The 142858-nt window shown below is 38.8% G+C and overlaps 11 protein-coding genes and 1 long non-coding RNA gene across 24 annotated transcripts in view; 10 read left to right on the forward strand and 2 right to left on the reverse strand.

The window, feature by feature from the left end:
* The window catches only part of sdr42e1 (short chain dehydrogenase/reductase family 42E, member 1), a 2354-nt gene extending 1917 nt beyond the window's left edge, over positions 1-437 (reverse strand). For 2 of the 3 annotated variants that reach the window (XM_055154969.1, XM_055154968.1), the window contains exons 1-2: positions 197-437; positions 1-123 (exon numbers count right to left, since the gene is read on the reverse strand). The exon at positions 1-123 is cut by the window's left edge. The gene's annotated coding sequence lies outside the window, so the exon portion shown is untranslated. The remainder of the gene's footprint in view (positions 124-196) is intronic. The other variant, XM_020941579.2, reaches the window with a different exon arrangement.
* Positions 438-494: 57 nt separating this feature from the next.
* Positions 495-2463, forward strand: LOC110175484 (arylamine N-acetyltransferase, pineal gland isozyme NAT-10-like). The gene is made up of 2 exons (XM_055154970.1): positions 495-781; positions 867-2463. Exons 1-2 carry the CDS (start codon positions 777-779, stop codon positions 1747-1749), a joined length of 888 nt encoding a protein of 295 aa, XP_055010945.1. The 5' UTR covers positions 495-776; the 3' UTR covers positions 1750-2463.
* Positions 2464-2518: 55 nt separating this feature from the next.
* On the forward strand, positions 2519-6932 carry LOC110175435 (arylamine N-acetyltransferase, pineal gland isozyme NAT-10-like). Of its 2 annotated transcripts, XM_055154971.1 has the most exons (3): positions 2519-2547; positions 3157-3205; positions 5325-6932. In XM_055154971.1, the coding sequence occupies exon 3, from the start codon at positions 5327-5329 to the stop codon at positions 6200-6202; it is 876 nt and encodes a 291-aa protein (XP_055010946.1). In that variant the 5' UTR covers positions 2519-2547; positions 3157-3205; positions 5325-5326; the 3' UTR covers positions 6203-6932. The 2 variants fall into 2 exon arrangements, with proteins under 2 accessions (XP_055010946.1, XP_020797268.2); XM_020941609.2 differs by lacking the exon at positions 2519-2547 and having other exon boundaries at positions 2604-3205.
* Positions 6933-10466: 3534 nt separating this feature from the next.
* cnep1r1 (CTD nuclear envelope phosphatase 1 regulatory subunit 1) lies at positions 10467-12558 on the forward strand. Its single transcript, XM_020941630.2, has 6 exons — positions 10467-10603; positions 10978-11049; positions 11153-11226; positions 11912-12021; positions 12168-12222; positions 12307-12558. Exons 1-6 carry the CDS (start codon positions 10579-10581, stop codon positions 12346-12348), a joined length of 378 nt encoding a protein of 125 aa, XP_020797289.1. The 5' UTR covers positions 10467-10578; the 3' UTR covers positions 12349-12558.
* An 85-nt stretch (positions 12559-12643) lies between these two features.
* heatr3 (HEAT repeat containing 3) lies at positions 12644-19899 on the forward strand. Of its 2 annotated transcripts, XM_020941443.2 has the most exons (15): positions 12644-12928; positions 13222-13394; positions 13793-13880; positions 14068-14168; positions 14606-14715; positions 14902-15042; positions 15123-15409; positions 16222-16312; positions 16462-16616; positions 16699-16781; positions 16854-16990; positions 17067-17155; positions 17230-17373; positions 17434-17610; positions 17786-19899. In XM_020941443.2, exons 1-15 carry the CDS (start codon positions 12791-12793, stop codon positions 17897-17899), a joined length of 2028 nt encoding a protein of 675 aa, XP_020797102.1. In that variant the 5' UTR covers positions 12644-12790; the 3' UTR covers positions 17900-19899. The 2 variants fall into 2 exon arrangements, with proteins under 2 accessions (XP_020797102.1, XP_055010941.1); XM_055154966.1 differs by lacking the exon at positions 13222-13394 and having other exon boundaries at positions 12798-12928.
* A 138-nt stretch (positions 19900-20037) lies between these two features.
* tent4b (terminal nucleotidyltransferase 4B) lies at positions 20038-33437 on the forward strand. Of its 2 annotated transcripts, XM_020941616.2 has the most exons (12): positions 20038-20867; positions 27462-27585; positions 28458-28504; positions 28937-29057; positions 29607-29714; positions 29835-29963; positions 30157-30367; positions 30447-30573; positions 30755-30858; positions 30944-31134; positions 31209-31352; positions 31427-33437. In XM_020941616.2, exons 1-12 carry the CDS (start codon positions 20377-20379, stop codon positions 31583-31585), a joined length of 1956 nt encoding a protein of 651 aa, XP_020797275.2. In that variant the 5' UTR covers positions 20038-20376; the 3' UTR covers positions 31586-33437. The 2 variants fall into 2 exon arrangements, with proteins under 2 accessions (XP_020797275.2, XP_055010830.1); XM_055154855.1 differs by having other exon boundaries at positions 31209-33437.
* Positions 33438-33523: 86 nt separating this feature from the next.
* On the forward strand, positions 33524-61009 carry adcy7 (adenylate cyclase 7). Of its 4 annotated transcripts, none has more exons than XM_020941420.2 (27): positions 33524-33675; positions 46677-47284; positions 49658-49855; positions 50559-50723; positions 50807-50956; positions 52462-52622; positions 53687-53798; positions 53910-54037; positions 54105-54263; positions 54411-54543; positions 54622-54807; positions 54962-55005; positions 55660-55719; positions 56250-56327; positions 56415-56484; positions 56647-56744; positions 56833-56917; positions 57478-57615; positions 57757-57858; positions 57960-58156; positions 58275-58386; positions 58459-58617; positions 58941-59087; positions 59173-59280; positions 59365-59479; positions 59820-59944; positions 60040-60178. In XM_020941420.2, the coding sequence occupies exons 2-27, from the start codon at positions 47111-47113 to the stop codon at positions 60058-60060; spliced, it is 3225 nt and encodes a 1074-aa protein (XP_020797079.1). In that variant the 5' UTR covers positions 33524-33675; positions 46677-47110; the 3' UTR covers positions 60061-60178. The 4 variants fall into 4 exon arrangements, with proteins under 4 accessions (XP_020797079.1, XP_020797077.1, XP_020797078.1 ...); XM_020941418.2 differs by having other exon boundaries at positions 33525-33675; positions 60063-61009; XM_020941419.2 differs by lacking the exon at positions 55660-55719 and having other exon boundaries at positions 33525-33675; positions 60063-61009.
* Positions 61010-67492, reverse strand: brd7 (bromodomain containing 7). Its single transcript, XM_055154856.1, is given in 18 exon segments — positions 61010-61176; positions 61256-61396; positions 61729-61872; positions 62101-62158; positions 62694-62744; positions 62846-62963; positions 63332-63467; positions 63553-63660; positions 63740-63815; positions 64324-64438; positions 65123-65286; positions 65891-66001; positions 66079-66223; positions 66305-66365; positions 66643-66736; positions 66815-66871; positions 66874-67007; positions 67338-67492. Coding segments are annotated over 18 exon segments (1896 nt in total). The 5' UTR covers positions 67447-67492; the 3' UTR covers positions 61010-61102.
* Positions 67429-71143, forward strand: LOC129409256 (uncharacterized). The gene is made up of 4 exons (XR_008632321.1): positions 67429-67556; positions 70356-70405; positions 70608-70798; positions 71006-71143. It is a non-coding gene; the product is annotated as an uncharacterized LOC129409256 (long non-coding RNA).
* Positions 71144-98408: 27265 nt separating this feature from the next.
* On the forward strand, positions 98409-122378 carry nkd1 (NKD inhibitor of WNT signaling pathway 1). The gene is made up of 10 exons (XM_020941666.2): positions 98409-98548; positions 98640-98672; positions 98865-98983; positions 114414-114468; positions 117069-117172; positions 117292-117387; positions 117887-118025; positions 118851-118932; positions 119188-119315; positions 119925-122378. The coding sequence occupies exons 1-10, from the start codon at positions 98524-98526 to the stop codon at positions 120443-120445; spliced, it is 1302 nt and encodes a 433-aa protein (XP_020797325.1). The 5' UTR covers positions 98409-98523; the 3' UTR covers positions 120446-122378.
* Positions 122379-129948: 7570 nt separating this feature from the next.
* nod2 (nucleotide-binding oligomerization domain containing 2) lies at positions 129949-136105 on the forward strand. Of its 4 annotated transcripts, none has more exons than XM_020941377.2 (12): positions 129950-130122; positions 130192-130751; positions 130841-130967; positions 131213-132998; positions 133088-133171; positions 133233-133316; positions 133396-133479; positions 133588-133671; positions 133748-133831; positions 133907-133990; positions 134072-134151; positions 135983-136105. In XM_020941377.2, exons 2-11 carry the CDS (start codon positions 130245-130247, stop codon positions 134142-134144), a joined length of 2997 nt encoding a protein of 998 aa, XP_020797036.1. In that variant the 5' UTR covers positions 129950-130122; positions 130192-130244; the 3' UTR covers positions 134145-134151; positions 135983-136105. The 4 variants fall into 4 exon arrangements, with proteins under 4 accessions (XP_055010397.1, XP_020797036.1, XP_055010396.1 ...); XM_055154421.1 differs by having other exon boundaries at positions 130220-130751; XM_055154419.1 differs by having other exon boundaries at positions 129950-130751.
* Positions 136039-142858, forward strand: part of cylda (cylindromatosis (turban tumor syndrome), a) — a 10714-nt gene continuing 3894 nt past the window's right edge. The window contains exons 1-12 of one of the 2 annotated variants that reach the window (XM_020941438.2): positions 136039-136530; positions 137128-137448; positions 138484-138589; positions 139076-139171; positions 139438-139554; positions 140802-141190; positions 141538-141703; positions 141787-141928; positions 142039-142161; positions 142249-142340; positions 142436-142502; positions 142731-142858. The exon at positions 142731-142858 is cut by the window's right edge and continues 5 nt beyond it. In XM_020941438.2, the coding sequence (XP_020797097.1) occupies positions 136039-136530; positions 137128-137448; positions 138484-138589; positions 139076-139171; positions 139438-139554; positions 140802-141190; positions 141538-141703; positions 141787-141928; positions 142039-142161; positions 142249-142340; positions 142436-142502; positions 142731-142858 (2239 nt within the window). The remainder of the gene's footprint in view (positions 136531-137127; positions 137449-138483; positions 138590-139075; positions 139172-139437; positions 139555-140801; positions 141191-141537; positions 141704-141786; positions 141929-142038; positions 142162-142248; positions 142341-142435; positions 142503-142730) is intronic. The other variant, XM_020941439.2, reaches the window with a different exon arrangement.

Genomic DNA, 142858 nt, shown 5'->3' on the forward strand with positions numbered 1-142858 from the left:
TTGTTGTCCGTGTCGAGTCAAGCGAGTGAGGCCGAGACCGGAAGTATTAACGTTATATTTTTTAGGTTTACCTTTGACCACAAATTACCAGTTAGATGTCCTGCTGCGTTTTTTAAAAGTCCACTGTAAACAAACAAACAAACAAAAACACGCACTATTACCTTTAGAAGCATTAATTGCAGTTTATGTCTTTTACCTTGAAAGATTTATCTGAGAAAACTTCTTGGGTCCTTCTTCCTGCGTGCGTTTTTTTTTTTTTTTTTTTATTATTATTTTTTTTTTACGATTTACATGCGTTTTACTTTCTACCTAATAAATACCATTACAACCCATATGTGTTGTAAATGTATCATGTTGGACGCCTACGCAGAGTAGTGCTGGTGAGAAAATAATGTTTGTGGTTACTGTTACGAAAGTAGTTCCTGCTGGTGGCGAAGACCAACTCTGTAAGGGAGGGACTTTTAGGATAACTTATTCCTCCTTCTATATGACGCCTTTGGACCTTGTGCAGCTACAGATCAAATAGGGAACATAATTTGGTAGTGGCACATTTTCAACTTAAACTACAGATACGCATTTTAGGCCTACCCTACTTCATTACAAATACTGTAGAACTACCAAAATGTCCTAATCCAGAATTTTTTTTTTTTGTCCGCACTCGAATAGCGATTCTTCTAGAGTTACGTACGCAGTAGGTATATGCCTATTAGCTATGCCGTGTTTTTATTATTGCTTTGAAGAATACAAATTCCATATTCTATATATTAAATAGAAGCATGGGGTAAGTTTTAGTTTTTTACTTATGTAACTTATGTAGTTTCGTATATTGTTGAAATGATCAAGAGTTATTCATGCATCTTTTACAGGCAGGCTATGATGGACCTTAAACAGTATTTCAAAAGGATTGGTTTTTCTGGATCTTTTGAGAAACCAGACCTTGCAACTCTGAAGTTAATACATAAACTGCATGTAATGTCCATTCCCTTTGAAAACCTCAGCATTCACTGTGGAGAAAAGATCGTCATGGATCTTGACGTAATCTTTAACAAGATAATAAATGGCAATAGAGGGGGCTGGTGCCTTGAAAACAACTTCCTTTTTGGTTGGGTATTGCAAGAAATGGGCTATAACAGCATAACTCTTGGCTCTAAAGTTTTTAACAATTCTCTAAATGACTTTGATCCTCTTGACAATCATCTCATAAACAAGGTTGTAATAGACGGGAAAGCTTATATTGCAGATGTAAGTTTTGGGTTTTCTAGACAACTGTGGGAGCCCTTGGAACTTGTCTCAGGGAAATCTCAAAGTCAGGCTGCAGGTGTTTTCTGTCTTGTCGACAAAGGGGACATGTGGGTCTTGGAAAAAACTGGTAGAAAACCTGAAGTACTCGATCCAGCATTTGCCAAATCACGCCTGGTGAACACAAAGCTAACAAAACCAATGTACAGTTTCTCCTTGGAGCCACGAGGCCAGGATCATTTCACTGAGACATGCAACATACTTCAGACAGATCCTACAACAATATTTACGAACAAATCCATCTGTTCACTGCAAACACCAACTGGATTCAAAGCTCTTGTTGGCTGGATATTCAGCCGCGTCACATACAGCCCTGATAAAGGTGTTGATGTTTATGACATGAAGAACGTCAGTGATGAGGAAGTAGAGAAAATTTTGTGTGAAGAATTCAATATAAGGCTGGTCAATAAACTGCAGCCAGTTGACAAGCCACTAATGTACACTCTCTGAAAAAAGTGGGCCTCAGATGACCTTTGTTTTCATGGTTTAGATTCAGACTAATCAACATTTTGTTTGACTTAATCAAATGATGAATATTTCCTCACACTATAGTTACACTAACTGTAATTAATATTATACACAGTTGTTATAGTATGTATTATTATGATTTCATTAATGTTATATAATATGGATGTGGCTACATCATTATTTTTATTAGTAGTAGTAGTTGTAAATATTAAGTATTGTTGTAAGTATTGTAATGTTAAGTTGACTGCCATGACAGTAATGTGTGAAAACGGACCTAAGGATGGGAGGAGGAAAATTAAGGCTGAAATTAGCTTGGACACTCCACGAGTGCGAGAACAGCCAGACGGCCTCAGATGACGCAGAGTTCCGATGACAAGACAGATCTCGTGTTCATTTTATGTGTTGCGCTGAATAAAACAACATAAAACTTTGGATATGCATCCTCTGTTTCTCCATATACCATGGATTGACACCACGTCACCTGAGTAAAGAGCACAACGCTCACAATAAAGTTCACACGCTTTGGCCTGACCTGTGGTGAAAATGACTTTTAGCTCATCACGAGTAGACATCAATCATGTGTCTGTGTAGTCCAACAACCGGGCCCTTTTTAATTTGATTATAAGATTATGTGGTGATATAAAGTAAATCGATGTGAGATGAAAGAGGAGGGAGGGACGCTCCTGGTCAGCATCAAAAACATAGTGTCCAATCAGCTGTCAGTGCCCGTGTTTGACCATTTACCAAGATACATTTGGGCTTTGTGGGTCATGAAGGCAGGTAGGCAGCTGCGATTGCCTTTTTTGCCTTTACCCGTCTTGTAAGGCGCCTGTAGCCACCTCAATCTCACGATATTGCGGTGTTGTAAACATAGATATATACGGTCTGTGGTTGTAGAGTGTGTAGCAGGCTGCCGCCTTCCGCCCATGGATGTATTAACGTCACTTCAGCCGTGGCGCTACGCGAATAAAGTAACATTTCGACAATGAAGTCGTAATTTTACGACTTTAAAGACGTAATCATAGTAAAGACGTAGTTTTATCGGCCAGGACACAAAACAAAACATTAGAATCATTAATAGCATTTTATGTCTTTTACACTGAAAGAGTTATCCATGGATCTAGGACTTCTCGGGTTCTTCCTCCGTGCGTTTCTTTTAACGATTTACATGCATGGATCTATTATAAAATTATTATAGTTCTGTGTTTACATGCCTTTTGCTATCTACCTAGTCCATATGTGTTGTAAATACTAGTATCAGGTTGCACGCCAACGTAGTAGTGCTGATGAGAAAAAAATGTGTACTGTTACGAAGTTCCTGCAGGTGGCGAAGACCAACTTAGTAAGGGAGTGACTTTTCTCATAACTTTTTTCTCCTGCGTCACATAGATATTGTCCAGCTCGGTACAGCTACAGATCAACTTTGGAGCATAATTTGGTAAGGGCAAATTACTCAAACTACAGATAAGTATTTTATAGCCTTGACTTCACTACAAATGCCGTACTCTTCACTGAAAGACCATTCTACTATTCTGGTTGAACTACTGAAATGCGTTGTCTTCACTCGGCTACAGCCATACTGCTAGGCAGTGTTGTGCAAGTTCACACTTTTCATGAACTAGTTCAAAGTTCAGTTCACATTTGTTCAAAGTGAACAGTTCACGTTCATAGGTCACAATTTTTATTTTGAACTAGTTCAAAGTTCAGTTCATTTTATATTTAGATGAGATCTGTAAATGAAAGGCTGCATTTATTTTTCAAACTGACTTCTAGTTTACAACAACTTTACAAGATACACTGTTGGACAAGTGACTTTAAAACTGTAATGTGTTATTTATGACTTGTTATTGTCATTTCAGAGTCATTTGTTACATTACAATATTACTGTATTTAAAATGTAAAACATTACATGACTATTGCAGCACTTTTAATTTACTCTCACCAAAAGAACTGTTAAGATGCTGAACTTTTGCGCCGTATATGGACTGAACCAGGACTGAAACAGGACTAAACCAGGACTAAACCAGGTCTAAACCAGGTCTAAACCAGGACTGAACCAGAACTGAACCAGGTCTAAACCAGGACTGAACCAGGTCCAAACCAGGACTAAACCAGGTCTAAACCAGGACTAAACCAGAACTGAACCAGGTCTAAAACAGGACTGAACCAGGTCCAAACCAGGACTGAACCAGGTCTAAACCAGGACTAAACCAGGTCTAAACCAGAACAGAACCAGGACTAAACCAGAACTGAACCAGGTCTAAACCAGGACTAAACCAGGTCTAAATCAGGACTGAACCAGGTCTAAACCAGAACTGAACCAGGAATAAACCAGAACTGTGAACCAAGACTAACCAGGACTAAACCAGAACTGAACCAGGACTGAACAAGGTCTAAATCAGGAATAAACCAAGACTAAACCAGGACTGAACCAGAATTGAACTAGGTCTAAACCAGGACTGAACCAGGACTGAACCAGGACTGAACCAGGACTAAACCAAGACTAAACCTGGACTAGAACTTGCAATCTAGGACCGTCCCTGAGAGAACCCCGAGTGCGATCGGGCGTCAGCTGCGTTTATCTCGGTGGAGCGCGGACTTCTGCGTCGGTTCTTTTCGCTCAGGATCACGGTCTACGCGGGCGCACCTCCGGCGTTTCACCGCTGCTGATATCGCGGGCGGTGATTTTAGGAAATTTGTATGAAGAAAAACGAAAAACCCACCATTTCAATCAAGGTTAAAAAAGCATTGTGACGCGCGTTACTGACATATGTACCAAGTAAAATAATAAGCGCGCGGAGCAGCACGTCCTGTGCGTGTAGATTTCAGAAAATAGGATCCATCCTATTTTTTGACGCTCTACACGTAGGCGCGTATCCCCGTCAAAATACACAGAGAGTACGTATCTATTGTTGTATTTGTGCATTTACCATCAGCACATTGTGCTCCCTGGGCAGTTGTGTATCATGTGAAAGAGCCCAGATCCACATAGACTGTTAATTAGTGCTTTGAAATTTACTTTTGAAATCCTTGTGTTTGCCGTGGTCAGCCTGTACAGAAGGTAAATCCAAGCAGCTAAACGCGCCCAGTCAAGTTTGACTGACTTCCCATTGAGAGACACAAGAGCCCGTACGTTCCGCTAAAGCTGCCGGTGGAGTCGCCTTCGCGTTGACACGCGGCTGTGGTTTCGCGAGGTGAAGTGCGAGCAGATCGTCACTCGTCAGGTGAAAACTAATTCCGACGTTTAACTGAACCCCAACAGTGACGTACGTCGTTCATCACACATAATCTGAACAAATTCACGTTCAAGTTCTTGATTTACAAAAGTGTTGCGTTCAGTTCAAAGTTCACTGAAAAATTAACGTGTTCAATGAACGCGTTCTTTTGAACTCGTTCATGCACAACACTGCTGCTAGGGTTACATAAATTCATGAATACAAGCCTAGTTCCATGTGCGAATAATTAATAATTAATAACTGAATAAAAGCATGTTGAAAAGATTAAAAAACAAAACAAACAAAAAAAAAAAAAAAAAAAAACGTATGCATCTTTTACAGGTATGATGGACCTGAAACAGTATTTCAAAAGGATTGGTTTTTCTGGATCCTTCGAGAAAGCAGACCTTGCAACTCTGAAGTTAATCCATAAACTGCATGTAATGTCCATTCCTTTTGAAAACCTCAGCATTCACTGTGGAGAAAAGATCGTCATGGACATTGAGGTCATCTTTAACAAGATAATAAATGGCAATCGAGGGGGCTGGTGCCTTGAAAACAACTTCCTTTTTGGTTGGGTATTGCAAGAAATGGGCTATAACCGCATAACTCTTGGCTCTAAAGTTTTTAACAATTCTCTAAATGACTTTGGTCCTCTTGACTCTCATCTCATAAACAAGGTTGTGATAGACGGGAAAGCTTATATTGCAGATGTAAGCTTTGGGGTTTCTAGCCAAATGTGGGAGCCCTTGGAACTTGTCTCAGGGAAAGCTCAAAGTCAGGCTGCAGGTGTTTTCTGTCTCTTCGACAAAGGGGACATGTGGGTCTTGGAAAAAACTGGTAGAAAACCTGAAGTACTCGATCCAGAATTTGCCAAATCACGCCTGGTGAACACAAAGCTAACAAAACCAATCTACTGCTTTTCCTTGAAGCCACGAGGCCAGGATCATTTCACTGAGACGTGCTACAAACTTCAAACAGATCCTACAACACTGTTTACGAACAAATCCATCTGTTCACTGCAAACACCAACTGGATTCAAAGCTCTTATTGGCTGGATATTCAGCCGCGTCACATACAGCCCTGATAATGGTGTTGATTTTTACGACATGAAGAATGTCAGTGATGAGGAAGTGGAGAAAATTTTGTGTGAAGAATTCAATGTAAGGCTGGTCAATAAACTGCAGCCAGTTGACAAGACACTAATGTACACTCTCTGAAAAAATATCAAGCCAAATAAACAAAAAACTGACTTAAACTGCAATGAAAGATTTCATTTGGTTGTCTGAATGTTAACCATGAAAACAATGTATAAAATGTTAAATTTGGTGTTGCTAATCTGTATGCCTAAATTAAATGATGGATGTTTCCTCACACTAGTTATACTTACTGTGTAATTAATGTTGCACAATTTTACACACAGTTATTTCATTTTCTGAATTTTTGATGGACATCTTCCTTTATGTATATGATAGTGTCATATAAACGCATATGGGCTTGGCACGTGAGTGTATGACACTTTAATAAGTTAATTCATTTATTCATTCATATTGTATGTATTATTAAGGTTTTATTAATGTTATTTATAATAATAGAACCAATATATGGAGACATTATTATTAGTAGTACTAAGTATTTGTATGAGTACTGTTAAATAATTACAACACTTGTTGTTATCTGTGTTTGTGAAAGCAACCACTTAATGTGTAATGGGGGTGGGAGTAAAAAAAAATAATAAAAAAAAAATCCCACTTACTTTTGAGCTTTCTTTCTTCTTTTTTTTTGACCTTAGTTAAGTACACAAATGGTGCAGAAAGGTTTTGTTGTAAGCATTGTAATGTTAAGTTGACTGCCATGACAGTAATGTTCACACATTACAAATGGAACCAAGTTCGAAATACTTGACTGAAAACCAATAAAATGAAAACCATTTTTCATAAAACCTTAAAACCATTTTCTGTATCATGTAAGCCTCTAGATTTATTACTTATAAACAAAATCTAATAAATTGGGCAATTCATTTTAAGAATAACATAATCTTGATTAATAATTATTATTTAATATGTATATAATTTGTTTATTACGAAAGAGCATTGTAGTCAGTGAAAAAAAAAAAAAAAAATCTGGAGGGGGGAGGGGAGGGGGGATTATCTCGTAATTACGAGATAAGGGCCGGGGGAGGGGGGGGGATTATCGGGTTACTGATGTGCATGTATACGCAATGCGTATACATGCACGTCAGTAACCCCGGTTATGATCGGGTTTTTTTGAGTATCCCGGTTTCTTGATGGTGCATGTATACGCAGTAACCCGGTTTATGGCAGTATCCCGGTATCCCGGTTTAGAAACCGGGTTACTGTAGCTGGTTTATTCCGATAGAGTGCGTATACATGCACATCAATAACCCGGTTATTAGCCATATCCCGGTTATGTCAATATTCGGGTTACTGCGTATACATGCGCACTGAGAAACCGGGATACTCATATCCGCGTATACATGATCAAATGGAGTATCCCGGTTTCTTGACATAATCTTACAAATGCGCAGGCGCAAAAATTAACTTAAATCAATTTCATAAACCAGGAAAAATACAAACCGTGAGCTCCTTTAGCATAAGAAGCTAAGGAGCTACGAGATATCCCACAATCCACTGCGCAGATTCTTCATTAAAATCTTCTGCATAAATAAACTGAACTTTACAACATATAAACCATAAACACTATAGAGCTACATCAGCCCGTTTGATCAGATAATTCAGCTGTGATCACATTTGTTTACATTTTACAGAAACGAAACTTAAGACCGTTTGGCTAATTAGCATAAACTGTTAGCGGCGATAAAAACAACTCGCTCCTTGCGCCGCTGATGCGATCAGTTTCTTTTGGACTAAATGACACGATTCTGTGGATTATGTGTGTTATTTCTGTGACAGAAGAGGCGCTAATGATGGTAAGTGTGTTCCGTGCATATAGAGTATAGGAGATAGTTCATGTTTTAGCTTTTCAGCGATCACACGAGTGCAGGTCGTACGAGTGCAGATTGTACGTGTGCAGGTTTAGCGCAGCTCTTTATTTTACAGTCATTTCACTCGTTTGGTCACTTTATTTATGTTGGTCAATTTATTTATGTGACTACTGTTGTGGTGAAAGGCTGGAAAGTGTCTTTTGGACGCATGCGCACTCAACTTTATGTTGCAGTAACCGGGGTACTGCGTATACATGCCACAAGTAACCCGGTTACTATCGGAATAACCCAGCTACAGTAACCCGGTTTCTAATAACCGGGATACTGCCATAACCGGGTTACTGCGTATACATGCACCATCAAGAAACCGGGATACTCAAAAAACCCGATCATAACCGGGTTATTGATGTGCATGTATACGCACTCATAGTAACCGGGTTACTTGTGGCATGTATACGCAGTACCCCGGTTACTGCAACATAAAGTTGAGTGCGCATGCGTCCAAAAGACACTTTCCAGCCTTTCACCACAACAGTAGTCACATAAATAAATTGACCAACATAAATAAAGTGACCAAACGAGTGAAATGACTGTAAAATAAAGAGCTGCGCTAAACCTGCACACGTACAATCTGCACTCGTGTGATCGCTGAAAAGCTAAAACATGAACTATCTCCTATACACTATACGCACGAAACACACTTACCATCATTAGCGCCTCTTCTGTCACAGAAATAACACACATAATCCACAGAGTCGTGTCATTTAGTCCAAAAGAAACTGATCACATCAGCGGCGCAAGGAGCGAGTTGTTTTTATCGCCGCTAATAGTTTATGCTAATTAGCCTACGGTCTTAAATTTCGTTTCTGTAAAACGTAAACAAATGTGATCACAGCTGAATTATATGATCAAACGGGCTGATGTAGCTCTATAGTCTTTATGGTTTATATGTTGTAAAGTTCAGTTTATTTATGCAGAAGATTTTAATGAAGAATCTGCACAGTGGATTGTGGGATATCTCGTAACTCCTTAGCTTCTTATGCTAAAGGAGCTCACGGTTTGTATTTTTCCTGGTTTATGAAATTGATTTAAGTTAATTTTTGGGCCTGCGCATTTGTAAGATTATGTCAAGAAACCGGGATTCTCCATTTGATCATGTATACGCGGATATGAGTATCCCGGTTTCTCAGTGCGCATGTATACGCAGTAACCCGAATACTGACATAACCGGGGTATGGCTAATAACCGGGTTACTGATGTGCATGTATACGCACTCAGTATTCGGGTTACTGCATATACATGCGCACTGAGAAACCGGGATACTCATATTCGCGTATACATGATCAAATGGAGTATCCCGGTTTCTTGACATAATCGCTCCTTAGCTTCTTATGCTAAAGGAGCTCACGGTTTGTATTTTTCCTGGTTTATGAAATTGATTTAAGTTAATTTTTGCGCCTGCGCATTTGTAAGATTATGTCAAGAAACCGGGATACTCCATTTGATCATGTATACGATATGAGTATCCCGGTTTCTCGGTGCGCATGTATACGCAGTAACCCGAATACTCACATAACCGGGATATGGCTAATAACCGAGTTATTGATGTGCATGTATACGCACTCAATGCGCGGATCCGCGGCTAAACCGGCTTTCCACCTGAGTGGAAAGAAGCAGCATCCACCTGTTGTCTGCGGATTTAACTGTAAGTAATAGTTTAAAAGTTAATTGTATTAGTCATCATTAATATACATAACGTTAACGTTATATTGTGGTGTGTGTACATCTGTGACTGTGTGTGTTTTATCAGTTTGGACGAGTGCAGTAGGAAAGTTAGCGACAGTAGCAGCTAACGTGATGAAGACGATGTGAGGTCAGGAGTCAGGATAACTCCATCTCTTGAGGTAGATCCCAGTCTAAATACTATTTTTATATAACGCTACTTATATTCTTGTATATTTTTACGATCACAGAGATAATCCCCCCTCCAGATTTTTTTTTTTCACTGACTACAATGCTCTTTCGTAGTTTATGCTTTATATAAAAATGTTAATGGAAGTGATAAACATGAAGTGATGAAAAATTGACACTGTCAACCAGTTGCCTTTTTACCATAGTAATAGCTATGAGGACATATTATGCAACATCAGCTTTAATTCATTTTTGACCTTGTTATATATTATATATAAATGTACCGTCATAATTAGCTTCACGTTTGTTTTTTGATTGACTCATGCATGTTTGAGTAATATTGTCTTGTATCTGAGACTTTAATACTCAGAAGTAATAATAAGTAATAATAATAATAATAAGTAATTGTATTATTATTATTATTATTATTATTATTATTATTATTATTATTATTATTATTATTATCACAATTAAAAACATAATTAATTAATTAATTAATTACAGAAACACAACAACATGACAAAACAGCAAAGGTAGATACAGTGCAGTTATGGCAGACAGTACATGTTTTATCTACACACAGTTCACGCCACTACTACGTCAAAAAAAAAAAAAAACTGACCCGGATTGGTTGGAAGACGTGTCCATCAGCGAACGCAGGCGGAAGTAGAGCGCGACTTCAGCCAAGGAGGAGGCTGCCAGGCTGCCAGGCTTCCAGACATGAATTCTTTGGAACAAGCCGAAGGTACTCCAACAAACTATTTAACTGTATTTAGTCGTCCATTTCATAGGCTTTTGACAAAAACAAAAAAACCCAAACAAACAAAGAAAGAAACATACAAACACAATAGCAAAAGCAATTACGTAACAACAACACGTCACCTTTTTGTGTTCAGGTTTTGGGTTGCTAATGCGAATCCCACCTAACAGCTAACGTTAGCATGTGTGCTAACTTGCATTACTAACTAAGCTAATGGTTTTACCGGTGTGCCTTTCCATAACCCATAACTCGTGTAATAGATGCCCTACTCTGGCTTTTAACATCAACCGTGCAACACTGACAGTATAGTGTTTGTATATAAATGTTAAGGGTTAAATAATATGTAAACATCTTCACAGACTTGAAGGCTTTTGAAAGAAGACTTACAGAATATGTCTCATGTCTGCAACCTGCTACAGGGAGATGGAGAAGTAAGTTACAGCAAATTAAACGTTTTTATTTCTTCAATGCATGTAAATGCAATGTATTCTTTGATATATTTGCTGTAATTTGTTAAATGCAATGTCTTTGCAGTGATTTTGATAGTGGTGTCTGTTTGCACGGCTACTGGGGCATGGAACTGGTTGATAGACCCTGATACACAAAAGGTTTGGTTACATATTATTTTGAAATGGTACAGATGTACTGAGATGACTGTATTTTTAAACAGCAACAAATAAATAAAATGTGAATGATAGTGATAGTGATTTAGCAAAATGCTAAGGTTAGAATTATTTTACTTAGTTTGTGAGGAAACATCTTGTAATTACAATGATGTAACAAGTTATGACATTTGTATAGGTTATAATATCTTAACCAGAGAAGTACCAGACTCTGACTTGTAACTTGTTTTCCAAGTCTCTTCTATGGCTGGTGACTCCACTCCATAAAATTATGTTGTGTTGGAACTGTGTTAGGGTTTCTGAGAGTGCCGAGTAGACGACTGGAGGAGGATTCAGGTCCACGAAAATAGGCAATGGCACCTTCTCCTCACTGCTCCTTGGGCCTTATTGTTAACCTCATGATGTGGCTCTTAAAGGTTAGGGACTAGAAAAAGGAGGTATTTTTGAGCCTTGGACTTTATTTTGATTCATATTAATTAATTAATTTTAATATAATATATAACACAAAATAAAACAAAAACAATGAGGACCCAAAAGAGTCTGAGGACTTTCATTTGGAGACCTAGATGGACGTGAGCATGACACAAAGTTGAAAAACTGGGATTAGACTAAAACACTGGCTTACATTTGCACTTAATGTTCTCCTTATGTCTTTGTTTTTACATTCTAGGTGTCATTTTTTTCATCACTTTGGAATCACCCCTTTTTTACCCTTAGCTGCATCACTCTTATTGCGCTATTCTTTGCTGGCATACACAAACGGGTTGTGGCACCATCAATGTATCCTTTACTTTACAATTTGTATTAATCATTGTTAATATATTAAAACTTTATTAAATATTGAAATGCCTCTAATGTGAAATTATGATGTATTACACATCTTACACAGAACACGTTATTTTTTCCTTTGACTTTTCATACTTTAGTATTGCTGCTCGTTGTCGAACAGTTTTAGCGGAATACAACATGTCTTGTGATGATGTAAGTTACAAATGTTAGGTTGCAGTTTTATGCCCAATATCACCTGTGTTATCTAATACCATATATTTTATGTTTCTATTACAGACTGGAAAACTCATTCTAAAGCCAAGGCCCAATATCCAGTGACCATCACCTAGCAACATGGTTATCAATTAATCTTGTGTTTAGCTTGTCTCTGAAGTGGTTTTAAGTAAATTTGCACCCCGTTGGAAGGAAAACTTTTATTCGAGTCACTGCATTTATGCCAATTCATGAACTAAACTTGCTTTTTATGCTGAGTGGACACTTTTAGATGTTTCTTTTTTAATATTATTAGGAAATAAATGGTTAAATGTGTTTTCTTTATCTCTGAATATTTTGTTGTTTAATCTTTATATGGCTAAAATACTGCTCGCCATTTTTCCCCCTTACTATACGAGGCTTTACGACACTTTACGACACTACCTGTCATCGGTTTACGGCACCGTTCAGCAGCGATCTTCCACATGGCCTCCGACTCCAAACCGTACTAATTTGATAAGTTGTCAGAAAAATTCCTCTTCTCAAAAATACATTGATTCCTGTTGAAATGGGAAAGAGCAAAACCACCAAATTCAAACGCCCACAATTTAATGCGGTGGGGTTACCAGTCAACGCAGTTAAAGAGGAGGATGGAGACGAAAACTACGGCGACGAGAGCTGTCCTGCTGCTGAGCTGTTGGAGAAAGTATGAGCAAATGCATAATAAGTACATTTGTTTGCCAAGCTCTAATACTTAGTTGATTGTGATGTCTTCGTTTTGAGGACCGCATGCTACTTTACACGTTTGGGACCAAGATGATCTAATCTTGACAACTTAATCGGTGAAACATTATGCAATGTTTTCAGTGCCAATTCCGTCCATACAGCCCCTATTGTTATTAACGGTTTAATTCCATACATTGTTTAAATACATTAATTAAATTAAATTGGGAAAGCGTTTTTGAATGCCGATATGATGATATGAGTATATTCATATAGTTACAGAGCCCCAGCGCAGATGTGCGAGAGTTCGCATGTGCCAGCATTTCTCGCATAGTGCAGCAGAGCCACACTATACCAGGGTTCCTGCAAAGGGATGCAGTGAGGCGCCTGGGCCCCATGCTGTTGGACAGCAGTGTTGCTGTCAGAGAAACCGCAACAGGAGCGCTGAGGTGGGAATGATGATGAGCTAGCAACTCAGGTCATGGATATGTACTTGTAAATAACACAACTCTTTGTTTTATCTGATATTGTGATAGTGTTATAGTAACCACATAGGTGTATGCATGAAAAAAACAAACAAAAATTAGAGTGATCACTTTCTTCTTGCTAACATTGGCTTGTTATGCATGGACACACACAAAAAACTTTTGCACAGCCCTAGGATAATTAGAAGTGTTGGAGCAATTCAGTAAATGAATTGCTCGAAGTGAATTTGCTGGGTTTGAGTTTTTGAAAGAGCATTTTATATGCGCAATTCAGGACAATTATGTGTGGAACAATGTGGTTCATATAATATGAACATCATTAAAAATGTGTGATGAAGTGTGGATCTCTTCCACCTGGACAGGAATCTAAGTGCCTGTGGAGGACAGGAGGTATGTGAAGATATGGTGAAGCATGACGTCATGACTCCACTCACAGTTCTGCTGAGAGAGGTTAGATTTTGGTGCTTTTTGGGAATGTAAATGACTTGACTTTATTTTCATCTGAATGTTTTTTCAAGGTTGACTTTACATATGTAAATATATATACATATGTATATATAATATATTTTAATATGAGTTACTTATTGGTACCTTCTTTCAAAATTTACTTTTGTGTTATGGGTATTTGTTTACCTAGTGCTGTTCTGGATTTGAGATTTCTCTTGTGCCAATGGATGATAAAAAGAGTCCAGTGGAGTGTGTCGCTAATGAAGCTGTGAACCTGCTGTGGAATCTGTGGTAACTGTTGACTTTATGATTTTATTCCATGTAAATTGGATAATTAACACTCCAAGACAAATATAATGTAAAAATATTTGCCTGTGATCCAAAATGCACACTTACTATACTTAATGAAGACGTGAATCTGGTCACCATTGAATCTCTCAGAATTCAGATGGATGTGATTAGCCTATGTGGAACACACTTGGCTTGTCCATATGAAAACAAATATGAAATTAAATGAGGAAAAAAAAAAAGATTTCTAAGCAAAGCACTAAACTGTGGTGAGAGAATTTTGATATTTTTTTTAAGTGATAGATGACCAGTGCGCTCCTTTGTTTCACATGCACCCCAGAAATAAACAGGATTGCAGAATAAAATGTAGAGTGCAAAGTATTTGCAAGCAACTTTTCTGCCATATACCATAATAACATATTGTAATTTCTTTTGTTCAGTGAGAGTAATACTCAAGCTCTGTCCATTTTTAACAAAGCTGGTCTCCTGGATGTGGTTGTCCAATGTTTGGAGAAATATCCACACAATGTAGAACTGGCTATATCTGCTGGTAGGTCTTTAAGTGAAACCCAACAAGCATCTTCTTGTAGAAAAATAAATGGATCTAGGAAGAAACTGAATTGTCATAATAGTATCACTGTTATATTTATTCATAAATCTATTCATAACCCTTAACTTGTATGCATTTTTATAAACCACACCCATTATTTACCCTAAAACCTTTTGTGTTGACCAGCTCACTGTTTACACACTGTGACTGAGGATAATCCAGAGCTGCTGTGTAGTGTAAACACTTCTGTATTTGGAGTCATGGAAAATGTGCTGCTGTCATCTCAGGAGAGCATGGCTCACTCTCTCCTCAGAGCACTAGCTGCAGGTAACTGTGATATTTATGTACATTTTTTAATTCTAGTGTAGGCGCTGTACAGACTCAGAAATTTGCTTTTGTATTTTTAGGGACCTTATGGAACATAAAAGGTAGTCTTCCTGCTGCTCATCAGGCCCAAATACTCAACACTGTTGTAGCAACTTTGTCGCAGTGTTTGGATATAGATGCTGGAGTCATGATCCCTAAGCTCAGACAGGCAGAGGAGGACCGCCACCTGAAGACAGGGGCTGGTGTGGAAAGTGAAACCTCTAGAGACTTTCCTGTGGAAGAGATGGGTGAAGAGGAAGAAGCACCAAATCCAAAGCTAAACGGCAAAGCTGCCAATATCGATTATGATGTCTCAGACTTATTGCCTGTAAGTGGGGATTTATTTTGGGGAGTTCAGATGACTTACTACAACAGAAATGTGCTACATTACAACAACAGTGGCGGTAAAGCAATCTTGGCTGTTGCAATGTATCACTCAATGCCTCCTTTTTCTGCTGTTGTGCACATACATCATTTTCATCCTAATAAAATAATTTAGATGAATAATAAAAAAAATCTTTTGAGTAAGACACTACTAACAGATTTATCAACTAAAGGACTACAGCTCTAATCTATTGTCTCATTGGGAGCTCTTTGATGTTGTAAACTTAAACGTCAATTGAAGCACAAACTAATAGTACACTTTTTTTTTTTATTTCTGACATTTCAGCAAACCAGTACTACAATAACAAATACATAGTTTAGCAGATTGATTAACTTAGATTAATTTGTGCTTACATGTTTGTGTATGCCAGGGGCTTCCGAATTTTTCAGACTGTGATTCCCAAAGTCAGACTACACCCCCACACCCCTGTGTGGCTCTGTGCTGAACTGTGCAAACGCACGAGCAGGAAAATGTGGGCTCACATCCAGCCAGTTTATTTCCAGTTCATTACAATAATCATCCTATGTTTACTCACATTATTATTACAGTTACATTTTTAACATATCAACTAAAGTAAAAAAAAAAAAAAAAAAAAGCTTAAAATCATATATTAAAAAATATATATTTTTGAAAATGATCTCTCGACCCTAATTTGGGAACCACTGGTATATGTGCTGTTACTATGTTACAGTTTATTATGGGAGTGTAGATTGCAGTTTTACTAAAATGGTAATTTGTATGTAATTCTTGTGCAGAAGGATAGAGCGGAGTTGAGGGAGGCAACAGCTTTGTTGACAGCCCAACAAACATCTTTGGAGATCATTGTCAACATGTGTTGTTCTGATGGTAAGCCACCAATTTCAAATCAGGGAAACTATGTAAAATAACGACATGACATTCCCAATGTTTCCTATATATTCCCATATATTTATGGACCTAGTACCTAAAATCTACTTTTATTGGTTTGAAAATCTCCAATTTTATTTTTTGTTCAGATCCTTCAGATGATGAATGGGAGGAGTCATCAAGCAGTGATGAAAGTGAATTAGGGCCAGATGGCCTTTGTGATGGAGTGTCCAGTCTTATGTCTCCCTTGTGTTTATCTGCTGAAGTTCATGGGGCTTTGATTAAGCATCACATTCCCAAAAAGGCAAATATCTTCACTGCTATATTTTGTGGTCTTCAAAACTACATTGTCTGACTTTTTTGTGCAATGTTTTTTTTCTCCCTAGGTGATGAAAAAGACAGAGTTCCCTAATCCTGAGGCTATTAATATATGCTACCAGGATCCTGCATGGAAGTGCCTAATTAAGAGGTAGAGATGTAAAACTTAAAATGAATGTTTATTGACACACTAATATCCAAAGCATCTTCATGGTTCTTTAAGACTGGAGAGAGTACAGACACGAGCTTTGACATGCCTTCATAGTATCCTTTCTACAATGGATGTGGAGTCTCTCGGAGGAGTAGCATCTCTACAAGAAGCAGCACTACACCTCTCATCACTAGTTTTTGGAGGATCAGGTGTCCAATAATCAGGCAGTGAATTTATTCATAGACCTAGTGTGGATACTGAAGTTGGATGTGTTATCTTTTTCAGAAATGCCTAATGATGCTGAATTTCTTGAAGCTGTAACTAGTGCTCTGAGGTCACTATTGCAGACTATTGCTTCCAAAAATATTCCACAGGTAAGTTAGATATATTTTTTACTAGTAATTTATATGTTTGTACCAGACTGAAAGACATTAATTGTGTCCTTCAGTGCATGATACCCCAGCAACTCATGAGTCTGAGTGAAGCAGCCAGCCACTGTGATGTTGTCAGTGTGAGAGTCAATGCTGTTGCCATTCTGGGTATAACTGGCAGTATTTTGGCAAGGGAGGAAGGCACAGCAGAAACAATCCAGGTACAAACATTATTAACTTTTACTTTCAAAGTGGCGGTGTTGACAAAATGTCTCTTGCAGCTTATTGGAAATGCCTTACTACAAATTGCCTCCAAAGATACTGACCTTGTTGTAAATGGAGAAGCACTTGATGCCTTATTTGACGTTTTTGCGGATGGTGAAGAGGCAGAGATAGCTGCCAAAAACATCCAGTTACTACCTGCCCTCAAAGCACTTCAGCCTGTATTTAAGGCCAAGGTAAAATCTAATATTATTTATTTTTTACATATTCGTAAATAATCAGAGGATTGTGTTGTGAAGTTACTTCCGTATGATTATTATAGATTGCCATAGTATATATCTTTTCCACCGTATGTCATTTATGTCTGTGTCCTAATTGGAAATGTATGTAATGTATGCATTATTTCCCTAGATTCGAAAAGAGGGAAGAGGAATGTATGCCCCGCAGCAGCTTTGTGTGCTAGACAATGTCAAAACCAACTTGAGAAGATTTATCGGTTATTTAGAAAAGGTGGTTAAAAAATGATTTTTTGGTAGGCCCTATTAGGTCATATGTGTTAAATATGTACAAATTAGCCAAATATCCGATCAGGTATCAAAGGTAGCGATCTGGACTATGTTTGGTTAACATCCAAAAGTGAATGCCATTTTTTAAAAATAAAGGTCTTTAAAGGTTTGAGGAGCTACAATTTATTCTCTCAAGCTAGATTAATTCTAGTTTTTCAGACCAGTACATTAAGGACCCACATTGTTTTCTAGATGGTAGCTAAAATGTCCTGATTTCAAAAATGCTGTCCAGATGACTACATTCAAACCTTTGATACCATGGACGGCTCCTGGACAAATGAAGGATAACATCAAGATATGTTATCAGGATAACGCATGGATTGTGTTATGGTTGTGAAATCATCTTATTTATTACCATGGCAGTAAAGCAAATATTGTTTTGTTGCTTTGCATATCTCCTATTTACTATCTTGCTGATGTACTCAGTTTTGCAGAATACTTTGTTTTTAGTTTCTTTCCCCCATTTCTGTTTCAGATATCTTCTACAGAATATACATATTTGTTTGTGTGACACAAAATTAAAGTGCATGTGACAGGTTAGAGTGACTTGACGCAGAAACTCCGCCCACAGCCATAGTCCAAACAAGCTGTTAAACTGAGCAGCGTCTGGTGAGGAACAACTTGAGTTGCACTTCAAACTCTGCCCCTGCAGGTGTGATGTCATAGCCCTCGTCTGTTGCATTCATTTGATTTCAGAAACTTGGACACTTAATCTTATGAATGATTTATCTGAAAGACTAACTTGTAAAAAAATATTTAAAATATTAACAGACTGCAATGGGACACATTTTTCTTTGGAGGGAAGAATATTGTTAGGAGTTTGTGTGTGGAGGTAGTTTTTACTTTTTTTTAATTTAATATTTTATAATTTAGTGATATTGATCATTTAGTTCTTGCTGTCATTTTGTTTTTCTAATTTATTTTTAATTAGTAAAGTAGGTCAGTGTAAATCCTAGAATGGAAGTTTACATCCCAATGTGATGTAAACATTGGAACTCTGAATTCAAATCTTCTGCATGGGTTACAGAATTTAAAATTCGACTTGAGTTGGAGGTCCAGTCTTCCTAGTTTCCGAGATCACATGAATGCAGCATAAAAATGCAGTGGCAGAGTTTAACCATAGTTGACAGTATACTCTTTGTTTTTGACAGTTTTTGATCACAAAGCTGGAAATTAACTTGGACTAGAACAACAAAAAATGGAACAAGTGAACTGTAGAATGTGCTACAAAAGTGCTTTTGTCGCCAATTAAAAAAAAAAAAAAATCTAGTCCTTGGTGATACCTGTAGTTAACAGTTTTACACCAAACAATCAAGTGGTAGACTGGGATCGAAACTGGTAGAGGGGAAGAAGAGCATTCTAAAACATTGTTTCCTATACTTATGAAAAATTAGTAGCCTACTAACCTGTCAAATACACTTTAACTAAAAAATTATGCTAATTTTTAATTAAACTTCATTGTTAAAATGAAATGATGAAAGATTCATTTTGAGTACTGGAAATGTATTGCATTTGTGATTTTTATTTTCATTATTTTTACTTTACTAATACATTTAAAATCAGTCTCCAGCTAGAAAGTGCTGAACTTTAGTGATAAGATGTGGGTTTAAGTGTAAATGTTATTTTACTTTCTGACTGGACATTCACAACACTTGAATCAGCAAATATGTCAGTAGTAGACATATAACCTGATAATCAAATTACACAAGGGCCAGAGCATGACAACAAGTTGTAACAAACTTGTTGACAAAATGTATTATCCCACCAAACTAAAATATGAGAATCTGTCATATGCACTTTTAATTGATGCGAAGGAGTTGCCATAGTAATTTCTAATTCAAAACCAAATATTGTCTCACATTTGTTAGAGAATTTAGCACATTTTATACTGTATACAAAATGTTTGCGTTGAACTTTAAAGGGCCCTGTTATTAAACTTAACGTTGATCTCAACAAAAATGCATTGTGTTTATTATTTAATCCTAGAGTAATACATTTTGTTATGTAACCAAAAACAGTTGTGAGTTGCGTAAGAACAACTCTCCACCTCTTTCTCCCGTGCACGCGCATGCGCCGTCTCCCCATGCTTCACTCACACTGAACCGCCATTGAGAGGAAAGGGTCAGAAAATCAGTCCGATACTGCATTCGCACGTTTCTTCTGTCCCGACGCTATATTTCGACTTGCGCTGCTTTGTACTAGGAGCTGAAGCTTTTGTTTATTTTTGTGAATAATTGTAGTTGACATCGGGCGCCTTGTTTCTGGCACAGACGTGTTTGAGGAGATTGTACAAGTAGCGGGCAGCGGACAGCCTGCTAACATCGCTGTAACGAGGCTTCAGCTAACGTGTGCTAACCTGGCTAGCGGCACAGAGCAGACGGGCTGAGCGCTGCTCGGTGCTGGGCAGGGGGGGCAGTGTGCCTTTAGTGGCGTTTGATGGATCCGAGAATCGCCTGGTTTCAACCAGAACAGCGTGGACCAGCTAACAACCTGTGGATGCAAATTTGGGAGACGACACAAGGGCTTGGGTACCTACATGTAAATACTAGCTTCACCTCTGGGTCTCCAAACGGGGCGTCCGGAAACAGTTGCAGAAACTGGGCTCCCAATTCCAACAGCGGTATCCCAATGGAGGACGCAGAACTAACAGAGCAACAAGACTTCATACCACTAGAAAGCAACAGCAACCACAACCACCGAGCCTCGGGCAGGGGCGGTGTTGGAGGAGTAGGGCAGCTGGGGAGCGGGGTGCTGTGGAGAGGGCTCACAGACGGACTCTCCAACAAAAGGAAAAGGGACAACAAAGCTAGCACTTTTGGATACAATTCCAGCCTCCTGCACACTGGCAATGACTGTAACACAGGAAGACTCGCTGAATACACGGGCACCCCATGGAAAGTTCGAAACTACTCTGAAGGAATTGTAGGGTAAGTTCAGTGGTGAGATTTGATCAAACCATGTCTTTTAGCCATAGCCACTGAAAACCATGCAGCACCAAGTTTGGTCAGACCCACGAGTGTCTGTACATGGGATGCAGAAAGTGTACCGCTGTGCACGTCCACCTCCTGTCAAGTAACTACAAACTAAAACCGTAGATTAAAACCCCGAGGACCAAAATAGCTTGTTTTTAACATGTAAATTAGAACTCTGTTGAAACATGGAATGATTTCACAGTTTACGTTGACAATAGTTAGTTGGCGGATCTGACACTCCCATTCTGAGTCATGTGCAGACAAGTCACAAAGTGTGAACTCGCTTTTGGTTGATCAACATTCATAGTAATGTGTAAGTTTTCTATTTATTTAAGAAATTTAATCTGTGGCTAGCTCGACAGATTACTTGACTTGTAGCATACATGTTACTTGCTTGAGTTACTAGTTGAATTTTTGTCTCAACTCTGAAAGCAACTTCGACTTGGCTGACAACTCTCAAAGTGCTACATCTGCTCAATATGGGCAACATATTTATATTACTGTACAAGGAGGATAATACAGTCATTATTATTATTATTATTATTATTAAACCAGCAGTAACTGCATGAGCCATAGACCGGTTCACTTCTCATAATAAGCCAACAGCCCAAATATTTGTGTTGATACTCTTTTTGTCCATAGTCCTTCCATATTCAGTGATCTGTTAATAATATGGTAAGGATTATTCTAGGTACTACAAAAAGTAGTAGTGTGGTGTCTATGGCTCAAAATGCATTCTTCCACCACCTACAGTCAGCCACTTCTAAACTCCTTTTAGTGCAATCTATACTGTTTTCACACACTTCACCCATATTGCTCCCTACAGTCACAGGATTTGGCTTGGTGATACAGAAAGGCCAAGACTGGCCAAATGCACATTTATCGCTGTGGCGGAATCTGCCTTACTTTGGTCCATGTCTTTTCAGGGTTTATTTAAAAATACTGCAGCCTCACATTTAAAAAAAATTGAACAATTATATGTTTTATTGATAATTGGCCAGTGCAAGTTAAGTTGTGTAAAATTCGACCTTGCAAAAACAAAAATTTCAGTGAATAATTGAGTGTTGTGTCATTTTGAAACGTAGTCAGTGCATTTAAGGTGCTATGGTTAGTCTAAAAGTTACCTTCAAGTCTGTGCAAATAAGTGAAGAAATGCAATCTTGTTGTTTGGACTGTGTTGATGCCCCCCTTCATTTCAACAGCATGTCTGTCACTTACTCAATAACTCTATTTTGTCATATGCAGCAGTATTACATTTGTTTATTTCACCAGTATTTTGTACGTGAGTGTTATAGTAAAATGCCCATGTATTTTAACTATGACTATTAGTGATGGTGATATGATAATACAACAGATGATAATATAGCATATGTTAACCAGCAGGGGTAACTATCAGGAACACTAAATGTGACCCTGATCTTTTCAAATTTTTTCATCAGTAGTTTAAAGTTTTGTATTATTGCTTAAGTCTTGCACAATACAAGTACTCAATTGGAAAATAAACAGAATTGTACAAACACATTTTAGAAAAACAATAACAATTATACTGACAAATTAGCTTTGATCATTCAAAGTAAAATCTTCGAATATTATTATATATGTGGACAGTACACATTTCAGATTTAATTTGATAAGCACTTCATAATATAATCTGTCCTCAGACCTATGGTAAATGTAAACACACAAATAAAAAATAGCTTTTACTGTTGACAAGTAATTTCTCATTCATAATTACAAAAACATGATATATGATGAAGTTGTTTCAGTTATAATTGGCATTTTGGTTTTCAAGAATAATAATCAAAATGAGCCTCATATGATTCTCTCATTAATGTTGCCAGTTTCAATACTGATATTCAATTGGTTTAATCCTCTCTCTGATCTGATTGGTCACTCCCTAAATCCCAACACCTCCAGCCGATCATGAATCTGTGCTAGTGCAGCCTCTGCAGCTCAGAGTTATCGCTGTAGGTTCTAGGCTTTCACAAAACATGTGTTTGCCCTCTGTCTGCAGGTTAAAGCACTGGCAGCCCAGGCTTAGTTGTGATTGTAGAACATTTTTTAACAATAGAAACGGAGGCTACATAGTGTACTTTTTAAAATTTGTCTTGCCCCATACAGATATCATTTTTAAAAAATATATTCTTATTCATAATTCCTTTTTACTAGAATATTTTAAGTCTCTTCTTTTTAATAACGTTGGTGGATATATTTTGTGATGACATGATCGTACATGATTATATACACAGTTATGCACAACTCATAACGAGCGGTGCCTGGCATAGTGTTTTGCTGTCCAAATCTGGTGCAGCTTTGACCTACTGCTCTCTGAGAACCAGTTTCTCAAGATTATATAACATTACTCTGAGATAAGGGGGATTATCCCTTTAGTAGAGCCAATTGGTCGTGTGCTTTTTTGGCTTTAGGGTGAGTTGTAATTTGATCTTGAGAGGTGGAGTAGGATGTCTGATTTTCTTTGCTGCTCCCATGTAATGAGAGAGGAGTAACACATGGCCCATTTACTGAGAAATGAAACTCAGAGCAACTTGACTGCAGGTCTGTTTGTTTTTGTTTTTTTAGTTCTATTATTTGCACAATTTACTCTTTGGGATTATTATTGCAATAATGTGTTTCTGTTACATTTTACTTTACTTTTTATTTTTGTTGTATCAATTAGGGCAGTCAAAGTTAATGGTTTAACATTAATTATCATGGATTAACACAAACTACTCCATGGTTTGTTTGGACCAAATATGCTCTGGTAAACCACAGAGAAGCTTGCTTGAGAAGAGTGAAGTCCAAAGCAGTGCTGATATGACATGGTTAAATTAGCGAATAAAATCAATCAGTGCTCCATGGGTGAGTGCAGATCATGCAGTGGCTAATAGATGTTTACACAAGCTACAAAACAAGCTGAAGATGCCATGGAGATCTCGAGTTGAACACTGCAAGTGTGCTCCGTGAGGTTGCGTGTAAGCACTGTGACCAGTAAAATGGGCCAATATCTCCAATTACTGCAGAACTGCTACAAACCACTGTAAGATGTCAGGCCAAACCTAGAAGCTTGGATCTGTTACCATAAGAACCTGTTACACCTGCAGGTAATAGGCCTTGACCCCACTAAACTTTTTGTTTGGTCTTGTAGGCTACATTTACCTGAAACATGTGACCGCACAGACTCATCATGAAAAATAATGTCCAGCCTTAAGTTCTAGCCAGTTGTCCTTTTTGAATAATTTATTTTGATTTTTAAAAATAATCAAATTAACCTCAATCCACTTTTTATTATTATTATTATTTTTATTATTATTATTATTATTATTATTATTATTATTATTATTATTATTATTATTATTATTATTATTATTATTATTATTATTATTATTATTATACTATTTATATAGCACATTTCATAAACAGTTTCCAAAGTGCTGCACAAATACATACTAATTAGGGATGGGTATCATTGATACATAGGCCACAATATGATACAGTGCCCTTTCAGTTTGATACGATATATTTCAAAATGATTCGATACCGTTCAATAAAAAATAAAGGCTAAATCATGGCTGTGATACTCTGTCTTTGTTAAACCTCTTGTGCAAAGTTAATATGAAGCACACCGTTGTAATCATCAAAACACTGAAAATGTCAAAAGTGTTGCGTAAACGAATTTCCTTCCTTAAAACATGCAACAAAAATGTAGCACTGTAACAATATAATTTTGTTAAATGTACCAAGAAATAATCTTGGCAATATATCGATACAGCAGTCCCCGATATTGATACTGTATCATCACATTAAACAATACAATATACTGATATTTTGATATTTTTGCACACCCCTAATGCTAATAACGGTAATAATGTAATGATAAAAACAATACTCAGATTTAATCATACTAGTCTTAAAACAATAAAACCAGTAAAATAAAATAAGAGGAAAAACACAGAATAGCAATAAATAAATAAAACCAATAAAATAAATTGAAAATAAATAAACACAGAGGACCACACAACTCATGCAGTGTTAAAAGCCAGAAAATAAAAGTTGGTCTCAAGATGAGAAAACACGGACGTGGGGGGTAGAGCATTATTCCAGAGCTTGGGGCCTGCCACAGAGAAGGTCCGGTCCTTGGTCCACTGATTTGTTTGTCATATTTAAAATCACTGTCTAAGATGATGCCAAGATTAGTGACTGTAGGGTGCACATCATTTTTGAGGGGTCCCACAACAGTGAAGGTACTGCTGGATAGGGTTGGGCAGTAATACGGTATTGCAGTATTGCGCATAAGGACCTAAAATAATATTATAATTTATTGATACCTAAATTAGTTTGCTCAGCACAAATTAATGTGTGGTTGTATTTTCAATTTAATGCTATCACGATTTAAAACTAATAGTTGTCTATAATGTTTCTTTTAACTGCGTGGGGAGATGACTTTCGATTAGTTTTGTTCCGTTGTCACGTGACGCTCATAAGGGAGACCAAGACAAGATGGCAAGTCAGGTTGCGAGCTAGTTGGTCTCCTCCCAAAAAATACTAGTACTTGTGCGCATGAAGCCAAAATGCTGCAAATTGCAAATTTGTTTATGTTTTACAGAAACAAAACTTAAAACCACATGACTAATTTGCATAAGCTCTTTGTGTCGCTGATGCGGTTCAGCTCTTGTCGGGCTAAACGGCACGACTCAATGGAATATATGAGTCCTTTCTGTAGCAGAGGATGTGCGGCTGATGGTGAGTCTGTTCTGTGCGTGTATCACATTGGAGATGATTCATGTGAAAAGTTTCAGCGATTATAAGTCTGCAGGTTGTAGCATAAACTGTATAGTGGTGCGGCTTCGTAGTTTACCAAAGTCGTACAAAAATATTTTGGTAATACGGTAATAATATCATATACCCCAGTAAAATCCTGAGAAGATTTAATGGTATACAAATTTGGATACCGCCCAACCCTACTGCTGGATCCAGACAGTGTCACCGCAGTCTTTGCTTCATTCAATTTTAAAAATTTTAGAATTGGTCAGTAGTTTGATAAAATTGTGGGATCCAGACCTGTTTTTTTAGTCAGTGGTTCCAATTGTGGAAATTGCCGATTGTATCCCAAACCTTTTAAAAAAAAAAGTGGGGTGGGACTGGGTTTGTGGGACAGGACGATGGCTTAAGCTGGTTGACAATGATATAGGCTCAAACTGACTAAAAGTATTTGAACTTGGCAAAATTAGAAAAATACAATGTAGATATATTGGCTCTAATAACAGCAACCTTCTCATTAAAGGAGAGGAATTTTTCATATGTTTCCTGTGTCATGTCCAGTGTAGTGGATGGATTGGGGTTAAGAACGGAACTGATAGTTTTAAAAAGAACACGAGGTTGATTAGCATTACTTGAAATCAAGTCTGAGAAAAATGTGTTTTTCCAGCTTTAACAGCACTCTGGTAGTTTTTCCAGCTACTTCGAAGAATTTGTCACTTTTCCACCTGTGCTCCACTCTATGGCACTCATGCCGTGCAGTGCATGTATTGTCGTTTAAGTCCTGGCTCTGCTTTGGGTTTTGGGCGCATGGGTTTCAAAGGAGCTACAATCTCTAAAATGCCACTGCAGAGGGACATAAATACTTTCATTAAATGCTCTTTACCCGTAGATACAGGGGGTAGGATGAGTGCAGAAGCCGTAAAACAGGAGTAAAAGCAGCGGCTGTGTCGGACTTAATAACACGACATTTGCAAACAGGAGCAGGCAGCATCACGTCACTGTCCAAGTTAAAATCAAACATGACAGGATTGTGGTCAGAATAAACTGAATTTCCAACAGTGGCACTGTCAATAGGAAAGAACTGTAATAATACCAGTTTTAAAGTGGGTCTGTGCATCTGAGTAGGGCCAGTGACATATTGTGTCATATTAAATGAGTCAACCAAATCTAAAAACTCTTTAGCCATGGCAACAAATATTCACGTTAAAATCGTAGACAATTAAAATCCTGTCATAATGAGTCAACATAAAAGCCATAAAATCAGAAAAATCCTTGTTGTGCTTAGGTGGTCTGAATAAGCTATATAATTGTCTTAAGAAAATGTGTTAAAATGCTTCAAATTTGAATGTTGCATCTCTGACCAAGTTGTGCTGTGTATCAATCATAACAGAAGTCGATAGCCGATAAAATCTGGCTGATGTGTATGGCCGATTTTGGTTATTTTGCCCCAATTGTATGATTTTCAATTTAGTACAAACTCACCCACAAATCTGATTTACTAGAACTGTGTACTTGCATTTTGTACAGTGTCCTCTTCATAGTAAAGTATATATTCAAGAAGTTGGATGCATATTCTTTAGGCAGCTGGTTGGTCAAAGCAAAGTGTCGCCCCGTGCTGAAGATTTAAGGCCAATAGCCTGCTAAAAAGTGCCAACAGACAGTTATAACGGTCTATCTCAACTGTGGATTATGTTGGCCACTGCATTATGTTGTTGATACTAGAGGATAATAAAAATGGTGCTCCTTTTCTTCACACATTGGGTTTAAACTTGACTGCTGTCTTTTGCACAGGCTACATGAAGAGATAACGGATTTCTACACATACATTTCCCCACGGCCAGAAGAGGAGAAGATGAGACTGGAGGTGGTTGACAGAATTAAAGCCGTCATCCATGATCTGTGGCCCAGTGCTGAGGTACACACTAATCTTATATTCCAAAGATGAAAGACTCACTTTCCACTTGTACCTTCTTTGTGCTTACAGCATTCTTACATCAGCACAGTTTCACTAAATACAACTTCACTAAAAACAAGGTGGGACAATTCCCAAATGCCAGCAAACAATCATGTGTTTGCCTCTTAATTATGTGTCAGTTTATTACCAGTGCAAACTTGTGCAGACTTTGTTTAACAATGGAGCAAAGCCAAGATGATAATGCTAACTCTCAGTGGTAGTTGGTGGATGACAGAAGTTACAGCTAACAAATTGTTCTTTGAACAAGGCAAGCAGTGCTCCTTGGTGCTGACCCCTTGTGTAAAAGTGATAGGCATGGCAACTTGTGTCTAGTAGGCTTGAGAAGGTATTAACTAGAGAAATCATGCTGCTGGTGTTTTTACTTTGTTCTAGGGCATGCATTAACACATTTTTGTATCATGAGAAATGCCCCAAGGTCCCTGCAGATAATTTACTAGAAAGCTGAGTAGCTTGGTTGCACCAACTTGGTTTAAAAGGTGAGAAGTGCAGCAGCTTCACTGTTGTGATTGCATTATTTCAATTCAAAATAAGCTGTCCCTATACTGTTTCCGTGGAGTGATTTATCCTCTGTACTGCTCGTAATAATCCTGTGTGTTACAACATAAGAAAAACTCTGAGCAGGGGAACTACCAGCTGCCAACATAAATGTTTGGATCCACTGTAATAATCAGAAGATTATCAACAAATCTGTCTCATTCACAATGTGCAGTACTCATGCATGCTATATTATACTGTAAAAGTAGTAGTAATTTCAGTATTTATTTATTTATTTTTTCATTTTTATTATTTATATTGTGTTTTACTCTTGTTAGGTGCAAGTCTTTGGGAGTTTCAGCACTGGTCTTTACCTGCCAACAAGGTGAGCATCTTATTTTGTTAAGCACTTAAAGGACAGACATTATGCATTCTGATGGCTTTGTGTTATTTTTAATTCCATTTTAAACATACTTTTGGTCACTTTGTCATTAGTATTTCATGTTTAATATTTCATGTTTCTCACTTAAAATAATGTCTTTGTACTCCAAGTCTGTAGAAATCTGGGGAAAGAAGGCATAATTTTTTGTTGTAAATAAATAATTTTAATGAATTATCAGTATTTATTAATGCTATACAGTATTTTAATCAAATGACTAACAGTCAGATAACTTTATTACTTTATTTATGACCTTTTATTTTATTTTTTTCAGCAACAGTCATTTTGCCACCTTTTTAAAAAAAAAAGAAAAACAATATAGTTCCATCTTTTTTCTGTATTCTTGAAGAGACAATTTGTCATTCTTCTTTCCACCAGTGACATAGACCTTGTTGTTTTTGGAAAATGGGAAACTCTCCCACTTTGGACACTGGAAGAGGCACTTCGAAGAATGAATGTTGCTGATGAGAACTCTATTAAAGTTTTGGACAAAGCCACTGTAAGTAAACAAATTTTTTTTCTAAACATTTTATATTTTTTTATGTATTTTTTGAGACATGGGGGTATGCCATGAAGAAAGTCTTTAAAAATAACATGCATTTAGGATATTAAAAACATGAATGATGAAAATTACTTAATTTGGTCATCCATAACTAGATCAGATTATTGTAAATTATTTCAAAATTTTGCACCGACTTTCGCCCGTCTTTTGCACTTGTCGGTGCGTGTTCTGGCTCCTGCCTTTTAGTCATGACTAACACATTTTAAGCTTATTTCCCACAATAGGCAGCTGACAAATGTCAGGCTTGAACTAGAGTCTGTTATATATCTTTCATTATTGGAGGCTAAAGATGGAGGTGAAGCTAGTAGTTTTTGCCTTGGGGTTCTGGATAAGCCTGAACTGTTTTTCATGGAATACCTCCATGTTTAAAATTTTATTTTTGTAAGAAAAATAAATATTTCATTGTTGCATCATGGGGAAATTGTTCTGTTGGTTGTTTTTGTTCTTACTATCATCTCCTTGTAATATTCACGTTTTTGTTTTTAGGTACCTATTATCAAACTCACTGACTCATTTACTGAGGTCAAGGTGGACATTAGCTTCAATGTTAAAAATGGAGTTAAAGCTGCTTGTCTTATAAAGGAATATAAAGAGGTTTGTACAATAACATTTATGGGTTATTCAGTTTCTGCCTTGATAGTGCAATTTGATTGTAATGTGTGAGAGTTATGTGTAACAACTAACGTATAGACCCTGTCATTTTTTTTTCTCTAGAAATACCCTGTGCTGCCTTACTTGGTCCTGGTGCTAAAGCAGTTTCTGCTGCAGAGAGACCTCAATGAGGTTTTCACAGGAGGAATCGGCTCATACAGTCTGTTTCTCATGGCTGTAAGCTTCCTACAGGTCAGTAAACATGTTGACTATACAATCAATAATAATAAATAATATTAGGGTTGTCCAAAGGTATGCTCAGTTACATGTAAATGACATTTTAAGACCGTATAAATACTGTATTGCCAACCAGATCTTAAGGTTTTTGTGGAGGCTAAGCTAACAATCAGTGCTTGTTGTTAACATTAAATACTATGTGTTGCAGCTTCACTACAGAGATGTATGTAGTCCCAATATCAACATTGGAGTTTTGCTTATTGAGTTCTTTGAGCTCTATGGTCGCAATTTTAACTACCTGAAAACGGGCATTAGGATAACAGATGGAGGCTGCTATGTTGCCAAAGATGAAGTACAGAAGAACATGATGGATGGATACAGGCCTTCCATGCTCTACATTGAAGACCCTCTGCAGCCAGGTAACAAGACAGTCTTATGCAATTGATAAAATAGTATCTAATGTCAACATTTCTCATAAGCACATTTTCATAATTTTAGACAACGATGTTGGGCGAAGCTCATATGGTGCTATGCAGGTCAAGCAGGCATTTGACTATGCATATGTGGTTCTCAGCCATGCTGTGTCACCCATTGCCAAGTACTATCCAAATAATGAGACTGAGAGGTGAGTGCTTCAAGACATTTATCTTCTATGTTTATACATACACATTTAAGTGAAATTATGAAATATATTTAAATTGTGTCATAAATGTCAAATGATTATGAATGTCACGTAATAGGTGTCACATTTTCACTGTGTACTTTAATTTTGGCATTTAAAACATGTTTCAATGCATTTTCCACAGTATTCTTGGCAGAATAATCCGTGTTACTCAGGAAGTTGATGAGTACCGGGAATGGATAAGAAGCAATTGGGGCAACCAGTGTAAAAACGAATTACCACTTAACAGTAAGTCTGTTTTGAGTATATCCCTTTATATGTCTGTCAGTGTGATTTTAAAGTCACAATTTAACTGTACCCTTTTTTTTCCTAGAAAATGATGCACTATCCCAACAACTTGATGAATGCAACAACAATGTTCCAAATGAGGAGGAGGAGGAGGAGGAGGATGTTGCTCCTCACAGTAAACAGTCTTCCAACTCTTCTTCACCATCTCCATCACTGCACTCCTCTCCCTCATCCTCTCCTCTCTCACCCACATCCACATCCAGCTCCAGTGATGCTGTAAGTTCTTCTAACTACATACTGAATCAAATGGTCAAGGTATAAAAGCCAGTAATAATTTTTTCTTTATTCAGGACTCTGATGGCACACCATGTAAGACTGCTAAACAGCAGCCCTGTCGGAGCTTGGTGCCCCACAGAGAAAAGTCTGTCTCTGTAGCTAATCATCGAACGAGTCATGGCACTACCACTTCATCTACAAGCAACAAAAGTGGCAAGGCAAGTTACTTTTTACACAAGGTATACTGGGCAGTATGTCAAAAACTTGTCTGTACTCTTTGTTTTACTCACAGGCAAGAGCGTCCCGTTTCCATCTTAAGAGTGGCCACCATAGTCAGAAAGGCTCCTCTGCCAGCACCAAAGCTCATGAGAGCAGCCGGCCACAGCACCAAGGCAATAGCAAGAAGAGAAAAAATGTGAGAGACTCGACACATGAAGACCTGTGCAGATAGGGGCCTGCTTTTGACTAACATGCCTCTGTTACCTACCAGTCGTCTTCTTCGGGAGGTTGTTGAGTTTATTACAACCTGCCTTATTGTTGTCTGTCATGTTTTTGAGGAAGAAAAGCAACAATTTAAAACAAAGTAAAAAAATAACATTTTATTAAGAGCATTTCTTGAAACTCATTTGGTCAGCACCATGCCTCTTGCGCCTCCTGCTGTTCAGGAAATGATGAACAAGTTGTAACAACTGCAACCTGGAACTGTGAGCTTATTTATATTAAAAAACAAAACAAAAAAACAGGATCAGAACTGACAAAAAGGCAAATGGCCTTCAAAAAACTACTTTTTGAACAGAAACATTGACTATGATATTTTGACATAAAATGTAATCAGCACACATGGAAAACTTGTGCATGGTATTTCTTTCGGTTATTTTTTTTCTGCAACAGTTTGTCAAAAAAAGTTAAAATATTTGTACAAAATTCCCCCAAAGCAAAATGTTTCATAAACCTTTTTACAAATGATAATATTGAGGGATGTGGAAACATGCTCATATTTTTTTCCACAAAGGAGAATCTCATTTCATTGCCAACATAAATCATCAGCATCTTTTGCCAACTTCTGGTTGATTAGAATAGTTAGCAGTGAGAGTTTTGACTGTTAACACCTTTTCTTTATATAGCACGATACAGTTTTTAAGCACAGACATAATGCTTTATAACTGAGCTCTGGTTTTGTAGCTGCACAGTGACTATTGCAAGTGACAAGGCAGCTGGGATTTTTAAAACCTGAAAATCCTCCTTATGTTGAACTGTTATTATTGGTGATCTCAGTGCATTTGTCATTTAGTCAAGACAGCAGCATTTTAAGATACTACCGATGTGTGTGGCTTTTGAATGGTACATTACTGCCATAGTGAAAATATACACATGTGTTTTGTATATTTGCCACTTAAAAAGATGCCCCTGCTGTAGTATAACATTTTCATGATCATATTTGCACCTGGGAATACCTACCTCTGATTCTAAATGTATTTCCCACATTTTTCATTCTGAATTATAAGCAATACTTTTAAAAGGGACTATGATATACTGAGAGTAAAACATCACACAATCAAGATTTTTTGCTCTGTCTTAGAAAATGTGTTTGATGCTCATGCTGTTGTTTGGCTATAATCTTTCAATTTGCCCATTCTAACAGTGCCCAATGTAATGAAGCCCAGATACACATGAAACATTTTTGGCAAGATTTTACAAATTATCTGTAATTTACCTAACAAATTATTTGTATTGTTGAATATATTTATTTTTTTAAAAACTATACGAACATGTGATATGTGTAATAACAGTAAACCAGTAAATCTTAAGTCCTGTTTGCTGGATGATAAGGTTTGGTGTGGCACATGTGCCGATATTGTTTTTTTTGTTTTGTTTTTGATTGTTGAGTGACCAAGTTACTTTTAAGTTTTAAGAGACCATTTTACAAGTCAGTATCAAAGTATTTTGATGTGGCTGGTCTACTTTAAAGAAAGATTTTTAAATGATACAAAATGACTATGATAGCAGTCTTTCATTTATCCAGCACCATTTATCTACAGTACAAAATCTAACCTGTAGATGGAGCCATTGGATCAGTGGACCTTTTAAACTGCTTAGATAAATGTTATTACTTTATCATTTATATGCAGTTTAAAAAAACGATTTGTATTAGTGACTTGGTCGATGGGGCTGCCAGTCACTTGAATATCTGCCCTTTTAAAGGCGGAAGCCTTTAGTTCAAACAGTTCAATTATACTCAGCATATCTTAGATTTTGTTTGTCTTCAGTCATTACAATTCATGCAATAAAAATGTGCAATGAAATTGCCTTTGTTTATTTAAACTATTCAAATGATATTTTGTAATCATTATACATCTACATAAACGTGTGTGTGGATTATTGTGTGACTGGTGGGCATCCTGCTCTGTGGAGGAGGGGCGTTAGTGCGCGCGTTCAGCGCACGGTGTTTACAGGCGGACAGCACACACCATGTTCCGACGCTGGCTGCACCTACAGCCCGTTTACCGACTATTCTTCTCTGCTCACCTTAATCTTCAACAGGTAAGAGTGAGGTTCAAGAAAATATGATTTCTTTAACGCGAACCTTTTAGATTAACATGGGCGATATTACAATTTAACTGCAGCCTAAGAAAAGGAAACGGTTCTTTGATCAAACTTTTTAACATTTTTTTTTACTAGTATTGAAATGAACGGTCTTACTTGTTTTGTGTGTTCTTGATTTTTTTTATTGTATTATTTTTTATTCATTTTTTCCTTTGGATTGGACAAAACCTAAAATGATATGGTGCGCTTGCCTGGGATCCGGACTGGTTCCCCTGGTATTAGACACACATCTTTTTGAAGTGTTGGCGAAGTATGTATTCTTTACTCAAATTGTGTGCCTGTTCAGTCTGTCACCGTGATTATTTGGCTTTACTTTTGCTCGAGTCATGCCTGTTGTTAAAAGAGACCAGAGATAGTATCTAGAGGATTTATGTAATGGCGAAATTTGTCTAAATTTTTCTATCTGGGAAAGATTCTGTTGATTGCGCATGTTACCACTTTTTAGGCCCATTAGCTGGCCATTTACATGTCGTCTTGTAGCTTTCTCTCTCTCTCTTTTTAAATTTTAAGTAGGCCGATACGGAAAGTCTATAACAGTTCAATGGATCATTACATCACTTAGGACAGAACCTCTTAACTTAAGCTGTGTTTTATACCACTACATTGTTGTAGAGCCAAAACAATACTGCAATGACATTTAATAAATAAACCAAGCTATCCAATAGAACAGTAGATGGTGCAGGCAACTTGCATCCATTGCTTGAAAATTGTAAACTCTATTTAAATAATGTAAGGTTCAGCATGTTGTATGTCCCCAGAAGAGTGTAAGGCTAACAGCATATTGTGCTTGTCCTTGTGACTCTGAACATATGGAGCTTATGTAGTGCTCTGTCCATAATGGCAGATGACACTGAGTGCATAGGGGGTGTCATTTGTACAATTGACCCACTAATCTTCTTGTACTTCTGCAAATGGTTTCCCCATAGTGGTGTTACAGCTATAGGTCTATTTGAAGACTTCCTTTATTAAGACAGATTGAAGCAGCCCTGAGTCTTATTATGTATTTATTATTTATTAGTAATTTTATTTCTTCTTAAATATTTATTGTTGCAATTGTGTATACATTTGGTAATATTAGTAACTAAACAAATATAAGAAACACATACCCACAGAGGAACTTACTAAATCATTGCTACATTGTTAGGGCTCTGCGCTATATTATGGTTGCCAGACCAGCCAGTCCTTTCTACATTCTGTTATAAACTTATCTTTTCCTCACTTCACTATCAACCATCCCTACAGTTCAAATGAAGGTAAATTATCATCACCAATAGTTCTTTCAATATGTCCTTTTCTAGACAGACTGAGTCTGTGTTTCCCTCCATTCTGTTCATTTGCAATATTTCAGACATGAAATATTGGATTGTGTTAGATTGTGAGAATAACTACCGAATGTGTGTATTCATCACACATTGTTCAGACTGACAGAGCGACAGTGACCTTGACAGGAAATCTGAGAAACCGCCACAGGAAATGCACATGTGCGTCTTGTCATGTACAGAGAGTGTCTGTGGATTTCACTAATTAATTAATCCTCTTTACTGTTTGTTACTTTTTCTCTTTTATGTTATTTATATGATCTTTTTTTTTTTCTTAAACCCTGAAAGGGTGCTCTTTGTAGGGTAATTTTTCCGGTGCTTGTTGTCTCCATGGAGATACAGCTTTCCCTGAAAAGTTACACGGTATTATGTAACAGCATTAGATATTTTAAGATGACATATGTTTTAGTGTTGTCACGACAACTTGATTTTGATATGAAGGAATTGACTCTATTGACTATTTGATTCCGAATCCACAATGACTGAAAAATGAAAAAAATATTCTTTAGTTAGACAATAAAATGTTTTTTTCCAATATTAAAACATAGCACTTTCTTTTTTTTATTACTATGTAGTCCTATATCTGTGTAATCATTTAGTCACTATGGAACATAGTGGCCCATGGGCTTATACTAGTCCATGTGGTCTTATACTAGTTCTGATATAGCTCAAGATCATTCTAGGCTATTCATGAAAGGTTTATTTCTATGTGACTTTTTGGTATTGATACCTGGTTAAATGATTTTCTAGTTTCAATACTAGGTGTAGTATTGATTTGTATCCGATTTTACCTTTGACAGCCCTAATAATTTTTTATGTTTTTTTTGTGTTTTTTTTTGTTTTGTTTTCTGCAGGTGACTACCTTTTTAATTTGAACTAGTTTTAGCCCCTTTCTTCCCAAAATATTGTAGAGGTTATCATCGCCATGCTCAAACACAGAAAATGCATTTCCCTATCCACATCTCCCCATTCACATCTCCTATTGATCAGCCTCAGCTTGTTCTGAGTGAATGACAGGTGGATTTAACCAGTCACAGTCATATGCGAACTTTCAGAAACAGCACATAGTTTGCATTTCATATTCATGGGTTTTAGACAAACAGTTCCTTTGTGGGGACTCAGTGAGAACCTTTCCCCATTCAAAAGATATATTTTGATTTGAATTGTTTAATTGCCATGATATTTGAATCTCAGCCACAGCATTTACAGACATATTTTTGCACATTTATGATGGATTGCTACTATATTATCTAAAAACCATCATAGGGAAGAAAGAAATATATATCAAGATTATTAATTTTCTAATTATTTTTGTCAACATTACACTTTTACATTCTGTGTTCCACCCTGTGGGCCATGACTATTTGGTGTGCGATTCTCCAAACATGGAAGTCAGAGACATGAGAGGCTCTGTTCAACAGCTTTTGTAGCTGAGCTGGTTGTTGTTTCTGCCATAGTTAGTGACACTGATGACCATAAATTGCATTGATTGTCTAAGCTTCTTCTTAAAACCATCCAGTCATTGTGCTGTATATGCATCTGTGCTAAAGTTAAAGAGCACACAAGCCAATATTTGTGTTATCATTTTACTGATTATTTAGTCAGCAGTTATTTATTTATTTATTTATTTATTCATTATTTTTTATATGAACTAGTCAAATAATTATTTATATTGGGCATGTAATTGCATTTTAAAATGCTGAATGTTCTAGATGAATATACTTTCTGTTGGCATCCTGAAATCAGCCAAATCATCCATAGCAGGTTAGTCATCTAACATGTGCACACAGTGAAGAATCACTTCCTCTGGGCTCCGTCTATGTGGTTGTTGTTAGAGAAATGCCTCCTTACCCTGTTGTTATTTTATTTTTCCATTTCCTCTTCACCTCCCCTGCCCACGGTCTCATTTGAAAGCACTAATTACAATCTGCTCTCAGCTGCAAAATTATAAGCATGTGGTAATATGAATATCTTATGTAAAACAAAAGATTCAGTTCCCTACACCACACAATGATGGTGAGAAGTTAATGCGTTACTCCATACTAAATATAAAATGATATTTTAGAATTTGCTGTTTGGAGCCACCCAGATACAGCTGGTGTGAATGACCCTGTGTGTTGGGAGGTGTTGGGGATGGGTGTTTTGCTGGATGTGAAATGCCCTGTAGCTTCTGTGCACCTCCTGTGAATCCTCCGAATGTGGTTAGGACTCTTGTGTGGGTGTCCTGCTCTGTCTTGCCCCTTTTCATTTCCAGAGTTGGATGTGTTTTCTGTGGTTCATGCACATTATGCAATATATATATGAGAGGATCTTCTGTGGAAAAGTACCTTTGAGACAAGTTTGTGAACAGCTGCTTACTGCAAGTGTGATATGTAATCAAAACTGAAAAAGTTAGTTGCTGTCCTCTATCCATCTTGATGTCATATTTGATTGAGGTGGGAGATATTTAATTAAAACAACATCAAAACATCAAAGAGAGACCAAAATGCCCAGTGCACAATCTTGATGCATTTCTAAAAAAAAAATGTCAGAATATAGTTTTTGAGATATTTAATAAAATATCAATATTGCCAACCCCTGCTATAGAATTATGTCCCTGTTCACCTTGACTCCTTGACCTTGTTTTTCTGGGTAGTCCTCTGTCCCGCCTCTATCACAAATATGAAATAGCTGGTTGAACAAAGGAAATTTTAGTGTCTTGTGCAGTGGCTGCATTTTTTTCACCAATCTGCAGTGGTTGCAGTGTTGTTAGGGGAAATAAGTCGTGGTTGCTAAGGAAGTAAGGAGACACAAATGACTGACACGGGGAGTAGTTGGCCTTCGGTTGAGAGTGTAAGCATTGTAAATGTGGAAATGCATTTTCAGAAATGATGATGAACGTACAGAGGTGGAGAGCCTCCAAAGCGTAGGTGGAATAAAATTTAACTAGAGTGGAGACATTTTTGTCTGAGATTCAATAAGTTTTGTCTTTTAATACAGCCTGTTCACCTGGTGCTGATTCAAAATGTGCAGCTCCTAATGCAGTGTTTGTGTCAAAGAGTGAAGTAAGTCTATTTGTAGTGTTCGAGACAATAAAATTTAGATCAAAGTTTGTGGTGTCAACTGTGAAGAGTAAGTTACATGCAGTTACGTGTTCCTCTTTTTAATTGTAGCCAGTAGGGTGTGTGTCTGTGCGCTTTCCCTCTAGGTCTGCTGGATGGATTGCTGCTTGAAGAGATCCATCAACATTGACTGTATAAGTCCAGTCTTTTACAGCACCCCCTATTGAGTATTGATGTTTATCGTAGCTGGAATCTACATTTACTTTTTTACCAGGTGCAGCTGCTGCGATTCCAATTTAGGGCTGCATAATATATCAAAATAAAATATAAATCACAATTTAAATTGATGGCATTCTCAAATCACAAAGGCTGCAATTATTTAGAATAGATAATAGTTGTTCACAACTCTGAACAGAACAAAACTGAACTCCTACTTTTAAAACATACTTTACAAATCTAATTGTGAAAAAAGGCTATTATTTTAGATTCTAAATTGTGCGTCCCTCTTCCAAATCTACCCATGGATGGGTGTAACTCACAGGATGACAAGCAAGTTCAGACACATGTCCCTGTTTTAGAAGAATTACTGTGAAAGAGTCTGACTAATATTTAATTGGAAAATACCACACAGGGGTTCGAGCCTTCTCAAGCCGGTTTATGCATTATGGTGCTGAGCCTAAAACATGTGCAGATGGATGCCACTCCACCGCATAAACCCCAGAATTGGTGCTACGACCTCCTCACATTCCTGACCGTGGAACTGTGGAACACCGGTGCTTTCATACACATTCCTGGGCTCGCAGCCGTCTCTGTAAAATGTGTAATACTGCTGTGGACAAGGCCTCTATTGATGGTCAAAGGAAGTCCCCGCTGTAGTAAAGGGTGGAAGATGCAGCACAAAAGGGGAAAAAAACAGAGCATAACAGGCAGCCCTGGAAGAATAAATGACATAGCAACAGCTAGGCTTGTCACAATAACATCTTAAAGTGTGATATATTGTTGAAGAAAATATAGATGATAAGTGATTACTAATAACTAATTTCTGCCACTGATGAAAAAAATAGCAAAAGCAAATACTGTAAATGAAAATATTATAAAAGAAACAAAAAAACAAAAAAGAAACATAAGCTATTAATAAATAAATGGCAGGATGAAACACTTGTAGAGCTCATTTATATCCTTAATGAGTCAAATAAATTATTTAATCAACCCTCTATAGCTCAGTTTTATAATACAGAAAATCATTTGTACAAAAAAAGCCCACGATAAATGTACCTGTCAAAATGATTATTCCCTCTTTCATGAAGTCTACATAGTATTATCATAACAGGCCCAGTAGAATCATAAATTTCATTAATGATTCGAAACAAAATACAACATTCAAACAAGACATAGCTCTTCTAGTCTGTTCCTCCATATACACAGTCATCTATAACTGTCAAGGTAATGAGATCCCTGCTCAGCTGCGTCTGCATCATGACCTCTGATCCTCTGCATAACTGCCATTTAAAAGCTTATACAATGCATTATGTCATACTGTCCTTACAGTCTGCATACTCATGATTTTACTTACTGCACGTTTTGCTTGTGACCATACATTGATTAGGAGTGTGCTAACATTTTGAATTATCGATATATGGTAATACTGAATTTGGTGATACAGTATTGCTATATCGCCAACAGTATTTCTGGGTATATTTTACAAAATGATTTTGTGACAATGCTACAATGTTGATGTTTATTCAGAGAAAGGAAAGCTGTTCATGGAAAATATTAATTGTTGTACTAGTTGCAAATGGTTTATTCCATATTGACTTGCACAGGTAGTGGTTTAACAAAATAAATGCTGTTGTTAAAATGAATTTGGTTCTTCAAAATACTAATATATTACAGAATATCATGTGCAATATATATCAGTTATCCCACGTATTGCCATATTGTGATATTATCGTGTTGTGAGCCATGTACTGAGTATCATAACAAATAGTGAGGGACCCTACGATTCCCAGTCCTAACACTGATAATATAATGGTCACATTTCACATTTTCAGGGTAAGTCCATTTTGACAAGCAAAAGGTATTTCTTACTAAATTAAATGTAAATGCTATAATCTTGTGCATGCAGTATTGGCCATCTCTTACTAAACCATGTCTGTCAATAAATGAGAGATCGAGCAATAATTTGAGGGTCAATATTTATCATGGGTACTAAGACTTCAAGATTAATTGCAGTCAAGTAGAAACTGGAGTTTGAATAGGCGCCCTTAGCAAATTGCAAAGGCCTCCGCAAACAACAAAATACCCTATTTTATTCTGCATAAAAACTGCTAACCTTGCAGTTTAGATTTTTACATGTTCTGAAATGTAATTCCTTTATTACTTTGCAAGACTTTTTGTCAATTGTCTTTAAATACATTTAAACTGACTTTTGAACAGAATCCCATTATTACAACAAAAATAAATACATTGCAGTTTTAATTGCAACCACCATCCCTGTCATAAAAAGTAAAATATTTTCCCAAAATCATTTAGTGGGTACCTTTTCCTTTGTGCTAGGTAACGTTTGTTATTTTTCTGCACTACAGTCTGTATGAATTGTATAGTTTGAGCTATAGAGGACTGAATACGTAATCAATAACTTTTATCACTCATTATACATATAAACTAGCTACTAAAGTGTTTCATTCTGCCATTTATTTATTGCATTATGTTTTAACAATATTTTGGGAGGTTAATCCAATTTTAGGGTTGTGTCAATAGCATATATTTGTTTGAATATGATTGCTTATTGACTATATTTTCTTTTTCTGTGATATATAGCACTTTTAAATGTTTGTGGTTGGCCTGTACTAGACCAGTGTGCAGCTATTCAGAGCAGCTGAGAGAACTGTGGTAAGCACTGGATTCCAGAAGCTCAGTTCAATACAGCAGCACTCTATAATTAGTTGTTAGTAGAAAAAGAGAAGTTTGTGTGAGTGTGCATATGGACTGTGCGGTATAGACCCAAAATGATGCTGTTTATGTTATGGGCTTATAGTGCAACTGCCTTCTACACAAACACTGTTACAATGCTATTCATGATTATTCTATATACATAGGGAAACCACTATAATTATACGTTTTGAATATGGAACTTTGAAAATCTCCATTATATATAGGTTCTCTTGTAGTTATTGACTGACAGAAGCAGGGTATATCTACATAATGCCCTGGGAACAATTATCCACACAAACAGTACTTGACTTAAAGTAACCAAAATTATAGCAATTAAGATTCTGTTTTATTGAGCTATAGATCATTAGGGACATTCAGAAGAATGTATAGCCCATATATATTATAAATAAATACATAAAAAATGATGTACCCTCAGTCAGAAAAGTTTCATCATGCATCTTTAAACATATACGAGTAATTTTTTGGTCACCAATGTCACTTGACCTATGTGATCCTGGCTTTACTTTATATAAAACATTGCACTCTAAGGAATACTCTAAGGCATACCTAAGGACCAATGGTTTAATATCAAGAACCTTGATCTACAATTACAATGAGACTTAACATCCCTTTCTGCGCATGGACTAATTTCGGGAATTTTAATCTTCTCAGTGTAGAATAATGTCCTATTTGGCACTGCTGTCTTCATCAGGGGATGTTCTCATTTGCAGTCATATACTTTTCTTTATGGAAGTTGTTTTCTACACTTAACACTACCACTGCGAAGGACCTCCTGTTATTTTACTCTATTAAACTACTGTCTGACATTGTCAGGAAAATCAGCTTTAAGCTTAATTATCTAATGTTGACCAGACCCTCCCTGCGTTCCACAAAGGGCTCCCACCTAATACTGACTAGTATACTTCATGTTGGGAGTTATTTTTGTCAGTGACTGGACCTGGGTTTATTTCATCACAAGAATAATTTTAGTGGGTTATCTCAGTTTTGTGTCAAAGCCACAGGATGCTATTTGGGCAGATGGGTGTGGTGAAGATGGTATCATGCACTACAAACATGGCACTTCCTTCTTTCACAATTTAACCATTCATGATGTGGTGTAAGAGTGACTGTACCACCTATCTGTTGCCTGTGCAGTGAAAGCAGGATTTTCAATATCAATTTATGTGGAAAAGAAAATGATTGCATAGGCAGCATGGTGGTGCACTACTCAGGCCTCAGGTTCATTTCCTGGACAACAAAAAGACAATATTTCATTATGCAATACAGGGCCGTGCAATTGATGGCAACCAAATTATTATTGGAATAGTCACAAATCAAATTTAGACTGCATGCAGTTATTTAGGTAATAAAAAAAGAGGATATGACATCAATTGTTATTGTTATAATCACAATTAAACAGAGGTAAATAAATTGGAGGTCAGTTTAACAGTGCAAGCACTGATTATGGATGTGTAAACTGAGGCTACGCAATTAATTGATATTTAATCAAGATTCAATTAATAGATCCACCACTAATCCTCTTTCAGTAATAGTATGTGGTTTGGATCAACAGACTATTCTTTGTGTTAAATGCCACTGATTAAAGTATTGTTTATGCCCAGGAAATTCATATTTAAAGCCATTTTAATTGTTTGTAAAAAAAAATCCAGTCAAATCATGATCAATCGTGATTATATTTAGTCGTACCTCTCATTCCCACTGTAAATCCTGCATACAGTTAAAGCATGTTGCGGCTGTTCATAGCAGTGGTGCACCAGATGGCCCAGTCGGCAGCCTTGGTTTTATGGTAGCCTGGAAAATTACCATCATCAAACCAATGTGAGGCCGCCATCCGTTTGTGATCGCAGCTCTACACTGTCTCCTCTGAGCAAACAGAGCAGGGATGGGCTCCGAGGTGTTCAGATCTCTGTGGCATGGTGAGCCGGATGCTGGAGTTTCACTTTGTACCAGGGAGCGCAGTTCGAATTCTGGTTAGAAGTGCCAAAAAATCCATTCCCACTTCTTAATCAATACTGAAGACTTACATAATACATTAAATACATTTGAATCAGTATTTGCAGAACAGAATTGACAAAATTCAACTGTGGTTTATTAGTATTAGTACTTTTTACTTTGGCCACCACAGTTTATTTCTAAATTAACCCTTGTAGTCAGTTTGTTCATCTTGGTCACATTGCAAATGTGATATATGTTTGGCACATGAGAGCATGCAGTGTATGTGTAGCTTGGTGAGTCGTATCCTCACCTGCACTTCCTTTATTTATTAAGCCGTCGCATCTGAAGCTCAGGCCTGAGACACTAGCATCCTGTTAATGTTGTTAGCTTTCAGCAGCTTCTTCTGGTGAATGCAGCTAATTCAATCCCAATAGATGTTACAGTAGGATGGGAAAGGACAGCCATCCTAATCTAATCAGGCCAGTGCATTGCTCTACATACATCATCTGTTTATGGACGAGGTTCTGTAACCCTAACCTACTCAGACTAACAGGCTAAGTGCTCTGCTTTCTTGTAGTTTTCAGAGATGCTGACAAATTCAATTATGAAGTTTAATTTGATGATTAGACATAGATCATTATGGTCTAGACAATGTTTAAAGCTATGTGAAATTAATACTGTATTACTGTGCTGTTTGTGTATCATGTCTTCCATTTAGCTACTGAAATAGTTATGCCATTACTCCAAACAGATAGAACTCACTGCCACTGTAACTAGTTTAAATATTTACAATAGCTTTCTTGGCAACACCAGCGATACTGAATACTGGAATATTTTGTTCAAGCATTCTAAATAATACAGATGCGTCATTTTAAACTTAAAATGTTAAATTCAAAAGTTATGCTTCAATTTAATTCAGAGGAAAATGAGGGATCTGTTGTTTGACTGGTCTGCCACACTAATCTTTGTAGCTTGTAGGCTGAAAACTAACCCTCTCCTTTGTGGTTTCTCCTTTTGTATTTCTAGTGTTTGGTCCCATTGAACAGATATACAATAAGAACAATAAAATCTAAAGTGATGTTTTAGAAAGTTTAGATTTGGTCAATCTTTGCCAAAGATTGCCATCCCAACAATAAACCAGCGCTGAAAACAAAAGAAACCTTTTGTGCTCAAATCATGAATGTAGTGTAATCACAGTTGTTATCAACGAAGTTATCAACATTTGGTTTATTTTAGGGATGGTCCAATATGGATGTTTTTTCCCAGTTGACCTCCAAGCTGATGTCGATGTCATTTTTAAAATCTATGAAATGCCCTTAAATTTAAGTTTTTAAATGAATGCATATTGGTATAAGGATATAAGCTGTTGTTCTTTAATGATGATTGTGTAAACATACAGCCACCAGTTTGCTCATTTATTTCCATTTCATATAAACAAATTGTTCCGCTAATATTCCAGAGATTTTTTCTGATACTGACAAATTGAAATGAATCCCCTGTATCACCAGTACCAGTATTAGCACCCTTATATTGTCCATCCATTTTCTATTTGCCTATAATGACACATAGTGTGTTATGTGGGAAATGGATGGTATCAGGTATTATCTCTCTGGAAATAGTATCCATCAAGCAGAATATTAAGTTTTTAAGGAAGACACACAGCTCTGTTTGTAGTGTTCATTTACCACTTGCTAACTGCTCTGTCTTGTTGTCTCACTAAAGAGCCAATATTGCCTTGATTTGATTAGACCCAAAAATCAGTGTGTGTTGTGGGCAAACTTACTAAACATCTTAATCTGTTTCAGAATTTGTCCTTATCTTTGGTAACATAATGTAAAATAACCTGCAGTTTACTGTATCTTGTGTTTGTCTAAAGCTCAGTGCTCTGGCTGTATTTCTTAGCTCGTATTTCTCTTCCAACATAGTCTCCTGTTTTGTTTGACACCAGGACCTGTGCCTTTCTGTCTCTGCTGCGCACACACTGACGTCAGTCAGGTTTTGTACTTCTCCTCCGGTGACGCCAGTTTACAAGGCTGCAGTGTGATTCCTTCAATCACAGAGTTTTCATAAAGAAAGGGCTGGCAGCCACTGTAGAGTTGTAGCTTTTCAGGTCTGCTCACTGAGAGACTCCTCTCCATTGAGGCGTACATCCCTGTGGTTAAAAGAAATACCACCAAGTGTCACAAGCAGGCTCTTTACCATGGTGACTTTAGTTGTAGAAATAATGACCATCAGGTCATCTGCCAAATGAGTTGTTCAGAGTCACACATACTCTTAAAGAACTCTCTTCTCTGTATGGTTCTGGATCATCAGCATCCTGCTTCTGTGCAATGACCTGACTTGGTGACTTCCACAATTTAAGTTTACATCTGCCTTCTTATTTTCTCTGATGTTTGCTTGTTATAAGTGGGCCTTGTCCATTTATCCTTCATTAATCCAATCTTAAAAGCTGCTTGGCAAAACAGTGATACATTTTCTTATGCCCTGAACCATGTGAACCCTGTTAGTGCACTACATATTATTCTCTTAACAGCTGTTCGATGTTCACCCTATAGTGTGTGAAAAGGTGAAATACATTTAGAAAACAACCTTATAGTGTGTATTTTTGTCCCATTCAGACATCCTAGGAGTATGAAAAACATACATGCCAGTTGTATGTAGGCTAAGCTATAGGTTCATGTTCACTTTTTATGGACCAGAGCATCAGCTGCAGTTGCCATGTAAGATACAAACAAAGCTCAGCACACTGAGGCAGCAGCATTAGGTCGTGCAGGAAATGAGCTTTCTATTGACAGCAGTGCAAAGTTCACCTTTCTATTGAACTTGGAGCCATGGTCTCTCCATCCTTTTCACTATGCTGATAGCATTGAGAATGATTTGTTTTGAGCTTAGTTTAAGTCATGCATACACTTTCTTAGTTCAATTAAAGTCAAAGTAAATGTTTTGAGTCATGTTAGAATACATTTATTTACTGTTAGTATTTCATAGAAAATCTTGTATAGTAAAATATATGGACATATAGTCATTTAGATTTTGCTTTTAAAAAGGGAAAGTTGAAACTGCCAAACAAAATGTGTCCCTTGCTTGTTAACTGTCCCTCCATTTTGGATGGAATTTATGTATTTGTATAATAGATATAACTTCTCTTTACTTCCTGTCAGGCATGTGCAGAGAGGATGGCAGTGGGTCTTAAGCCCCTGCCCTTTTTACCTCTTGCCCCTAAAGTGCCCTTTTCTTTCTTGTCTTTTTGTTTTTACATAGGCAAAAAGCAGTAACTGCCTTGTTTTAAATGCTTATACTACAAAGAGATACCTCAAATGCCTTTCATGTTTTCTCTACATGACCTTTTGTATGTTTGAGCCCCTGCTCCCCTGCACAGCTCAGTTTCCTGTAACTTTTTTTTTTTTTTCAACTTTTCTTCACAGAGAGCCACATGAGTAAATGTAAAAAAAAAAAAAAAAAAGTGATAAGTATTCACCACAGGTACTATCATCTTACAAACAAAATAATAATTAGAAAAAGACAAAAGCCTGTCATATGCATTTTAAAATGGGTCACATTCATTCAAATGTAAACACTGTAAATACTTGTATTTGATTGAGAAAAGTGTTTGGCCACCTGAGTTTACAAGATTGTCATGTTCTACTAACCTCAAAGTTTTTCTTCCCCACCTTGTGCCTTTGTCCAGGTGTCCATGTAACTTGTTGAGGAGAGAGCGTCCCTTGTGCTGCTGCTGAGTTCTCCTCTTGCCCACTCCCAGTGGGATTTCTGCTGGGCTTTGTTGATGCCCTGACGCCCTTTCTCGTCACTCTCCCTTCTTGATACTTCCCTCCCCTTTCTTCAAGAGCCCTCCCCTCCACCCCTGTGTCTCCAGCCCAGGGCTCATTTCTCTAACCCACTGGACACCATAAATGAAGCACAGTGGCCTCCGAGCACCAGCCACACTATAGCCCTGCTCAGAGAAGAGGAGAAAGTGGACAAGTTACCATAGATAACTCTTTCACAATGTCGGATCTAGAAGGAAATTAAACTTCACACCATGAGTTAGTGAGCAGCTCTTTTTGGAACGGCTTTGCACTGTGCTGTGAGATCTCTTTTACATCTACTATGCCTCTATAACGCATGATAGTGATGCCAGCCAAGGGAAAGTACCTATTGAATGACCAGGACCTCAAAAATGATGCACTGTATCGAAAATTCTCCTGCATCAGCCAGTATCAGCCACTGGTGCTGCTGCTGGGCCTCTCCATGCTCTCCTGTGCAAGCCTCCTCATTCTCTTCTTTGCCCTAGGACTGGTAAGTCTAAATCTGTAAACATTGCTCTGGATTATAGTTAGAGGTGGGCATGCAAATATTCATGATTCACATTTTTTTGGTTTCTTTTATACAGTCTTTAATAGGGCACAAAATTATCTGCTGTTCATGAAAATCTGCCCATTCATTGTAATTGGTTATATGAATCTGATGGAACAAACAATAGATGTTGATGGTGAAAGAGTGCCATTAAAGAAAAAAGTAATCTTGATATGGCGATTTCACCAAAATAGCATATTGTCACAGAAATTAGAGTATGATTACATTTTTATCACCATATTGCCCAGCCCTAATTATAGTATAGTATATATACTTACAAATATCTTGGTCCAATTTATTAACCAAATAAGAAGTTGTAGATGACACAATGACCATGCCCCATGTCTACCGGACAAACAAGGATGCAGTTAATTACATTAGGGTGATCAAGAGAAGTTGTTCAGTGGAGAGCTGCTGAAATACAAAATCAATCTCTACTTATTAGTTATTGAATAAAATGAATAGGTTTCATCCAGATGTGATGTCACTTGAAATCAGTAAGAAGCATAACAAATCTGTTCAGTCCCGTAGTTAATAATTTGTCTTTGTGTATTTGTATTATTATTATTAAACATATGGATATTTCTTCCACTTCTTTCTTTACAAAAAAAGTTTGTTGTGGGACAGACAAAAATTTGCTCCACTGCTACTAATTCTAAAATGTGACAGACAAAGGAAACATGAAACTGTTGCCAAATTCTAAATAAACTCCTTAAAACAGCCGGATGAGGCAGGTACTGTTTAGATTAATTTGTACTGGCAGAGTGCTGTTGATTTTGGCATGGTTGAAGCCGGGTTACCACCCAGTCTTGTGATCTAATGGCCATTTGTGAACTGACAGCTTCTGTCTTAGCAGATGATGACTTTTCCCACAACCTTCCTGCTATTGTAATTTGTACCTCATGGATACTACTAGGGCAGATTTAAATATATGATATTTAAACCTTTTTGAGCTCTGTTAATCGTGATTTTAAATTCTTTTCATATAGCAGTGCTGGAAGAATTACACTTTTATTGCAGTTGCAGAACAAGAAGCAGCCGTTTATGGCCCAGTAGCAGTGTCAGAAAGCCACTTTGGGCTTATATAACTCCACTCCTCAGTAGACCATCTAATGAAGAGCAGCTCTGAATGGGAAACTGGCTTTTTGATAAGTGCCACTCTCACCCCCACCTGCCCCTGCAGTTGATTGGGCACTACTAAGCTAATAAACCATTGGTGCTTACCTGCTTCTGTTTGGTTTGTTATTTTAAAGTCAAATGAGAGCATTCATTTATTTTGTCCTCAATTATTCACTTGGTTATTTTAAATATCTCAATGCATGTGCAGTCATGTAAAATTTATTTTGTTTCCTTTTTCTTGGTGTTTTTACTCTGTTAGTGTTAACAGCAGGTGGGGGTAACCGGCATAAAGTCCTGTTTATATCAAATAATTGTTCTTTTTCAGCCCAGGTTTTGTTAAGACAACACAGAGAGCATAAAGTGTTTCAGTTTAGAAGTGCCCTTTAGCAGCGCTACCATGGTAACCAGAAAGCTCAACATACAATGCAGAGATGGCCTTCTCTGAGCGGGGATCTATAAACTCTGACTTTGTGGGACTGTCTCACTCTTTTGCTTTTAACCCTTTGTTATTTCCCATTAGCCCTGTTTTACCTTTACCTTAAACTTAAAAAATAGGCAAAAACTGTTTTATACAGTTGGTTGATGTCTTTTCCCAATATGGCATGTAAACCTATTCAGGACCAGACAGGAGAATGAAAATTTATATATCTATAAGACTCACAACTATGCTGTGATAATTACTATATTGACTTGCTGTTCTCTATATGGCTGATGAAACAATATTTTGGGGGTTAGTATTTATCACATGTTCACTTTATTTGCACTAGTAGGGAAATTGTTGTTATTTGAGCTGTTGAGGGTGTGCCCATGACTCATATAGAAACTAAGCGCCTAGTTAAGTTACATTATCCTCCTCCGGTTTTTCAATGATAGTGTACATTTTGGGGTTATCCTTCTTTGGGGTTATTGTGTCAGTGGCATCAGTTTGTATCTATGTCTATATCTATATCGATAGATATAGATATATAGATATAGATATACATCACTTCAAATGTGTTATTGTGACAAGCCTACTAAAAGTTTATTTTTAGTATATGTCTGCTGTCAAGCTCATATACAGACCCTTGCAAGCCCCTGTGCAAAAGGCAGTTTATTGGAATCCACCTGTGATTTACAGTGTCAAATATACCCAGGACCAACAGTCAATGTGGCAGTAATAAAATGTGTTTATTTTTGTCTCTCCTGGTGCTGGTGTAGAGTGCAGAGGAACACTGTGCCTTTGTCAGCGTGGTGAGCTCCAGCTTGTGTGTGTTTCTGGCTGTCTTTGCGTGCGTCTGTACAGACGTGCTGTCGCAGAGATGGAGGCGGCTCCTGGGACTCATCATCTGGGCCACACACCTGTCCATGGGCTTCACTTTCATCTTCAGTGTACCCATCTTTCTGCCTTGGGATCAGGTAACACCATTTTGATTTCTGATGGAATACCTGTATAAAGGCAATGTCCAAAGTCATTGTGTAATCATTTTGTCCACAAAATGTATTTTAAAATTATCTGTTCTTCATATACAGTTTAAAACAATTAAACTAAGGTATACTTTGTAACTTTTTGGGTAGAAGGTCTGCCTCCACCTCATCTCCATGGAGATGCTTTGCATGGAATGTTCCACAGTATGGAATTAAACTTATTTATCTTGCATTTATTCAATTGCAGGTGTTTTTGTTGCTTTCTTACTGTGAGCAGGGTCATCTTTCCACAAATCTGACCAGTAAATTACTTATGTGGCGGTCATCTGTTTGGTGAACCCTCTACCAGGAGAGTTACATAGTGCACCTTTAACTATTCAATACGAGACATATATTCTCTTGTCCCATAATAGAACGATATAGGTCCTCCCTGTGACTACTAGGGCCAACTGGTTACACTAGTTTCTACCCATCATCCAAAGTTATGCATGGCTTCTCAGAATTGGTGACTCTAAATTGCCCCTTCTAAATGAACGGTCATTTGTCATTGTTGTCACTACGCCAGCCCCACAGCTAACTGGCCATTGTACCCCACTTTAACCACATAAATACTAAGAAGGTCTCCAAACATCTGTGTCCCCCAACAGGAATAAATGAATACTTCCCTCATTAATTAAATGAACTGTACTTTCAGGTGCCTTTCTTTCTCTTCATCATCTTCACTGTGTACACAATGCTGCCATTCCAGCTATGGCATGCAGTACTACTCAGCATTGCCTCCTCTGTATCCCACATCTTAGTTGTTACGCTTCGACTCACAGTTTACAGCAAGCAAACCCTGCCTTATCTCCCCAACCAGGTGAAGCAAGTTATCACGTTACTGTATTAAGTCCTATGTAGGAGTATGTTCATTTGGTCACATTTTGTTTCCCTGTTTTAAAGCTGGTGTCGAATGCAGTGGTTTTTCTGTGTGGCAGTGTAGTAGGAGCCTTTCATAAGGTCTTGATGGAGAAAACACTAAGGCAAACGTTCCAGGACACCCTGAGGAGTCTAAGCATGCGCATGAAGCTGGAAATAGAGAAGAGGCAACAGGTGAGTACACTCTGGTCCAAGTACTCAGCCTGTTGCATGTGTCTGAGATTTCACAATTATTCAGTATTTTTACATAACTGAAAAGGAGCACAAGGAAGACAAATCTTATAATATATATGACACTTTCTCCAAAATAACAAATACTGTAATATATAAAATATGTAAGATGGTCTGACATGCAAGATCATCCATCACTTCACATATATGCACAGATGGAGACAAGTTTTACATTATTATATAGATTCATAAGGTGCAAGTTGGGGTTTTGATTTTTAATTATGCATGAAATACTGATGAAAGGACTATCATTTATGTCTGCAATGTGATACGTGTCACATTAACTCTGAATTCAGTGTTGACATTTTACAGTTGTACAGCCAGACAGTCACTTTGTAAATTACTATTATGGTAAAAAAGCCAGTTAGTTAGAGCAGTTTGCCCAATGCATAATTCAATTCCTACCTGAGTAATTTGTCACAGTTAATTATCAATTCTATGCAATACATAGTAATTTTTGTGATATTGCTGACTTGGGCTGCAAAGGGGCTGAACATTTCTGATACATTTTCCCATAACTTGGAACTTGGAGAATCATGAATAGAATATGGTCAAAAGTCTTATAAATCATAATATTTTTGTTGTTCTTTTTGCCAAATGTTACCTTTACCTTACATAAATATATAGAACAATGTCTTATTTGAATAACAAAACATGTTTTATTTGTAGTACCCACCCTACTCAAAATTAATGAAATAAATAACTCTTCCACCAATGAGTCCTGATTCACTTTAAACTGTGCAAAACAGTTTAATGCCAGATTCTTCTGAAAGTTTTACAGTGTGTTTGAGCCTTGTCAGGTCTTAGTGACTGAAGTCCTAAACATCCTCCTCCTCTTTAAAGACCCAGTTCAATTGGTTCCATCTTGGGTTCAGACCAAATTGACTGAGTGTGTGACTGAGTTTTAAAAGGGTGCAAAGACAATAATTTTTCATTAAATTACACTATTTTAGCCTATTAGGCCTTCAAAAGGTTGCAATGCCTCTTTTCCACACCCTATGGACTGTGACTTGTTTAGTGTATGATTATGATTATGTGAGCTCAAATGTGTCTGATGAATCCATCTTAATTATAGGTGGGGCTTAAACAGGACATTCCTATAGAGGTTTTAACTGATAACATCTTCTCATAATTTACATCAAAAACAAAAACATCCCTTTTTGTACAAGAGAAATGTTTTTATAATCTTTGTGTTAGACAAACCTTAATAATACTATCTGCGCTATGTGTTTATTACACACTTTTGAACTACAGATTGCCGTCAAAATGCTTTCTCGAGAGCATTCTTTGACCTATGAAAGTTGAACATTGTTTTGAAACATACTTGTTGAGATTAATGTCTAAAACACCATTTGTCAGATGGATTATACTGCACAATAATATATTCTGTAAACTGTATTTAGCCAAATCTAAATATACCTAAATTTAGCTGGTTGTGTTTGTTACAGGAAAACCTATTACAGTCTGTTTTGCCTGTCTACATCTCCATGAAGATGAAGCTGGCAATTATGGAGCGCTTACAAGACTGTAAAGATAAGGAGGAGCAGCAACGGCTAGTGAAAGATAACAACTTCCATAGCCTCTACGTGAAAAGACATGAGAATGTGAGGTATAAAATCACATCCGTAAATCATGTAGTTCTTATTATAACATAAATGATGTAACATTAAACATTTATCTACATTATCATTTTCGCTATTGAAAGTAAATGTTTGGACTACTGCTTAGCCCACAGCAAAATATGAATTATGTAGTTAGAAGTAAAGTACTTGAGAAAATGAATATTCTGTCCGATTCTCCAAATACTCAAGGTTATGTCTTGTTATATTTTGTGCAATGACCCAGTTACAGCTCTTTCTTTTACAAGGCTTTCATTAATTTAGCTGGTGCTGACAGACAGTAGGTCAGCTTGAAGTGAACTTTGGCAGATGGCGCAGCAGCTCATTTTGGCATATATACAGGAGTAGATTTTATAAAGATACTGTTTTCTGTCTTAAACCAGGATTCATATGAAATCAGTTCAGCTCATTCGGAGTGGTCTGTTTAGGGCTATGTTAATCACAGACCTATTGTCATGTTTGTGTTCATTTAGTGCTGCACTTGCAGAACGATTGGTTGCATCCTTAACCAATCTCTATAATTATGTTTGTCAGACAGGTCATTAGCTCCATTGTCTATCACCTGGCTGTTTTAGTCTGTCTCTTATCTGATAACACATCAGACCAGTCAGTCCCTCTGCTCTTTGGTTGCCATCATTTGCACCCTACTACTATTACCTTCTTTCTTTATATTTTGACAGAAATGTCAACTTAACTGAGATTACAGAGTGAGAATTCACTTACAGGTTGTGTCAAATTCATCATAGCACATGCTATGTACATGATTACCTTTCATGCACACCATTCACGAAGTAGAAGTTTTTACATACTCATGGATTTGACCTTGTGGAGGTTTTCCAACAAAACAGCTGTCTATTACTTTGTACAATGAAGTGTTTAGATCTTTCACATACTGTTTATTAAAGCCTTTCTCTAGAGTGACTGGTGATTTAGAGTGAATTGACTGTTTATGGAGCAAATTAATCATACATGCGAAAATAAATGAAATCATATTAATACAATTAATGTCTATTGTTTTATTCCAATAATAAATTGATTCTCTCTTTGTATTCAGCATTCTTTATGCAGACATTGTTGGCTTCACCCAACTGGCCAGTGACTGCTCTCCCAAGGAACTTGTCCTTATGCTTAATGAGCTGTTTGGAAAGTTTGACCAAATTGCAAAGGTTAGTCACCTCTTTTTTGTTTCTACGCAAGCTATATATTAAATTTCTTGGTGTATAATAACCATGTCTAATGCTAAAAAACTAAAAGCTCATCTTTTTTTATGTTTGTAGGAAAATGAGTGCATGCGAATCAAGATCCTTGGAGACTGTTATTACTGTGTTTCAGGCCTGCCAGTCTCTCTACCTAAGCATGCAAAAAACTGTGTCAAAATGGGCCTTGACATGTGTGAAGCAATCAAGTAAGTGTCACTTTACAACCTCAAAGACTGGTCAAACATGAGTGAATGTTGAATTGTTGCTCTGTAGACAGGTGCGGGAGGCCACAGTAGTGGAAATCAACATGAGAGTGGGAGTTCACTCAGGAAATGTGCTCTGTGGGGTTATTGGCCTCCGTAAGTGGCAGTTTGATGTGTGGTCTCACGATGTTACTCTGGCCAATCACATGGAGTCCGGAGGTGTACCAGGGTATGTCAATTCTCTTTAAAAACATTCTCCTTTAAACAGGTCTTTTTGTTGCCATAAAATGAAATAATGTTTGGATAATCAACTTAAGCACTACAGAGTCATCATGATAGGTACTGATTATCAACGTGGTTATACCTTTGCATTTAGGCGTGTTCACATAACGGAGGCCACTCTGAAACACTTAAACAAGGCATATGAGGTGGAGGAAGGCAATGGCCATCTGAGGGACCCCTACCTCAAGGAGCTCAATGTCCGAACCTACCTAGTGATTGATCCACGAGTAAGTTCAATTTGGAAAACAGAATGCCTTTGACGTGTAAATACTATTGCAGCAATCTGTATATGCTTTTTTTTCAAGTCTAAGGACCCTATGCGTAACACACGCAATGAACCTAAACCTCGAGTGAATGATGGTATAAAAATGCGGGCATCCGTGCGCATGACACGTTATCTTGAATCATGGGGAGCAGTGAAACCATTTGCCCATCTTCAGAACCGAGAGGGTTTCATCTCTGACAATGCTGTGAATGGAAAACCCCGCAAGGTAGATAAGATTTTCAGCGTTTGTTTTCATAATGAACAATGTGAACAGACTAAATTGAGGAAAACAACATCCATCGCAGACATTGCTCAGGGCAGGGAATTAACTGTTGCTATCTTGCATTCGTAATGATTGAATATGTTTCCTTGCCTTTTAGGACATCCCACTTCGATCTGCTGGGGGTTCTGCAATTACTGATAGGTGAGAAAAAGTGATCTAATTAGTATTAGTTTGTTCTTCTCATTTGAAAATACATATTATTTATAGGTGTTATAATATTAATTAATTATTAATTAAAAGACAATATAATAAAACTAATACTATAATATAGTTAGCACAATTTGAACAAAAATGGCTGTTTGGCTGTTGAATTACAACTCTGAGCCAGTACAAAGTGTTTTGTGCTCTGACCTGTGACCCACATCACCAAAGACAGGGAGGCCATCTGGCACTAAAACTTGCAAATTGCTATTGAAGTGTTGTGTGACCGTGCAAAGGAGCTGACAAGTGCAAGAATACCATATTATGTATTGCTATTAACACCCTTCTTGGCTATGGAAACATTCCAGACGATTCAACCAGACCTTCTAAATAGTGCTCTGTAAAGGCTTTTTCTCAGTTCTTTTGTCTGACTTATAGATGTAGAATGTTATTGATGTAGTAATCTGGGTGGACCTCCAGAGTAGGTCATGATAATCATTATGTACTAAAAAACCAGTCCTATTAAAGAGCAGATGTTGCATACATGTACTCTACATGTGCATATGTACAGGTTTACGTTGCTGTTATTTGTGACCTCCTTCCATTCCTTTCTGTGATTGAGTTTGTTTTTGTCTTACTCTTGGGTCTGGATAGTTTTGATGAGTCTCTCGAAGAACCGTTCACATTGCCTCCTCCTCCGTTCAGCAGCTATAAGTGAGTTGGGCCTTTGTGGCATGCAAGGTCCATTTTCAAACCCACTGCCTTGTGACCACATTGCTTTTTTCTTAAAGTATTCAAATTTAGATGACTACTATGATTCACTTTCATCACCAAATGATCTTTTTATTAGCCAAAAAGCAGTGTGAGAACGACTGGTAGTCTCTAAACTAACAGGACTGATTTAAATGTGATTGTACATCTAACGCGGTAGAGGGCTGCTCCTTGTATTCATCATGGGACAGGCAGGCAAACGTTTAGACTGGTGCATCTGCTGGTGTTTCCTTCCTGTTCAAGAAGGGGGTTTCCAGAGGCACAGCAGTGACACCTCAGACTCCATCTAACCCACCCTCCCTCTATGCAGCTTCCTAACAGCCTGAAATCCTGTCTTTCTCTTCCAACTAATGCTCTCTGTGGTATAAAAAGTAGCCGTCCTGGGTCACCTGCACTGCATGATTTGTTTTAGACTCTCTCCCCTCCTGTCCTTTCATCTCTGTGCCTAGTACTCATTGTCCTTTCTCATGCAGGATCAAATCGCAAAAGAGCAAATTTGATGAGGAACTCCACAATGAAATGACAACCACAATAGATGAGCTCAGCAGCAAGTATGTGGATGTGTCTCAGCAATTGTTTATATATTTCTTTGATTTTATGGTTGGTTGTAACAAAATGTACCCTATCTGCTCTCCCAGGCAGTGGTCCAAATCTGAAGATACTGGCAGTTTAGCCCTTTGGTTCCCCAAAAAAGACCTGGAGAAACAGGTTAATAACACAGTAGCAGAGATATGCATTATAGTAAAAATACTATTATTTATGTTCCAGGCAAAGTTGATAAGCAGGCATTCTATAGAATGCCTGATTATCAACTTTGCCTGTAATGTTTATATGTTTCAGCAAAAGTTTAAAAATGTGTTTTCTTCATAGTATCGAGCCCTAGATTTGCCGATGTTTAAGCACTATGTTGGCTGTGCCACCTTCATCTTCATATGCATCTTCTTGATCCAGATACTTGTGACTAAAAAGTAAGTCTTTTTTAGTATTGTGTTTAAGGTCAAATGATAATTTAACTTTACAGTTTATTAATCAAAATATGACATTGTTATCTTCTAGCCAACAGAAGCTGGGCATTACATTTGGAGTGTTGTTTTTGGTCCTGTTGCTCGCCATGGCCATTTGTTTTGCAGGCAACCTTCAGGTTGGTACTTGTATATCACGTGGAGGATATACTATATTTTGAGTTCAAAAAAGTATGAGAAACTATTAAACAAATCAAGCACTACTCTACCTAAGATTATTATACTGCATCTATACAAACATTTCACTGATATATTCAGCGAAGTATTGCTTTTGCGTCAAAGGTGAAATAAATGTTATGGATTATACAGAGCACAAAGGGGTATCTGAATTTCCCCTCACTAAATATGGAGACTGAAGCTGCATCACATGACTTGACATTTTGGGTTGGGCACGAATAGTCATGGTGACTCTTCAGTTCACACAATGTTGAAAATAACTCACTGGAAAAGATTTCTTGGTGCTATTTGTATCATTCAATTTACTTATATCCTTTGCATATTAAGGATGTAACTATCCATTTTAGTGTATGATGGACGTAAAAAGAACAGAAAACTTGAACAGAATATAAGTGTATCTTTAATGCTTATAACTTATGGGCTTGTGGGATGCGACTTTAGGGGCCAGGCATGTGCCAGCCTCACAACCTCGATGTTCCTCATTATTCATCTTCTTGTCTAGCACCTGTTCTCAGAGAAGTTGACACACTGTCAGTGGCTTCCAGCTGTGTCAGAGGCAGTGGTTAAGCAGCCGTGTGTGCGCCTCCCTTTGGCCACAACTACTACTGCTGTCATCATTATCATGGCTGTGTTCAACCTGGTAAGTCTTAGTGTTGAGAGTTGAGAGAAGGTCATTATGTACTTTTCTATTTGTAGCTACACTCCATAGCTGCCATACCACACTTGAAGGCATGTTGTCCTCTGGTGACATGTGAGTCAAATATGTTTTACTCTTATTCAGTGCTTTACCCAGACACCCAGCGACTGTTACAGTGACAGTCATGACATGACTCATATCAATGAGTCCCAACAGCAGGATTTAGAAGACCTTTACTACCTCCCTGTAAGTGAATACTGCTGTACCTGCAGTAAAATGGTTCACTCTTTCTGGAGCAGCTATTTGACTGGGTAATTATGGTTGTCTGCCTTCTTCTCTCTCTTTAGTACTCAGTACATTGCTGCTTGCTGTCTTTGGTCGCATGTGGAGTATTCCTGAGAGTGAGCTTTGAGCTCAAAGTGCTTTTCTTGACCCTGGCTTCCATAATCTACTATGTCCTCATACTCAAGTCTAAGCAGGAGCTCTTTGAGTTTTATGGAAATGTGTTGTTTGCTCAAGCTTCAGGAAACTGGAACTGCAGCAGGTAAGTCCTGTGATGTTCCATATATATTTAGCAGTGAAATCTGAAACTATCTAGTGTAGACAAATAGACTAGTGAATGATGTAAATCATTTTCTGTCAATATGCCCTTTACTGAACAGCCAAGAAGAGGAGTCTATTCTGAGGTATTTAGGCCTTGTGAAGCACCCACGGGTGATGAGTTGTATTTACATCACTTTATTCCTGGTGACAATGCTCATCATTTCACAACAGGTAAGCACACAAACGTCCTGATCCAATGGCACCTAGCTGAATATAAACTATTATTTGGTCTCTGTCTGCTAGAATGAGGCATGCTTTCGACAGGACTTCTTGCTGAAGTACAAAAACCGCACAGAGCAGGATGAGATTGAGACAAGAGAAAACCTGAATCGTCTTCTCCTGGAGAATGTGCTTCCTGCACATGTGGCCTCACTATTTGTTGGAGAAAATAAAAAGAATGAGGTGACTTTTCAAGTTTTCTGTAAACAAATGTATGTTGTCTGAACTGGAATTTATAATCTTGAGTAGGACTTCAGTATGTAGACATTTTCATCAATTTAATGTGACAATAAGCTTGGAAAAATGTCACTATGTTATTATTACATCTTTCTCTTATAAGATCAAAAAGACAAAATGTTTCTTTATTGTAGTTCCAAAGCAAACTAGTTATGATAGCAATTTATTGCAATGTTATGTTTGTAAATTTTATAGACAAATGTTAGTACAAATAGAGGACTTTTGTTTAGAGGGCTGTATGTCCAAACTGCTTGCCTTTTCATCAACAGGACTTGTACTACAAGTCTTACGACTGTGTATGTGTGATGTTCGCCTCAGTACCAGATTTTAAAGAATTCTACACTGAATGTGACATCAACAAAGAAGGACTGGAATGTCTGAGGCTGCTCAATGAGATCATTGCCGACTTTGATGAGGTTTGCATTCAGTCTCTGTAGATCACAGCCTGAGCATTATACACCCTTATTTCCTTTAATTCATCTTCTATGTCTTACACTACAGCTGCTGTCAAAGCCAAAGTTCAGTGGTGTTGAAAAAATTAAAACCATTGGGAGCACATACATGGCAGCAGCAGGGCTCAGTGGCACACCTGGTCAGGAGAACAATCAGGTACAATCCTATGTACTGTACTTGTAGTTGCCATAATACATTCATCTGAACTGAATTGATGCAACTACATATTTTTTAATGTAGGACCCAGACAGACAAAATGCCCAGATAGGAATTATGGTGGAGTTTGCCATTGCTCTAATCGGCAAATTAGATGGCATAAACAGACATTCCTTCAACAACTTCAGATTGCGTGTGGGTATGTATCTCCCGTTGATCTGTAAGGGACTGGGTTTCACTGATTAACAGTCATCACATTTTATCACTGATAAATGTAAACTCTGAAATAGTTACCAAAATCTGATGTAAAAGGAGCACTTGAAATTAATGCATGTCATTTAGCAATACTTTTTAAAGAAACAGTGATGTGAATCTTTGTGCATTTCAGTGAAAAATGGTTCTACACAAAAGCCGATATTTACATAACTTGATAGCTTATTGCTCATGGTAAAATGTTCTCTGCTGTGGATAAAGTCATCAAAACACTATTGCTGTACTCTTTGAGTACTTTGAATACCAAACTACTTTTATTTTTACAGGCATAAATCATGGTCCAGTCATAGCTGGGGTGATTGGAGCAAGAAAACCTCAATATGATATTTGGGGCAATACAGTAAATGTGGCGAGTAGGATGGAGAGCACTGGGGAGCTTGGAAAAATACAGGTATGTTATTTTCTGGCCCTTTTAGGGCATTTATGGCATACATTTTCATTTAGTTCTGCTTTTATAAATATCCACAATGTCAATTAATATTTTAGCAATCTGGTTATCCTTCTTGAAGGTTACAGAAGAGACATCATCTGTGCTTGACAAATTGGGCTACTCATGTGAATGTCGAGGATTCATCAGTGTTAAAGGCAAGGGGGAGTTAAAGACCTTTTTTGTTTGTACGGACATGAGCAAGCAACAGGGTATGGGTCTGAGCTGAGGCCAGCAGAAAGACAGAAGGACTCATGTACTGAAGTCAAGAGTTTACATGCCACACAAGCACCACCAATGGATACCATGAAGACTATGGAATTACTCATATGATTTCTCAATCAGCATTTCTATGTCCTGTGAACACTTGGGAGCCTTTTATGTTTATGTAAATGTGATTTTAAAAAACTCATGTTAAATCTATTTTGAAGACCTAAGGTACTTTGAAAAAATGAAGGATCCAGTTTGGGTCATACATTGAAAGACACACTTTGCAAATTGCTGTTACTGTGTAACAAGCAAACGCATATGTGATATAGATTGGCAGTGCCATAATGTGCTTTTATATTAAGGTTATGAATTAACTAAGCAAGATTGCAGTTATTTGGATTCCTAATGCATTTCACTTGCTGTTTCTGCTTAATATTCAAGGCTGGGTATATTATGAGCACAACACTGAGATTCTATCTGTGCAGCTTGGCTGGATTAAAGACGATTTAAAAATTCAGTGAAAAGATGTGCTGCGTTAACAGGACACATACCAATCCATGTGCAGCATGAGTACCATCTGCTCGCTTTCGCTGTGCCCAGATAAAGAATTTCTGTTAAATGTGACTCTTTTGGTCCTGTCCACAGCTCTGCTGTTAAGGCTTTCAGTTACTTATCAACGTTTATCTTTGTGTGCCTTATTTTATCATCTCATCCAGAAAATGTGGTTATTTGCCTTTTTGTGAACAAATGCAAGTTTGAATTTTGTACAGAATGTAATAAATGTCTAGTCAGTCTAAACACTGATCTTTAACAAACAAATTTATACAAAATGTTTATTTTTTGAAATGTATACAAACATCACACAAAAAGAATGTTCATACAAAACTTAAGTTATTCAGTTTGGAAATATGATCAGTTTACAGCTACAAATGGTGCCACATCTGGACATGCTGAAAGAGTCTCCATGGGTTCAGCAGTTTCTTGAACTGAAAACAGGCAGACATATTTGATTAGCTTAGTTCTGAGCTAACTGTGTATTGAAAAGTATTTGGACAAGCCATTTACCTGTACAGAGATCTATGAAATTCTCTGGCATTTCGAAGGGTAAGGAAATGCCCATAGCTTTCCTAACACCATGGAGACTGCAAACGTCACTAGGCGCCACCTGTCCCGTGAGCTTAGTCAAGTTTCCCGTTACTTTTTCAACTGAAAACAAAAAATAACAATCTCACAATTTTATCAAAATAGAAAAAAAATTCTATAGAAACCTGGAAATGAAAGTGGACAAAATATAATACCCATTGTGTGTGTGTGTGTGTGAGTGTGGGTGTGAGTGTGTGTGTGTGTGAGTGTGTGTGAGATATAAAAATATTTAATAAGATTTAAGATAAATCTCCACTTCCACCTAATTACTAATGCAAAAAATCTTCAGCACTCTTTTGCAGACCAAAAACCCCCACTTTAAGGGCCAAGTTTAGCCTCGGAGCCCCCTGGTGAGGGCTCTATGGCTGGCCTTGAGTACAAAGCAGGGCTCTTACCCAGCTCCAGTTCCTTGGTGGTTGGGGCCAAAAGGCAAATTGTATTAGGTGGCTGCTTAATGCTTAGACGCTCCTTCTGGGCTTCTTGTAAGTCACGCAGTAGCTTTGTAGTCTCATCCAGTTTCTGCTGGATGTGCAAGGCCTCTGTGACCAAGAGAAAGAGCAACACATTAGCACAAATCAGGCACTTCTTGTGTTGCTTGTAGTCTCTTCATGGGAGTTGCTTCACAATAAAAAAAAACAAAACATGTATTCTGTACAAATCTTAAATATATCAGAACAACTATAAGGTGGAAAAGACAAAAAACTAGGGTAAATACTATGACCAGGCAGGTGGCATATTGGCTAAAATAGCTTTTGTCACACCATTACCTTCAGAGCATTCCTCATCAGCCAAGTAGTCAGCTTTGGTGGCTTCAGATTCCGTTACCTGTCAAATAGAGGGAAAATATTCAGTGCCATGACTCCTCTTAGCAGTTTATGCTTGCCCTTTAGTTACTCTACTAGTCAAACCTAACAAAGAAAAGATGTGATACATTAGAAGAGGATGAGAGCAAAGTGCATCCAAAAGCACCAGGCTGTGCACACAGAGGCTTGCTGTGTGCCTGACGATGGGCTACACTCTTATTTCCTCTCCTGCTCTAAGGGCCAATTGAGACACCCAGCGAGCGGGCACAGAAAGAAAACAGAGGCCTCCCCAACTTCCAATAGCAGCTCTGAATGACTAACACTGTTTTGAAGGGAACTGTTTTTCCATGGCTCACTGGATCACTGCTAACTAGCAATTATGTTGACACAGCTGGATGATGCATCAACCATCTGTGAACACTATATATAATGATAATGCCAAGTTATGTTCCATTTTTCCACCTAGTGTAGGAGGTTTTGAGAAAAGATAAAACAATTAAATTGTTGTGGTAAATAAGTTAACATTGAAATTCAGTACACCAAATTTCATCCCTCACCTCCAGGCCATTTTTGTCATCTACTTCAGAATTTATTGGTTCTTCCACAAGCTAAAAAGACAGAATACAGTAAAGAGTATAATTCCTGTCTTGTAATAAAAATAACCCAACCAAACAAAAACAAACACTTGAATATAAAACATAAGATTTACCTGTTCCTGCCTTGTCTCCTTCAAGATTTTCGAATGTTCTCCATTTGTCATTGCATCCAATATATTGTCAGCCATTTTATACACATATTCATCAGATTTAGCGAGGAACTCTGATAGACTGTATGTACATGTAAGAAAAAAGGAAAAATCACTGTTATTTTGTGTGAACTAAAAGGAAAAAAACAGAAGAACTACTTTGTTAGAGTAGTACAATGAGAAGTCAGTAAACACAATGAAGCCACCGCTGCACCTCCTACACGCTGTCACAAAGACACTGCGAACTATAATAATACCTTTTACACATATTCACACTAAGCTCAAAGCCACTAATGTGTGGAAACAAAAAACATTGATTTTGAATTATCATCCACCCAGTATACAAAACATCTGCAAATGTCTGTCTAGTCCATCACACAACATCTGGCAAGTAATCATTGTGGAATGTCTTAAATGACGTCTAGGGTGGGTGCCACAGTGGTCACATACCTGTCTGAGCCCTGCAGACTGGACTCCTCTCCATAGAAGGAGTAGATGAGGTCAGAATCATCTTTACTGATGTTAGCAAAACTGGAGTCATATGTGGGCGCAAAGGAGGTAAATGGCCCATAGTTCATGTAGGACACTGAAAATATGTTATCACAGGTCATTAGCACTATAGATGAAATAACAATTTCATCTGCAATTACTGTAGGAGGAAATGCAGCAACCTGGAGTGATTCTATTCCTTTTGTCCTCTCTGAAGCCCTGCAAACAGTTGACTCCACTTTGTAACCGGTTAGACATCATGCCCAGCTTGACAGGGCAGTAACCCACATCTTTAAAAACAAAAATGAACAATATCTGTGTTAAATATTGTCTATTGTCTTGAATGTTTTAGAAAAAAGGACCTCTTACCACCCACTGCTGGATCAGCAGGGTTCAGAATAGCCAAGGTAGTGGAACCATCAGTCTTTTGACGAGCAAACTCCAACTACAGAAGAAATATGACACATGTCTGTATTCTGATTGGATTGAATGATTCCCTTAATCGTTTGACAAGAATTGGACTAATACATGATTTTAAATAAATAAATATCATACTAAAAAAGATAATGCTTGGCTTTTAGACTCTTCTTGAGAATTTCATTCTAATAATAGAGACGCCGACTTGTCCCTTTGTATTTTCTGGTAACTTGTCATGCATTGTTTGCACCAGACATTTAACTACAATTTAGGTAGATTACAAAATTTTGGATATAAAAAGAACTTTGTGAAGTGGTATTGTTATAAAAAAGTTTGAGTATCACTGATCTGGGGAAGTACTACTATGGTGAACTCTGAACTTTGTGTAATTTTTCTTTCTCATGTCATTAGAGAAATCAAATTATCTTCAAGGCTATGCTTTCATTATTTCTGCTCATGTATATCTAGTTGCATAACATCTTTGCTCTGCACTTAGAGGGAAAAAGACAAATTAATAAAGCAATATAGTGGCTTACATCACATTGCAGCACTCGGTTTGAGAGCTTTCCGCCAGATTCTTCAATGACCTTGCGGATTTCCTCTAGCTCTTTCTCTGCCTTTGCAGAGTCCTCTTTTGAATCCTTGTCGTGTCTGCAGTGAAAACACATTTAAAAACAAGAAAAAATAATATTGATAATTACTGAGTTGCTAACTACTGTAGGAAGAGATATAACGCCTACGCATGACTTTATTTCTTTATTAAGAAACTACCTGTAAGCATTTCACTGACGTCAATAAGCACAATTCAACTTGTGAACCAGTGTCCTTTATAGAGACAGAAGGTTGAAGATTATTGAATACAAAAGTAGAGAGAAGAGGCATCTCTAGGCCATTTCTCTTTTTTATGTCCTGGTTTTTGTTATATCACTGGGAAACAGCACAGCAGTTAGAAAAGTGCACTGTGAGAGCAGCAAACAAGACCCAGCACGCTCATTGGCATTCCTTACATTCTAAAGCGTCACTGAAAAAAGTGGTTTTGGTGAATCAGTGAACACTGTAATGACATGAATATTAAATGATGTAAAAAGTAGATTTACTAAATGCTGACTATGTAAAATTTCAAAGTTTACTGCATTGGCCATTTAGTATTACTAATTATAGTAATGATGACAAAATACAGAACAAAAGCTTTTAAGCTATTGTTACTGTAGTGGGGAATGTATAAATACATCTCTCTCAAAAATACACATTCCCATTGTATTTTAAAACTTCGTAACAAAAAATCACCACCCGTGCTGTCAGGTCTTAAGTGAATTCTGTGTCATAATAAACAACCTGGGAGTGCTTGGAGCCTGGGAGCTCTCGCTGCTGTCTGTGGTCATAGCTCCCTCTCTGCTCGGGTCTAATCCTGTGGGTTCATCACACTTCCCTGTGTGTTTGGCAGCAGGGTCAAGACCAGACATAAACTCAATGCTTTGCTTCAGGCTCTGCAGTCGCTCCTGTAGAAAACCAAGACATTTTATTTTTACTCCAGGCTCCTAAAAGCTACATGTCAAAAGGCTGCGTGGAGTGAAAATAACAGGTTAGTCTTCGTGTAGGACTGTGCAGCATGAGCCAATGCTTTATACTGATGTGAAGCTCTCTACTGCCACTCCGTGTTCTTTAATGGATAATGCAACTCCAAGGGCAAACATAAACAATACATAATGATTATGTACGTTCTTGCACAAAAGGCAGGTAAAAAATTGATAAAGAGAAATATGTTAATAAAAACTCAACTAAGTCAATCTATGACAGTAGGAATACAGCATTAATAATCTATAGTAAATATAAAATTGCGTTTTAAAATAACAGTTGTTGAATGTTTGGATGATGTAGCTCTGATTGCCAAGATAATGCGTAAACTTTTATTTTTAATTAAATTTTTATTTTTGGCTAGTAGGTGATAATTGTCTTTTTTGAATTTAGTACCACTAACACCATGACCTGTTTCTTAACCTAACATTTTTCTAAACTGCATCACTTCGGATGACCAATCATACAAGACTGTCACTCTGCATCCACCTCTGTAGCATTAATCAAATGTGATTAATTATTCTTTACTTGACTTAGGATCTTCATTCCAGAGGATAACAGCTTCCGTGCAGCTCTGTGGTAAATTGTCTCAGGTTTGTTGTAAATCATGGCATTTTCGCACATAGACTTGAAATCCACCTATAAAAAATGAAAAGTATTCAGCATATCCACCAAACAGTCTGGAAAATTGCTCCAGTCTCATTACTTGTAAATACCTTGAGTTCATCTAGTGATTGGTAGTGCTCTTTCTTTACTTTCTCTTTCATTGTGCTGAAATCCATAGGCCGTTTGATAATAGTCGAGTATCCAGGTGCAATAAGGTCTGTGACAGGAAATGAGAAAAATGCACTGGGGTCTTTCCTAGAAAAACACACACACAATAATAAGTCTCATCCTACTTAATTCCTGTTTAATATTGTCAAAATGGGAAAAATGAAATACCTTTGAAGCTGTCTGAGAAGTTGGTTCAAGGCTTCCTGTAGAGGAGTCTGCTCTTTCTCAGCTAAAGCAGTGAAGAAAAAAGTGAAAATTAAAACAGAATGATAGCAGATAATGGTAAAAAAATCTGTGTTTCTTACAGGATTATGCAGACCCTTTGGTGTTATAAGCAATCTATTAATCAATTTTATTCATTAATAGAAAAAGCACTAATTACTGAGCGATAAAGTTACTTCTATTTTCAACAAACATAAAAAACATTTTGTTTCACTTGTATTTATGGGTGCAAATGACTGTAAGGAGCCACCATTCTCTTCAATTAATGGGAAACGCTGAGTTACCTTCTAGTTTATCCAGTTCGGAGCGTATTGGAGTTCTGCATTGTTCTGAGTCTTCGTCTCCATCTCCATCATGTACTTTTCTCTTCTTTGCCATCTGACACAAAATATATTTATATTTTTCAACATCAGAGAAAAAAAATAATAAACGCCCTTTTTAACAGTCGTGGTGTACCTTTTTCTTCCCCTTATCGTCTGGTGAACCAAAGCCCCTGTCCTTGTCCTTCTTCTTTTCTTCTTCTTATCCTTGTTGGGCTTGTCGTTGTCAGTGGACTGATCATCGTAGAAAGTGTCCCGACTCGAGCTTCCAGTGGTTACTTCATTGCCAGACACCTTCAGCACCAGTTTGAGCGGCTTTTCATTGAACTCTATGGACAATAACAAAGAATCAGCCTACCACGGTAGAGCACTCCGCTCGAAACAATGCTAACGCTTTAGGCTAACACATCAAGCCTCTTAAAGCACATCCAGAATAAAATAACTCTTACGAACTATCCAGCTAGACATGCAAAATCTATATTAGAAAATCACATTAACTAAACCGTCACTGTGAATTACTACTCACTAGTCGGATGTGTTATACCAGTGTTATGTTCGCTGGTGATGCTACAGACGTGTGCTTTCGCAAATAGTGTGAAAATCCACAACCTATGCTGATCAAAATGCTGTCTAGTGCAAAGGTGTAATTATTACTTTACCTTCATGAGTATGTTTGTCAGATTTGTGCTTTTTGTGCTTCTTTCCCATTGTTTGTATTTTGATCCCCGGCGAATGGTCTTTCGGAAAGTCAAGCGGAAATACTGACATAAACCTGTTTTTTGGATAGCGCCACCTCTCGGTCAGGAATATTCATGCACCACTCCCTGTTTACCACCAGACGGAAGCAAAATCTTGGAAATAAATGTTCATTATTGAAGGTACAGTCGCAGTTAAATCAAATCACTTTTATTTTCAGTAGGCCACATGGTTTCAATGAATAGGCAACAAGTGCTGGCTGTTTTACATACACACGTAACGATAGCGTAGATTAGGATACAATTCATTGTTCTTAGATCTTAAATGCAAACGGCTAGTAATTATAGTTACCTAGTTTATTTAGCCAAAACAAATATTATGTCAGGTTGATTATGTTGTATTTATCTGTTTTTTTGGAGGTCTCCAGCAGTAGGACTCTTTGTTAAGCAGTGGAGTACAAGGCCGCACTCCACCCCTCAATGACACATTCAGATGTAGGCTATAATATCTGTGAAAAAAATGTCTTTGCCTAGCAACAATTTACTGGCTCTGACTAACATTTAGGTTCAGTGGTAGGCCTCCATTAAATCTGTTAAGGTTGACTGTGCCAGCTGAAGTCCAGATGAGGCCCATGGGCTCACAACACCAACCAACAAGGTTGTAGGATCCAAACTAGATTAAAAGCAGATCAGTTAGTCGATGCACCAAACATGCCTAATGAATGTCAGATGTCATGAAATATATTACCCAGTGTCACCAGGCCAAAGGGACCAATGGTTTCCACATAAAAGCAGCATCATGGCAGAACCATGGGAAAGAGGCCCACTCAGCAGGCTAAAGGGATGTGGCATCTTTGGTCTGTCTGCAAACACACAACAAACACACAAAGTAGCGGCATCTCTTAGCTTTTGATGCCTCATCACCACACATGTTTTACACTGGCAATGTGATGAACTGTCTTTAAGCTAGTTTATATTTTGGTAAAGAATCAATTTGACATGTTATTCATTGTTATTTTATTATTGCCATTCAAAATATATTTACAAGGTCAAGGATTTGGGTAACCTATCAAAAATAACAAATAAGCCAAATGATCTGACCTGTTTAGACATTTTGCACAGCATATGTGCACATGTGAAATTCTTTACTAGCCTTTCTGGCTTCACCTCATGTCCAAATAGAAGAGCAAATGATCTATTTCCTCTCATGTGAATCTAAGAAAAATTTGTGAACTTGCACAGCCTGCTTCGGTCATGAAAAGATATTCATTTTCACCAGAAGTTGTCAGCCTGCTTTTTCAGATATGATAGATGAAATATTTTGGGGTCATTACAACTGTCAACGCACAACTGGCTTGAAGATGTAACCAGCCATCAGCTCTAAGTCAGACAGAGACATCAAAGAAGAGAAGCCAATCATTCTGCTTCACTTTTCTCTCTCGTCTACCAGTCTGTCACGGAGGCATCTTTGAGCATCAATCACTCAGCCCAGTCAAAGTTTTATATGTGGCCACTATTTTTATCTGCAACCAAAACACTTTCTGGAAGAAGCTCTGATTACCCATTTTACTGCTAGCATGCATCTTTGTACGCTCTCATCTTTTGGTCTCCTGAAGTTGGACTGGGTTTGAATGGACATTGGAGAGTTGATGGAAAAGCAGACAGGTTCACAAAAGTCAGAGACAAATAGAACATTTCATCAAATCAACAGCTGTTTTGTGATTTGTACTGTTTGGCTATGGTGGCTCAGTGGTAGAGTTTTTGCCCACACGCCAAATGGTTGACAGTTCAATCTCAGCCATGCTCTAGAATGTGTCACACTTCACTTGGATCCAATTACTCTAATGTATTTTTCATTGAGCTTGCTTATGTTTTTGTGGGGAAATGTGTGTCTCTTGCCTTTAAGGTGCTTAATGTTTTATTCTGTTTTCACAAAGCTTCATTAAAGCAAATTGTGTTTTTATAAAGTAGGAATTCTGACATGTGCCTCTGTAGGGAAAGTGTGTTGGGGACTGTTTGCCTGTCTTTTCATGACATTCATTTAAGCAACTGTCTTCACCAAGAGTGTGTGACAGGACGGGAAGGTAGGATGAGGAAGGGAGGGGTGTGGCGAGCTTTGAGGGGTGGGGACCAGTGATTTCTGTTGATGCCAGCCTTTCTTCTGCCAGAGCCTCTGAAGACAGTGGTCCTGGGGTGGAGAAAATACACAGGGGAGCCGCGTTCAAAGACTGTGAGCTTGGTGACGATTCTGCGTCAGATCTGGAGTCGTTTGAAAAGTTCATATAAACTGAAAGATAGCCGCTGGGAAATGGTCTTTGCAAACTCAATGAGAGTTTATCATCTCGACACAGGGAGAGGTAGCGTTTGAGGTGGAAAGGCGCTGTCTGTAATCTCCCCCCTCCCCTTCAAGGCTTTATCTGGGACCCCCCCTGTACTTCCACAGAATAGAGGAGTAAACGCAGGTCTCACAAACAAGCTATGGTCACAAAACAGACATGCTTTTTTAGCTTAGAGTCCCCTAAAAAATCAACACATTTTGTAACTCACTGCTTTGGTTATGAAATGGAACAAGTCAATTCATTAAATTCATTTATTGTAGGCTTATTTTAGGCTTATTATATTATTATTGTTATTGTACAGAATCCTTTGTGAATTATGTTTATCTGTAATTGTAAATGACTGAATCATATTGATAGAAAAGTTGCTGTCAGGGTAGCACTTACCTAATAGCACAGTGGTCCCTGACTCATTTCCTGGGCCAAGGCCTTTCTATGTCCTCTCCATATTCAGCCCGCATCAATTTCAATAGGATCATCTGCCCATGCTGTATATTTGATTTTCATATTCAGTCAAAATCAATTTTTACTCTAACATCCCATTTTTATTGCACCATATCAGCAAAGCAGGTGCCTAGTTTGTGAATTTTGCTCACTAACTTCATCCTGATTTGTTAATGAAGCACTTTTTTGTGTTAATTTCTAGAGACCCAAGGACGTACAAAACAGCTCACATCATTTGGAAACTGCCTTCAGGTATTTATTATGGCTTCTGTTCCTTTCCGTGTAGGTGTGCTACTGTGTTTTTGCATTGTGTTGCAATTTTCTGCTTTCAGTGACAAATTACAGGTGTATTACAGGTGTGGTGTTCATGCCATGTCCATATGTTCAGTATAAAAGACAAAAAGTGTGGATCAACAGAGGGTGTATGAGCTTCATTCCTCCACTTTGTCTTCAGTCTGACAGATGGCGTGAATCTGTCTGGAGCCCTGGCAGTGAAGAGTGCACGGGCTTCAAAGGCCCTGTGTAATCTGCAAAAACATCAGACGCAGGAGAAAGTGACTGTCTCCCTGACGCCTGCCCCGCTAAGAGGCCAAGCAAGGCGCTAATGAAAGACAGATAAAGGGATATGGATACAAAAAATTTCAGGTATGCCTCTTGTTTGTCGCCCTTCCTTTGAAAGAATCTACAGGTAAATGCTGGCACCAGTTGCTTTGTGTTACCTAAAAACATGCTGAAAGGTATTTTCAAAGCCTTTCCCTATCTAGTGTAACTCAATCTGCACTACATGGTGATCTGTGTATGTGTTATAGTTAGTGAAGATTGCTTTCTTTCTTTTTCTCTGTGATGTTGTAGGGAGCTCTGATGTGTCAGACAAGCCCATCAGCTGCTGTGTTCATCAGAGTGTCCAACTTCTTTGTTTCCTTTATTGTACCAGATTTTGGAACATCTGTGCCTTGTTTATACCATGTTAGTGCACAACAGGTACAGTACACACAATGTCTGACAGTACTCTGAAAAACACAATATCTTTTCATGATTTAGGAAAATAGGCAAACTGGTTAGACACTGCAGGTGAATTGGAAAAAAATATATAAGATATCAATTTGAAACTCTAGTTTTTTTAGGACTACATTAATGTAAGAAAATAATTAGGTAATTTTTTTATATCTATATAAAATAAGGCATGTTATGTGTAAAAAACAGTCAAAATAGCATTTTTGACATGTCCCATTTTTGGGACAGTCAAAACTGAAACATGAAAAGAACTAGGCTTAAATTTTGTGCTTCATTTGTCATATTAGATCATTCACCTTATTTTGTGGAGTTAAAACTTTAATAAATCAGACTTAGAATCACATATAAACAAATTCTTCTGTACATCTTGTCAAGTTAAGTGCAAAACTGTAAACTTTGGTGTTTGTAGGTGCTTATAGGATGTCCCTATAGTGGGACAATGCATTTTAAGTCTTTGAAGTTACAATGTCCCATATGTGTCTATGGACACAAGCTGATAAATTGAAATATTAAAACATCTTTTGGTGCAGAGTGGACAATTTTGTTGTTTCCACAGCTTCTATGCTAAGAGAGCAAACTGACCAAAAAACAAAACATTGAGTGTACCTGTAGTGTGTTCTTTAGAAATTCTTCAGTAAGGTCCTCATATTGTGCATTGTTGGACTCAGGATTAAGAGAGTTGAACTGGTGCTTTTCTGGAGGGTAATGCTATACAGGGAAACATTACAAACAAAGCAATAGCATCTCTGTGAATACCTGCAGGTGGCGTACTCTCCTCTATAAAATTACATATAGTGTACCTTAAAATTCTCTTTGTGGTTTTATTCATGGCATACAAAATGAGAGAAAGAGACCTCAACATTAATGGCATGAGGCCTAAACTAAAATCAGTACTCAACTTGTTTAAGCTTGACATGTGCTAGCTAATGTGGGTGGCCTGTTGAACCCCGTGGACCACCTGTGCAGACGCTGTGGACAGGTTCAGTGGAGCAGGCATGGATCAGATACAGTTTAGAGACCCTATACTCTACTGTAGTATCAGGGGATTTGTTAACCGCTGCTGCAGGAAACCAGGCTCATTTTATTTCAACATGTTTTCTGACAACCCACTGAGCTGTGGAGAGCTGGTAAAGACCCTTATTTTCACTGTGCACTCAGTTATATCAGCCAAGTCTGTCTGAAGATGGGAAATTATAAGGAGGCGTTAACTTATGACTTAATGATAGCGTCTATGTTTTGCTATATGATCATTCCTTTATTATTATTTGCTAGAGCTGAAGTTGATGTCATGAATCCATTGTGCCATGTTGTGCTTCCCCAGCTGGCCTACACTTGTCTTGCTGAGATGTGCAATTAACTAACGTTTAATTACAGGCCAATCTGAAAACCAGACAGACAAAAAGCTCAAATTAAAGACACTTGTAAAATGGAAAATGAAATGCTTAACAAGCACAACATTACTGAAGAAAAGACAAGGCATGGTGCAGGATTGGAAGATTTTAAGGGAGTAATAAAAGGGAGTCTCACTGCTGATTTCACAACACATATAGCTCTGATGTAAGTGTACCATATTTTTAAGTATAATCTACTTTCAAAAGTGAGTTATAACATATTAACAATGTAATAGAAAATTCATCTTATTTTGGCAAACACCCAGACTTTAAATGAGTACCACTGAGGCGAGCTTCAAACCTCACAGGACAGACTAAATTAACAATATATTTTAGAGGTATTACACACAACCCATTAAATACTGTGAGAGCTACAATTATATGACCTTCAATTAAACCAATTTAGGAGATAAGAGATAGAGGCATCTGTGCCCCGGAAGACCTCATTCTTTGCCATGGCTTTGATGAAGCTACAATTTACAAACAGCTTTAGCAGATGTCGTAGCACTAAAAAACTAGGAGGCAACATGGAGACATTAAAATCCAACTGGGATATTGTTTAGAATTACAATTTAATAAAAATTTTGAAAAGTCCTCTAGTGCACAAAATTGACTCATGTGCGCTTTAAGCCATGCTATAATGGTGTTATCTCATCAAAAACATACCCTGACTTGTGTTTTGTTTCATTCACACATGTTCGAGTAACCCTTTTTTATTTGTCTGTCTACAACTTCAAAGCTCAAAATGCACTGCAAATGCATCCATGCTGTGATATCATGAAATGGTAGTTATCAAGTTAACAACTACCTTTTATTTTTAGTTCAGTAGAGATTAATTATTCAACGGCTGAAATCACCCAAATGTTTCTAGAGAAGGTGTACCTTGCTCGGTGTATACAGTAGAGGACCTTTTATATATCCTATATTACCACGTGACATCACAAAATGAAACGGAGTGTTCTCTGTTTGAGAGAAGTCTTCAAACTAAATGTGCAGGGTTTATGTGTTAAACAGTCTGAATGAAACAAAACAAAACTCCAAGTATGTTTCTGAAGAGAAAACATTATAACACAGATCAGAAAATAGTGTAATATGCCTAACTTTTCTGCCTGGAATGTTCCATAGTTTCAATAGCATTAATCAGTTACATGTGTTTTATTATCTGTTCAGCTGGAAAAGTATACTGACAGCATTTGTTTAAAAAAGGTTTATATTATCCAAGGGTTTCAGAGTGATGAAAAATTATTGCGATAGTGATTAACAATTCAGAGCGAAAACTATCTCAAATGTTGCCTTTAAACAGGAAGTTGAAACCCATGCTACTTGCCATTTCATCTTTATTTCAAAGTTGCCCTAAAATAAGTTGAATCTTCAAAAACTAAATAATATAGCATTAATATAGTAGTAAACTAAACCTTTGGAATATTTAAAGCAAAGTGCAAGTAAAATGAATAATATAATGTATTGGCTTTATTTCCTTAAAGCATCTGCAGTACACTTGAACCTCCCTATACAGAAGCTGGCATGACCTTGTTTCTTTGGAAGTAAAAGAGAGAGAAAGCTGGAGGGGCAGGGCATGGAACAGGCGGGTGAAGGGAGGAGGGGGCACAGTAGAAGAGGTTGGGTAACTTCAAAACCCACATCAAAAGGAATAAATAATTGTTTCTGCTGGTTTTGTTGTTGTGATACGGATCGGCGAAGCAGCGAGTGGCGAGCAGGAAGCTTTGATTTGAGGCTGCTTCCTGGAGAGGGCTCCTTCTGTCAGCAGCCCAGCGGAGAGGAGCAGGCCCCAGTGATTATGGCCCTGTTTATTTTAATCTCCCTTTAAGGCCCACAGGATACTCAGTAAGGGCCCTGCTTAAAAGCGGGGTAATGTCAGCCATTAGAGCATTCACAACTGCACTGGAGAAAGGCTGGTGGCAAGCTTTTAATATCTGGACAATTAGTATGTTAAGGGTGAAAGAAATTATATTTGCTATTATAACTAAGCATGTCACTGTCCTAAAGCTTATAATATCTCCTATGATATGTCCAGTTTTCTTTTTTCAGGAGACGCTACCAGGCTAAGTTACCGGTCAGTTCTGTGGATCTGTGGAGAGTAAGAATGCATGTTTTTTTCAATGTTTCTTTTTTTTTATTTTCTTTTTTTCTAGGTGATGTGAAAACTCAAGTAGATCAACATGGCACACTTAACTCACTTGTACTTAATAGGTCAAAGTTCATTAGGTTTAGAGAAGCAGAGATCAGGCATACACTTCAAATGTCAACCTCACCTTCAAATGAAATAAAGCCAAATATACAATTTTTGAGACATTTATTTTCAACAACAGTGTGCTTCAACAAAATGGGAGATTCATACATTATATTCAGAGAGACAAATTTAACAGTATTTGATGTAGGATTTCATTTTGGAATTTGTATTAGATGTCACATTTAAAGCAAGCATCACATGTTATATTGATGCAGTGCTATGTAGTTGCTAAAAATGTGATGTAATATGCATTCAGCCATCACTTTGATTCTGCCAGAAATCCTCCACTGGCAAAAATGTAATCCGACTTCACTGCTTAAAATACACTTATGTGAGCAACTCTTTTCAAAGAAGTTCTGTCATAGGATCTTATCGACACAAATGAGAAAAAGAGGGGGATTTGAACGTCACTGACAGTAAACAGCAGCTCCGTCCACAGTCTTGTCAATGCTACAGACATCTCTCGTTAGCAGCTGACATCAAAGCCTTATGGAGATAGATGATTTAAATATTGAATCGACTGGCGGCGGCATGCAGACGGAGCAGAACTGCATATTGCTGACACTGAACAGATGTATATTTTACCAGCCCTTTTCCTGCTAAACTGCCTAATGGCTGTGGGACACAGGGCTGAAGAAAGTAGCATTTGCCGATGTGCCGGGAGCGAGTCTACTGTATGTACCACTGACCCCGTGCACCCTCGTTGCTGCCTGATCTGGGCCTGATGCCTTGCCTTTTACATGTGCCTTTGCTCTCAGGCGGATCAGAGAGGAGGCCCCTTTATAGGCCCCAGGCAGCGGGGACACTAACAAGCTCTAATGATTTCCAGCCAGGCCTGTCTCCCTGCTCTTCCTCTGCTCACTCACACTACAGCATCCTCTCTGAACCCTCAACACAGGTCGCCCAGTCTTTTTTTAAACTGAAATGAAAATACATTGCATTATATAATTAAATGTGCCCTATGTAACATGCTGGTCTTCATGCAGATATTCTTGTTTTGCCTGGAGTGGGCCACAGAATGACATTAAACTAAGCTATCTTGCATTTATTCATTTCAATGCTGTTAAAGTTTCCAAGAGAAAAAATGCAAATGGAAAACCCTCCACATCAAAAGTCACATATAGTGTACTATTAATATGTGATTGAATATGTGAATTGTACACATTGTACGTGACGCTCATCTTTTAGAAAGATAATTTCACCTGCATCCCATGAGAATACAAGATTCAGGTTTGTAGGTTTCAATAACTTCAATCTGGGAACAGAAACATCTCAGAAACTCAAAATTTTCATGTTTTATCTTGACTTTCTGACAACTCAGACAAACTACAGTGCCTCTTTACACAATATGAAACAGAAATATTTTGGTGTAATGAAGCAGAGCAGAACACAAAGGATGGCATCTGAATGCTTGGTATGATAAAACACCCACAAAGGTCTTTTATGGGCTCTGGTCTGCACACTTGTGTTGGTATGTCTGTCCTCCAAAGGCAGACCAGATGTGAGGCACTGAAGAGACAGAGGATAATTGCAAACATATTTTGCCTGCTTCTTATCTCCCCTGATCTGAGCTGAAAGGTCTTAGACCAGAAGAAGAATAGACACTGGTCCCCCACATTACACAGGCCAAAAGGCATGGAGCCACAAGGAAAGTCGTGTAAGAGCAAGTGCATCCAAGCAACCATTAAAGTACACAACATTTTTGACTTTTTTGAGGTTTCAATAATTGTATATTGTTGGTTGATTAATTAATCCATGAATACAGATGAAGTTGTCTTCTGTGAACATTTAAAAAGTGCTGAGTTTTATTATGTCACAGGTAAAAATCTGGACTTCTATGCAGTTTTTAAAACCATAAGCTACCTCTGGACTTGTTCAATTGAAATACAACTTTGAGTAAGCTTGAGGGAACACAATTACAGCATGGTAAAATGATAATTTAAGACAATTTATATATCCCCTTTTAAAACATGATCTAGTTTTTGTTTAATTTAGCATTCTTGCAGCAGTGTTTGTTTGCAGTACTTCTAAAGGCTGTGCAATCAACAGCGTCCACTTTGAAATAGATCAGTAGTAGACCCTAGATAGGAACAGCAGATATAAATTTCACATTGGATTCTGGCTGAAATGAATATGAATTTTCCACATTTTGATCTGAGCATTGAGCTGGGATAAAAGGCACATCTGAAGAAAGGAGCTTACTTTTTCTATAATGTTAAACTTAGCTCAGCCTTTGATCTTCTAATCCTGTGCTCATAAGGTTGTGAGATAAGCAGCCATGACTAACATCTCTTTCTAAGAGACAAGGAAGAGCCCAGCACACATAATGAGTCCTTTTGCCCCTTTTGAAGACCAATTGGTCTGTAATATAATATTTAATGTAGCTCCCTTTCAGTAGAAATTTGTTTAAAGTGGAGATGGATAAAGTAGTTAAATCCTGTCTAGCTGGTTTTGCTCTTCTTTTATCATGTCTTTTATAGTGTTTCACTTTTCACTTTTAAATGCACAACTGTGTTAAACAGTTGTGCATTTGAAAGTGAATTTGAACTCTCAAACAGGCCTAAATAGATTTTCATGTGGCAAGGTAGTTATATTTCTGCATGCCTTTAAAAGATAAATAAATGTGACTCAAATAGAATATTGTCACACTGGCATAGCAAAGACCTGGAAGACTACACCTGATGCCTCACCTGCACTAGTTACCTCCATTACCCCACTCACTTATGATAGGCTGAGGCACAACACGGCCTATCATCTCCCTCAGCCAACCCTTTTTAAACTCTCTCAAAATTGGCTCTAGGTCTAGGGCCCGCTATGTGAGCAACTGATCTCACCCAAACAAGTGATGTTCTCTCAATAAATAAAATCATACTTGAATTATGGTTTAAAAAATAAATCCAATCTCAACAATAATTAATTAATTCATTCTAAATATATAATTTACTGTATAAAAAGCATATTATTGTTCTCATATAGGAATATTGGGCCTCATTCATGAAACGTTCTTATGTAGAAATTTGTACTTAAGGGCCAATCATTTCCATCTGAAATTTATTTTTCTTTTTATATCTGCTTTTTGCAGTCTTATTTTTGCACAAATCTGTGAAAATCAAAGTTGTTTTGTAGCTCCCCTTGGTCCTGGAGCTGATCAGGGCTGCTCCTCAGAGCATTTCTTCTTTGATTAATGCTCCTGTAAATGGTCTCTGTACTATAAACTAAATAAACTAACCTAAACTCATATGGCCTGGTATGGTTCACTTGATACAGTAGAAACACTTTCAGACTGTAGCGATCTGCTCTAAAGCGAATTAATGGAAACAAGATTGCAGATACTATAGATACTATAGGTTAGAAGTTCTCACCTTTGGAAGAGCAATGGGAAACCTTTAACTGAGTAACTCTGTTAGTTTCTCTTTCTGCCTCTCGCTTTTGCATTTCATAAGAAGACATAATTATTTAAGTCACTGTAATACTTTCATCTCATATTCTCTTTGTCCCATTGTTATGCAATGAGACACAGCCAGATGTAAGAAAAGTACATGCTACAAAGAGGATTTTTTCACATTCATGCATTGCTTCATTCTAGACAAATTATACAGCAAATATGTAACAGTGGTGGGTGGGGAAAGCTGAACAAGACCCATTTGTTAAAGCAACAGTCTTTAAGCCTGGCTCACCCGAGCTATCTCCATACATTTGCATTTAACACTTGTTACAGCTGCTCCATAATGTGTTCATCTCCACGTCTTTTTGATGCTGGTGGAAGCAGAAGACAGTCATTGTCCCTCACAGCCTACAGGCTTGTTCTGAGCCTCACACAGTCAGTGGAGAGCTGCGCTAAATGTCAGACACACATGGCAATGCTCACACAGTTTAGTACAGCCTTGTCCCTCTTCCAGTCCGGCTCTGTGTGTCTTTATCCATGTGTCTCCAGCTTCTTTCTCTGAGTCTCTGTCTTCTGAACGTGCCATCTGCTCTGGCTCCACATCTGTGGATATCCTGTCTACAAAGCCTGGACAGCAGTGCTCTTGTGGAGCCGGGCTCAGGCACCTGCCATGGCTTAAATCGTGTTACTCTTCCAACATCCAGCCCATTAATGCTGTCCGCCTCCAAACATTGCATGTTGTAAAGTGCTTTGCTGGAGAAGTGTTTATAGCCCCAAGCTGAGATACACATTCTAGAGACTAACAGAGCAGTGAAAGCATTTACAATACTGTCAGAAACACTGATTACACAATCAAACCTCTGCCAAACACCAGTGTGCCAGCACCTAGAAAAAGGCCTCACATCAAGATATTCTCTAATAAAACATTAATTCTTTTTGCTTTTACAGTAATTATTCTTGACTTTACATTTGCCAAAAACATATAATAAATACAAAGTACCACATTTTCCTTAGATTCAAATGGAAAAATCAGAGAAGTAAATCCTTGAAAGCATGTTGATATGGGAAACATAGACAGTAAGTAATTGCTCTGATGTTTTCTCAGTACACAAAATGAATTTCTGTCATGTGTGATGTGTGTAGCACAAATGTACCAGCAGATATCTTGTAGTGCAGCAGAGGGTTGATGGAGCAGAACTGAGGGCCACTGGTGACGGTAACAGCCTCCAGAAGCTGATGGTCAGTCACCCCGAACAGACGAGTGACTCACAGCACCCGGGTACAGAAAGACTTGTCAAAACAAACCATCAAGTGCGTCGAGTACTTGCAGGGAAAGTTCTTTGCTGCTTTTCAACTCCTGACAGGTGGAAGTGTCTTTACAACATTTGCTGTTCTGTCTCACACAGAAATCTAAATTATTTTCACATAAAAAAAAGAAAAATTATAAATGAAATTCACCTATTGACCTCAAAAAGAGAGAATCAAACCGAGCCATTCTAATGTTAAGTAAAAATTCTTTATTAAACACATTTTGAACTTAGTGGCCTTCATCAGGGCAAGCAATACAGAGTGTGGTTAAAACTTCAAGTAGCTTCAATGCAAAGCCTATATGTGCTGCAGAGAACAAATAACTTTTGAACATCTCGTAGCCCATGATTTGCACCTATTTGGTTCTTTGTCATGTATGTAGAACAGAACAAAAGTGGTCTGACGGGTTTTGGGGCAAAGACAATTTGGCAAAAACATAGTGGCAGTTTGACGAAGCTATGACAAAGCATGGTGGGGTGAGTAGGTTAACAGCCGAGTTTAAATACAACAAAACACATTGGAATGTTGTGAAAGATTGCTCATTAAATTAGAGCGGAGAATAAATTTGGACACATTTTGGAGCTATGGGACTTGCATCTTCATCAAACAGTCATTTGGAGAAACAGTGATCACAGTGTGTTGTGTACTCTCTGATAGAGCAGCATCCACACTGTGTGGGCTCACTAGACCCAGTGAGTATGTGTCATTATTATCCTCATGAATAGCGAATTGTCAACAGTATTGTGAAGATGAAGCAGCATGTCAATTAAAGTGATCTGCATTTGAAGTAGGCCTCATGCTCCACCACAGACGCAGCAGAGCTTCTGATGTGCAGGCATGAACACAAGTGTGTGATTAAATATTGTTTTCTATCATTGTTTACCCGGCTCTTTCTCTGAAGTTAATTCAGAAAGTCTTCTACAGTGGATCACTTTGAGGATCACATCTGAGATACTGGAATAAAATGGTTTTGGGCTTTTTCATGGAAAGTTATTAGAGAGATTTATTTCAAACACTTACTCATGTCAAACTGATAAAGCGCTGGAATTTTGAAAATGTTTGATTCACTCCAGAGCTGTTGTCAAACCAGACTCAAGTCAGACTTTCCACAACATGTGTTCAGTCACACGCATGTTGATTTCTCTGAATCCATCTGAACAGTGGACACGTCCCAGCTGCTGCTGTAGCTGCGTGATTGGAACTCTGCTCTGAAAAAATGATGCGGGCAAAGAGATGATGATCTTTGGTAAACTTTCACATTTAATAAACTGTAGCTCTGGGATGTCTGAAGTCTCAATAAGGAACAGGTTTCACCAGGTCTGTTCCACCTACTTATCCTATTACTTGTGCAGAAAAAAACATGAGGGAATTACACATAAAACTACTCACAATCAAATTGGATCACATGTGATGTCAGTTGCTCAACAAGACTCTCTATCTCTTTTCAGCAATAATCCTCCAGCTAGCCAAATGAATTACAAATTATATTATAGAAATACTTTTCTCTTTAGTTGCCTTCAGCAGGATCACTACAGACAAGGAAAGCGGCAAGAATTAAAAAACAAACTTTTTTGGGCATTACTTCAAGTTGATTTGGCGAAGTGTGAATCAAAGTGAGCGGACAATCTTTCCTTTCATGTGCCCTGCCAGTCCAATGAACTTGTACTGCTTAAGACTATAAAGGCCACGCATTTTCACGGTTGTCCTTTGAGTGTATTTTTTTTCTGCCTCCAACCTTTTGATCTAAATCGTCTTAACGTTAAATGAAGTACAGCAGACTCTTGAAAATTCAGAGCTTTCATGTCACAGTTTGTCTTGCTATGTAAATCCTCTTCAGATGTGAGGACTAGATGTTGATCAAATACTTGTGGACAGAGTTTGAACTTGCATCAACTCATTTTGTCAGCTTTTGGTAAAAAAAAAAAGAAAAAAAGATAGATGAAATAAATGAGACAATATTGTTACTGAGGGTCCCGCTGACAGAATTTCACAGTGTTAGAATTTGGTGTTTCAAAAGGCCAGTGTAGAGGGAGTGTAACAGTTTACAGTTTGTCTGTCTGGGGCCAGAGTTTTTTCCACTAAGGCATTTAAGTCAAGAGGACAAATGAAAGGATGACTAAATGAAAGGTCAAAGACTAGGTCGAGTGAGTTTCAGTGGCGGTGAGTGTGTTTTAATCACAGAGTGCAGGTGACTTTCTGAACATGGCTGACATTCCATGTCCAGAGCCCACACTGTTTTCACAGTCTCTGTTGGGCTAGTCACATAGCTAGTGCGCTCCCTGGTGCTGTGTGTTTCGTGCTGCTGAACAGCCCTTTGTATGTGCTGTACACAATGGTGCATGGCTGGCACTGTGGACAGTGTGAGGGCCCTGCTGCCAGGGGAGCTCCTCGCTGTTGTCCTTTTATCTGAGTTAAGCCACTTGGCTCACAGCAGAATGGACATGAAGAAGAATGGCTGAGAGTGAGGCTTGTGGGAGATGGCAGGAGTCCTTCTCATACCCTCTGGGACACTATTCCCCTGCATTTTATCCTTGCACCCTTGGTCTGATTCACCGTGAATTCTTTGGAACACTTTGGTACCGCTTAATTTCCATGTATGCCAACAGGCTTTTAATGTATTTAAAACTTGGATGATGTTCAAAGGAGGCTATAATTCCTCTGAAATGGGCCTTTTGAAGGCTTTATCTTCTGTTCTTTCTCTTCTGGCTAATCTTGAAGCCCCTCAGTATGCCAGAGCAATTTTTGTAATGCCAATTAAGCCTGACATTAGCATAAAAAGCCCTTTAACATTTTTGAAGAAAGCAGGATGTTGAAGGAAGACTTATTTACACTTCAGCCATCTGTTTTCACCACAAATAAATAATAAGGGGCAGTACTCATTGTCTTTTAGATGGGAATATCAAGATCCTAAAGAACCAGCCCTTAACAAAGCAAATATATGTGTTTTTGTGTCCAAATGAGGCTATTGTTTATTCAGCCGGCATGCTGACAGCCTCTTTCATTTCTCTCAAGAACTGCAGTAATTGCCTTAGAGTGCTAGGAATCAATTAATTACCATTTGGACTGTTCCAGCCCACAGATGAACATAGAGACTGCAAATAGTTTTTCATTAGCTGCAAATGTGGCCCAGAGGAGATACATTCTTTGCAGATTTCCTGAATTTTTGAGTGCGAGTTTAAAGGCCTTTGCTCCGCATGGTCTGCTGGAGCACATTCCTCCTACAGCCTGGGAAAGTGAAGGTCCCACTCAGAGTAGGGGGACATAGCTGCTATCACTGGAGCTGCGGTTTGTGAAAGCTCAGGGTAAACATGCCCCTTTCCTATAATGATTTCAAAACATTTATCTTTACTTGAATAAACCTAACTTAAAAGAAGGCCTATGGTACTATGGTTTGGTTTCCCATTTGAAAAACATTTAAGAAAGTTCCTGAAATAATAGAAAGCGCCATAACAAAACAATTTTGTCAGTTGGGGCATCATGCTGGGTTAGCTAAATTCAGACCAATCAGACCAATCAGAAGCAACCTAACTTTATATAAGTAAAAAAAATATATACTTATATAAGATAGGAAGTATACAATCTTATTTTTAATATATTTTAGATACATTATATATCTTAGATGTGATGATACATATTATTTGTTTGGCCTGGAATGTAAAATCTATATGTGTCTTTAGAGGCAAGCGCCAGGCATAGTTACAGATCTCATAAGAATGCATGTTTTTCAATGTATTTTGGGGCCATAAAGACTCAAAAGATGAAATAAATGGAACGTAGGTAAGTTGAGTGGCATACTGTGGAACATTCCAGGCAGAGCTATAACATCTTTGTGCAGACAAGCCGATGGCAGATCCTCCACCAGAAAATTGACATCATCCATAAGCCTATTGTGCTGCAGTATGAGTAGTGTTATCAGTTCTTTTATGAGCAACATATGTGGCTGTAAAGGTTTTGTCTCTCTGGCACAAATGGTGTGTGATTTAAGAAAACCCCAGCAAAATGCTGTTAACACAGTTCTAAAAAAGTTGGAGTAGTCCTGACAGTGAACAGATCTGCGTGTAAAAGGCTTTGAGCTGACTTCACAGTGGAGCTCTCTTGTGTTTCTGTCTCGTTATCGCGTTCTTTAATCACATGTGCGTTCCTTTGTGTTTCACTGCTGTCACCTCACAGCTATTCTGTGAGGTACTGTTCCCACTCTCTCTGCCTCAGAAGTGCCAAGCAACAATCACACAATCAGTCAGACTTTAAAAGGCGAGATGCTCAAAGAATGCTGTCACTCTGTCCAAGCAAAAGCCACTAGAATACAGAACACAAACTCCATGATTATTTTCCTTGAGGAACAGTCAAAAAGAGCTCTTTATATATAACAATATTCTATGCTATCAAAACAGTCAAGTCTTTATCAATTTGTTTGTAATGATTGTGGGCATTAGACAGTGCTTTAAATTTGTGAGACAAATGGATGAAAAGTAAAAATTACTGGTCATCAGTTACTTTGATGATTTGAATACCATCACATTTGGATTATAATCTTTAAGGAAGATAAGAACAATTGCTAAGAAGAAGAGGGCTCACACTAACCCTAAGTCTATATAACTTCAGAAAGAAGCATCAGCAATCGCCACACAATAATGTAACTCATCTGTATGCGGTAGCCTACTTCTAAAAAAAAACAAAAAAACACTGAAGACCATAACAAGATCATAAAAAGAATGTAATAAATAATAAAGAAACATTTGAAAAGAAAGTAAAAGTAAGTTATAGCAGAGATATTGTGAAAAATAAACTTTCTACCATGCATGTTTGAGTAATTCCGTGATCTTTCCCAGGTACTATTCAAACCATCAGCTCACACACATCTCAAACATGACAATTTTCCATAAATATATACAAGCAAGGTATACAATTGTACACACTAACATGACAAACTTGATGTGATGTGCAATAACTTCATTAGTGAAATGCACAGGTTGTAATGTGATAGTGCTCTGAAAAAGGAACAAGGACTTAGGAACGAAAGCAAACCTTATATTTACTTACGACTTACGACTACTTACTACTTACTTAATTTAGTTAGTTAATACACTGATTTTGATTAATATAAAATTTTCTAAATAAAACATAACACAGCAATTTAAATACATAAAGTGTTACCAATTAATACGCGAAAGAAGTATAAATGTAAAATATATTGTGCATGTTTAGATTTGTAGCTTTCTACAGACAATGTTTTTTTTACTCTTCTAGGAAAATCATACCACAGACATAAAACTGTTTGATTTTGGAGCTATAGTAAGGTGTGACAGTTCCTCAATGGAATCTCTGTATGAACAAATGGAGAGAGAAGAAAATAACACATCAGAATCTGCTCTGAACTCGTATTGACAAATCACTCAGCATGTCCTGTGCTTTCTTCAGCCAGAGGACATAGTTGTTTACTTCTCTGCTTCTGCCAAACAGCTTGCCTGCTTTTCTCACATGCCACCCTTTACATTTCGATTATGTACCTATGATTCCTATATCCACAAGAAGCCTCCAAGTTGTGCAGGTCATTCATCGTTTATGTATTTGATGCTAGATGTATTTCAGTGAATACAGAATAAAAATTACTTTTTGGATTTTTATAATAATGTTATTTATTTCACATTGAGTAATTTAGACTACGTTCTTCTCCAGAACTATTTGTTAAGCCTACACATCAAGCTGTGTACCAATAGACTATGTTTCTTTAAAGCATGTTAATGGCCCTCTTTACTGTGATATATATATTTTTTTATAAATTAAATGGGTAGGGATGGAACTTGTCATTTTTATGTGCTCTTGTTCTTTAAGTCCTTCATATACAAAAAATATGCTTTGTATTTTATTTTCAAATCTTTTCATTCTGTGTTTTCACAGTTGATGAATTTGTATTGACATAGAGGATATTCACTTCATTAGCAGCAGTGATTTTAGTTTCAGTCTGGTCCGTGCTAATTCCAGCCTGGCCTTTGGTGCATGTAAGGCAGTCCTTTAAAGACGACCTCTTTTGAAGCCTGCTGGTCGAGCTGTTCAAAGCTGCAGCTGTTTTTGGTGCCGTTTGACAGCTTTAATTGATGTTTATTTTGGCATCGAGTTTCATTCCTTTCATGCAAATGTCCTGCATGCAGGGAAATGTGTCAGGGTAGAGCTAGGTGCTCACAGTCTGTGTTTGGAACAAAAGTGGAGCACTTATGACACTGCAAATTTCATTGCAATGAACTTGCCACAATCAGAATGACTACTATATATATATAAAAAAAAATAAATGTGTTTCTCACCTATCCACGGTGGTAGGTCTCTCTCACCCTCATTGAGCTCGGGTCCTCTACCAGAGGCCTGGGAGCTTGAGAGTTCTGCGCAGTATCTTTGCTGTTCCCAGTACTGCGCTTTTCTGGATGAGATGTCCGTTGTTTTTCCCGGTATCTGTTGTAGCCACTCTTCCAGTTTGGGGGTTACAGCCCCGAGTGCTCCGATCACCACAGGCACCACTGATGCCTTTACTTTCCAGGCTCTCTCCAGCTCTTCCTTGAGCCCCTGGTATTTCTCTAGCTTCTCGTGTTCCTTTTTCCTGATATTACCATCGCTTGGTATTGCGATGTCAACCACCACGGCTCTGCTCTGTTTCTTATCCACCACCACTATGTCTGGTTGGTTCGCCATCACCATTCTGTCAGTCTGTATCTGGAAGTCCCACAGGATCTTGGCTCGGTCATTCTCCACAACCTTTGGAGGTGTTTCCCACCTTGATCCTGGGGTCTCCAGCCCGTACTCTGCACAGATGTTTCTGTACACTATGCCCGCCACTTGGTTATGTCGCTCCATGTATGCTTTCCCTGCCAGCATCTTACACCCGCAGTTATGTGCTGGACTGTCTCAGGAGCCTCTTTGCACAGTCTACACCGTGGGTCTTGTCTGGTGTGGTAGATCTGGGCCTCTATTGCTCGAGTGCCCAGGGCCTGCTCCTGAGCAGCCAGGATCAGTGCCTCTGTGCTGTCCTTCAGACCAGCCCTCTCAAGCCATTGGTAGGATTTCTTGATATCAGCCACTTCAGTTATGCTCCGGTGGTACGCCCCATGTAGGGTTTGTCCTGCCATGATGGTCCCTCCAGCACCTCTTCCTCTGGACCCCACTGTCTGAGACATTCTCTGAGCACCTCATCTGCTGGGGCCTTGTCCTTGATGTACTCAAGGAGCTTGGATGTATATATATATATATATATATATATATATATATATATATATATATATATATATACATGGACTCCTTGAAAAACTGATAACTGGCCTAGTCTCAATTAAAACAATTTATAAAATGCATGTGAAACCCAAAAACTACGATTGAGGTTTTGTGGTTCAAATTTAACAGATCCCAAGAAGACATCTGGTGAAGTCCATGTGTACGCACTCAGATGCCCACTGCCTGTAATAGTGCCATGCTGTCTGATTACATTAGACACAGACTAGGAGGGCCATTTAACTGCACAAGGTAAGATGTGGCACATGTTGTTCCAGTGTTTTGGTCCATTATGCGAAAGTAAAAACTTTTAGTTTTATTGTGTTTATTTGTGTTGCAAGCAAATAACTTCCTCAACATATACGACATGTTACTTATCTATTTGTGTGTGTATGTGGGGTTGTGTGTGTCTTGGTGTGTGTGTGTGTGAGGCTCAAATAAACGAAATGTGACATGGAGGAAAAAAGCCAGTCCAGCTAGCAACATAGCCACAGCCGCAGGTACGCAGAGGTGATGAGAGAGCTGAGCTCAAGGCCTGAGTTGAAAAAGGTCCAAAAGGAAAATCAAGGCGGCCACAGAGACACTAAAAAGTCACTGGACCAATTAGAATTTTTAGTAGAGGAGTTAAAAATGAAAACTCAGGTACACAAAAAAAGACTGAACAAGGAGGAAAAGAGGATTAGTGAAGCTGAGATGGGACACGACCATACACTAAAGGTGCTTTCACACTGACAGCAGTTGGTGCGCACCAAACGTTCCATTTGAACCAAAAGCTCTTAGTTCGGTTTGTTTTCATTGGTGTGAAAGCATCAATCTCACTTGGATCCACACTAAATCACACGCCAACTCGGGTCCAAACCATAGACAGTAGGCCCAAACCAACTATTCGAAATGCATCATGATACTAATTATTTCATTTCCTGTTTGTGGTGAGTGAAGAAGACATGAGGCAAACCTCAAACCATGACCAAACGTGGTCCAAGTAATGGTAGAGTTATCAAAGGAACCATAACTGATTTAATGAGCCATTCGTAGTTTTCACTGTGCCGGCTGTGTGTACTTAGACTTGCATGCTGCTGGCCACTGTGCACAGGAGCCTTGGATATATGTCAATTGGACCAATTTTGGTTCTTTGGCTGGTATGACAGTGGACCACACTATAGTCTATGCTACATAACAACATTTATTGCCTGGTGTGGACCAAATAATGAAAATGGCAGTGTGAAAGTGCCCTAAGATACCTGCTTCAACCAGAGCTGGATCTCACATCACACTGCAAGGACCTGAAGAACAGAATGAGATGCAACAATCTGAGGATTTACCTGGTCCCAGAGGGCAGAGAGGGACGTTACATTGAGCTTTGTACAGGATCTGATAAGTGCCACCCTCAATAAATCTGACATGGAGTTGAAAATAGAGAGAGCGCACTGGGCGTTTGTGTCCAGATCCAGGGATTCTACAGTTCCTTCGAGGTCTATCATTGTGAGATTCTTTGACTTTAATGTAAAAAAAAAAAAAAAAATGCTTTGATTTGCATGCGGCCAGAAAAAAAATTATGTTTGAGGAGAAAGCCATCTATTTTGATCACAACTACTCCCCCAACTTGCAGCGGAAGAGGACATGTGTTCGGCAGGTGATAAAGCAATTGAAAGCAAAGGCAATCACCCCCCGCCCCACTCACCCTGTCTCTAAGGGAGCGCCTAGCCACCTTGTATCCATGATCTTGTCCTTTCGGTCATTACCCAAAGCTCATGACCATAGGTGAGGGTAGAAGCATAGACTGACCAGTAAATTGAGAGCTTTGCCTTTCAGTTGAGCTCCCTCTTCACCACAAAGGTCCGATACATCAACCACATCACTGCTGATGCTGCACCAATTTTCCTGTCAATCTCACACTTCATCCTCACCTCACTCATGAACAAGACCCCGAGATACTTGAACTCCTCCACTTGAGGCAGGGACACTTCACCCACTTCCAAAGGACAAGCCACCTTTTTCCGGTCGAGAACCATGGCCTTGGATTTGAAGGAGCTGATCTTCATCCCAGCACATTTGACTGCAATCTGCCCCAGTGCATGTTGCAGGTCCTGGTTCGATGAAGCTATCAGGACAACATCATCTGCAAACAGCAGAGATGAGATCCTGTGTTGCCCAAACCGGATCCCCTCCAGCCCCTGACTGCACCTAGAAATTCTGTTCATAAATACAATGAACAAAACTGGTGTAACTGTATCAGTTTTAATGCGAGGGAGGATAATAGCCATAGCATCAAGAATTAAGAAACAAATACTATACGAGCAACAAAAATTATAGATAGAAAGACACTACAAAAAGAGTGCAAAAAACACAAGATAAAAAAAAGCAACTTTAAATTAATACAAGGAATAAAGCAAAAATTAGATGACCTACTGATTTACAAAGCAGAGAGGGCACTAAGATTTGTAAACAGAAATTACTATACAGTGGGTAACAGAGGGAGTAGATTAGTCTAGTACCACAACCAAAGGATATAGCATAGGACTTTGCAGTTTATTATACTTCTCTATATGAAATCCAAGACCAAACTGATAAAACAGAAAAGAAACAAGAAAACAATTCAAAAAAAATATTTTTGGATTACATTAGATTATTTAGAAAGGCCCATCACTTAGAAAACTATCCTTAAACTGAACAAACAATAAATCACCTGGGATAGATGGGTTCTCTTGTGAATATTACATTAAGTCATTATATGTAATTTATTAATGAACTCTCACCAGTGCTCACAAAACTATATAACTATGTTCATCTATGCTTGATTTAATGTATTTCTTATTCTGTAAAGCACTTTGAATTATTTTTGTGTACGAATTGTGCTATACAAATAAACTTGCCTTGCCTTGCCTTGCCTTCCTCAGCTTAGATGCTGAGAAAGGTTTTGATTGAGTAGACTGGTTATACATGAAACACGTACTGCAAAACATGGGACTACATTTGTTGATTGGGTTATGCTGTTTTATCAAAATCCAAAATTGAGAGTAAGAGTCAATAGATACTGTTCAGAATTTTTTAATCTATGTAGAGGAACGAGACAAGGCAATGGTTTAGCCCTGTCCTGTTTGCCCTGATAAGAACCATTTGCAGAGGCAGTGAGACAGAACCCACATTCTAAAATGTCTGAAAGATGGTGATAACATAATCTACAGTGATGAGCAGATTGCAAATTCACTGAATAATTATTTTATTGAATCTGTGGAAGCTTTAGATGAGAACTTTGATCAAACACAGTTGATGACCACACTGTACCCCACACAAATGACATGTTCAAAATTCAACAAGTATCTCAACACAAAGTAAGTGAAATACTCACCAACATGAAAAGTACCTCTTCCAAAGACATTCTCAACTTAAATAATACATTTATTAAAAAATATCATAATTACTTACTGGAACCCATAACACATATTGTAAACCTCTCCATAGCTACAAATACCTTCCCAGCGAACTGGAAAACTGCAGTTATTGTTCCTGTTTTTAAAAGTGGTGACAAGGATGAGGCTTGTAACTACAGACCAATAGCTATCCTCCCTGTACTTTCCAAAATTATAGAAAAAGTTGTTGCTGATCAACTAATTGTGCACCTTGAAAGTAAATTACTTCTGTACTCAAAACAATTTGGTTTTAGGCCTAAATACTCTACCGAACTTGCAAACTGCCATCTAATAGATAACATTAAAAAGTCTTTGGACCAAGGTAATGTAGTTGGGGCAGTGTTTCTTGACCTAAAAAAGGCCTTTGAAACGGTCAATCATAGTATTTTATTGGGTAAGTTACATCAGTTCAATTTTGCAAAGGAAACTGTTAAATGGTTCTCATCATATATTAAAGGGAGAACCCAGTGTGTTCGGGTAAATGGAGTCACTTCTCAACTTGAGCCAATCCCTTTGGGGTGCCACAGGGGTCTGTACTTGGCCCCTTGCTTTTTTCCTTATATATTAATGACCTCCCTCAATGCTGTCCTACTGTTAATGTTCAAATGTATGCTGATGACACTGTATTGTATGTATCTTCAAAAACACCAGCTCAGGCTGGTGCACACCTGAGTCATGCCTTACAACTTGTCTCAAAATGGCTTAGTGTGTCACACCTGACTTTGAATGTGAAAAAAACTGTTTCTCTTTGTTTTTCAGTGCGTACACAAACAAAAAAACCTTGACTTTGAAGTGACTATGCACAATGAGAAAATTCAAGCCGTCAGTGAAGTTAAATACCTTGGCCTCATTCTAAATGAAAATTTAAAATTTACCGGTCACACAAAATACTTGGTGAAGAAGATTAAGACTAGTCTCAGTTGCTTTCGTTTCATACGTAAAGATCTATCGCTCCAAACCTCTAAACTATTCATGAACGCAATGATCTTCTCTCATCTATCTTATTGTATCACCTCATGGTCCCAGGCCTCCTCAACTACATTAAAACCGCTTTGTTCATTATACAAACTGACCCTTAAGATCCTTGACAAAAAGCCCAAAAACTGGCACCACTGTGAAATTACAAAGAAACATCAACTTTTTAACTTTGAAAATTTTATCAATTTTAACAATCTTAAATTATTTTTTAAGTGTCTTAACCGCAATACACCATTACACTCAGAATTTGCCAGGACCATAAAATGTTCACACAGAGCGAACACAAGAGGCGATACTAGTGGTAATTGTGTTGTTCCTAGGTACAGGACGGCTCTTGGTCAGTCCTCGTTCTCTTTTAAAGGGGCTAGTCTGTGGAACGGTTTAACAGCTCATTTAAAATTGGAAACCAACTACAACAAATTTAAAAGGAAATTAAAGTTATTGTATGTTTCCAGTCAAAACTGCATCCACTGAAAATCTACTGTATATATTTTATCTGTATGTAATTTATGTGTCTTGTACTCTCTGTTTTTATGCATGTAGTTTATATTTTTATATGGACAGGTGTTGAAAACTAGCACTTGTGCTAAAACACTCAAAGCAATGCATCTGGCTTTTCTAATGCGATTGTGATGTCCTTAATAAACATAAATAAATAAATGTTATAAGAGATGAGAGTGGAACTCAGCACAAAATTGCTCTATTTGCGGATGATGGGCTGTTGTATTTTGGAGGACCTATTAGTGTCCATCTCTGCATTGCTGAAATGCCTAGATGATATGGCTCTATCTCTGGATTTAAAATGAATGAGAGCAAGCTTGAAGCCATGACTCTATCAGGAACATGACCAACACAACTTCATTTAAGCAGCATTTAAGCATAATGACCAAGGTTTTAAGTATTTGGGAATCACCCTTCCATCCAACTCACTTCAGTTGTTCAAATCAAATTACAATAAATTGATTACCCAAATTAAAGTAGATTTACTAACATGGGAAGTGCTGCCACTATCTTTGCTTGGTAGTATTGAGATGATTAAAATGAACATTCTGCTTCTATATCTGTTTTGTTCTTTACCTGTATGGGTCCCCTTGTCCAATTTACTCAGACAAAATGCTTTCTAAATGTATATGGTAAAAGGCCAAGAATCAGACTAAAACTGTTGTGTTCTCCAAAGGACAGAGGTGGAGTCTCTCTCCCAAACCTTAAGTACTACTATTGAGCTGCTCACATAACTGCTATAACACATTGGATTTCCAACCACCAGGAGGTAGGCTGGATACAACTGTATACAAATGTGAAAAACGTAAGGTAGCTTATTTCGATTGGGTAGCATAAATTGATAAATGCCATTGTCGATTTAGGCTACATCTAGGCTTCGCTGCATCGGAGGACCCTGGCGATGACGGGATCGTGACGTCATAGTTTTCCAAAAGCTGCGGTTTGCTCGTCCACATGAAAACGCAACGCCGACATTCTCAGATTTCTCCACTCTGGAACCCGTTCTCAAAAAACTCAGTTTTCACCCACCTGAAACGCCGGCTCCATGTGGACAAAAGGCCAAAACAAATACAAACTTCTCCATCTTGACCAAAAAACACTGTCGTGTGGACCGCCCCTTCGGCTGCTGGTAGCTCCTCACACACACACACATACATCCGAACAGCCCCCACAGCGGAATGTTTTAAGTCTTGTCTTAAGACCCACTTTTATTCTCTGGCTTTTAACAACGTGTGAGCTGTGTGGTCCTCTGTGTTTTTTATTTATTTTACTTATTTCTTGCTATTTTATGATTTTTATGGTTTTGGTTTTATTTGATTTTTACTGGTTTTATGATCTCTGTGCAGCACTTTGGGAACAGCTTTATTTGTAAAATGTGTTATATAAATGAAGTGGATTTGGACTTGAATCTGAAAGTTTTTCTTTAATATAAATAGGAGTGGTATGTACAGAATTTATTTATTTGATTTGGATTCATGGATAATTCACAATTTCATGCATAGTTTACTATGAATTTAGAGGCTGTGTTCCCAAATCCTGAATGGAATTGATACTCTTTATAGAGATAGTTCCATTTCTCAGAGAAATGCCCTTCCTAGCCACTCTGTGTACATGAAAACAGTTGTGTAAAATATGTACATGGCTATATTCAAACATGAATTTTAGGGCTAAAGCTGTGTTGAATTTGATGAGAGAAAACTGCATTTCTTATTGTATTGTGCAGAAGTATATCATCTAACTAGCCATATCTAGAATTTTACATTTACTAATACTAAAGTAATCGATATCATAATAGTACCGGTAGTCTGTTGTTTTGTATAGGATGCCTGTGGGCCACCTGTAGCTCTCTCATTCATCTCACTGTATACAGCCCCTGTGGACCCTCCATGCTGCTCACTCCGTCGGGCTGACATCACTGTGGAGGCATGCAAGGGCCTCCTCATCTGCTCCCAATTATGGACTCACAAACTGTGGAGAAAAAAAAACAAAAAAACTTCAAACTGCTTGGGCCCACAGAGGAACAACCTGAGCCCCAAAACAAACTCATGTTGGGACAGACCAGAGGACAGGATAGCACTTCTCAGGAGCTTGTATCAATGTGGTTTTACCCATGTCCTATATATATATATATATATATATATATATATATATATATATATATATATATATATATATATATATATATATATATATATATATATATATATATATATATATATATATATATATAAGATGTTACTAATAACTTCCTATTTTTATATTATTAGACATGTGCAAAATGTATATGGCTTTTCCTATTCCTGTTTATTGAACAATACCCATATCCTCAATCATCCTCTGATGACATCACCTCTCAGCACAGCCCCCACCCTTCCTCCTGAGCATGTCGCCAGCCATCTGAGCGCTCAGCCTTTCTCTTCCTGGGAACACCACTTCATTATGTAGATGAATTGTCTTATTGTAAGGGCCAAACTGGCTCTTACCACAGGAGTGAGCGGGGCCTCCCTGGACATTGGGCCTTAATACCACGACCTGGCTTCAGGGGTCACTTCACTCTCTGTTTGAATAGCATCTCATGTAACGGATCAGTGGTCCACTGGCCCTTTGCTCTGTCCTGAGTCTGACCAGGCACCACTGGCTCCTGAAATACTTTATCAGATTGATCTGATAACAGAGAAAAGACAATGCTGCTTGAGGCATCCTTGATTGTGCTGACAGCATGCCCAGGCTTTTGTCTGGTTAAATCATATGCTATACAAGGTTTCTAAAGTCATATAAGTCACACTAAAATGTGTTATATGCAATTAATTTTTCGCTTTAAGTTTGAAGAAACATGTTCTATCTGATAAACTTGATTTGTTCTGTATTTGCTCCTCTGTTGTAGCATCTATTAAAGAACTTTATCAAAACACAGTTGATTTGCAGGTGACAAAGTCTGCAGACTTAAAGTATTGTGTGCACAGTGTTGGGGAGTAACAGATTACATGTACCGGAGTTATGTAATCAGAGTACAAATTATGAGTAACTGTATTCAGTTACAGTTACTGTTTCAGTGAGTAGTAATTGGATTACAGTTACTTTGTTGAAATAAACGGATTACACGGTGGTATTTTCCTGTTTTCACATTTTGGGCTATATCCCTTTTTTTTTCTTCTTTTTTTTAGCTAAACTAGAGCTAAACTTTTAGCTAAACTAGATCTAAACCAGGTCTAAACCAGGTCTAAACCAGGTCTAAAACCAGGTCTAAACCAGGACTAAACCAGGACAAAAATGATGCCTAAACTAGATCTAAACCGGGTCTAAACTGGGTCTAAACTGGGTCTAAACCAGGTCTAAACCAGGACTAAACCAGTACTAAAACCAGGTCTAAACTAGATCTAAACCAGGTCTAAACCAGGACTAAAACAGGACTAAACCAGGACTAAAACCAGGTCTAAACTAGATCTAAACCAGGTCTAAACCAGGACTAAAACAGGACTAAACAAGGACTAAAACAGGACTAAAACAGGATTTAACAGGACTAAACCATGCTGCATGGACATGTTTCCTCCTCTTCTATCAATAATATTTTTAATACGGTTAAGTAAAATCTGGGCTTTTCACTTTCTTTTATCAGACAAAACATCTTATGTGAAGATATCCTGGGCTTTGCTTCTCTACAGCAAATCAAGTAATCCAAAGTATTCAGATTACGTTACTCACTTTAAGTAATTTAATGGATTCCGTTACAAACTACATTTTGGGGTATGTAATCTGTAGGGGAATACATTTTAAAAGTAACCTTCCCAACAGTGTGTGTGCAACTAAAAGAACTTCTGAATTTACACTTATTCTAAAATGGCCTCTTGCCTTAGAAAGCATCTCAACATTTTGATCTGAACTGTGCATTTTATTATTGCTGCATATGATGCAAAATGCAATAGCACCATGACTCACAGAGGAGTGGAGAGTGCAGTTTCAAAGCTATTCAAAACACTGTTAACAGCCCAGTGTAATGAATTCCATGGCAGAACAAACCTCTGTGTGTGGGAGACTGTGAGCTTAGCTAAATAAACCCTGTCTGGCTGAGTGGCCCCTCTGGTGCCCAACACAGTGGGACAGGAGCTGACCAGTCTCTCACAGGTCAGTGCATGGACCCAATGTTAATTACACCTAAACTGACCCTAAGCTCAGCAGTGAGCCTATAGGAGTATCACCCCTGCTCTGTCAGCGTGACCCCAGCACACATGACAAACTGGCCTGCTAAAGAATACTGGACCTGTTCTGGTTCAGGCAGATAGCACATATCTCCTCTGTTTCCTGTGGTGGCAGTGACCACATCTGATTTTTGATCCTTCTATCCTTATTAGCTATTCATGTTTTCACCTTATGTGCAGATCAGCATTGCCACTCGACATGAGTCCAACAGTTCAAAGGAAGTGTTGCTTGGAAGTATGCACACCTCCCTGGGAGTGGCCGGGCGCGGGACACCTGCCGCGCGCTGGGTGCTGTGAGCGCAGCCGTGTTTAGATCAGGGACTGAGTTTCCCTCTGAAGATGTGGAAAAGGTTTATGGCACACTCCCATGAGAGTGGCTCCTGCTCTTTGAAGTTGCTGTCTTGGTGGCTGCTCTTATCTCAAGAAAGGATTATTTTATCTCCGTCTGTTTCATTCTGTCTCTTCTCCATCTTCTTCTGGTCTCTCTTCTCACCTCTGCTTGGGTTTGCCCTTTGTTTTTGACATATTCATTTCTAATTCCCCCCCCCCCCCCCCAAATTTTTACGACGGCTTTCTCAGTATTCACACTTTCTTGTTCCTTGTTCCACTGTACTCACCCAACACATGACAGACTGTGTAATTAATGAGTATCATAAACCTCTCTTTCTATTAGCTACCCATTAGTAAACCTGGCAAGCCTGTCATTTTGGACAAAAACACACAGCTCCTTCATTTGATCCCCACATCAAAGGAGGAACCCCACTGTTTTGGGCTGAATACACTAATTGTGTCCTCGTTCTGGATGGGGCTACCCCCCTCTGCTTCAAAAAGACAGCTTGTGCAGAGAGCAGATAGTAAAGAGAAGTACAGAAGCAGAAAGTATTGATTATATAGGCCTACATTTGGGTACCATCTGACACTGGCAAAATTACAAGTTATTTAACATTTAGACATGTTTTAACATGTCACTTTTACCCAGTCAGTTACACACTGTAAGAAACATCATAAACGCCTCATTATGTTTTTACTGAAGTTACTCAATTCACCTAATGCTCTATACCTAAATGTCCAATTATACATTTTGCTATTAATATAAACCTGACACCTAGACATCTCTGGACATAGACGTAATGATAATGATAATATAATATTGTATTTTACATATGTTCCAGAACTCGGCTTGGTTTGAATGTAATTTCAAGAAAGTGCCAAGAGATGCAGAGTAACCCAGTCTAACTGTGTTCATTTTAGATATAGCTGATTTACCTTTTACAGTATCAAGACGTGCGTCTATTGTCTTTTGCTGTGTTCTTTAAGTTATGCCTATCTGAAGTGAGCGTCTGTAAAATCATTCCACCTTTACTGCTCCAATTTCATATGCTTGGTTACTTGATTAAAGAATGCTGCATCACAAGATGCTGTTGGTACATCCAAAATTAAATGGACTATGGAGCAATAACAGTCAGACTTTTTCAACAAAGAACAACAACACAGTTCCAAATTAATGTTGTACCCTTATCCCATGATGCGAGTGCCCCTGCATACTGACCTATGGTTTGACACATTGCATGCTGGGACATCACAATGGGCCAAACCACTAATGCCTCAGAAATCAACAACACTGTACTTCACTCATTATTGTCTTTAGCCTTTACAAGTCTCCCAGCCCTTTGTTCTTCAAAATAAAGGCAACAGTCACATAAAGCTCTGAGCGCCTGGCAGCTGCTCCTCTCTGTCATATATGCGCTCCACATCCCCCTCTCCTCCTCCATGACTACCACCTCTGGAGGGTTCTCCTGGCATTGTCCCCTAACAATATTACAAGGGCATAAACACACAAGCCAAAGTGTCTCTGGTAAAGAAGCAGTTTCCAAGATGGAAGAGGCCACCATATTTACAAACCAGTATGACCTATGGCAGGTTTTTATTTTCCCATGTCTGAAGCAACTATGATTGCCAATACAGTTGCTTTGATTAAATGACTCATGCAGGGGTTTACCTATTCGCATAATGGGACTGATGTGAGCTTTGGGAGTTTGTGTCCATGAGAGGGCGAGGCTTTAAACCTTCCAACCTTCACAGGCTTCAAAGACAGGGATGGGAAATAAGGCCTGCAAAGCCATCTCTCCGCTGGCCTCTTCAAAGCACAGGAAGTGTGTCACAGGGACAGGCCCTCTTTCCCAGCAAATTCTTGTGAGTTGCTATAATAACAAGCTCATCAGAGTGTCTGTGGCAAACTAGTTCAAAGGGAGCCTGATTCTTCTATAACATGTGATGATAGAGTCAGGATGCACAGACTGCTGTGTAGGACGAATGCATTTTAAGGCTACATTAAAGGCATATCCAATGTCAGGACTTCATCATCAACATCACCAACACCACTATCATCAATATTTTTGAGAATATTCATGTTCATAACGTTAAAAAAAAACAAGAGAAGAACAGTTTTGTTTTCAAGTATTTTACTTTGAAAAACGTCCCCGGAAGTCACTCTCCTGCTACGCCTTGTTAGTGGCGGGGCTCGCTTGGGATCAAAGAGTGGCTTCGAGCCCAGCCATAGCGCTGCAGCGCGCAGTCTGCTCTGTCTCCACGGACGCGCTGCTGTCTGGATACCACGGTTTTCGCTTTTCTTGGAATTATATTTTATTCTGATGCTTTTAAACTTAACCTCGATGCAGAGAAATGGGTAAACTGCATTCGAAACATGGTAAGGCTTTTTCTTAGGAAATCTACGCTTTTTGTTGTTCTGCTTGTGTCGCGCTACTTTCTAGTAACTATTGTCTTATGTTTCTGTCAAGCTGCTATTTGTAAACCAAGGGAGAGTCCAGAAGGTAAGCACTTTTTTCCTACTCACTTACCAGTATTTCAGTATAATTTTCCAGTCTATTAGCCTATTGGAAAATGGGTTTAAGAGTCTATTAACTGCTGAAGCGAACACCACTTGGGATTGCTTAATAAAACACATCTTCATTGCCAGAGCAGCACCTCGCTTGGAGCTAAAGATGTTCACGTCTTTGTTTCAGGCGACAGTTTTGTAGTTAATGCCTGCTTGGCAAAGAAGGGAATAGACGACTGGTTGGCAAAACAGAAGTACTATCAGCAAGACTATCCACACAAGAACAACTGCGCTCTGACTCCACGGGTGAGTATCCTCCACACGCACCGCGCTCCCACGAAAACGTTTTACTTTTTAAAATGCCTCTTGCAAACTATTTTATGCAACATCTATTTGACTAAAAGTAGATACTTGTGTGGTGCCTACAATGCTCATAAAATATGTTAATTTGATTCGAAAGTCCGCCTGTTGGAATACAAACGGCGCACAGCATAGTCTTGCACATGTTGTCTGCATGTAATTTAGGCTATCCCATCTGTTTTACAATAATTTAAAATGGTAGTTTCATTTAAGACTGTTGCTCCATTTGATTTTAAAGGTAACGATAGATCAAACTAGAGTTGAAAGCATTGCTGTGTGAGTGGTGACAAGCGTGGATGGTAGAGACTGGAGTAATGTGAGAGGTCATATTGAGGGTTTTTATTGGCTTTGCCACAAACAAGATATCATTGTTATCGTTTGGAAACCCTTCGAATGAGCTTCGTGGGAGCTTTAATCTGAGTTTGGAGAGCAGACACCGATCAAAGAATCAAGAAGAGCAGGTTGTCTGCCTTGTTTTATCCTATCTTAGTAGTAAAGGCGCATGGTCTAAAGTTCATGTTTAATAGCATTTACTGGCATTGGCTGTGTCTGTGAATAGTGAAAATTGCAAAATCCTTCCAAGTATTGTAAACCAGCACTGGTGTTTCTGCCTCTGGACTTTTATGATTGAGTGTTATTGTACATTTTCCTGTGCTTTTTCTCAATATATAGGGTACTCAGGAAGCTTAGCACTCATGATGAATCTGAACTGCAATGTGGGTGGGTGTGCAAACAAATCACCAAATCATTTCATGGAGTGTTCTTAAATGTAATGTGAATGCTTGCTGCCATTCTACCAAACATTGCAGCTAAAGTTTATGTTGTTACTTCTTAATACTCCTCCATATGATCAGGATTTTTGAGTTTTGGTTTATCTTAGAAAGTTTTGATCCCCATTTCTATGTAATGATAATCTTAAATGATGTAGCCATGCAGTGCTTTATCATAGACATTGCAGTTACACATGACATGTGGCTTTCAGACTGTGAGTGTTGTGCGCAGGTGGATGTGCCTCAGTCATGTGAGCCTTGGCACGCTCTCTCCCCAGTATGCACCTAACCCTGACCTTGGTATGTTGTGCTGACCCCAGAATGATGTCACTGATGTAGAGATCCATAGCATGGAAGATTTTTACTACTAATAAACCTACTCACTGGGTTGTTCATGAATATACTGTACTTGGCTGTAGGAAAAAATTTACGGCAGCCTGCATTTTATTTAAATGTTTTAATGAGTATTTCATCATATACTTTTGCCAACTTAAAAGAAAGTAGTGATGACCAAAATATGTGTAACAATAACAAAACGATCAATTATCAATTGAATCTAGCATGATTTTGTTAACCCTAAATAGGGTTTAACAAAATTTTGACAACAATCTTAGCACTTAAGTAAAAAAAAAAAAAAGCTGACAATTTTTTTCATTTTTCTATTTAAATTAACACAGGTATATTTATGTCACCCTCACCCTCCAGAAAGTGTACTTCCTTCCAAACCCATTCTATGTCTCATCTGTAGCCAACTGTGTAGCTGTGTGGTATTGGCTGAGTGTGCATTTAATGTGGGCTATGCAGGGAGGTGTTTGTGTGACATTTCTGGCCCCTCCCCCATAGTGTCCAGCTCCGCCTTGTTTGGAGTAAACCAACCCCCCCACACACACACGCACACACGCACGCACGCACACACGCACACACACACGCACACACACACGCACACACGCACGCACACACGCACACACACACGCACACACACACGCACACACACACGCACACACACACACACACAACTACTGCTGCCTGCCACTCAATTTCTTTTTCTGTTTGTTTGTATGTATGGGCTGCTATAAGCTAAAAAGCAATGGTTTATCGCTGCCCTGTTGCAACCAGCACCTCCCTGTCTCTGACTTGGTTGCCAGGTATTTGAATATTTTAGTTACAAAAAGATTTTGTTTGATGTAGCCATGAAGCTTTCAAAGCATTTCCTCAGCCTGGACACAGTGATTTTGCAATCCCTTTATTTTTTGCTTTTTCTTCTCACCTTTCATTTCCTACTGACGCTCCGTTTTTGCATTTTTTGTGACGTATGGCATTTTCATTCTGGGCTCTCTGCTCCCGAGAGACTGAGGGTCTGTTGTTGCTCTTTGAAGAAAAGAAGTTGAGATTCAGATTCAAAAGAAAAGAAAAGGCCGTAGCCTTTGGGAAAGAGGCCTAGTACCTGCCCACAGAGGGGCCCTGTGAGTTTTCCTTTCAATTTTCCCACGAGAATACAGTATGGATGGCTTATGTTGAAGTCCATGAATTGCTGCAGGACTGGGAGGGTGTGCAGGTAGGTTGTCAGCTCATGTCACATTACTAAACAGTGTGACCGAGTTAACAAAGAATTTAGGATAACTGTCCCTTTTGTGAATGACTGGCCTCCTGATGAACAATGGGGAGCATGAGGAGGGTATAGTGCCAGTGGCATGTTGACATCTGATAGATCTTATGTGTTGCCACTTTTAAGTGCCATGATGGTTGGCTGAGGAAGTTCACTACTGCCCCATTTAGATGGATTAAATTACATTGTTTTGATATCTGGATATTTAGAAAAAAGGGAGGAGGAGTTTAAGAGGGGGGTAGTCAAGCACTTAATGAACTAACAACACATTTGCATCAACAGATCTAACAAAATAGCTATTGTTCACAGTCTATGCCTCAGACCCAAGTGAGGCAGGTGTACAGATGCACTCTACAGATCAAAAGCTGCGGTGGAAATGTGCCCAGGATCTCAGGGGATTAGCAATTGAGATGGTTCTTTGTTTCTTCAAATACAAGCTCAGCTTGATCAAAGAATCTTTCGCCACCCTTTCACTGTCTGGGGGCTGGATTGGATTAAAAAATAATACTACATAGAAATGTAGATGCTTTATTTCAGTTATGTGAATGAAAATTAAAAAAAATATTTCCAAAGATTTCGGGCTTACTTGTTATAACTAAGGAAACTGTGGCAAACTGAAGTACACACTGATAAAGCAATACACCCACCTAGACTAAACTACATGAAACAAAAGTTACTCTGTTGGGTAATATGTGCTAAATAGTCAGTATTTGCATGCTATAGCTGACAGTTCAGTTGTGGAAAGCCTCCAGGGCTGTGTTTGTTGCACCTGTGGAACATTTAGTGCCCATTTTATTTAGTAATTTAGAAAGTCTTTTCCAAGTCGGTCTGGATATAAACAATAGTACAGTCAGTTAATCAGTTTTCCCTGTGGATGTTCTGATCTAGGCAATAACTGCTATGAGAGTGCTTTAAGTGGTACTAAAATAGGAAACAATCAACAGTCGTTTAAAACTGTTATAGCAAAGTCCCCAGAGATTCCACACAAGTGACACATAAAGTGTACTTGTGTATTTGTTGTTTTGAATAAATGCATGTGTTTATCAATGCACTCATTGGGGACTCCATGTGCTTGTTTTTCTTGTATACCCTTACTTACAGAGTATGGAGGAAATGGGTTTGCTAAACAGTTGGAGAGGCATTGTGTCTCATGTGGACAGTGGATCCAGGACTCCTCCACTCTTCCTGTGACTTGGAGCTGGAGGTGGTTTGGATTGTGTGTGAGGGGATGTATCCAAGGGAAGCCAAACAGAAGAGTAACCCCCCTGAAAGGAAGGCTGTCCCTCCCTGCTGTGTTTATGCTCCACAGGAGGACTTCTCTGCTCTGGCTACAGTGTCTGCAGATGAGAAGAAACTGTACTTACTTACTAGCTTACTACATTTTATGCTTTTCCTTAATATACTTCACAAATCTGCAATAACAATCTGCATGATTATCATGTTAGTATACAAATGAATAGTGCTATTTCAGAATAGTTGTACTACTCAGTTCATATTCCTTATTTTTGTTTGTATTATAATTAGAAGCACGGCCCACGTTCATCATAGTGAGTGATGACAAAACCCTTAATCCTACAGTCTAAGAATAGCATCATGCCTTTGGCCCCAGTGCACTTGTGTATAGTAGCTCTAGTGTCTATTTCTGCTTCTGTGTTTACTTGCTTAGTTGAAATACTCTCTGTAATTACAGTAATGAATGGTCCATAGTTAAAAGGTCGGATGTGAGCGATGTTTAGAGGAGGTGGCTTGTGGCTACTGGTGTCTGCTCTGCACTATGGATGTCTGTGAGCTTCTGAGTGAAGCGAACACATTGACAGAATAATGCTGACATCTGTACCATGCACTTGTCACAGATTTTCATTCTGCCAATGTCTTAGAAGTTACAGGATGACCAACTAATCTGTGGACAACAAAAAGTCAAAGGTGAACTGATCTTAATACAAATGTTTAACTCAAATGTTTAACTCATAGACTGTATAAAGTAGTGGATTAACGGAGTTAATTTTACTCATAGCGTTTGGCTCCAGTCAAATGAAGCTCACAAGGCTAGCAGTTACAGGAGCGAATTTGGAGTCATATTAGGAATAGGAATTAATTTTCAGAATAAAAAAGCTAAATAAAAACAGCTGGATCATTTAGAATGGGATAACACAAACATTTTAAGACAAAAATGACAAGGGGTGACTATTTTTCAATGTAAAGTCAACTGGTCAGTGGTGTCAATGGAACTGGAAGCGCCCCTATGGTCATTTGGAATGCGTTGGCCAGCCGGTTAGCTATGTCCTTTTATATATACAGTCTATGGTTTAACTCCCAACAGAATATCAGTGGTGAGGTTAGCACATGTCGTTGATAAAAATGTCAACACAGGTGGCACACCAAACATATCATATTTAGTGAATGTTACAGCCTAATATTTGATGAAATTGGCTTATTCAAAATGCAGTCTACATGCATTACACAGTATAAGCAATATAAATTGAATTCTGGTGCCAAGTTTTCTTTAGTAAAACATACAACAAATCTTACACGACAGAAGCTTTATCCAAATCCCTGTAGTTATAAAGGGGTGAAAAGGTTCTTTCGCAGAATTGCTCATCCACTGTGCTCAGTCCAAAACAAATGAGCTTTTTCAGACAGTGCACCCCTTTGAAATGTTACAACACCAGCGAGCGTTCAGAAATATGATGGATCAAGTGACTCACTCTAAAAACACACTGCACTAGTTTCTGAGGTGTTTTGTGTGCACACAAGTGCTGTGGCACACGTTTCTGCTGCCCCTGAGGTAGACTGTCTGACTGAAGCATATTTCTGCCCTGGATTAGGTCTTGAGTGTGGCGTCTGAAGCCACCCAGATGCCTTAAGGACTGTCTCTCCTCAAAAGAAAGTCTTGACTAATTACAAGGACCCCTGAGACATAGCGGTGCTCACTCACTTTAACAGAGGAGACCACTGGGCCACCGGGACAACCGTTTTGTCAGCAATTACCATTGTTAGTCTTATCTGCACATTTGATTGACACATATCAGATAATTACAACAGGAAGCAAAAAGCCCTCGGGTGAAATTGTGTCACAAGAAAAAGGGGTGCAGTTTGAATGCATTTGCTCGATGTAGAACTAGCCCATAGCTCCACTTAAAACTTAATGTTGTGACTTGTTGCTCTTGGCTCTATAGACCACCTGTAATCCAAGGCAAAGGAACAGGCTGTCTGTATTTGCCTCTTAAGCAGAACTTCCTTATAGGATTGCAGAATTCCCATTTGTTCTCATTGCTCATAGAAGAAAAGGTTTTAAGGATAACCAGCCAGCTCCCATTTACTGTTAACCACCAAACTCCCATAGAAACATAAGGATGAAGACAGAGAAGCAGCTGCTGGATTTTGACAAGGCTGTTAACTGCTGCCACACACATAGCACCTTTTTTATGAACAGATTTTTTTATGTGAACATGTTATAGTTTCCAGTGTTTCCCATGAATATAGGAGACTATGGTGGCCCCTCATAGTCTAAAAACAATCTGGACAATATTGGCACAATTACATCATAAAATTTTCCATTGTACTATGATAAACATTTAAAATGAACAATTTCATTATATCATACTTGATAAAAATCACAAATACACAGTCGAATGTATGGACTATTTATTTAATGTGTTATATTTGATTATTTACATTGTGGCATGAAAACAAAACAGGTACCTTTTGCTTTGAGCTTGGCATTCCCCTAACAATGCACAGCTGTGAAAACCATTTCAGGTCACTTCATGATGAAACTCATTGAGAGAAGGCCAAGGGCTTTTTAAAACATTTTTTCTTTGCCACATAATTCCTTACGTCGCTTAATATATTTGATGTCTTCAGTATGAATCTACAGTGTAGAAGAGTAAACAAAAAACTGTGAATAATAAAGTATGTGCAAAAATATTGACTGGTAGTGTATAAGATTAAATATTCAATTTAAAAGTATCTGTGCCATCTCCTCTGTGGGAAGAGACTATGTAGGGGACTATGTATTTTTGGTTTACTCTGTGCCATCAGAATCTCCTCCCACTGAGAAGACTATGGTGGCACAGAGTAAACCAGAAGCACACAGGGAGCACAACTCAGTCCTAAGATGAGTTCAACCTCAAATAAGCAACAAGTCAGCTCCTTGTAGGCATCAGACTGAACAGCACAACAGCCATAATAAAAAGAAGCACCATTGTTGTTGATAATAAAGAACTCTTTCTTTGTGCAGTTGTGTTAATGATTGTTGTCCTTTTAGACTTCTCCTCCCTGTTTCTGGTGAGATAAAGGTTTGATAAACAGTATGATAAATCTTAATTACCTCTGCAGTTAAATATTTTCTGTTGGCACTTTGAGTAATGACTAAAGTTTAGCTCCCGCAGGGTTCACTGGGCTATAAAAGCTTATCTTTGCAGGTGTAAAAGTTTGGTAAATGGGTCATTAAAGTGTTGGCCAACTTCACACAGAAAACACATAAAAAGAGAGGGGAGGCGATAACTCCCAATCAGCATGTTTCTGAAGCTCCGAGCAGGGCTGTAAATCTCTGCTAATATTCCACTGAGCCTTTGAGGAGGCGGCCTTTGATGTGGGTGAGGTAATGTGACCATCATTGTTTGCAATGTTAATCTGACATGTGGAAATGGCTGGTGCAGCACAGGCAGCATCCTGAACAGAGCATTCTCCTATAGTCAGACCTATCACAATAATAACTATATATATGACTTCATGGTCAACATATGAAAGATAAGCGATATAAGACATAGGGCTGGACTGTATGCCAACAGTTTTACCTCATTCGATATTACAGGACCTATCATGCTAAATCGACTTTTCACTGTTTTTAACCATGTTATAGTTGTTTCCCCATTTCATTTACCCTCTCAAAGTTGATTTGGAGTCTGCATGCTTGAGCAATCTTTAATCGCTTATATTCAAGAAGCCATATTGCCAATCAACCCCCGTTTTTACCACCACTGGCATACATCCACTGCTCTGTACTTTCTTTTTTTTTCAATTTATTTTCTTAATTGTAATACATGTAGGATTTATTTAGGTAAATCCATGAGCTAATTTCTAATTCTCTGTCCCGCATTCTCTCTAAGTGCTCTCACAAACACACTTCATTATAAACCTGTATACAGTGGTTCAGGTAATGGCAAGGTGGGTGAAGTGTCATGGACATAACCATATGCACGGGTCTGAGCGACCTTGGAACTGCCAACTTTCAGGTTGGTGGATGAGCACTCTAACCACTGACCACAGATACTGTCGTCCACAAAAAAATATATCATAGTATTTTGATTTCACATTTTTTTTAATGGTGGTATTTATTGGTACTTTGTGGCTGATGTCATCAACATTCCCTGGGGGTCTAAACTAAATTGAAAGCTTGGCTGTGTTTGCTAATGTGTGTAGTGTGTCAATATGGTAACTGATGAATATTCTGTCAATAGAGATGCATATAGAATACCCCCAGCATGATGTCACTACAAAGTATCGATATACGATATACATAATATTCTAATTGCTTAACTCCTAAACAATTATTGTATGTTCATGTCATAATGTTGTTCTTCTGGGAAACAGTAATATTATTGTTTATCAAAATAGCATCAGTCTGACACAGTTGAAAATACGTTATTTTGTCAGGCCTACCTATAGTCACCTTGTCTTGATCTTAACTGCACTTAAATTGGCATGTCCTCTGATATATTGTCTGTCTTCCAGCCTCACTGTCGCTGACCATGCATGCTTTAATCATAGAGCAGCTTCCTTCAAATCTGCCCGGTGATGTATCCCATCTCCGTGGCTATAATTTACTTCCTGGGGTGCAGCAGGAAGAGAAGTGGGTGTGTTGAGAATGAGGGGTGTCAGGCGTGGGGCCGCTCAGTCTGCTCGCAAAGGAGGTGTATGTCTTTGATGTGCCACTGAAATGTCATATTACACTGAGGTCATGACTTGTATGTGCCCAGTCTGTTATGTCACTCTGATTTATATGAATGTTGTTAAGAACATGCTGTAACCACTCTATGTAAAAGAGCCAGTGTTGTTCACCATTTTCAGCAAATTAGTCATCAAAGTAAAATTTCAATACTAGAAAAATGTTAGTATTATCAATTCCTGCCCAAATTAGCATTTTTGTGTATTGTATACTCAAAATTAACTAACATAACTTTTTGACAAACTGCAGAGTATTACAAATCTCCTTTAAAGTTTACAAATCCACTAGCCAAATATTTCTTAAGAATTATGTAAGGTTACACATCAAAGCCTTTCCTTCATGTGACCCCTTGAAGAGGTCGTTAATTTCTTATCAAAGGTGTAAAATTGTATTATAAAACCCAGCAGAAATGATTTGCTTCTGTTACTCTTGACAGCTTTTAAGTTTAGTAGAAAATGTGTTTGTTTTTAGCCTTTGATAGTGTCTTAAAAAGGGTAAAAATGGAAGAATTGCATCACATGGACACAACCCATTGTGCAGACACATTTACCTTGTTTGGCTGTAGTGAACATTCATTGGCCATGGCTTTGTGTTTACAGGCACTGTTGGCAAATTGGCCCTATCTCTATCCCTGCCATAAATGGGACTGCTTCCAGTCGGCTTTGTTATGCAGTATGATTATCTGAGATCATGATTTCATGTGTGAAAGCCGAGCTCCTTTGAAGCCACACTCTGCTTCACTACCTCACATCAACAGCAACTTTGCTCTTGACTCCAGTTTGCCCTGTTACATTTTACGACTGCATGGTGCAAGAACTGGAAAGCAAACCTGAATAGAATCCTGTTATTGCTACTTGTAGTGATAGGAAATCCTTAAAGGTACACTGGGGTACGCATTCACAAATACTTTGAAAAACATGCATTGTTAGTGTGAGCAGGTATAACCCTGCACAAATCTGATCTAAGCCTAACTTTACATATAGGGCCATCCTCTGCATGTCTCCATGGAGACCGATAAGTTGAAAACCATACAGTGGAACATTCAAGGCAAAGCACTAACATTTCAATGGGTTTCCATTGAAGCAAGAAGCTTTGAAAAAGAGTCAAGTTGTGTTTAAAAAAAATAATTTAAAAAATGACATAAATTCATTGTCAAGTACCCAGGTTATTCAGCTTTTCCATTATATTTTTGAACTAGTAAACTGGCAAAACTAGTTTTTTCTTGACTGGAAACCATGCCTGTTGTACTTGCATAATACATCCAACTTCAACCTGTCCAAATTGAAACCACAAACTTTACAATGAGATCAGCTGTATGTGCAAATAATTATACAAACATATGTTGCATTATCTGGCCATCTGTGCGTTTCCTTTTACATGCTTCCGCATTCACCTTGGAGGATAGGTCATGCACCACATTTGTGTATTGTGTTGTGCTTGGTCTTTTGAAACTGCCTCCTGTGTATCTCAGTTTACTCTTTGGGGTGGTTGAGGGGAAGGGTATTTCCTCTCCTGGGACATTCTGCCAGTAACATTACACCTCTAAGCTAATTTGCAGGTCTCAAACTTTGAGAAGATTTTTCATGTTTTGCTTATTGGGTCCACACATATGTTTTCTGCATTCTATGCTCTATATTTAGTGCAGAGTGTATTGAAGCCATTAGCCATGTTCAAATTTGAACAAAACACTAACACAGTGCTACAATATAATGTATTTAGTTGGCTTTTCACTTCTATAAATAATAAGGCTAAAATTATCGGCAATTGTACGGAAACTATAGGATGGACGATATTAACTAAAAACATTACCTGTACCTGACTTTCAGCCATACTTCCAGCCATAGCAAAGCTTCTCCAGTACATGTTTTAGAGCAACTAGGCCATATTTTTATTTTCTTCCTTGTCTCTTCTGCCAGTCTGTTTCAGCTTACCCACTTGACTAAATGGGCCTTTATGCGCTCAGCTCCTCATTCATGTCGTCACTATTGTCCCACTGGACCCTTTGAGTGTTTTCTCGCACCAGGGCAACAGGCAGGACAGGAGGCATCTAGCCACAGTCGTAATTAGATTTTTCCCCTGGTTTTGATGAAGTGCCAGTGGGGCTGCCATTGCTGTGGAGGCCTGCCCCACCCTGGCATGCAATGAAGGGGAGCTGTCATCGGCTGCATAAATTGTCAGCTTGCACGGTGGGTCATAATGTCACTGCCTCCTTCAGACTCTTCTCCACAGGGTCTTGGAGAACTGCAGTCACACTTTGTCCTGGCCAGCTGCATGTGCTCAGAGAATTACTCTAGAGAATGTCTCCAGGTGGTGTCTTCACTCAGTTATGTTTGGACTGTCTGAAGTGGTCTGTCAGGGTGATCGAAATGTGTGATATTAGCAGTGTGTGCAGCTAACAGAAAGCTTTGGTGAGGTAGATTATGTTTATGTCTGAAGAAGTTTGAAGAAGAATCCCGAGTGGTTTTCTTTTAAATGCTGTCAATGCAATAACTGAAGTAAATGTAAAAGTACTACACAAATATGGTAGCCTTTCTTATATACAACACATGTCCTGTTATCTTCCTTGTTGCTGTACCCAATTCATCAATTTGGTTCTGATGTGTTGTACTGGAACCTTTCATCTATCCATCCATTTTCTTCCGCTTCTTTCCGGGGCCGGGTCGCGGAGGCAGCAGTCTAAGCGGGGACTCCCAGACTTCCCTTTCCACTCACACTTCCTCCAGCTCTTCCGGGGGGACCCCGAGGTGTTCCCAGGCCAGCCGAGAGACATAGTACCTCCAGCGTGTCCTGGGTCTTCCCCGGGGCCTCCTCTCGGTGGGACATGCCCAGAACACCTCCCGAGGGAGGCGCCCAGGAGCCACCCAGAACCGATGCCCGAGCCACCTCAAATGGCTCCTCTCAACGTGAAGGAGCAGTGGCTCTACTCTGAGCTCCTCCCGTGTGACTGAGCTCCTCACCCTATCTCTAAGGGAGCGAGTGCCCAGTCACCCTGCGGAGGAAACTAATTTCTGCCGCTTGTATCTGCGATCTCATCCTTTTGGTCATTACCCAAAGCTCATGAGGGTGGGAACGTAGACTGACCGGTAAATCGAGAGCTTTGCCTTTTGGCTCAGCTCCCTCTTCACCACAACAGTCCGATGCAGTGACTGCATCACTGCCAATGCTGCACCGATCCACCTGTCAATCTCACGCTCCATCCTCCCCTCACTCGTGAACAAGACCCCGAGATACTTGAACTCCTCCACTTGAGGCAGGGACTCTCCACTCACCTGGAGAGGGCAAGCCACCTTTTTCCGGTCGAGAACCATGGCCTCGGATTTGGAGGAGCTGATCTTCATCCCAGCCGCTTCACACTCGGCTGCAAACCACAACAGTGCACACTGCAGGTCCTGGCTTGATGAAGCCAACAGGACAACATCATCTGCAAACAGCAGAGATGAGATCCTGTGGTCCCCAATCTGGACCCCCTCCGGTCCCTGGCTGCGCCTAGAAATTCTGTCGATAAAAACTATGAACAGAACCGGTGACAAAGGGCAGCCCTGGCGGAGTCCAACATGCACTGGGAACAGGTCCGACTTACTGCTGGCAATGCGAACACAGCTTCTGCTCATACAGGGACCGGACAGCCCTTAGCAAAGGGATGGGAAGACTATCGGATGGATTCTCCTCTCCAGTACCCTGGAATAGACCTTACCGGGGAGGCTGTGGAGTGTGATTCCCCTATAATTGGAACACACCCTCCGGTCCCCCTTCTTAAACAAAGGGACTACCACTCCGGCTTGCCAGTCCAGAGGTATTGTCCCTGACCGCCACACGATGTTGCAGAGACGTGTCAACCAAGACAGCCCCACAAAATCCAAAGACTTAAGGTACTCAGGACAGATCTCATCCACCCCCTCATCCTTGCCACCAGGGTGATGGATGTGTCCGCCTCTGGGTCCCCAGTCTCGGCTTCCTCCTCGGAAGGTGTGACGGTGGGATTGAGGAGATCCTCAAAGTATTCCTTCCACTGTCCGACAACATCCCCAGTAGAGGTCAACAGCTCTCCCCCCACACTGTAAACAGTGTTGGTGAAGAACTGCTTCCCCCTCCTGAGGCACTGAACGGTTTGCCAGAATCTCTTTGAGACCGTCCGATAGTCCTCCTCCATGGCCTCTCTGAACTCCTCCCAACTCCGAGTTTTTGCCTCCGCGATCGCACGAGCTGTCGCACGCTTCGCCTACCGGTACCCGTCAGCTGCCTCAGGAGTCCCACGAGCCAACAAGGCCCAATAAGACTCCTTCTTCAGCCTGAAGGCATCCCTTACTTCCAGCGTCCACCACTGGGTTTGGGGATTGCCACCATGACAGGCACCACAGACCTGACGCCCACAGCTACGAGCGGCCGCATTGACAATGGAGGTGGAGAACAGTACCCACTCGGACTCCATGTCCCCAACCTCCCCCGGGATCTGGTAGAAGCTCTCGAGGTGCGAGTTGAAAATCCTGCTGACAGAGGGCTCCACCAGAAGTTCCCAACAGACCCTCACTACACGCTTGGGCCTGCCAGGTCTTTCCGGCTTCCTCCGCTGCCAGCGGATCCAACTCACAACCAGGTGGTGATCGGTTGACAGCTCTGCCCCTCTATTCACCCGAGTGTCCAAGACACGTGGCCGGAGGTCAGATGACACGACGACAAAGTCGATTATCAACCTCCGGCCTAGGGTGTTCTGGTGCCACATGCACTGATGGACACCGTTGTGCTCGAACATGGTGTTTGTTATGGACAAACTGTGACTAGCACAGAAGTCCAATAACAGAACACCGCTTGGGTTCAGATCCCAATCACCCCTCTCCAGGTGTCAATGGCGTTGCCCACGTGGGAGTTGAAGTCCCCCAGTAGAACAACGGAGTCCTCGGTTGGTGCACTGTCTAGTACCCCTCCCAGGAACTCCAAGAAGGCCGGGTACTCTGCACTGCTGTTCGGCCCATAGGCCGGCACCACAGTGAGAGACCTGTTCCCGACCCGAAGGCGCAGGGACTCGACCCTCTCGTTCACCGGGGTGAACTCCAACACGTGGCGGCTGAGCTGTAGGGCTATAAGCAAGCCCACACCAGCCCGCCGCCGCTCCCCGCAGGCAACACCAGAAAAATGGAGGGTCCAACCCCTCTCGAGACGTTGGGTACCAGAGCCCAAGCTGTGCGTGGAGGTGAGCCTGACTATATCAAGCCGGCACCTCTCAACCTTTACTGTTAGTTTTACTGGAACAATCTATAAATGATAAAAGTATATTTTGGTTGAATTTTGTTTATATTCTTATCACAACCGAGCTGGCCATGTCTTAGACCCAGGTACTGCAGTCTCAGCTGGGACTCCCAGACTCAACCCAAGGCTCTCCAAGGCTAACCAAAAGAGAGAGATTGAGTTACTTCAGCCAAAATTACAAACTGAGTAATTGTTCCAAACTACATTCACAAAATGATTACTTCCTATATGCTTCCATGTTGAGCTAAGCTTGCTTCTTATAAAAATTAGCTGACCATAAGAATTCCATACAGAAGCAATGGTATATAAAGGTCCCATCCATGACTGTTGGCAAAATGCAATTGGATTATTAATTCTTAAAAAAGACATGTTGCCTGTGTTATTTTTTTTTTCAGGCATTAGGAACTCAAAGAAGTCTGTATTGATTCCTCCAGTGAGAGGCCTGTGGAACAGGAGTTGTGGCTGATATATAATACAACATTTGATTAGATATTTTATTTTTAGATTAGATTAGATGTGTGATATAGCTATATTTTACATTAGATTAGATATTTTATTTTTGTTGCAGTAGCTCATTGACAATAGTAGCAAAAACTACATTCATTCTCACATATTAAAGGTACAAAAAACATTAACTATGTGTATTATTATGTGTATTGCATTTGAACTTTTGTGATCTATGCGAACAATTTGAAAAGTCCATGAATTTGCATGCTCTCTTTCTGACAGTATTGCTGTTCTTATGATTCTTGACCATTTAATCATACTGAGCTGGGTTTAAAACAAGCTCAGGAGGTGCGGCATGAGTCCAGACCATAATACTAGGTGTGTGTTGACCTGCTCATACCATCAACAAACAGAGACTAATCCAGAGGCCTGGCTCTAGAGCTATCAGCCTCATGATCTGACAGACAGTCAGCACCCTGCTTGCTCCATTCCCCAGGTCAGGCCACCCACAGGGGGTCAAAGCAAAACGGATTAATCAACCATAATTTATAACGTATCTATATGTGTAAAGATTATCTTTTATAACTGGAAACATTTTGACCAATTACTATGCTCAGTTCTGATTTATGAGCTTGGAATTTTTAGGCTACATTTACAATAAGATGTACTCCTACTGATGTTCGCCACTTAATTTGTAAACATAGTTCTTCATTTACCACACTGAGAATATGCATTCAAATGGAATCAAAGTTTTCAAATGGGCTTGGTCTTTTCATTGGCCTAGCAGGAGAATGTTATGAATAATGCAACTCAGAAACACTATTTCTGTTTGTCAGCCTGTAAGTCATGTTTTTGGGGCAGTTGACTGTAATGCCACTTGGACACCTGATCAGACTTTTCCATGGTGAAGCTGTGGATCACATGTCGCTCCAGTCACTGTGGTATGTGCTCACATACAGAGCTGCCAACAGACCTAAGTGAAAATGACCCAGGATAAAAACAAGCATATCGCTGCAACAACAAGCAGCCTCCACAGAAATATCCCCACAGCCTAAACCTCTTTCTCAGAACTTACTGTAGCTCAGGCAGTTGTGATTTAGATACTCTCATAGTTTCAATTCTTTCTGCCAGTTGGTCCCAGTCCTGCAATTATGTTCAATTTAAATGTCTACTTCTGTGGAAGCCTGGTGCACAGTTGTCAAACTTTGGCCATATAAAGAGTTGGAAATGCTATAATTTTAATCTGTGTGCATTGATTCCTGTGGGAAAGCCACTTGGGATTTGCGTCATTAAACTTGTTTGTTTTATGTGCAAACTTTCAAATTCAAACCAATGATATATTTCTTTTGCGTTTTTTAGGACTCTGCTGACGTCTGTGCAGAAGGAATTGGCAATGAACACTATCGTTTAGAAGGTAAGAACTCTTTATTCATTTGGATTTGAAATGAAAACATACTGTATTTGAGTAAAACTAATTCATTTATCTGTATGGCATATCTCTGTGCCCCTTTTCAAAGTCCCAACAATGTGCTGAGGCAGTCGCTTTACCTCTCCTACCCTCCCCCTATGGGCTGTGCAAACTGCCTCCTTCCCCCATGTTTTATCCCTGATGTGATGTGATCCTGGATTAAGAGCTCCACAAAGAGAAAGCCTTTGCCTTGCATCTAAAGTCAACATGATGTGTTATGCGGGTGTGAAGGTTGTCAGAAAATGTTTAGTGGGATTCATGAACTAGAACATAAAATGACACTTACATTAAGTGTACGTATGAATATTAGTCATTAAGGGCTCTCCCTAAGACAGATGGACCTCATTAAAACTGGGCTGCTCTGTTTATTTTGTCTGGTTCATGTCTTGACCACACAGGGTTATATGTGGTATTTTTATTATCCTAATGTGAAGTGTAGTTGTAATATTGATTGTAGTATCATCACTGGGATTTTATAATAAAAATATAAATCAAAATATTAATCGGTTGTAATGCATGAGGAATCTATGTTTCTAAACACTACAAATGGAAAGTGTGCAGAGAAATGACCGGCTGTCGTAACTGAAAGCTTTTCTCCTCTGGGTTTTGGTGTAACTTTCAAAAATATTTCTGCAGATTAAAAAGAAAGCTCTATGATGAAACATCCTTAGGATATGTTACATTGATATAGCAAGTGTTCAAAAAGAAAGGCTTACACAAGCTTTTATTCGCTCTTGTTTTAAGTGTTCTGTAGTCGTCTAAGGAGCAGCTCATTCTTGCCAGTGTTTTGTGAAAAGTGTGGTCTACCTCCATTTGAATTCACCTGTTCTCTGGAGCCAGACGCAGATCTGAGGCAGATCATGTTGGTGTAATACAGTACTCAGTACTGCTGAGCTGGCTCAGACCTCTGCGACTCTCGGCTCTGTTCAAGTGTCTGCACGTGTGTGGAGCTGTGCCGCTGGAACAGGACAGTGGTGTCTGTGCCAGCCCACACTGCCCTCATGTTGCCCCTCAGATCCCCCAGCCAATCCTCTGAGGGTGTTTCTCTCATAGAGAGAGGCTTATCACTGTGTTGAGGTGAGAGAGGCAGATTACTGTTACTCCTCCTGGCATTTCATTAGCTCCAGATTAGCATCTTCCACCAGATTGAGTCTGCGATGGAAGAGATTTGCCCTCACGCACAGCGTTTCCTGTGCACACCTCAGATGATCAAACAGCAGGGCGCAGAATGCTGCTTCTCTCCAAAAGTTGGTAAAAGCTCCCTGGGATGATGCCTTTCATTTCTGGCATTTCCTCTGCCCAGGGATGAGACAGGTCCGCTTTGATCTGCTTTGGATCAGGAGGAGAGAAATTGTGGCTGTTGTGTCTGCTTTGTTGGCGAGCAAACAAACAGTGTTTCAAATTTGACTTGGCTTAATTAATTAGTGATTCTGTTTTACAGCCGTTCTGATCCTCTTCCAAAAGGTTTGAAAACGGAACTTCAAAGTGTGGTGGACAGAGGGGGGTGGGGGTGTGTGGTCTATGTATGGAAGACTCTGATTGCATATGGCACTTCAGCCTGATGCTTATGCTAAGATTAATGACCAGAGGTGTAATCCAGTGAGTCTTTTAGGGGTGTATTGCCTCCAAATCTCAGTTACATGTGAGTGATTTGTGAATTAGATTGGAAGTTGTCAATGTTATTTGTTTTTTTTATTATATAATTTTATGGCCATATACCATCTAAAGTTCTGTTGATTCCTTAAAATAATGTACTGCTACTAAGTTTCCCAAATTACAAGATAAACTGCAATTGACATAGGGTGCAAAGGCTCTTCAACTGCCCTTGGCCCTGTCTGTCAATGTGTGGTGAGCGTAGTCTCTGAAAGACAATGCACATGACATATTAAACATCCCCTCTAAAGGCTGTATTCTGTCTGTGAGAATACATGTTAAATGTCCCACCATTGCATGGAGCGCTCTGTTGCACTGAGCTGGGACCCAGGGGCCTCCTATAGGCCTTTTGATGTTCACATTCTGTCCTTATCCCACTCATTTATATTCAAATACCACAGAAGGCTCTCGTGTTGGAGACATGTTATCCCTTTCAGTTTCATGTCAGACATTTTTTCTTTGTGTGCTCCCACTGGGACTGTCTACAAGTAGGTGGCTAGACATACAGGACATGATTAAAAGTGTAGTTTTACTATTAGTGACATTTTGTCATGAATGATTCTTAAAATATCAGGCTAAAACATTGTGGCAAAATAAATTTTAGTTTTTGAATAATGATGCTTCAAATTAAAATTATTCTAAATGCTAATTATACCAATACTTTAACTTTGCAAAAACAATTCTCTAAGTATATCATAATATAAAACATATGATTACCACAGACTTTCTTTGAGCTGAAGCACATAAGCCAGTAATGTGTCTTAATTGTGACTGCCAAACTTGGAAGTAGTGCTTTAGAAGGAACATGAAGGAAGCGGCATATCCTCAGGTTATGACTGCACCCAAGGTTTCCATCCTCAGGCTCTGGCTTTTATCTGTGTGTGTCTCTACAGTGGCTCTACCCCCGGAGAAGACAGACAGCTGCTGTGTGGAGGAGAAGATGCTGGAGAGGGACCGCCAGTCTCCCGCAGGGCCGCAGAAACAGCTCCAGTTTGAAGTGAGTGTCAGCCCTCAACACACTGTTTACTGCCTCCCCTCTGGAAGAAACTAGGGCAATAGGACTGCATGTAGTGTACTCGCACTGTACATTTGATGGATTAATGTTGCCTTTTGTAGGAGCTGGAGTGTGCCGTGTCTGTGGAGGAAGATAACAGGCAGGAGTGGACTTTCACCCTCTATGACTTTGACAACAATGGCAAAGTCACAAGAGAGGTACTTATATTTTACTTTGAGCAGTACACAAATAACACATATTTTTGAACATCTTGAATGGCACTTCTTTAGCTTTCATTGATGTGGAAGGATATACTCCTTTCCACTCTGCATTCCCAGTATGATTGATGTAGTTATTTGTTACTTATAGTTAAGACATGTTCAGATTACATTAGAAAAATAAATAATTTCATTATCATAATCAAAAAACTTTACAGATTAGATTTCTGTAGAACTGGTATGAGGCCTGACGTCTCAGTCATGTTCCCCTGCTTCTGCCTTGACATTTCTTTCGTAAAAGTAGAACTTGTGATCAGACCATATCTTATCTTTTCAGCTACTGACAAGAGTGTCTTCCTGTTCTCTGTACTGTGCCACTTTCTAAGTACTTGAAAAGTCCTTGACAGATGTATAATATTGATTTAAAAACATATTTTTCTAATTTTCTCATAATACTGTCTGTTTGGCATGACCATTTAACTGCTGTATTGTCCTGTAGGATATCACCAGCTTGCTTCACACTATCTATGAAGTGGTGGATGCCTCGGTCAACCATTCCCCCAGCAGTAGTAAGACTCTCCGGGTCAAGCTCTCTGTCGCCCCAGACTCCAGCCAGCGTTGGAGAAGCTGTCCACAAGGTTTGTTCATTTCGTGTAGTGCTGAGACTGCTGATGGAGGCACAGGGGCAGAAAGGGCATGCCTGGGTCCCCGTGTGCAGCGCTCTGGAGGCTCACCCAGAGACAGGCGTGTGTGTCACGTAGAAAGGCGACTGCTTCAGGCCTGTCACAGCTTTGTTCCTCACAGCCTCTGCATCACTCCATCTCTTCTACTCAATGGGGTTCATTTTTAATGATGGGGGGAGTGACAGAGCCAAGAGAGCTCCCCCTCCCCCCACCCCCTGTGCCTTCAAATACTCTGAAAGAAACCTTAAGAGTTGTGCTGAATCCTTTTGATAACCACAGCCATTTTTTCCCCTCAAATGTTCTTTTTTTCAACCCCCCTCCTCTGAGCTGCCGGGGAAATATAGCTACGTTCAACTTAACTTTTCTCACTGCTGACGACTTGGTAAACAAGAGTCAGGGAGAAATAGCTGAAAAAAGTATATATTCCTGTGTGTTTGCATCCTGTTGTTTTAGCTATAAATATCTGAGCAAAAGAGACAGAACTTGCTTTGAATCTTTTGTGGTGTGCCTTCATTCTAATTTTGAGCTGCTTCAGAAGTCGCATCCTTAATAATCTCTTTCTGAGGCCAGCTTGATTCATTCCATGCTTTACAGAGCAGGGGATGGAAATAGAATAAATGAAGCATTGTTTTTCCTTCTCCATAGATCTTCAAAGTCAAATCCTAAAACAAAGATTGCTTTCTTCAAGGCTTGTGTAACTGTCATGGTATGTGTGTGTGGCTGACTGTCGTGTGCAAAGCTCTCTTTGATAATAGCCTCATGTCTTTGGCTCATAAACAGACACATCCCACTCCAGAGAGAAAAATGACAAGTGCACAGAAGACCCCAAGAGTGCAGACAAAAAGACTCGCGCGCTCCAAAGGTAAACCAACATCCTTTTAAGGCTGGTCTGGAATCCATGTATTTTACTTTGGGGCTATTTTTACCTTCATCCTTTTGCCTTGTTGCTTGTGCTGAGGTTTAAACCTGTGATTTTCCAGTCATAATCTTACTTCCCCAACCATCATTCTCCAGCTGCTTGGTCATAAAGAACACTTATTTAACTTTCACCAAGCACATTATTCTGTAGTTGAAGTGCCCAATGGTGCCTAATGAGAGGTGACTGCTGTGTTCACAGGCGCCACCACAGTGACCACCACACCCAGCCTGGCTGCCAGCGCCACTGTGTGGACGAGAACCTGGAGCGCAGGAACCACTACTTGGATCTAGCTGGGATTGAGAACTATACGTCTCGCTTTGGAACTGGTGAGAGCAAGCATTGACATGTTTCAAGTCTAAAAATGAACAAAAAGTCATCACTATTCAAAGTCCTCATTATTTCAGCACCCACTTAGAGCAATTAGATAAATACTGGCCGTCTGTGGTGCTTTCCATTTCCAATACAGACATCTGGTTATATAGAGCAACTGCTCTAGTTTCAGGCCATTGGAATACAGTTTTTACATTAGAACTTCAGTCATAATTCTAACAAATAATGATACACTTTGGGCTTCTCTCTCCTTTTTTCTAGGAAGTTTTTTTATACTGCAAATGGCAAATAACCCAAAACTTAAGTACCAATATATTAGAGTAATATGCTTCTGTTAGGAAAATGTGTTGCCCCATCATGATGAGTAGCAGTTTCTTGATGTAAATCAGACACACTAAACCATTGCTTTAATGTGCAGTACACATACATAAAGTATAAAGGTGGCATGAAAAAAACCTTACAATAAAAAAGTAAAAGATTTAAGTGCAATATAGGTGCAAAATCTTATCTATTAAGGCAAACAGCTTAAATGTGCCATTAATGAATCTGAATGTTTTGGTATGCCTTGCTCTGTGACTGAAACACTACTCTATGTTCCATCACAGTGCCTGCTACAGAGACAACAAAGGCAGAGCCTCAGACACGGCCATCCAACCAAACACGTTCCCGTTCTCAAGAACCTGAAAACGGGCACTCTCATGCCCACCATCGCCGCTTACAGGCTGTAGTGGACACCCCCGACGGCCTTCATGCTGTGCGGTTACGAGTGCACGAACCAGGCAAACATAGCATCCGCTCTCCTAAGACCCACAGCCGTATGGGTCCCACACAAAACAACAGCAGGGCAATAAGGAGTAGAGGAAACTCGTCTGCCCCCACCCTGCCCAGCCAAACGCCCCCTCACCAATCGACTGCACCTTATCGCAAGCTCAAGCAAAGGTCCAAGGACAGTCAGGGCTATCGGGCTTTGGGACATGTGTCTACTACTGGGGCAGTGGTGGAGAAGGAGCAGGTGCGGGACATGCCCAGTGTGGTGCTCTACGATGGGGCACAAGTGGTCCAGCGGCATGAGCATCACCATCACCATGAACACCATCACCACTACCACCACTTCTACCAGTCCTGAACAACTACAAAACTGAAGTGTCTCATTGAACTACTGCCTCAGATTGCCTTTTTCCAAACACTGACTGGGTTTAGTGGAGTAGAGGACAGTCACTGGAAAGCCACAACAAAGACTGTTATAAGGAAATGGTTCAGACATAACAGAGTTTGGTAAAGCAACAGGGACACAATCCAAGGCCACAATATGGCTATGAGAATAACAGCTGCTGCTTCACAAAGCTCTCAAATAACAAATGAACTGTATCAAAAAGCACCACATTTGTAAACCACTAAGCCACCAGGGTTAAGGCGATAGGGGGATGTTAGGAGTAAAGACTGTGATGTAAACATGAACATTAATGAAGGATAGTAAGTGACAGAAGAGCAGGGCATATGTGTGTTTGTGAGAAAGACTTTTGTTGTTCTTGTCCTGTGGGTGTCACGACACTGGTGTCTGTGGAGAAACCACTTGAATGAATGAATGGTATTTAAAGCTGGATGCTTGGCCAATTATTGTGAAAAATATGAAGATTCTTATTAAAACATGCATTATCCCCAATGGTAAAAATATGAAGGAACCTGCTGAGAAGTAAAATGAACCGAGATCCCAAATCTGCTGCTACCTCTAATATAATCCTAATTGTTGTTATGATTTTAGCTAAGCCTTTACCGGCTCTTTTAAAGTATGTACACGAAGAGTAGGCGTGTTGAAGTTGTAAAGACCACTCTTTTATTAACATTTACTGTACATAGGTGTATATTGTTAGCAATTTTATAAGCTTTATTGATAATGTGATATCTTTGTATTCACTAAAACCATTATGCTTGTCCTTTATTACCACTTGACCTACTGTATAAAATCCTATCCACTTTTTGTACATCTCTCTATTAGTGACCTGTAGTTCCTTTTGAACAAATTTGGATTAGAAATATATTACATTTTGTCAGAATTCCCAAATCGAATCTTTTCATATTTAAAATATTCCATGAGAATTTCCGTTTTCTAACAGTACATTTGTTGTATTTCTGTCCACTGTTTTCTATGCAGCCCTGTAAATTTGCCACTGTGACCCCATTAATTGCCAACAAGAATCGGCATGTGGCATGTTTGGGGCAGGCCTTCTTTCAGCTGTCTCATTCCTATGCTGGATGCCTCTCTGTCTCTGTAGGGAGCTCTTCAAAATGTCTGCTCATTTTAATACAGGTTATTCTATGTTCTCTGGATGGTTGAGGGACTTATTTAACATTATGAGTTAAGATAACATGCATTCTGACAATTACATGACATCTGAATTAGTTTAATGAGAAGTGCCTTGGTGTTAACACAATGTAAAACAGTACAAGCTGCCATTCACTGCCCTGTCGTTGGATGTCATCGTGGTTGGGATGAGCAGGATTCTTGTGCAAGCAACAGCCATCTTTTGCAGCTGTTGTGATGCTAACTTACCCTCATAGCACTCTGTGGATAATAATTGAAACAGTGTAAGAGTAGCGTGTAATATAGAAATGGAATCTGAACTGGTTACTATTTTTCCAGCAGGGTGGTCCAGACAACAACAACAACAGTTAGTTACTATGATAAACTGTCTATTTGTTTTAAGCTTTTCACTATTTGAAACCAAATAAGCTGCTGCTAGGGATTGGTTGATAAAAGTGAAAAAAAATTACAGTATTATGCATTTTTTCACTCATTTGGAAACTTTTTTAGAATTTAAAGTTTATGATTTGAATATGAAGCTACCACACTCCATTTATTGCAATGGGCAACTCATTTTTTTCCTTTCCATATGAATATGTTGTAAAAGTTCATCACTGCCATCCTTTCTACTTGTTTTCAAACTATTTAGATAAAATAAAAGTAGATGGGTTATTGATTACTTGCTTTATTTATTGAATTGCAAATCTGTGCCAAGGGAATTGCCATTTTACAATATTAAAGATAACCCTGTTCTTAACATTTTGAGTTGTAATTTTTCAAGCCTTTGTTTGTTGCCTTAGTACACTGAGTGGTGTCACCCAAGTTTTCATCACAGCAAACATTGCTTTTATGTCCTCCTTCCTTATTGATTGTGTTTATAAATTTGTTGCCATCTAACACATTTGGACACACAATTCACAACATTTATCAAATGAATACTATAATGAGAACACTGTTCACCATTGACATTGACATTATTTGTCTCTTTGATAGTTTATAGTGACATAAAAAAAAAATTAAAAATAAATAAATAAATATATATATATATAAACAATGTGAAATAGTTGTTCTTGTGTGTAGTAACATTCACACCTATAGTGGATTGTCTGACCCTAAGCTGCCATGGTCTGGGTACAGAGTTATGAGTCTGTGCTCCCCTCTAGACATGTGCAGGACTTGTAAGTTACACTATACGTGAAGGAGTAGGCCGAAGCTAGCATTCTAAAGTTTAAATATGTCATGTTTAAGTTGATATGCCAGTGACTTAAACCATCTAAATGTCATGTCAAGTTGTTTATACAAGTTAATTTTATACATAATGTTAATTTGGAAAAATTCAAATTATATAAGATCATTTCCAGACAACTGAATTGGAATATCCTTATGGACACCTCACTATGAGAGTGCTGGTCAGTGCATCTCCAGCCTGGTATCAGAGACAGTCCCCAAATGTGGCAGTCCACAGCTGCTCCCTATGCCATGCCCCCAACACGCACACTCACTTTTATGTGGAGCTTAGCAGCTTATCTCTGGGCACAGCCAAACATCAGGGTCTGCCTTTGGGTAATATAATATGGCTTCGTCTGAACTAATGTCATCTTTACAAAGGCCCTTTTGTGTCCAACACAGCTTACCAGAGCTTTATTGCTACTGCTTCACACATTAAAGCCATTTGCAGAATCACCTCTCACCTAAAGGGAGACAAATTATCAATGAAGTCACACATTTAGGCTTACAAAACAATTTTGAATGTTTTCCACAATTATACCTGCTTTTCTAGACCTACATTTAGATATCATATCTATAGACTTAAGAATCCAAAATATAAAGGATGTACAAGATCTTTACTTTGCAATGGTACACTTTTACACCAATGCACACATCACCTTATGATATTTCTCAAAAACATCTCTTGTAGTTACAGGGTTTTTCCTTTCTAAATTCAAACTGTAAAATGCTAAAACATGTTGGGTTACGCTAGACCATACTGTACCACATGGTACTTTGCTCTCAAAGAGAGACCCAAACCTTAAAGTTTTCTTTGGAAAACTCAGCACCTCACACAAGCCACAGCTGAATGGGCTGCTCTTTGCTCACTGCCATAAAACTTTTTTTTTTTTTTTCCTGTGACTTTGATCTGCATTCCTTTCAACTGCTCACATACAGTATATTGGTAATAGCCTTGGTGCTCATGGAGATTTTCCTCAGCTGTGCAAAGAAACGCTTGGGTAATGCATTCATGCCTTTGAAATAACACCATGGGAGACACTGTCCTTCTCATCTCAGCCACCCTGGACTTTTATATGGTAAAGTATTCAGGTGTGTGCCACACCACTGCTCAAAGTTTGCCATAGAGTTTGGAGTGCACCTGCTCAGTACATGCCATTGTATGTATGTATTGTAGTATGTTTGGTGTGGTCAAAGTAAATATTCGTAGGTGCTTTTGCCTGCACCACCCATTGTACAATTCAACAGGGCTACAAGGAAGCTAACATTTAAGTTGCTAAAATCTGAAAAGCAATCTGGAAGTCCATTGCTTGAGAGGAGGAGATGGGTATTTGGAGAGAGGTGACCAGAGGAATGCAGGAGTCTGGTGGAGAAGGGCTGTGTTTTAGAGCAGATGAGAGCCAAAGAAGCTCATAGGTCCACAGCTCAAGAGAAGGAGGTGAGAGTAGAGAGAGAAAGTTCAAATCATGGTCTGTAATCTTGCTCCTCCCTAATCTTGCTCCTCCCTAGACCACCATGTCATAACATATATATATACATATATATATATATATGTATATATATATATATGTGTGTATGTGTATATATATATATATATATATAAACATAAACAAAATGAAGATTTATTTTTGCATACCATGTAGGTCTAGACAAATGCATTATCATCAAGTTCTCTTCCCGACAGGTTCCCCAATGGAAAACTTTGATGGTTTTCATAAAAGAAATATTTAGGAGACCATTTAATGTATTTGGCAAGAAATTATGATGTATCTTAATAAGACAATAATTAATAAAATAATATAAAGTAATACGTAATGTGTATTTTTACACATATGTGCACCATGGGGAGGGGACCGCAGATAGAGAGTAGCAGTAGGAAAAGCTAAATCTGGTACAGAAATCTTTTTGTAAGATTAATACATTTGTATACAGAGAGGCCACAAATAAACCATTTCATTTGTAGATTAATGATCTATACCATGTAAATCCCAGTGGGAATGTACACAACATTTTTAATGGTTTTAGTATTTCTATAGTGATTATTTATAGATGAGTACAACCCGCAGCAATTAGCCTGAGTAATTATGTTCACTGTAGTCATCTGGAGAACACTGCAGAAAGATAAATACCATTAACTGAGGTATATTCTTCACGTAATTAATGTAAAACTAAAGCATTTGATAAGAATGAATAAGTTGTTGTGACTTGCACAGAAAATGATCTGTAAGACAACTTGATCTCATGTTAATTGCTAATATCCCAAAAATAAAATAATAAAATCTAATATAAAAAGATGAAAGAATAATAGAATGGGTGTGGACATGTGTAGCACCAGTCTGATGGCAGTGATATTGACTTAAATATGTGGAAATGAGAGACTGCCATGATATGTTGTGTGTGCTTTGTTTCCAGCAAATACACGGCAGCTTTGAAGTGAGGACTGGCCCAGCAGGGTACAAGACGCTGTAAAAGCAAGATGCTAAATGCTACGGATGAGAAGGACATGAGGAAGACTATTACCAATACCGGAGCAGAGCGGGAGAGAGGCAAATCCAATGATAATGTACATCTGTTCCACTGAATTTATGAGCTTTGAACATTTTTTCATGTGGGATAAGTGGATCCTTTTTCTTACAGGATCTCAGAACTTCAAAGCAGATTGGCTTTGGATAATGCAAATGATCCCAATATGACGGTTTGTGCCTGCTCCAGTGCATGAAAAGAAAAAGGGGAATTAAAGCTAATTGGCATGGCGGTCTTTTATGTGGGATAAGAAGGGCAAAATAAAACAGTTCAATTATTGTCAAGTTCACTCGATTAGAAAACACCACTGCAGTTCTGTGTGAGAGCAGCCCTGCGGACGTCCAGTGAAAAGGTCAATGTACTGCTGGAATCTTGTCCCTTGTTACATTTTTCATGAACTTACTCTACATTTTGAGGAATAAACATTTAATCAATTAACAGGATTTAATGTGCATGACTGGTGATGTAACTATAGATGTTTGTATAGTACTAAATTGGTAAGATGGTTTATAAACTCGTCACACAAGATGCAAGCAATTGGGATTTAAATGTATTTATGTGGAGGATAAACCACTTAAAGGGCTCATCTTGTGCTATTTTCTGATGTTATAATGTTGTTTCCTCATCAAAAACACATCTGGACTTGTGTTTTGTTTCATTTACACATGTTTAACACACAAACCCTGCATATTTAGGCCGAGTTCTTCTCTCAAACTAAAAACACTCTGTTCCACCTTTTGATATAATGCAATAATACAGGAAGTGCTCTATTGTGCTTTTAAACCCCATACACCTTCAGATAATATCAGCCCTGGAACTGCCAATCTCTACTGAAATAAAGGTAAAGGGTAGTGTTTAACTTGAAAACTACTATTACATGACATCACAAGGTGGAGCAGAGCATTTTGAGCTTCGGAGACGTACACTAATAATTAAGGATTACTAAAACATGTGTGAATGAAACAAAACAAAACTCCAGGTATGTATAACAACAGTCTAACATGGCATAAAGCTCACTAGAGTCAATTTACCTCCTCAAAATGAGAACAAAGGAAGATGTTGCAAGTTCTACCTGTTCTTAAATGGGGTTGGGGTTAAATGATGAAAGTAAGTCTCAAATCAGGCTCAAATCTAACAAATAGACCCTGAAACAAAAAGAAAAAATCCTTCCCAAAAAGTAAGTATCTTAATATCCAACAACTGGCACAGAGCATATATCAGACAGATCTTTCCTTTTACCTTTATTTCTCATAGACCACTGGATTAATGACAGACAAGCACCCCAAGCCTCACTGATATCTGAAAAACAAGCTTTATTTCAGACCTACACAGCATCATAATCAATCCTTACCTCGTGATGAGACAAGGGCAGCTGGTCATAACTACATTTGTCTTAAACTCCTGGACAATGTGAATCTGTCATTTTCTGAAAGTCAAACACAAGATGCTTGGTCGTTATTTTTTTTATATATATTGTCCATAGAGCAGGAGCTGATGTGCCCATGTATCTACTTGCCCCCTGGGATGCTCTGGACATGTGTGACCCAGTGTGGAGTGGGATGACTGATGGTTTCATTATACTCTTCTTTCACCAAGATGAACCACACCATAGCCCACTGACACACTTACCTACAGTTTAAATAATGAAACACGGTCACGTTCACATTGTACTACAACTAAAGGATTTCCAGGTTGTGTTACCTTCTAGAAATAGACAGAATAGAACAGAAAGAAAGAGTTTTTAATTTAAAGGGGTTTACAGTGCGCCATTTTCTGATCTATGTTATAATGTTGTTTCCTCATTAAAAGCATACCTGTAATTGTGTTTTGTTTCATGTACACATGTTTAACACACAAATATTGCATAATTAGGTGGAGTTCTTCTCTCCAACAGAAAACACTCTGTTCTGCCTTGTGATGTCATGTAGTAATACAGCTCCACTGTGTTTTTAGACTACATACACCTTTACTAGAATTATTTGAATGATTTCAGATCTGGAATTGCCAATCTCTACTGAATAAAAAGTAAAAGGTTAACTTGAAAGCTATACCACTACATGACATTACAAAGTGGAACGGAGAATTTTGAGCTTTGGATAGACCAGTAATGCAGAATTACTCAAATGTGTTAATGAAACAATGAGTGTGAATAAAAATATAGCATTTTCCAGTGGGGGGTCTGCCACCCACTCAATGAAGATATCATTGCTTTACCTGAAATGTTACACAATATAGCACATAGTTACCTGGGTGGAGGGTCTGTCACCATGGCGATGTTGATCCTTTGCCTGGAATTTTTCATAGTATGATATTTAATTTATTTCCATGATAACAAGCACCATGCCAATTTATACATCTGATTTGTAGAAAAATACTTTTTATGGAAGTCTTCCTCCTACTGTGTCCACATTGGACCAGCTTTCCCACTCTACCTTGCATTTATTCAATTAGAGATGATTTACTGGTCAAGAATACCTGGAAAAACATGCATCCTTATTGAGGTTTAATAATACCATATTGTGAAGCATTCCTAGTAAAGCAGGTAGTGTCCCCTCCACTAGAAAAGATACATAGGGCACCTTTAATAACAATGAGATTAAACAAGTGTAAAAAATCAACTTAAGTCTTTGATTTTTGCCATACTCAGGCCAAAGGGCTGCTACAGGACACAAACATGCACACTTAGTAGAGCACTTTACATTAAAAAAAACACTTAAACCTGAAAACCCAAATGGAGGCCTTTGAAAGTCCTGCCATGCATTAAAGTAACTCCAATCACAGAGGTGCACTTTCTACAATGACCTTAATTCAAAGTACAAGCTTTTAAGTAAATGCCACTTGACTAAATTTTGCAAAAAGCCTGGTTCAGCTCTTGCAAATGTGTTTGGACATTTGTAGAGCTCTCACAGACTTCTAGAGCATGCAGATGAATAAAACAAGGTTCCAGAAAGTTGCATTGGTTTTTAGTAGATCATTGGAGCTCTTTCTTTTTGCAGCATCAAAGGCCTGGCGCCGCTTTGATGTGGCAGCATGCTGTTTAAGGTACAGAGTGAATGGAGAGATGTCAAGCTGCAAGGTGCCTCTGTAGTTTACCATGAGTGCTGCACAGAGCTCCAGATGAAAGGCCCAAATAGGGTTGGGTAATGAATGTCCAACAAGTAGGACCCATCTCAGACAGCGGGTGCACTGCAGGGGGCATGGGCTAACCTTGAGAGCAGCACCCATACCCTGGGCACACCGCAGAGACCAGGGCCTTTAACTGGACCATCCGAGAAAACAGGAGTGGGGTGTGTAAGCTTGAATTTTCTGTCAATTAAACAGGAATGGAGCACTAAAGGATACATGGGTGAACAGTAGCAAGGCACTCAATATTCAGTCAACCCACTCTCAAACAACTGACGCTAACTTTTATAACTTCATTTAACAGTGCCTGACTTTGACTTTTGATCATTCTAACTGTGTTTACATGAGGTTTGTCTTTACATGTTAAGTCTTTACTATCAGGGGCTAAACTATTTGTCAAGGAAAATGGCAACAGTTGTAAATGAGGAGGTAAATATAGAATGGTGTTATGTGTTATTTTGTTAGGTGAGATGAATAATAGATAACAACCTATTTTTCCTAATGGTATGTGCATTGTGAACTGGTGCAAATAAAGTCAGCCACTAACAGTGAGCTCAGCACCCTTGTTATAGTAATTCGTGCATCTTTGAGTAATCCTATGTGGTCTTGCTCTTGAGACTTGAGTCAGAAAATTCATGTTTTCACCGTCTCTCTATACCCACCCACATCCCTGTAGTTAGTTACGATTATTTGAAACATTAAATGATACTTGCAGGGTTCTAAAATGACAGACAGATCTAATTATAAAAATAGACGGTTTTAAAATGTGTATGCAAATGATGAAGCTGTGACTGAACTGTGACTATAAACGATTATGATGCTTCTAATTTTACATCTCTTTATGGCCCTATGCAAGCACGGGACCCAAAGTTATTAAAGTGTGACTTACTGGGCCTGGAAAACAAATCTTTCTTCTGTGATATGTAGATATGCAAAACTGAGCGCTCCGGCCAACATTACGGACTGATTTCTGAACGACCTATTCCAATTGCTTGAGATACAGAGGCAAAACGTGTTCACCCCAGTGCAGTAAAAACACGTCTACAACACGTCTACAATAGTGCTTAAACAATAAAGGCTGTACAAAAAATAAGCACACAGATTCATCAGCGTCCCATACACAATTAAACTGCAGCCTATGGGAATAACTGAAATCATGTTACTCAGCAAGGACGCGTGATATGTTTTTGTAGACTAATGGTTCCATCTTGTGGCTGGTTTATAATATTGCAAGTGTGTACGTTAATTGCTTTTTTATTTTTTTTGTGTGAAAATATTGTAAATAAATAATGAACGAACGACTTGACTTTGAACTTTTAATTTGTAGGGGATTCTTCTTACATAGTGCTGAGCAAACAAGATGTGAAGAGGGCAATGGCACTTAAATAAACAAATTGACTTAGGCACGGCGCAGTCACGTCGCCTCCAGGCGCTTTACTGGAATGAAGTCTTTCTTGCGCTTTGACAGATCGACGCCTGCTCATGTTTTGGATGTGATGGCATGCTTTATAGGTTCCGTAAACACTTTTGGTTTCATTATGCCTAATAATAGAATGAGGAAGGAAGTGTATATAACAGGACAGTGGTGATATGGAGTACAGAGCACTGTGATGGCATTTGAAATGACGGTAAGTTTTCTTTTTTATTAGACAGTGTGCGTAATTGTGTGTAATTTATTATTTTGGGCTCTGAGCTAGATTATACACCACGTACACTGCTTCTTAGTGAAATTGAGGAAGACGTCTTTACCATGAAGCTGATTGAGTCCCCAGTGTTGGAGGAACACAAAGCGATGTTGGCTCAGGAGTTTGTGTTGAGACAAAGAGCAGATATCGTGCATGCACTCTGCCGTAGCGGGTCAAGTGAATATTTGGAAAGCGTTTTGGATATTCTGCTGTCACAGGAGCAGCTCACATGGGAGGACTATCAAAATATACTTGTGCCGGGGCGGTCACTTCACACAAACGCAAGGCAGCTGCTCGATCTGGTTTTTTCCAAAGGTGTGGAGACTTGCCTACACTTGACAGCTGCACTCAAACAGGTTCTGCCCAAATTAACAGGAGCTCAGAGCATTGAAATCACAAATGAAGAGAGGGCCACTACTAGTACTCACGCCCTGGTGACGCAAAGAGCCAGACTTGTGCGTGAACTTAAAGACTCATTGGATGGACTATTGGATGCTCTGGTTGCTTCAGGGCATTTTTCATCAGTGGACTGTGACGAGGTTAATCTCCCCATAAGGACACCATTGCAGCAGGTAACATTGGAGAGCATTTTCCTTACACTGACTCGTTTCTTTCTAACACGTTGAAACCATAACTGAGATGTAACTTACTTTTTCATCAGGTGAGGACTTTGCTTGACCTTGTCTTGGCCAAAGGAGAAGATGCAGCACATGTTGTTGTAAAGTATGCTCAGCAACAACAGACAAGCAGTTTACTTGTGAATGAAAGTGAACTGAGATTCCCTAAAGGTATTAACAACATTAATTTTAGTTAGTTTTTAAGATAATTGGAGAGGTTCTCACAATTCAAAGTTTAGGTTGACCACTTATATATATATCAACCTAATTTAGCAAGCAATTTTTTTTGTGTGGAATAGTACTAATCAGTAATCAATTTAATTTAATTGTTGTATCCAAAATATTTTTTTGTTTTGCTGGAATTTAGGAAATAGTGGCTTGTCTTCTTACCATTACCCCAATATTCTTATTCTCAGAGTTTTCTAGGTACCAGAAAAAGTTGAGCAGTTCTGTTTTGGCCCAGTCATCATTTGTTGGTACATATGGAGGAGGCAGCATTATGCGTTTGGATGACATCTACACGGAGGGCCAGTTGGAGCTACCACAGGACTTAAGTGAGACTAGTAGTACTTCTGTGACCCTGGAGGACATAGTTGGTGAGGTGGGCACAGTGAACACTGAGGCTGACACTGTGCTGCTGTCTGGATATGCAGGCAGTGGAAAGAGCACCCTACTCCAAAGGATGCACCTGCTTTGGGCCCGAGGGGCAGCATTACAAGACTTTCTTCTGTTGTTCCCATTTAGCTGTCGGAGGTTAAACTCAGAGCAAAGAGAGCTGTCTGTAATAGACTTACTGTTTCAACACTGCTGCTGGCCGGACCGTGACAAAGATGAGATTTTTCAGTTTATTTTAGACCATCCCCATCTCATTATCTTTACCTTCGATGGCCTGGATGAACTCAAAGATACTTTTTCAGATGAGCAGAGAATTTGCTGCCCAACCCAGTGTGCATCAGTTCCCATAATCTTGTTTAATCTACTCCAAGGATGTTTAATGAAAGGAGTGCTTAAAATAGTGAGCAGTCGACCACAAGCTGTCAGTCCTGCTTTGAAGAAGCACCTTCGTAAAGAGGTGATTCTTAAAGGATTTTCTCCCAGCAGCATTGACTCTTTTGTGAGGAAACACCACAATGATGCAACAGTGGCAGTCAAAGTTTTACAGTCTGTAAAAACAAACAGTGCTTTACTAGGACTGTGCCATAGTCCAGTCCTGTGCTGGATTGTCTCCCAGTGTCATAAGGAGCTACTGGACAGTTATGAGGAAAGTCCAAAGACGATTACACATGCTTACCTTATGATTCTGCAGCATTTCTTCCAGCGTCAAGGCTCAGCTAACACAGATGATGGATTAAGCTGGATGCTTCAGCATCACACAACTATCTTACATTTGGGACAACTAGCCTCTGAGGGAATTAACTGTTCTGTTTATGTATTCTCTCAGGCTGACCTGAACAAATGTGGGGTCACAGAGATGGACGTTGGAAGTGGTTTTCTTATGCAAAGCAAAAGCATGTCCTCAAACCACATTAACATGTTTGAGTTTCTCCATGTAACAATACAGTGTTTTTTTGCAGCTGCCTTTATTGTTTTGTCTACTACCATTGAACACTGCACCATACCCAGACTCTTTAAAACGCAGGACCCAAAGATGACGCCCTTCGGTAGCACATGTTTCCATGGATGTCTGTCCAGCTCTGAGCAACAGCAGAAACTCCTAGATGACAGAGACACTACAGAAGCGAAACACCAAAACATGCAAATAACAGCTATGTTTCTATGTGGATTACTGTCCCAAAGACACCAGTGTTTGTGGTTCCAGTGCTGCTCCAGCAGCAATATAGTAAAGAGAGCCAAACTGGTGACTAAATGTCTATCGAAAGCCTTGCAAAAACACTTCAAATCCATTCCTCAACCAGTTCAAGGAGAAAAGAAAAGTATGCATGCAATGCCAGGTTTTGTGTGGCTAATCAAATGCATCTATGAGATGCAAGAGAACACAGTTGCTAAAGATGCCATGAGCAAGATGGATGTCCAGCACCTCAAACTGACCTACTGCAACATTGGTCCAGTGGAGTGCACGGCTCTGGCCTATGTCCTGCAACATTTGAAAAACCCTGTGGGCCTCCAGCTTGATTACAACTCTGTTGGGGATGTTGGCATTGAGCAGCTTCTTCCCTGTCTGCACATCTGCCAGTCACTGTAGTAAGTACTCATATATTATTAATGCTTATGAAAAACACTGTACTGTAAACAGAGGAAGAATGGAGCTGATGCACTTGTCTTTTCTGCAGCCTCAGAAACAACAACATATCAGATGAAGGCATTTCCAAATTGATCACAAAAGGAATCCTCTGTGAGAATTTCCAAAAAATTGCGTAAGTAGGAGGAACCATTCCATCTGTGTTGTCAACTCTAATAAAATGATAATATTTCCAGGCTTTTTAACAACAAACTTACTGATAACTGCATGAAATACTTTTCGGAGCTCCTGAAGAACAGGCAAAATTTCCTTGCTCTGAGGTCAGCTCACAGAATTGTGAATGCTTATAACGTTTAATATTGTGATGCCTGTACAAAAATTTTATTTTTGTTTTTACAGACTTGGGAACAATAATATAAGTGCAGAAGGAGCTGAACAACTGGCAGAAGGCTTGAAACGGAATCATTCACTGCAGCATTTAGGGTACTGTACAGTGCACTACTACTACTATTCAAACAGAACATATGTTTGAAAAAAATAAATGTCCTTGTGATTTGTGAGATAGACCTATAATATTTTTATTGTCACCAGACTTTGGGGAAATAAAATAGGTGACACAGGAGCAAGAGCTCTAGCTTGTGCATTAGAAAACAGCAAATCTCTGTTGTGGCTCAGGTAACACAGGAACAATAGGAACAACTGTATGTTGTCTTTTTTGCATAAAGATAATCAGTTCTGTTTGTAACACTAGTTTGGTAGGCAATGGTGTTGGGAGTGTAGGAGCTTTTGCACTTGCCAGTGTCATTAGGAATTGCACTTCGCTGGAAGATCTTTGGTAAGTAGTTTACAATAACATTTTTATGAATGTGGTTTGTCAACATCATGATCACTGAACTATGTCCTACCAAAGGCTGACCGACAACTGCATAACCCGCCCAGGTGTGGACAGTCTGACTGAAGCGTTACAACACAACGTCAGAGTGAAATCTGTATGGTGTGTGTGCTGCATTTGGCTGCATTCAAACCTGTTCTTCTTGTAGCCTACTAGATTATGAACTATTTTCTTTTATGGTAGGTTAAAAAACAATCACCTCAGCAAGAAGGATGAAGAGGAGTTGAAAAAAAAGGAGCCTCGACTGATCTTCTGAAAGCCTTGTACTGACTGTATTTGTAAATACAATAAGCTCCTAATCACTTATTTCCCCTGGTTTCATTATTTCTAGCATTTCATGAAATGAAAATGAAAATCAGTGATCACAATCCACAGAAATTCCATAGTTTATAACTGTGTACATGAAGAGTAGGCCTCAGCTGTAACTTAGTTGCATTGAGAGCATCGTTTCCTTCAGTGTCTACTCTGCAACCTAACACAGTGAGCTGCTGTCAATGGGAAAACCCCACAGTGTGGGCCTAACTCACAGCCTCCATTTCCATCCAATCAGAGAGTCCTCCTAATGAATGTGACCAATGGGCGACGAGAACGCGTATGACAGCATACTTTTGAGCATTGTGAGATCGTCTCCTGTAAATAATACATGTCATCTAAAGCAGCACATTGTACAACTGTCTCCGCTTTCCGACGAGAACGCTCCTATCTAGAGACTGCCAATATGGTTAAGAGGGTGATATTCATCTGCCATTCCCCGTACAGCTCGTGAGATGACTGACTTGACTCCAGCGTGATGTTTACCCCATTCAAAGCCTCCGCTGCATAGAGCGCTAACATCAGCTAGCCCTTTAGCTAATCACAGGATACAGCCTTACAGCCTTTTTCCAAAAGCTTACGTCCAAATAGAATGGGCTCTTAAGATGGCAGTCATTTGTGCGGTTTAACTAAACACTTCAGCATCCAAGGTAAGGCGTACTTGATTTTAATTCTTAAAGTAAATGCTTATTACGTGAATATTAGCTTGCTGTGCTGTAGCCACTTTGCCCCCTCCCAAGCGCAGCTGACAGCTCCGACGACACATTTGATTTCACAGTCATTTTATCAGTGGAAAAACATGTTGTTATCATTAGAACACCAGTTTTGATATCTTTTTCTCCATTGTTTTCGAAGATCTAAACAATATGTTAACATAGGGGTTCGGTAAGTATTGTAAGAAGTCATTTCTACTTAAAGTTGATTCCTGTATTTCTTATTCCAGACACTCTTGATTGACTGTGTTGAAAACACTGATTCGTAGTGTGCGTGCATATAGTCTGTGTGCATTATACAGTCTGTGTGCATTATACACTCTGTGTATATCATACAGTCTGTGTGCATCATACAGTCTGTGTGCATCATACAGTCTGTGTGTTTCATACTGTCTGTGTGCATGTGATCTGCTGAGGTGTTAGAGGAGTGTTAGGGGAAGTCCATTAGACTTGTATATTGGCCTTTAGACTTTATACAGAGCGAGATTTAAGAATACCTAATACACAATTAACTATTATATCTCTAGCTCACAATAACTACACCTTTTAAAATGCTGTTTCTTCAGAATAGTCTAAATTCTTGGAGTGGAGGTAAAAGTGAAATACCATAATACAGATGATAAACTCATATCAAATCTAAATGCTAATTTGATCTAATGCTAATGCTTTTCATTACATAAAGTACAGTTTTCACTTTACAGTACTGTAATTTGTACTAATTATATTTTAAATAAAAAAAAATAAATTAATGTGGATTTATTAATGTTTGCTAATGTTGAAACTAGGCCTTAGTAGTTAGTTTGTTCCTATAATCACCCATAGAAGTAATTTGTTTAATCCTCTACAGCTCAATTGTAATTGTTGTCTATAATAATAATAACAAAAGATTCCCCACTGATACAATAAAAAGTACCCATTATAAATATTGACCCTCAATTATTGTTCCATTGTTCATGTATTTAACGAGCTGAGTGGTTAGAAAAAAGTTAGTCTACTTGTCTGCATACCGGAATTTAGAATAGGCTGTATGTCAACTAATACGTTTTTTTTTTTTTTTCTTTTTTGCCAGATCTAAAGTACACTCGGGCTTGCCTTGATGTGCAGCTCACTGCTTATCGGGCAGCCATGAGCTCTGCCTTGTGGAACAAGGAGAAGCCCAGTGGGGGCTTCAGGGAGGACTGGCGCTTCTACATGGTCGTCAAAGAGTGCACAGTAGAGAAGCCTCCCCAAAAGACCTTAAGAATCCCTCGTGGCAGTCTTGGCCAGGCGTGCCAGGAGCGCAATAGCCTGGGGCGCACATTGCCACCCTGCAAGGGCAAGAAAAGTTTGCGCATACTTGACCAGACCAACGTAGTACTAAGTCTGGATGAACGGGATGTCCTTGAGCTTGATGAGAAACTGGCTGAACTCCTCTTCCCTATCACTAACTGTGAAGAACGCTACAGCCTTCTCTGCAATAAACCACGTCTGGAGCGTGTACGCGACATTGACTGTGGTTCTAAGGTCCGTGTCCAGCTCCGGTCAGGAGATGAGCCGCTGCCTGGTGTGGTCCGATTTAAGGGCTCTCTGCTGCCAGACAGGGCTCTTTCTGGAATCTGGTTTGGAGTGGAACTACTGGTGAGTATGGGTGCATATGACACTTTCCACATTATAAAGATAGGTGTCATTCATAGATGTATATCACAGAATCCAACATAACAGTCACAACAACGAATCTTCTCAATGTCCAGACCTGCCATGCAAACATTTTTAACCAACCAATACAACATTTGGTCTTCATGCAGCCTAATCAAGTCAGGGTCATTCTGTTGAATTATTTCATGCAAATCAGTTCTTACATCACATGGTGAACAATAAACCATAAAATGAAATTCATAACATACATAATTCACATAGAGTATATAACCTGTCCTCCTCTGAGGAAGCTCCCCACTTCCACCTCTGGGGGCAGCACTCCTGCTCTGAGCTGAGCACACAGTGACCTCTGTCTTCTCTTTATATTATGTTTAATATAGAACTAGTAAAAACTTTGTAGTTATTTTGGCTTCTGTAACATTTCCAATTTCCACCACTCCGAGGTTAGTGATCTTACACTGTGTATTATTCAAAAACAATTATGGGTTATGGGCATTCTGTTATTATATTTTTATTAGTCATCTTTTTGTGCTTTTTAGTTTTTATACAATACAATGTAATAAGGTCTTCTTGGTGTAGGAGGAGGGCAGGGGACAAGGATTCACAGAGGGCTCCTATCAGGGCCGGCAGCTTTTCCGCTGTGAAGACGAGTGTGGGGTGTTTGTGGCTCTGGACAAACTTGAACTTTGGGAGGAGGATGATGAAGATGGTTTGGGGGAGCTGGATATGGAACATGTCAGCCTTGTAGATGATGATCAGGACTATCCTCCACTTCCACCACTGGAGATCAACTCCAGGGTCCTGGTGCAGACCAGAGGTGGCCCAGAGAGAGGGACCATCATTTTTTGTGATCTGCTGCCGGGAAATGAGAGCTTGGGCTACTATGTAGGAGTGGACATGGTGAGTAAGCCTCCGTTTACAAGAGTCATCATTTCCATAAATAGCAAGACATTTGTTTACAGGGGAATATATGGAAAACATACATATACGGCATAAGAGGGGAAATGTATAAGGGTTTTGCTGCTGGTTAAATTCTGCTGTTTATTTTTCAAAGTTCAATTTATTATAATTTTTATGCACACATGAAAATAAGATACTGTTTCACAGAACCCCTTATGTCAGTAAAAAGTAGAAAAGTCTTTCTTTCATTTAAAAAGGGTAAAGCTAGCATGTTTTGTACTAATACTGTTTCACACATTTTATACCTTTTAAAAGTCTTTAATAGCTACGAAAATGGAATTGTTTGCATGACTTAGAGATTACATTACAAGCTTATTTTTTCCCAGAGGAAGGCAAAATTATTAGATAGATTATCATATTAAATATCAAATACACAGTGATATGATTGTGACTGATTTAGGCCTTTATTTTCCCATGACTATTAAGTGTATGATAAGGCAGAGGGCTGTTTACCAACTGTTGCTGGGGTTCATAGCAGCTAGTATCTATGACTACTGTTGTCAGGTAGGAAGGCTATTGTTGTTATAGAGCGATTGAAACTTATAACCAAACGATTAGAATGGTCATTGTTAGCAACAGCAGCAGCATCAGCATCAGCATCATCCCACTCAGTGTATCTGAGCCACCCACACAAAGACAAGGCAGTCACGAGGGGAGTGAAGTAAAGACGCTGTGCTCTATGACCCAACAGCATGGCTAGGGGCCAGCAGGCAGCTGAGGAGAGCCCACTGCTCTGGCACTCTCTGCGTTCAGCCTCGCCCTACGTTCTCTAGTGACTATAGTTTGTCAGAGCACAAGATTTCACACTAAATGAGGGAAAAGCATGGTTGTGTTGCTGCGGAGGAGGAGCAGAGGCGTAAACACAAGTGTGCTATAGTAATAAGACCATAACAGATTCCGTCACTACAACATTAGAAGCAGAAGCTTGACACATGGGATGAGACTGCTACCTCACTATGTGTCCAATTCTTGCAGGACAATCCTATTGGCGACTGGAATGGTGTGATGGATGGGAAGCTACTATGTAATTTTGCCAGTTTGGAGCATACAAAACTAGTCCCGATTTGTGACGTAATGCCAGGTGAGTCTACTACTACACAGCATTGCTCATTTGTCTGTTGTTGCTGAACATGTGAAGTGTTATTCTGAAACTGTGCTTCTGTGCTGTGCTCTGACCTCTTCATGAGCATTCGGACTTTGTGTTTTGCCTGCAGCACTAACAAAGAGTCTTTTGTTGACACTTGTTTTTATCCAGTGAAATAATTGTGGGTCTGCGTTCTTCACAGCACCATATTGAATCATTTCAGGAAATGCTGCCATAATTGCTAGCAATGTACACAATGTAAATACATGAGTAATTAACAATACCTTTGTTTAAACTGGTATATAAATTATTTGTAATATTAAAAAGTTTTGTTTGTATTTTATGGTTTAGTTCAGTTGTGTACCAAATTATACATATACACTGCTGAAAAAGAGCAGATAGAAAAATATAACATTATATCTGCCCCTTATAAATATAGTGTATGCAAGTACTCTATGTTAATGATTTGCATTTTCTCTGTAGAATATTCCATGCAGGACCAAAGGCTGCAAAAGCACAGTTTTCCTTCCAGAGGCACCAACAATGACAAGTCTGGCCAAAGCAAACCAAAGAGTAAAGGTATTTACATTCAGGTCTTACTCAAGCTCTTATAACCTAATTCTTTGTTTGTTTTTTTGTTAAAAAATAAAAAGGTTAGATTTTTTTTTAAAGGCATTCACTAGGAAAACATGTTTTTTAGATTTACATTTGAATGATCGACAGTGACCTATTAAATGACTTGTTTTTCTCCATTATCCTCTTAGACTTTTCCTTCTTTTAGCTAGTGCTGATTGTCACACTTTGCTTGTCCTTTTCTGTGTGTTGCTGTACTGTGTGATTTACAGGTTTAGGTCACCAGTGTGGCAGTAGAAGCAAGTCTGAATTTTACTATACTTTAAATGGCAGCTCTGTTGATCCCCCTGCTCAGTCCAAATCCAAAAGCACATGGTACATTGATGAAGGTAAAACATGGGTCACTTGGGATCTTGGTCATCTTCCCGACAAGCTCCTGTGTACAACATGCCACAGGGAGGGAAAAACAATATGTCCATGTACTGTTTTTTTCTGTTGATACAACAGACTCATTGTGTTACTGTATGATTTCTACAGCACAGCACAAAAATAGTAAATGTATAGAGAATCTGTTCAGCTTTGTCAAGTCTCTGACAGTCACAAAAAATGCAACTTAAACTGTTGATTAGCTTGAGTAGTTATGCTAAGCAGCAACTGTCACTGTGTCCCATCAACCAAAATAGGCTGTTGGTCAAATAGTGACTATATAACTGCCTGAGACTTTCTGTTAATATCAAATGGCATTAAACTCTAAATAACTATGTTGCTATTTTAACCTGGTGTCAAGGATTAGGATGACAACAGAACAACAGTAAAATGTGTTAGGAATAGAAACACAATCTCAACAGAAGCACAAATGTGGTTTGTTGCAGTAGCTTGTTATGAAGAGCTGTCCACCAGTTTTGTCCTTCATCCTATTCGGTGTCAAATACCACGTGCATGTGTTCTGTGTTGTGTGAAGGCTTTTAATAATGTTGACAGCACTACTTTCTCCTACATTGGCACAGCACAAAGACACCATTTAGGATCATGTACTTTATTCAACTAATGCATTAGTAAAAGCCTATTTATTTGTTCGGTCACAGTTTATTTTTGGGTTCATTCTATATTTAATATTGTGTGGATCAAATTGTATTGGTGTTTATATATAGGCTCCAATGTTTTCAGCCAACCTGTGACTGTTCTATGATTGCACTTTAGTTAAACATCCTCTATTATGTGCCAAGAGAGTGGTGGTAAAGTGTGGTTTCCCAAGGCCTGTCCTAACAGGTTTTCTTACCTGGAGTACCTGAAACTGAAAACTGAAAAATAACAAGCCTAGAAATAAAAAGTACTCATTAATCATTATTAATTTCTAAAAAATATCTGGCGGTCGGCCTTCCTTACCACTGGCCAAAATCTCTTTTGTTCTGACATCTAGTGGTTGAACACTGAACCCCATCCATTTTTCATGTTTCTCCATTGAGTATATTCTGTATCTTATAATTTTTAAGAAAATTCTTTTTGGACTCTTCATCACTCCTCATCATCATTGAGAAAACTGCCACCATGGCATGACTCTTCTCATAAAAGCGCTGTTAAACATTTTTTGTGTAATCTGAAAGTTTGATTGAATTGTTTTCTTGTTTTCTTACAGTTGGAGAGGATCCTGCGAAGTCACTCACTGAAACTCCCCCTGATTTTAACCAGGCCTCCCCGCCTTCCAGAGCACCCCCTTCAGCCTCCTTGTCCAGCGATAACAAGTTCCACTCGTTGCCCTTTAGCTTGAACAGAAAAACTGGGCCCAATGACAGCATAAGCCATGGGCCGCTGTCTCTGTCTGTCCAGTCTGTGATGGGAGAGCAGCCTGAGGCCTTGTCACCTGCTGCACCATCCTCTCCTCGACCTCCTACACCGCCTCATGGACAGCCAGGCTTGGAGGTGGGCTCTCTGGTGGAAGTGAAGGAGAATCCCCCTCTGTGTGGAGTTATTCGCTGGGTGGGACTGCCCCCTGGTTTGTTGGAGCCACTGGCTGGATTAGAATTGGTGAGCTGCTTGTTGGTGTAGTGTGATGACCCACAATGACAATGAAAAACATAATAATAAGGCCTTACCAAGTTGAGAATGCCTGATCTTATCTGACATCAGATGCTGACCAGAGCATCACTGACTCCTGGGCATACTGCTTTTATGCCGTTCAGTGTCCAGAAAACACGCAGAAACCAATAGAAATGCACCAATATAATATATATAAAAGAAATGATCAAAAATGCTGATTCAACAAGCATGATCTAGTCTAAGTGCTATAAAGCCTAATTTTAGACTGTTAAGACTTTTTTTTCCTCAAATGCCTTGTTGTATGTATGTCTGTATATTTTTTTCTTTATATTCAGGAAGAGGAGTGTCCTGGTTGCACTGATGGAACCTTCAAAGGTACTCGTTACTTTACTTGTCCACCAAAAAAAGCCCTGTTTGTAAAGCTCAAATGCTGTCGGCCCGACTCCCGCTTCCCTTCCTTACATCATTCGTCCAACCCCATAGAGAGATGCAACTCCATTGGTAAGTTGTAGAATTAGGAAAGGATTTTAAAGTAAATTAGAGCTAATTGTGCATTTCTAATTATGTTATTTTTGTATTTGCAGCTTTTGGGGGTTACCTAAGTGAGGTGGTGCATGAAAATACCCCACCCCGGACGGAGAATGATGGTCTAGATGTGATGGTGGGGAAAAAGAAGGGCATCCAGGGCCACTACAACTCCTGCTACCTGGACTCTACTCTCTTTTGGTCAGTATACCATGGTTTGTGAGTATATAATTCAACCTTGCATCAACATAAATTAGTAAAAGGTTATAATCTCAGAGTCTAATATTTGATATTCTGATTATTCTTTGCAGTCTTTTTGCCTTTAGCTCTGTTCTGGATACAGTTTTGCTAAGACCACGTTCTAAGACAGATGTGGAGTATTACAGAGAGACCCAGGAGCTACTGCGCACAGAGATAGTTAACCCCCTGCGAATGTAAGAAATTGTTAAAATAAAAAATGTAACTTAAAAATTACTGTCTGCTGGACATAGTCTGACCTTTTTCTTCATTTGGCCCTGCAGACATGGTTATGTGTGTGCTACCAAAATTATGAAGCTAAGGAGGATCTTGGAGAAGGTGGAAGCAGCATCAGGTTTTACATCAGAGGAGAAAGGTACAGTATTACATTTTTCCTTTTAATACTTTTTATTACACAATCATTGGCATATTTGTATTTCAATGAGTCATTCATTTCATCTTCTTTCGCAGACCCGGAGGAGTTTTTAAATATCCTGTTTCATCACATTCTTAGAGTGGATCCTTTACTAAAACTAAGGTAAAGTGGTGACAAAAACATTTATACTTTATTTTATTTAAATAATGTATTTTTCAGTAATTACTTCATTATTTGTTTGGCTCAGTCAGACTAGTTGTAATAAACTGGCTGGAAGCATAATAACAGAAATGGTATTGTTAGAATGACCTAGTTTATCACACAATTCATATGTATATGGCATAAGAACAAAACTTTATTTACACTTAAACAAAATACTTTTCTTCACAGGTCAGCTGGTCAAAAAGTTCAAGACTGTTATTTTTATCAGATATTTATGGACAAAAAGGACAAAGTTGGTGTTCCTACAATCCAGCAACTTCTAGAGTGGTCTTTCATTAACAGTGACCTCAAGTTTG

This window comes from Boleophthalmus pectinirostris, unplaced genomic scaffold (genome assembly GCF_026225935.1).
Source record: "Boleophthalmus pectinirostris isolate CB_2022bp ecotype Guang Dong unplaced genomic scaffold, ASM2622593v1 HiC_scaffold_19, whole genome shotgun sequence".
NCBI classification, from domain to species: Eukaryota; Metazoa; Chordata; class Actinopteri; order Gobiiformes; family Gobiidae; genus Boleophthalmus; species Boleophthalmus pectinirostris.

Coding starts and splice junctions, on each gene's coding strand:
- LOC110175435 (XM_055154971.1), top strand. CDS start 5,327: ATGATGGACCTGAAACAGTATTTCAAAAGGATTGGTTTTTCTGGATCC.
- cnep1r1 (XM_020941630.2), top strand. CDS start 10,579: ATGAATTCTTTGGAACAAGCCGAAG. Junction 11,050..11,152: donor TGCTACAGGGAGATGGAGAA/GTAAGTTACAGC, acceptor ATGTCTTTGCAG/TGATTTTGATAGTGGTGTCT. Junction 11,227..11,911: donor TAGACCCTGATACACAAAAG/GTTTGGTTACAT, acceptor TTTACATTCTAG/GTGTCATTTTTTTCATCACT.
- heatr3 (XM_020941443.2), top strand. CDS start 12,791: ATGGGAAAGAGCAAAACCACCAAATTCAAACGCCCACAATTTAATGCG. Junction 15,410..16,221: donor ATGTCTCAGACTTATTGCCT/GTAAGTGGGGAT, acceptor ATTCTTGTGCAG/AAGGATAGAGCGGAGTTGAG. Junction 16,313..16,461: donor CAACATGTGTTGTTCTGATG/GTAAGCCACCAA, acceptor TTTTTTGTTCAG/ATCCTTCAGATGATGAATGG.
- tent4b (XM_055154855.1), top strand. CDS start 20,377: ATGGATCCGAGAATCGCCTGGTTTCAACCAGAACAGCGTGGACCAGCT. Junction 29,715..29,834: donor TTATAAAGGAATATAAAGAG/GTTTGTACAATA, acceptor TTTTTTCTCTAG/AAATACCCTGTGCTGCCTTA. Junction 30,859..30,943: donor AAACGAATTACCACTTAACA/GTAAGTCTGTTT, acceptor TTTTTTTCCTAG/AAAATGATGCACTATCCCAA.
- adcy7 (XM_020941418.2), top strand. CDS start 47,111: ATGATAGTGATGCCAGCCAAGGGAAAGTACCTATTGAATGACCAGGAC. Junction 55,720..56,249: donor CCTCCGTTCAGCAGCTATAA/GTGAGTTGGGCC, acceptor TTTCTCATGCAG/GATCAAATCGCAAAAGAGCA. Junction 56,918..57,477: donor GTTTTGCAGGCAACCTTCAG/GTTGGTACTTGT, acceptor CTTCTTGTCTAG/CACCTGTTCTCAGAGAAGTT.
- nkd1 (XM_020941666.2), top strand. CDS start 98,524: ATGGGTAAACTGCATTCGAAACATG. Junction 98,549..98,639: donor TAAACTGCATTCGAAACATG/GTAAGGCTTTTT, acceptor GTTTCTGTCAAG/CTGCTATTTGTAAACCAAGG. Junction 119,316..119,924: donor TACGTCTCGCTTTGGAACTG/GTGAGAGCAAGC, acceptor GTTCCATCACAG/TGCCTGCTACAGAGACAACA.
- nod2 (XM_055154419.1), top strand. CDS start 130,245: ATGAAGCTGATTGAGTCCCCAGTGTTGGAGGAACACAAAGCGATGTTG. Junction 132,999..133,087: donor CACATCTGCCAGTCACTGTA/GTAAGTACTCAT, acceptor TCTTTTCTGCAG/CCTCAGAAACAACAACATAT. Junction 133,832..133,906: donor ACTTCGCTGGAAGATCTTTG/GTAAGTAGTTTA, acceptor GTCCTACCAAAG/GCTGACCGACAACTGCATAA.